Source organism: Paralichthys olivaceus, chromosome 6 (genome assembly GCF_024713975.1).
Source record: "Paralichthys olivaceus isolate ysfri-2021 chromosome 6, ASM2471397v2, whole genome shotgun sequence".
NCBI lineage: Eukaryota > Metazoa > Chordata > Actinopteri > Pleuronectiformes > Paralichthyidae > Paralichthys > Paralichthys olivaceus.
Genome location: NC_091098.1, coordinates 20985832 through 21129169, shown reverse-complemented (window position 1 = coordinate 21129169; position 143338 = coordinate 20985832). Strand labels below are relative to the sequence as shown.

The window sequence follows — 143338 nt, the reverse complement described above, 5'->3', positions numbered from 1 at the left end:
CATTTCTCACCTTCAGTTGACATGGACTGTGTCACATGGACGGACTTTTTATTCTCAGCATCAGAACACGCAGGGACCGTTCACGTGTGACGCGTAGCAACAGTTGAACACGTCTGCGTAGTCGAGCAGAGAACTAGGTTAAATAAAACGCCTCATTGGAAACCATCACTTATTCAGGAGCTTTACATTATCATCACATATAGTTTCCATTTCTGTGAGGTAATTAACAATGAGCCGAGAGACGAGGCTGTCACATATGACAGTGAGTGACTGGAGATTTAGTAAACGCTTAAAACATTCCTGACAAAACAGACAGAGTGAATTACCTAGTTACAGGCCTCATGGGGAAGAGGAAGGAAAATCCAGTCAAATTGCAGATAAACAGTTCTCAACTGCTTTTTGTCGCCGGTGAAATGAATCAGAAACAGGGGAAAATAGACAAATCTCTACAGTCATTCAGCACAGGCACAATGAGGCCACAGGCTGTGGATGGGGCTAGTTTTCCAGACTGTTCTTACCTAATTAGTGGAACAGGTCAATCAATAACCCCCCCCTCCCTCCATCTCTAACCACGCCTCTGACCCTCATTCTGTCACCACTGTAACATGCAGGTTTTTTCTCTCTTTTCACAGCAGAAACAACACACACACATATTGTGCACTATGCAACACAGCAGGATGTCGACCGCACCACCAACTTTACCCTCCAATATATTCATCACACAGACAAAATAAAACAGCTTAGTTAGCACTTACTGTGTAATATAGCATGCAAATACAAAATGAGACAAGTTCAGATACCAGCTTTGAAAATGCCTCCAATAGTGACGAAAGTGACAAGTCAGGCAAGTTTATGTATCACTCCGATACCACATGTTTAAAATATATTAGTTTCATCCAGATACAGAAGCAATCTTCTTTTCCTGGAAATCAGCAGTAGCGCTGAACTGCCACATGTACCGTACTATAGTCAGATGATGATAGCAGTCATCCTCCATACTGAGCTAGCCAGGTGGTAATATGAGAGGGAGAGATGGACATAGTTTTAGATAATATTACGCCAAGGCACCATGGGAGAAATTTTCTCATCAGCAGTGGAGCAGGCATTTAAATTTAGAAATTTGCAATACTGCGATATGAAAATACTCCTTTACAAGTACATGGAGGTCAAGTTTCACAATTTGACTGTAATATTACTAAATTATTACTTCTGATAATGTGTAAGCAGAATATTACCTGTTGTTTGAATCAGAGCTAGTTTGAATGAATTTATATGGTGTGTTAACACATTTCAATTGCAAAAGGTATAAAACTTTCTGGATTGGAAACATTCAAATAAATGAAACAAATTTAATTTAATTTATAATCAGATACAGCACTACAAACCAAATGACATTACATGTAGAGAGGGGAGTGATTTAGTCCAAAAAAGTTATAGCATACCCTCCTCCCACTGATCCTGTGTAAATGGAGACGACCAGGAAATACCCCATGACTAAAATACAGAATTGTCGAATGTGTTCCGGTATCAGAAGCAGCTTTTGTGCATGAAAGCTGAGTAATGTTGAGAGGTTAACATAAAGGTCAATAAATTAAACTTGATGCACTTGAAAACAAATTTAAATAAAAGGAGGGGGGGGCATTAGAGTGAAAGAACAGCATGTCAGCGTAAAGGTGTTTTTCTCACAAGATAATTGCGTGCATATAAAACTCAAGCTCTTCACTGCTGCCAGGAGAAAGAGCAATTCTTCTGCTGATGCAACTGTGTGACGATGAGTGAGTGTGTGAGCGAAAGAAGAAAAAAAGCTGAGACTTTCTTTAGTGGGAATGGGACATAATTGGCTCACAATAACCCATCAGTGTGGTCTTAGTGAGAGAACACCATCTTCTCCTCAACCTCTACTTTCCCTCCGCGCCTCCTTCCTTGCACTCTCTCGCTCTCCGCTGTGACAGTGAGGGAGCAGATTCGACACATAAACACCCCCCCATCCCTCTTTCCCTCCCTCCTCCTCCCTCTGTTTATTTACTCAGTCCAAAAACTGCACAGCACAGGGGAAAAAAATGATGGGGGGTGGGACATGTGGAGGAAGAGGAGAGAAGGAGAGGAGGGAGGTAGATAGATGCACAAACACACACACACTGCAGATTCAGCTGCGCACACACACACACAGACACACACACACACACACACACACACACACACACACACACACACACACACTCCTGGTGGAGCATCTAAATCACATTAGCTGCCTGCCTGACATCCATCACTCCCACAGACAAAAGCACATGCCGGAGAGGCAGGGAAACTGCATGGCAACATGCATAACCACCCACAAACAAACACACACTCAGTCACAGAGCAGCCAACACACCTTGAAAACATACAACAGGCAAAAAGCAATCCCTCCTCTCTCACAATATTCCCCAATCAGAAATCAACCGGCATTCACTAGCACACACATCACTGTCAGGACGCATCAACTGTACGTTCAGGGATACACTCAGTCACCTCCATGCTGCTGCTGCATGTATGTGTGTGTGTGTGTGTGTGTGTGTGTCCTCAGCAAAGTTGCATTAGCATCAGTCAAAATCAACAATTCTATGATAATGCAATGGAAAAAAAAACATGGTTGCTTTAAATATTTAGAGCGGAAGCAGGGGCAGAGCGATATCTTGAGAAATCGTTTTTTTTCTGTCGGTATCAATCTTCTTTCCCATTAGAGGGGGATGGGGCCCCTTATCTAACAGTGTGTATTTGTGTGTGTGTGTGTAGACATAAGTGTTTGTTGGGGGTGCCTCTTATCTTGAAGATGGTACGGGTGCATGTCAGTGGGGTGCTCCTTACCTAATGGGATGCATGTGGAGTGTGTGTGTGTTTTTTGTTTGTGTGTGTGTGTGTGTTTTTTATCCAATGTGCTGTCTCTTGGGAAAAGTAATTGGCTGGTGGAAGAAGGAGGGCAGAGGACAGAGGACGAGAGAGGAGGAGAGAGAAGAAGAGGAGTTTTCGAGAGACCAAACTTGATGTATACTCTGTACATCAGAGGACCATATGGTGCCCACTGTGCGGCAGAGGCAGGCAGGGCACCACAGCGCAGCCCTCATCCACTCGTTTATCAAGCCAGTCTCAGCTCCCACAGATTCTCCCTCCCTCCCTCTCTCCGCCTCTGTCTGGTTAACTCAATAACATCCACATCCTCCTCTCTTAACTCACTGCAAAAAAAAATAAAAAAATCCCATCCAGCCTCCTTTCTCCTCCTGCTTTCTCTCATCCCAGACAACCCGTTCTGGCTTGCGTCTCCTCCACACCTAGATGCTGCAGCAACCCCTCGACTCAATGTAGAGCTCTTAATCCGAACCAAAAAGGATTATTTCCATCGCATTAAAATCTGACAACTGACAGTGCCCGGTATGTGACATCTTTGATGATGACGACGACGAGCACTCGAGAGCATGTTTACACGAGCAAGTGTGCAGCACAAGAGGGAGCAAGGGGGGGAAGAAGACGGCAAAATAACTCAACAATTACAGTAGACACATCTCTGCCGCCGTGCTGTGTAGTTAAGTCACAGCTAATGACCGAATGCAGCTGCAAGCCGGTGTGTCTACGTGCATGCATCAAGCTGCGAGTGAGAGGGCTGCTCTTTTAAATGGCTCATGAAATCATTTAATATCGGCCTGCTATATACACACACACACACACAACACACACAACACACACCCCTCCATCCCAGGCGTTTGATGTGTAATGAGAGAAACCATTAGCAGTAAAAATGGGCTCTCCCCGCCCTGTCGCTCAGCAGATTTTAGTCAGAGCCACAGTTACATGTCTATTTATACATTCACTCCCCTTTACATTGTCTTATTCTCAAACAGGGAGCAGTTTGTGCAGCACACCGTCGACCGGGCTGCGTTTCCTCCTGCCCTGCTCTCCCCATGTCCTCTTCTTGTTCTTCATCTACTGCTTCTCTCCCTCTGTCTCTACTCCCATCCCCCCTCTCTCTAGCTGTCTCCTTCCTCTCTATACCCTTCCCCCAGCTCTTTCCTGCTCTGTGCCTCCCTCCCTCCCTGCCTGCCTGCCTCCCTCCCTCTCATCAGGCTATATGCAGCAAGGCACAAATTCATCAGGGGAAAGAGAGAGAGAAAGAGAAAGAGAGAGGGAGACAGTAAAGCAGAGCTGGAGATAGAGGAGGGGGTTTTGAAACGGAGCCTGGTTCGGACTGAAAAGAGAGCAAAACAAGAGCGAATGACAGACTAACAGGGAATGAAAGGATGCACGGCAGAGAGAAAAAAGGCAGAGGAGAAAGTGAGAGGCATCGGGAAAAAAAAAAGAGGAGAATAGGGGGGTAGGAGGGAAAAGCTCACTCTCGCTACAGCGATGGGCGTTCCTCTCCCTGGTTCCTGCGGGGTCAAAAGTTTACCGTGGTTTTAATTTCACCTTTCCGCAGCCAATCAGAACGCTTCTCCGGCTGCTGGGGGAACTTTGACCTAGTCTGAGAATTTGACTGTAAAGATCTGAAACTCGCCTCTGATTCTCTCACTTTTTTCCATTCTGTACAGTTTTTTTATGTTTTATTCCTCTGCATGGTACGCTTCATGTTTATGTGAACATCCTTGATGACAGAGGACAGAAAAAAAATGAAACCCAGTTGTTGTCGAAAGGGACTGTGAGCAGGGGCAGGAAAATGAGCCTTCATTGTTTTTCGGCATTTCTGTACTTTTCCTATGCTTGACGAACCAGATGCCACCTAGACAGCGTGTGGGTCGAAAACCACAAGATCAACAGCCTCTGCTGGAGGATGAACACTGACACTAGAGTCCACAGTCCACACAGCACTTGATCCAAACAACATGCACATAAACACTCACAGACCAAGTGCAGAGACACACCCCGCACTCTGCCAGTGTGCAGAATGCTGGGAGTATAAGCACTTGTTTGAGTGTGTGTGAGTGTGTGCAGGCATGTGAGAGTGGAGAGAGTGTAAGTGTGTATCTATGAAAGGGGAGGAGGCTGCAGTTAGATCATAGCATCAGAGAGGGGAGGGGTGGCTCTGCAAATAGAGTGAGCAGAGAGGCGGCATGGCTGGCGACAGCAGAATGGCTTCAAGCCTCTTGTAAGGAGACGAGACCGTGTGTGTCGAGTGTGTGTGTGTTTTTCTGTGGCCGCTTCATCACTGTCTGAGTTTGTATGTGCGTGTTTGATTAATTAACAGCCACAGTCACTGAAGAAGCTCCCTGTTGTTCTATTCTCCACACATCAACTGCACAATTGCTCCCACCCTCCTCCTCCTTCATCCACCTGACTGCGATAATAAGGCACATGCAGGCACATGCAGGCGCGCACACAAACACACACACACACACACACACACACACACACACACACACACACACACACACACACACACACACACACACACACACACACAAGCGCACATCCTCATGAGAGAGCACCAGGCTTTCACGGGTGTGAGCAGATGAAGTGTAGACAGAGCAGACTCTGAGACCTGACGAGATATACAGCCGCCCTCCACCTGTAGCTGACTTTCTCTCCCCATTTAGCACTAAAAAATGTCATCGGCTTCACTCCAAGAATAATTCTGGTGATATTTTATATTTTTGTTATTGTCCTCAACAATGGCCCCACTTATTCCTGTTTAGGTAACATATAAAATTGAATTTCCAGCTATTTTTGGGAAATATATAGCCTTTTTAAAAACACACAGACATATATATAAGATGGGCTTTGGTATTTTCATGGCATTTTATGGACAATGACTCAAATACAGCCTTTCACCAGCCCTATTCTGATTATTTTTGTTTATTACATGTATCCATGAGGAAAGTTTTTTTAAGACTAAATACTAATATTCATTAGTGTCTAATACTAATATTTCATACAATTAGTTCCAACTGTAATGTGTTAAAAATCAGGTCAATGACAAGGTCTTTCTTTATCAAGGAAATGTCGACTACTGATTCCAGCTTCTCAAATGTGACAATTCCCTGTTGGTAGTAATAGGTGACGTCTTTAAAAGGTCCCATTTGTAGAAATGAGATTTCCATGTCTTATTCCATTATAAAGTAGCCTAGCTTCAGCTGCTAAATGAATACTGTGACAGTACCAATGTACCCCCGTCCCAAAGAAATACACACAGTGCTTATTCATCTTCTGTAACTTTGTGATGTCACAACATTCAGCCCACACCTGACCCACCTGGACCGACCATTCAACCCTGAAGGATTTGATTTCTTTAAGTACTTACATTTTACGTCCTTTACCGATCGTTAAACTACTCTCATCTTGCTGTTTCAAACTCAATAAGATTGTTGAGTTCCACTTAAACTTAAAACAGTTCCACTATTATAGCTGGACTCCAACTTTTGAAACCAATGATGCAAACTAAACGCCAACAATACACTGATAGAAATACAAGCAGAACACCAGACGTTAAAACACCCTCCCTCTCCTCTCTCGGGGGGGGGGGGGGGGGGATCATTTTTTTATTCAAAGTTTCATCATGTTTTTCCACCCCCCCCCCACTCTTGTCATCTGACAATTTACTAATCAGAGATGACCAGTGGATTATTGTCATAACAGTGTGACATTTTAATGTTGAGTGTGGTTGTGAAGGCGTGAAAGGACAATGAAAGCAACTGGCCTTCCACCAGTTAACTTTTGCTTCAAAGCTGACGGAGTAAAACATTTTAATTTGCTTAAGCTGTTTTGTTTTTATATTTAATATAAAAACATGAACATTTACTTTGTGCAAAAATCTAGGAAATATGGGAGTTTAAAACAAGCACTGTAACCTGACTAAGCTGCTGTCGGTAGATAGCCTGTAACACCTTGCCTGGGGGAGAGAGTAGTGTTACCCCCAGGTTTAAAGTTACACAGTAAATGGACGGTTTGAAAAACACTTGAAATTTAGCAATTTCAACTGCATTGCCGATTCTTCTACTGCCTCAACTCCCCCAACCCTCCCGTGGCAGTAAAACCTTAAACCTTTCGTCTTCTCTCCTCTCCGCCTTCGGACTTTATTTCGTGCAGAAGAAGTAAAGTGAAGCTCTGAAGCAGCTGAGGAGCTTGGAGCTTGTCCCTAACCCTTATCCAGGGCCTCGGTTTGTTTTGTTGGTAAATGAAAACTCTGAAAGTGCTTACAGAAACAAACACACTAACTACACAGTGTTTGCCATAGAATGGTAGTCACACAGCAACAAGTGGCCCAACCCCCTTAACCCTGCTTAACTCCTCCGGCTATATTTCTGTTCTTTTGTGCAGCTGAAGCGTGTCAGGACAAAGGTTAAATGCAGAGCAGTCACAAATTAGTCCTAACTACACAGAGTTGAATCTATGTGTGAGTAATGTGGTGTCAAAAGGACAGAAAAAGCTAACGAAGATATACAGCAGACGTGAGGACAAACAGGGGCTTGTCAGCTTGTAAGTGTTGTAATCAGCCTCCTGGATCACCGATTAAATCTCCTGCAGACGTTAAATTTACCTTGAACAAAGCCAAACTGCTTTGAGGAACCATAAAAAAAAAAAATAATGCCGTCGTTTCTGGACGCAGCAAATCATCTTAAATTAAAACTTCAGTCCAGTGATTTAGATTCTGCAAACAATCTTCACAGTTCACACCCCTTTCGCTGTGTTTCATCAAGCCCCATAGTTCAACTTTGCTGTCTTTTAAAATGCTGAAGTGCCAAAAACTTTTATCAACTTTGACCAAGCAATGGAATAGGGGTTCGATACGCTTAACAAATAATTAGTACAGAGTTTGAACCAACCACCATCAGGCAAGAAAACTGTTTACAGTGTCATATTCCATCTCCACATTCCCACGGTCATAAGACCAAACCTGCAGTCATAGGGTAAGTCAGGATGAATTGTGCAAATAGGAATGATGCCACAGTGTAAGGAATTAGTTGTGCTGAGAATGAAAATTGCTGGCTGCAGCCCTGAGCAATTCCGAAGACGGACATTTGTGTGCGGAGAGATGTGAGATGATCCTACAAGCACGTTGTTTGAAGCCTACTCAATAACACAACACGTCCTGTAGCTGGTTCAAGTTTGAATATCCAAAACGAAAATGAACCGTTACTATGAAATGAACAATGAGGAACCAGAACAAAATATGGGGTTAAGTAAGTAAATAACTGTAGTTATTTACTTAGGAGAGATGATTAAAACTTCTGAATTAGTGTAAGCAGCTCTAGCAAAGGGGTTAAGACAGATCGGCTCAATTTTAAAGTAAATAATCTTTGATATTTGACTTTTAGTATCTTCTGTATTCAGTTTGACTAATTTGGAGAAGTTCATACGTGCTCTGAAGATATATCCTTTATGCATTTTAAACAGCAGTCTTTCCCAAAAGTTAAACATTCATTTGTAGATGTAATTGCTGCACTTGCTCTATTTATCCATAATTGCCTGGACATCAAATTACGGCAAACCAAAAAGCTTTAATTGCAGGAAATGGAAAGCAAGTGCTATCCCCAGACAGCAGATTTCTAGAGCTTAACCCTTAAGAGCGGAGCTTGGGAAACAAAAATGTAAAATGCAGATTGAGGGTAATTTACTTCGCAAAGTGAACAGGGTAACCATTAAGTATACCTCAAGTTCATCATGAGGGAGGATAACATTATTTTAGCTGTGATAACTTCCCACAGTTCTAAAATCCTCACAGCATACCCTTGTCCATTTTGGCAGCTTCAAACTCATTAATCTTTTACTTAAACTGTCCTTCCTGGATCATATTTCATCTCCTCGCAGGAGCCTTTTTTCGTAGCTATTTTGGGTCTAAACGTCCACTACCTGAGTACACCTGGCCAGTGGCTGTGGGCATGTGGTACATAGCAGTCAGATCATGTGAAAGAGTTTCCCAAAACTATACAACGTTCTACAGAACACTTTGTTCTTTGCTGAACATCCCTGACCGGAACTAAAGGTCGAACTAGAACTGTCCTCCAGTAAATTATTAATAACATGTTTTCCTTTCCTCCCAACACCTCTGCTCTCCATCCGTCCATCTTCTCTCCCCCTTTCTCTTGCTTGGATTGTTGCTTTCTCACTCTGCTCCCTCTCATCCAGTCATCCCCACATTCTCCTTTCCACTCCCCTCCACCCGCTCCGTATTCTCCCTCCCTCCTTCTCACTGTCCAAGTGTAGTGTGGAGATGGTGTTATTTTTAGCCCTGATGAGATGGGGAGAGAGATCGTGCTGGGCTACCACGTACTCACCACAAGGCCTTTACTGGAGACCTGTCACCAACATGTGCGAGAAATGGATTTCAGTTAACACATTCAGAGAGCATGCGTTTCCACCGTGTTTACTGTCGTATCACATGAGGCTGCTTTCCCCTCTTGTAGAATGCAAAGCAACCTTAAGATTAAGAACTTGATTAAGAACTTGTAGTGACGACCAAATCGAATGACAGTTTAGATACTACTAATAATGTAATGCTATAAAAATGACTATTACATGTTTTCCTGGTGATTTCAAACCTTTGTTTTCATCAGTGAAGTCCATAACAACAGGCCAATGTTACAAATGCACTTGTTTGGAGCTTGAAGTGGGATGTTTGGCTTTAGGTGGGTATAGGTTGAGATTCTGCAAGAAAAAATAAGGCTATCCAGTGTGATTAGAGTTTTCGAATCCGAGGATGTTTGGTATGAAGGTAAGTTATTATTACTACCATTATTATATTTATACTACAGTAATTTATCTGACTTTTAGATTTTATTGAGGAAGACACTTAATCCATATCCACTTAAAGGGGCTGTGGTTTTGGAGCTGAGCATGACCTCAGACCTAAGAGTGGTTTCATTCTGAGAGGAGTTTGCATGCTCTCCCCATGTCTGCTGTTTTTTTCCTAAGTATTCTGGCCTTCTCCCACAGTCCAGAGACATACAGATTGGGGTTAGATTAATTGGAGACTCTAAATATGAATGTGATGTGCAGTAGTAGGTTGTCCCTGCGATACGCTGGAAACCTGTTCAGGGTGTAGCCCCCTCTAGCCCAATGTCCACTGGTACTGGCTTCAGCTTCCCCACAACTCTCAAAGGATAAATATAACAGATAATGGGTGGACTTGACGTGAGCTTTACTTAAATATATAGCAGAGCTCACATTACAAGTCTGTGCTCCTGGTTCCAGTTTTTTCCAAGGAGATGCTCTTGAGATGTTTACAAAGTAAAAACCACTACAGACACAGGGGACAGGGAAGACGTTGACTTGCTCAAGGACCCTTTGGATGATTTGATTTGGCTCTGTAACCCATTCAAGCCACAAAGACTCAACCCTGTGTCCATTAAGAAGGGAGTTTGATGGAAAAAGCATTTAAGTAATCATTCAAAGAAATCTGTCCACTTCTCCACAGATGCGTCCTAAGTGAATAAATATTATTGACTTGAAAAGAACATTTTTCTATATATGCTACTGGCATGGCTCTAGAGATGAAAATGTCGATCTCTGGATCATTCCAAATACCTGGAGAGGGAAAGGTACCATTTCCCTACGCACACATGTCAACAGTCTGTCAGTCAGTCCTCCATTAGTCGGGCATGATCAGCTCAATAAACAACACCTACAGCCCTCTCGATCTGCAGGAAAGCTGAGGCAGCTCACCTGATGATTACCTGAGTGGGCAGCTGAGTCCAGCAGGAGATGATATTTCATCCTGGGCATCAAATCTAACCAAACGATGCCAAACTCAGCTACAGGAGCTTGCTCACAAACACAGCAAGCTTTAATGCAAGCAAAGCCGCCTTTTTTGTGATTTGCTTGAAAACTGCTAAAAATACAAAAACAACAGCTATAAAAAGCCCCGAAAAGAGGAACAACAAGAAGAACCAGAATCTTTGTCTCACATTGCATCAAATCAATATTTAAATTCTGTCCCCTTTTTCCTCCAACAAGAGCATGAGGATGTCACTGCCTGTTTACTACGACTCAGATCTCACAGGACTAACAGATTCATTGTGAGGGAGGGAGGCAGTATAAGAAAATGAGAGGGGTGGGGCGTTAGACAAGAAAAGCTGATTCAACCAACGTCTCTCCCCTCTGCCTGAGCCGAGGCCGATGCACGGAGGGTTTCTTTCACTTCCCAGTTTGGCAGAAACAGATGGGTAAAGGTAGTAACTCTGCTAAGTCCACAGCAGAGTGTGAAATTCAGCACTTTGACTAAAGCATGAGCGTGCGTCTTGCTTGTATGTCTTTGGCCCGCTTTCGAAATCCCCATAGTCATACACGCACTGAGAACCTTATGAGGAACACCATACAAATACTGGGTAGAGCCTCCTGCTTCTCTCAGAACAACCTTAATGCTTCATAGCATGGATATTAGAAGATGTTAGAAATGTTTGGTCCATATTGACATGATTGTAACATCACTGCTGCAGATTTAGCATCTGCAAATTCATGTTGTGAATCTCAGTTCTGGTGACTGGAGAGGCCACTGAAGTAAACTAAACTTAATCTATATATTCTACACTCTTACGTTCATGTTCGACAAACCATGCTGAGGCCATAAAGGGTTGCACAGGGTCACCAATGGTACTCAGTAAGACCACGCATTCAAACGATGATTGATTGCTATTGAGTGGCCCAAAGTTTGCCATAAAAACACTCTCGTCACCATTAAACTACCACCAGCATCATGGACTGTTGACTCAAGGCAGGTTGGGTCCATGGGTTTCATGCTGTTGACGCCAAATTCTGATCTCACCATCTGCGTGCCAGTCAAAACAAGATTCATCAGACCAGGTTAGGATTTTCCAGTCTGTGTCCACCTGTGTCCCCTGCAAACTCAGATTTGTGTTCTTGCCTGACAGGAGGGGAACCTGACTTGTCTTCTGCTGTTGTGGTCCATCCATGACAAAATTCAATTTTGAAATGCTCTTCTACTCATAAATGTTATAAAGAGGGGTTAACCGAGTTGCCGAAGCCTTTCTGAAAGTTCCAACCAGTCTTTCCATTCTCTGGCCCATAAACACCTGGTATCAACATGTCTTTTTTGTGATCCGATCACAAGTGGACAGCTCCAAGTACAGGTGTGAAGGCCACACGTGTCCACACTCTTTTAGCAGTGGGCCACATACGAAGGACCTCCTACTCAACTGACGTCTTCTGACCTGCCACAGATTAACTATGAATCAAGATTTTTTTCTCTTCTCATTTATTTGCTTGTGACCAACACCACAATATCAACAATGATCATCACATAATGATCAGTGCTTTCCTTAAATTTGTAAAATCTTTATTCACAACACAGCTGCACGAAATTATTTCAGACTTGTGTACTCAGAGTGGGTAAAAACAACATAACTTGGTCTTCATGAACAGAAATGACGTACGTGTTTGTTTGTATATGGTGGGGAGGTGAGATGCGATCTGGGATTCGATCCAGAGACGACTGTGGGACCACATTTTAATACCAGGCATGTACAGGGCCTTTCTCATCATTCAGGCATTAGCAGTGAGGACGTTTTTTGATTAATTTTAAAAGTGCTCTAGAGACCGCTGTGCAGGAAAAATCCCATGAGAGTAAGAGTTTCAGAAATTATTTAACCGGCCAGAAGAACGAGAGGATTTTGTTGCTGAACCACGTCACAGCTCCGACCAAGTGTAATAATATCATTTATAGGAAGGAATTAATAGAAAATGTTGGAAAAAGGGGCAAATGAAGCTAATTTTCAACTATTTCCATTTGTTTTTCTGCAAATGTTCTCATCTTTACGTTGGTCTTGTTTCCTTTTTCCAATTGTTGTGTTTGTTTTTGTCAATTTTGCTTGTTGTTGGGTTTTGTTCCGACTTGAGAAAGTATTGCGACCACACAGTGGAAGTTGAATGTAATCCTCACAAAAAATAAAGAATCAAGCCATCACCGACGCTTGTGCAAGGTGCTGTTGTGTACAGTATGTCGCAACTTAGCTTGACAGGTGGTACAAATAAACAAGCCTGTGACATCACAGCACCGACAGTGTGGCCTCAGAGGGGAGGGTGGAGGGGCAGCCAATCAGGCGAGCCCCGCTCGGCCAGCCCGCTTCCATACACCAAGGTGACGAGGTGGGGGTAGCAGACCTTGAAGTGCTCGCCCGCTATCCTGAGATGAGTGATGCTGCTGCTGATGACACCGGAGAGAGGAACTGGTGGATGAAGATGGCTGCGTGTGTGTGTGTGTGTGTAAGGGGTGGGTTGGGGTAGAGTTATATAGGAGGTGTGGCGACTGAGGGGAAGGCAGGACAGGAGTGAATTAAGTTGAGGAGGTGGTCACGTAACAGTCAGGTTCAGGCAGAGTTGAAACCACTTGCTCGCTGTGCTGCAGCTGGTAACATTTACCTCAGCTCCTACCCCATAAACGTGTGTGTGCATTTGTGCGCGCGCGTGTGTGTGTGTGTATATGCAAGGGCATGTTAAGGAGCTTTAAAACACATAAACTCGGCCTGGAATTTTACAATGGAAAATAAGTAAAAAAACAGAAGTCCCCTTCTTACACACACACTTTCTCTTTAACAAGCATCTATCACCTTACAGCAGAAGAAACAGGATCTACTCTACTTGGGGCTCACATAAAAACTGACAAATTGTGTTTTTCTAACTCTCTTTTAAACAATGATACACACACGGCTGCCCTGCGCCCTCACGTCACTGACCACAAAAAGTGACACGACTCCTCAACGTTCTCCCAGAAAATAGTGACTCTTTGTCGGTTTTTGAAAATCCTGCTGAACTCCTGGTGCACTCTGTGGAGAGCGAGAGGAGAAAACCAGAAGGAGAACACAACCTGCCTCCATATTAGGCCCCAGCACAACTTGTCTTCACGCTATTTCGAGGCAGATTGAGGAACATTTTCAGCAGCGAAGCTCAGATCTGTAACACATGCCGACAATGTTATTCTGTTATCTGCCCTTTATGTGTGTGCGGAGCCACAACATGTGAGCCAGGTTTCTTAAGGACCCTACAGTGTTTGAGTTTTGGCGCCCACAGATAAAAGTTGACGATCACGATGGAAGTTGGGTCAAGCCTCTCGTCATCGAAATAGTGGTGCTATGATGTCATGTTTCAGTAACCCAAGGCGGCCTGCGTCAAAGAGTCATAGTATCTGAAATTTAGGATTAAATTCTCAGGTTAAACTGCAACATTGCAACCACTATATTAATGCTGCATAAATAAATGGTCTATGGTATTTCACACAACACTGGGTGTTTCCAGGACCATATTGTGTCACGATGGTGTCAGGTGCATTATTTATCATATGTTGAGTGTGAATTAGCAGATCATGCAAACACATCACCAAAAGAGCAGAGCTGTTAATATGGCTGATCCTACTGGATATCAAGCACATTTCAAGTCACCAGTTATTCATCAAACAACCTGACAGACCTCAAACTAGATTTCATCATCTGACACAGACTGTCACCAAGATTTCATTAGACTTCATCTACTGCAACGTGCAATGAACCTTCAAGATGTTTGATCCTACGCTGAGGAGGAGACGAGACGAGACAAGACGAGACAAGGAGGACAGGAGAGGAGAGGAGAGGAGAGGAGATGAGGAGAACAGTAGAGGAGAGGAGAGAAGAGGAGCCAGGTAGCTTCACCATTAGAGAAAGGAAAACACAAAGCAAAGCTCTGCTGCTCAATTCCTCTCCAGCCACTGTATTCCTCTCTCTCCCACTGACCAGCTAAATATTTTATCAGCTGGCAAAAGAACCTACAAGCCCCAAGGCCAGAGGCTCTTTTTTGTTTGTTTCTTTATTGAAGAAAGTAACTCTGTGCATGTGTGTGTGCGTGTGCGCGCGTGCGTGTGTGTGTGTCTGAGGGGGGTGGAGGGCTGAGTATGCTCACTGACCACAACGTCACCAGAGTGCATTTGATTGGTCACTTTGAAGTAGTTCTTCTTTTTCCCTCTCCCTCTCTATCTCCCCCTCACCCTCTCTCTCTTCCCGTGCATCCTACGTGCAGCACGTTGCCTCAGAACTGGATGAACGACCTTGAGCAGGCGCGAAGGGCTGTGTTGCCATGGCAACGAAGCCTCGCGCAACCAGTAACAGCTGGATGCAACAGCACTCCCTGAATTTTAGCGGGAGTCGCCACGTTAATAAAACGACTCTCCACTCCTCCTCCTCCTCCTTCTTCTTCCTCCTCACCCTCACTCTATGCCCCCACCCTCTTCATCTTTCTCCACTCAGACACATGGGGCTGTACCACAACACAAAAGAAAGCCATGGCCGCACGGGTACAGTATGTTTTAATGAATTAACTTATTTAGCTTCCTGGCCACCAGGTAATTTGCCGATAGTGAAACACAACAGAGAAGACAACAAAGACTGCAGAGGAGAGAAAGACGGAAATCAGGAGAGGAGTGTAAGTAACAAAACTAAACGCAGAACAGCAAGAAACGCACCGAGATGGGCACTTGACATTCCTCTCACAGAAGAAATAGCTCTCAGAAAAGGACACAAGCTGCACTGAGGCATTGTGGGGAAAGAAAGGAAACAGAAAGCAAGGATAGAGAGTCGACTGTTGTTCTGACGGCTCATCAGCTCATCCCTCGCTCTCTCTACTCCTCTGCTTCTCATCAGTTCATCCTGAGAACTGATATTCAGTTATTTCATTATCACAGACAAATGTAAGAAGTATTCAGCCACTTAACTTCACCAAAAATCTTTTATGAACCTCCCTCAAGCCATTTTTCATCAGAAGTAAAGATTGACAGAAATTCCAAACAGGTCAAATAGTAGAAGTGACTGGCACAGCTCATAGATCAATTTCAGGCCAATGCGCGGCCCTGACCCATGTTAGTCTGATCCAGTCAACACGTATTAAGTGACCTGGTTTCAATCGCTCCAGGAGCCTGATGAAAGTTAACATGAATCATCAGGTTTTCCCCATTAACAATATAAGTACAGCAATTTATGCATCTTACAAATCAACTTTATCAACAATTATTCAGTTTACAATGTGATAGAAAAGCGTCATGAAACAAGGGGTTTGTCAGTTTACCTGTTTTTTATTCATTTAGAAAAAAACATCCAACATGTATGAAAACATAAGAAATCATATCAGCACCTGAACCACAATCCAACTGAGCAGGAAAATAACAAATATAGATGACATAATGTTTTAGTTTAGCACTTCATGGTGATGACGCTCAAACCCAGCATCATTAGAGTAATACAGTAAATCACTGACCTAGAATCAACGCAATTAATGAGAACAGGCTTGTGGTATAATTCAAGTGATGTATTAGGGCAAGCATCTTATCAAACTCATAATAATGGTTTTGTAACCTCACTAGAACGACCAAACAGGTTGCTTTAATAATTTTAGGGTTCCCAAAAGATGGTAAATAAAGATGGACAACACTCAGACAGAAAGCCACGATATGCCGGACATGAACACTGCCTTTTTGTGCATTTGGAGCCAAAGTCCACACAGTAGGGGGGGGAGCCGTGGAACACGCACTTGACCAGTCGTCAGTCTCTGCTGTCAGTTATGATGTTTCACTCTGTTTTATAGCAACAAATAACAAATCTTACTGGAGAAAAGAATCAGAGCAATACAAACATAAATGTATTAGACTCATACTTTGACTTTTTAGTTTGCCCCATTCCCCATCCGCTAATACGGGAGAGAGACGGAGACTAATGACCTATACTCCAGTCGGCCACCAGGTGGCAATCGAGACAATTTGGCTTCACTTTTGGGAAGAAATCAGGTCGTCCATTCTAATATACAGTTCGAGCGGTCCCCAGGGAATCGCTAAAGAATTAGTGTAACTATATTGTGAATAGTGGGGGGCTCTGGAGGCCGACAGGGTTTTAAGTGACCATGGGTCAAATAATCCCTGGTTTCAGTAAACCACTTGTTGTATGGCATTTCACAACTCAACCCCCCCACCCACTGCAAACGCTCTGCTGTTGACTAACTGATAAATGCACATGTGAAAATAAAGATAAAAACGTTTTTTTAAGTAGAAATAAAAAAGATTTCGCCAGAAAATTCCTATCTTTTCTAAATAAATTCCACTTTTTTATCTTACACATGTCACAGATGGTGAGAGTTTTCAATTGTTTTATTGTAAATAAATTCAATAACACACACACACACCTGCACAACAGTGTGGATACCCGACCCAAGCACATTAGAACCAAATGGGTTAGGACGTGTTCACACAGAAAATTGCCAGGCACACACAGGCCGTAACCACTTTTATACATTTTCTATAAATATTATATAAGCGCTGGTAGAAATCTACAGGGTCGCAGGAGCAGTGATATTTTTCTTGAATAAACAACGTTCACAGCCGACAGTCTGGTGTGGTCAAAGGCTGTTTTGATGCATCACAACACAAATGTTTGTGTTACTCGCAAATCCCACATTCACACTTTCTAGGAACTACAATGTCAGACTGTCCTCAACATAAACTGTAATTATAAAATATCAGACTTTTCCTTTAAAGTCTGTTTTGTCACAATGACAGTGAAATGTTATACATATTGTTTTTATAAATTATGGTGATTCACTGGACTTTAGTGTCCTCAAAACTTTTTTAAAGGAGGTTGTGGTGTTGAACACTGTCGACACTTTCTCCTGTATTATGTCGACTCTTGAAAGCAGCTTCCGGCACAACCACGAGAGCAATAGCTCCAAATACACACACACACACACACACACACACACACACACACACACACACACACACACACACACACACACACACACACACACACACACACACACACACACACACACACACACACACACACACACACACACACACACACACACACACACACTAAGATCCACAGCACAGAAGAAGTAAAAGGAAGTTACAGTTGTATTTTTATATGAGTGTGAAATACTTATGAGTGTATTCATGGGAAGGACAGTGAGAGTTAGAGAAACAAGAGTCAACAAGTAATTAAAATAATCGTAACCTCACAGCATAAACTTAATAAATAAAATGTCTAATGCTCATTAAATAGAACTTAAAGCTTTTACAGTCACACTATTTAATTGATTGTAAAATAAGTCAAATGGCCTTACGAGCCTCTAAAAGCAGCCAATGTGTTTTTTAACTGGATGTGGATAGCAGCTCTGGTTTCAAACTGTTCGCCGTACGATAAAATAAAACTCATTTGGGTGTCAAAGCCAAAGCCAGCTCATAAATCCTCTGTCTATCTCCAATTCATTATCAGAAGAGCAGCAGCAAAGTGTGACTCCTGATGACGCTGCAGGTGGGAATGCTGACTCTGTGGCTCCTGGCTCAGGAGGAGAGAGACACATTACATCGCCATGTGAAACATAGAGGAAGAACACATCAGAATTCTGTCTTTGTGTTAATTGTTTGAATGATCCGAATGCTGCTCATACTTAATTTATCCTTTGCCTGCAGTACTGAAACAAAAATCTGGTGCCCCAAGTTGGCATCAAATGTCAGGTCAATATTTACTAGTATTTACCTCTCCCCTGAGGAGCCAGTCATAACATTGAAACCGTAACCTTTCCATAACCACACACATAAAGTGTAAGAAGTTAATTAAAACACAAGAATGTCTCTCAGTAGAGTCCAGGCCTCCTGTAAGGCTGAGCTACATGATTGTCTAGTTCTAGTTGCTTACACTTATAAAACAATCAAAAATATATTAAAATCTACACCTGAATCGACAACACCTCAGTTACACACTAGTGATAGTTGCAGGTTTATCTAGATCTATGTTCTTTTATTCCCTAAAATATTACAAAAACGTTGAAAATATCCTTATGTAGCAAAGTAAAGAAAAAGATTCCTGCTGGGTTCTCCACCAAGTATCATGGAAACCACTTAAGTATGTTTTGTGTAATCCTGCTGACAAATGAACCAACAAACAAAAATGTATCTGCTCTAACACAAGCTGCAATCAGATTATTCACCATCCTACATTTTCTTTCTGAACATTGAATAGAAGAAAATACTGCAGGTGATATATTTTGTGACACAGTTGTTAGTGCTCATGACAGAACCGGATAGTTTCATGCAGATTAAGGTCATAGAAGAGCTCTCACATTGAGTCACTTAACATCGTCTGTGGTCAAATGAATCAGACTTTTATTACCAGAACCATGGGGGGGCTGAAATAGCCCCTCCCATTTAACTAACTCATAAGAAGTCGTGCTTACTTTTTATTTAATAAGACAAGTCCTAATTTTTTTTTTCATCTTAAATGTTCAGCATCTTTAAATGTCTTGTTCTGTCCGTCAAATATCCAAAGATATTCAGCATTAAATGAGAGAGAGCCAGAGAAGTTTGGTATTCTTTCTTCAAAAAACACTCACACAGTGATTATTAGCACATTAGTGATCAATCATATTGTCAGTCGTGACAAAAGATAGCCAGCCTGATCATTTGGGACACACTGAGTCAGGGGGGTGTCCACCGCTGGACTCGAGATGCCTGAGTCCATGAGAGGAGGACACAAATAAGTGAGATAAAAAAAAAAGAAAAAGACCCCTCCTCCACAAAGCAAAATCAATGAGAGCTGGTGAAGATTAATTCCTGTTTAACACATCCTGACACATGGGAGAGGGGCCCCAATGACAACAGGACAACAGTTCAGCTCACTACACTGCTGCTGGGGGAGGCAGGGGACAGCGAGAGACAAACCACAGAGAGAGAGAGCAGCAGAGAATGTGGACGGTTTGAGTCAGACAACTTCCTGATTCCACTAAAGAGGTGAAACCGCACAGAGCAAAGGAGGACAGACAAGATAAACAGAAGACCAGGAAGGACACAGAGAGAAAAAAATGCCAGGTAGAATTCCAACCTGAGCCCCTCCCCTTTTACACACACAGGGGCTGGTGTGTGAGGTCCTGTCTCCCCCCCCCCCACTTGGCCTGGTGAGCCCAGCCCCCAGCGTCTGACCCAGTCACCAGCATCCCCTGCTAACCTCTGTCCCCCTTTTCCCAATTCAGCAAACATCATGCATCAATGTCACCCGCCTCCTGCTCCTCATCCTCGCATTCATCCCGCAGTCCGCTCACCGAGAACCTCTCATGGGTGCCTATGGGGTCCGAGCAGCTTGCCCACGCCCCCCTCCTCCTTGACCACGAATCGTTGTGTGCAGGCCGAAGGCGCGTGTGTGTCGGCACGTGTGCAAAAGACTCGGGCCACAGAGTCGACTGTAAATCTGTCAGGAGAGAGGTGCTGTGAAAGGAGTCGTGGGCTACTTGCTGCCACACCCCTTCACTTGGGCAACAGACGGTTCAGCTGAGATGAGTCAATTAAACAGTTGATCGACACAAATTAATCACCAATTATTTTGATAATGGATTCATCATTTAAAACCCTTTAATACGCTGTAAATTAAGTGTGAGTCTACATCAGAAAGAGCAGTGACACCTCTCTGCTCTCAAATCATTTCAGAGCCTCATAAACAAAACCATTTGTAACAAGGACATGGACTGATTGGTTGATTAATCGATAAGTTGATCAACTCAATCAAGAAAAATAATTTGCAATTATATTAAAGTTGACCCAAATGCTTTGAAGATTCAAACAATGATATTTAATCTTTGTGGTAGTTTTGTGCCTCAAATCTCTTATTACCAACCAACACTGACACAGTGTCACCTGACCATAAAACAACGATAACCACGACAACGTTACCAACATGTCAACAAGGTCAAGTGTCTGGAGAACTTCTAAATTCAAATTTCAACTAGAATGGCACTTTAGAGCTCATGTCTCTGCTAAGGCACAAAAGCCCTTACATTAAATCAAGCTGCACCAAATTTCACACACTCAGACGTCAGGTCCCTTAAGGTGCCTTTTTTTTATTTCCATCAAGATCCATGAATTATTCTCTGGGAAAAAGGTGAAAATGTTGAAAAACGCACTCCTTAAAGAAAGTGAAAAAAATTAATAATGTTAAGTGTTCTGCCCCTGACTCGTATTTCATCCTTCCACAAAGTTTCATGTAAATCCGCTCTGTTGTTTGTATGGAATCTTGCTCACGCTTACATTTATGACATTTTGAGCATTAAACCTTTCAGATCAAAATAGTTTCAGGCCAATTAAAATGGGATAAAGAACAATTGCACTTTTATTTTGGGTAATTCATTGTCAGGCTTATACAAGAAGAAGAAGGAGGTGTTATTTATCAATAAAAAAAAAGCCATTACCGCTCTCTCTTTTGTAACAGCTTCTCAAATATGAAGGTTTGCTGCTTATCGTCAGAAGACGTCAATTTGAATTTATGGAAACGACATTAATGAAAATAATTATTAAGAAACAATGCTGCAGATTAAAAAAGGTCGATTTAAACACTGACCACAATGTAATTAATTCACAGCCCTCACATGTCTGACACACACACACACAGCATCACCTCCATTCACCTTATGTTTACACACACTGAAGAGGAGGCCGCTATTATTCAGTGTGAGCAGGTACTGTAATAGGGCTCTGGTGACATGCTCAAGGACACGGTGCTTCTCCACACACACACACACATATACACACAATTACACACACACACACACACACACACGCAGGGATCAACCTGGGGACGTGCAGGGATACAGGGCAGTGTATGGTGTGTGTATTACGCACAGGGCCACGTTGCTGCCCCCTGCAGACATACAGTGAAATACATTACTGAGGAAGAAGCAGATGACAGGAGGAGGTGATGAAGGAGACCTAACGTGAAAAACACAAACACAGCGACCACTCACTCTTTCACCACACGCATGTTTAGCCAATGCGTGATCCAGTCAGTGCACCACCCCGCACACTGGAGACATGCAGGGGAGTCGGTGCACTTTTTTTTTTAATGGGCTCAGCACACGGGACCCGGGTAGGCTGACCGACATACAGTCAGTCCTGTCACTAACATGCACACTCAGTCTCTAGCAGACATGATGCATGTGATACACGGTGTGATTGTGCGTGCACGCAGCTGTTCCAACAAACATTTCCGTCCAGATTCCCTCATGCTGCGACCGCGTCAGCTCGTGCACAGTTTCCCCACCGACAGCCCTCTGCAGCTCGGACGAACCCTTCAACTGTCACCGCTGTCCGTCTCATGCAAAGTGTGTGTGCAAGTGTAAACTGTGTGTGCATGTGTGCAAAAATAAACCAAACTTCCCGCGGTACTGTCTCAATTGGAAACACTTCTACGACCCAGCCAGCCTGTGCGTAAACTACCCCAAGCCCCCGGCACCGTCTCCAAGTTATCACCCGGGCTGAACCGCTCTCTACGACGCAGCCCGGGCTGTCACACGAGCAGCAGCCCCGGTGCACACTTCACTCCCCCGGCATGGAGAGGTTGGCGAAGCCCCGCTGTCACGCTCCGGATGACCATGCACTGTGCCCTCCGCACCGATGCCAATATTGTGTGTTGCACCGCCGCTGGGAAACCACACTCGCTGCGTTTCCGTCCTCACCTCGAAACGCAAACCGAATGAAAAGTGGCGTAAAATCCACCGAGTGACACCAAAAAACGCGCGGCGCGGTCTTACCTTGACGCCGCTGTCTCTCCGCCGGGCTCGGTAATTTCTTCTTTACACCATTAACTCTCCGCCATCTTCGGCACTGTTTGTTTAAATGGGAAACACTCCCGGAGCCCAAGAAGCCAGTTCTGTAAGTTGAGGCGTCGCGGGGGGTTCTGGGTAAAGGAGTTCCTGCGAGGGGAGCGCGTCGCCTCCGCGCCGCCGCCTACCACCCGGAAGCGGACTACAAGGCGGACTCCACCGCCGCCACAGGAGGGAGGAGACGGGGGTGGCGCTGGGGGAGCAGCCGCTGTCTGTGTCGCTGCTCACAGACGGATGTCAGCGACGGAGGAGAGACACACGCGGCGGTTTGTATTCTCTGTTTCACGACAGCAGTGACACGAAAAACTGACTCCGACCTATTTGCTCCAAGGTGCGTGAAGTAAAAGCAGAATATCCGGAGTTTGCGCGTAAAGACGCGTCTGAGCTCACAGGGAAGTAGCCACACTGAAGTTCAGAGCAAATTAGGTCGCGGGCGCCTTATCCTCCACTGATGAGGACGAGTTGGTCCATTTGGAAAAGTAAAAGTCGTCCATGTGCCAGTGTCATCCTCCTTAATGAAAGCTGGGATTAGTTAACACTTTGCAGGACGGCCCCGTTTGTAAAACTCAATTCACTTCCCTGCTGTTCTCTGTCTTCAAACTTGTGAGGTCTCCGATGTAATTACTTTTTACGCACGTTGCTGCAGAACCAGCCTGATGGTTCACGAACCTCGTTTGCGCACTTTGCATGTGTAGAATTAAATCAAACATCCACCAGGGGGCAAATCAGGAAGAGGAAGTGTGGCGACACTTGGAGATTAAAACGTTGTAATGTAATCGCTATAAATACTTATTAATAATCTACGTGTGAAGATGTAGAATATGTAGGTGAGCGTCGAGGTGTTGGAGCTGGAAGGTTACTGGTTTCCGTTTCCAATCTGACCAATCACATTTGAGCTTTGGTTGCCCCCGCAGGTGCAAAGTCCACGTGGAGAGCAAAGGAACACAGTGACCCAAATGCATCAGCTATTAAATTAATCTGCATTCATAAGCAGATAGCAGTTGATCAGCCAAAATGTTGTCTGGAGCAATGTTCAACTTGTGTGTTAAAAGAAACTCGTCAGACAGTAAAGAGTGTACAGCCAAAGAAAGCAGGAATTTTTGTTTACACCGGAAAGACCTAAATATTGGCCAGTGACATCAGAAACGGTTTGTTAGGAGGACGAGTTTTAAGAGTTTCCTTTCTGTGTTGAGCCTAAAACCGCTGCCGACCTTACTTTCTTTACTATCGCCCCCCACTGGTCACTGCTGAATTGCATGTTGCAGCCACGTAGCTTTAGTCTCTGAGGATGTGCACAAACAATGCTCCAAAGAGACGCAGCCATGATATATGTGCAAACGTTTACTTAAAAGCAAGTATATCCGAGTTTATGAGTTGCTGCTGCATCCGGGATATTGTATCTTTACATTTATTGTCTGATTTCTGTGTCAGAACAAACTAGGAACACCATTTTTTCTGAGTTTAATAACCTGATAAAAACCTTTTATCCAAACTAACTATGAATTCTAATATTATCTAATTCCAGCCTTTGACATGTGAGAATTTCTGGCTGCAAATATTTTTGGGTGTTTTGACTTTTGCTTTAATCAAACAAGACATTTAAAAGCGTCACATTCGGCTCTGCAAAGTTGTAACGTGGTGTGCACTCCTTGGTAATTTTTCCGTGTTTGACAGATTAATTGCTAATGGAAATAATTGTTATTTGCAGCGCTATTCTCTTTCAGGTAACGTGTAAAGAAAAAGCCTTGTTCTACCATCAAATCTCGGTGGTTCCTCCTCATGAAACAAAATGTCACTTCACTTCCCTGCAGCTCTTTTGGCAGGAGCCAGCCTTCTGTGAACTGGGTTTGTTCCACTGGAGGGTCTGTGGCTCCTTCAGGCCACGTATGTCTTATAGATGAGGCACATATGTGGGCTCCATATGCGAGCTGGCAGGGTCAGCGTGGAGCAGTGACGTCGGGAGCTGGGTGGCCTATGAACTGGGACACGTCGACACGGTGCCCGACTCTGCTGCCAAGATATACAAGGCAGGGAAAGACAGCACCAAAGTCTGTCACCATGGTTATACCAGGCAGACAGGAGCACACATCGATGGGTAGATACACACAGGAAAACACACACACACACACACACACGCCATGAGTCAGGATCCTATTGTGTCAGTGACAGTGGGAATGAAAGAAGATGAGAAGAGGAAGGTGAGAGAGAAGTGAGACAAGATGATGAGATAGTGGAGTTTAGTTTAAGGCAGATTAAGAGGACGCAGAGACAAGATCACAGATAATGATAAATGGTGCCCATTGCCTGAAGAGAAGGGGAGCTGGGAAAACCTAGAGGTGTTAAAGACAACAAAGTAGAGAACGGGGAGAGAAGAAGAGACTGCAGAGTTGTCAGTTTGATAGAGGACGATGGGAAGTGTAGCTCAAAAAAAAAAAAAAAAAAAAGGACCTAGAGGGAGGGGAAATAAGAAAGACCTGCTCCAATTTTACAGGAAAAATGAGGGAGGGAGTGCAAACGAGAAGAGAGAGAGAGAAAACTGTAGAGGACTAAGGATGGAGTGTAAGAAAATGTTGAAATATGGTTGTGGAAAGGGTTTAAAGCAATTAGCCTCGTGGGTCAGGCATAATTCATCAGGCGAAAGCAACAGAACGGCTAAGGAGGAGAAAATGTGATTTGAATATCACTCGGTGAGAGATGCAAAAATGTGAACGCTCCTCTGAAGCAGAAATTACACTTAAAAGATTCTTAAGAATTGAATTCTTAGTTTATCACTTTTGTGCACATCAGACTCAAAATGACCAAGCAAACAAGCGTGACTGGTTTATTTTACTCTGTAAACCCAGAAACCCAGACACATTCACTCAGACACACAGGGATGAGTGAAAGCCAAAGGATTTAGAGACATTTTAAGCCTCCTTCAAAAAGAGAAATTAGACTTGGAACACACTTGAGGTCTGCTGGCCGACACAACTGAATCAACAAAATGCAAGTGGAAATGCTTAATGCAAGTAAAAGGTTGTGAATAGATGATGAATTGTTTTTATACCATTGAGTATCAGAGAGTCATTGTCAGTTTATAGAAAACTTAATTGGAGGTGAGGTTGCACTTCCACAATATTTAAAGCAACATTATTATGGTTCTTATTGTCTGTCATTTGGAAAATTCTGTTGCGCTGCCTGAGGCTGAAAGAAAATGGAAATGGCAGGAAGTCAAATGTAAGGAAACACGCACGCAGCAGGATCACTTGTACAGTACCTCAGCATCAAACTGCGTCTCCGAAAGGATGCAATAAAGAACACTTACGGCCTAATGTCAGTTCATTAGATGTGTAGAGAGTGGACAGAGGACGGCCATGTTTTATTTACCAGCGTACAGTTTAATGTCGAGACGGTTCCTCTGTGAGAATTTAGGGGACGGAACTGAGAGAGAGAGGGTTGTGGTAAGGTGAGAGGAACAGGGAAGCTGTTTAAAATTCTAAACAGGTAGGAACAAGGCTTCAGGAGGGTTGTGGAACTGCTAGCAGCTCACACACACACACACACAGGATGACATGGTCAGAGGAAAGAGGCAACCTGTAGAAAATGCAGAATATCCTGTTACATTTCTACGTCGATGTGAAATTATAAGAGAAAATGAAGCGATAGCTCCCTGGTGGAATAGATCGATCACTCACTCATTCCTTAATTATACATTAATGTGTTAGCAGATGTTAATTGTTGAATATAACTATCAGTTTTTGTCCCGCTCATCAGACATAATGAGGTTTTTCTTCAAGACTTTAGAGGATTGTAACTGGAATCTTCAGCTGTTTTCTGACAGTTGATTGACTGATAGTGAGTCAGTCACTCCCTTATTTGTATATGCTGTAGTGAATATACATTATAAACCGGTTTGAATTCAGAAACTTGAAACTTAAGTTGGAGACGTGACTAAACGACTCCAGCATCACCAGGTGACTGAGTGGAGGAATCGTCTTTATTTCGCCTTCATCAGGAAAATTGCAGCTTGAAAAGATATTTGAGCACAGGACTGAGTTTGAAGTGGGCTTATTAGCACTCAAATAAATGTACAGTAAACAAACTAAAGGGAGGGAAATTACACTGAGGTCACTAATGAGAAAAAGAAACAGAGATCTACACAACGACATGTAAAAACACAAAGATACACAGGAAGATAAAGATGGAGTGTTGGGGCTACAGCGATTTTAAGGATGAAGAATAAACTTGTAAAATTTACATGAATAAATTCATAATATTAACATTATTGTAATGATTTTATAGTTTGTCAAGAAACCGTGAGATTGTTCATCAAGATCTTGCACAGGTCTGGTGAGCCTGGGTTCTCCTTGCTGCTTATTTCCTAAAACTGTTTTTGTTTAATTATATAATAACTAAGTCTCATTAAACTACGATTTAATTCTTGTAATGTTTTTTGGTTAAATTGCTACTTTATTCTTGCAATATGACTTTTCTTTTTAAATTACAACTTTATTAAATTATTCTCATATTACAACTATATTCTCTTAAATTGATGACTTTCTAAATGTAATTCTAGATCTCAGATATTTTTTTCCATTGAAGTGACCCCAATATTCCATCGTAAACATATAGGTGGAGCCGTGGAAAACGATTAGCTTGTTGTACATTTATGAATCCACCTAAGACCAGTCCCATGTAGCCATTAGCCCCCTGCCTCCATTTGTGTTTGTGAAACCTACCTCAGCATCATCAAATGCAAAATCAATACAACATGATTGAACAGATAAATTGAGAACGGGGGCAGCTGTTGAATCTCTGGCTCGAAACCCTCGGGGGACGATAAAGTTGCTGTTTGGAAAAACAAAAACCCACAGAGGCGGAGGAATAAGTGAGAAAGGAAGATGGAGCCTGGGACGGTGTGTGTGTACTGTCACAGTGGAGCGGTGCACAGAACGAGTGTGACCGAGAGAGAGAGAGTGCAGGCTGTGAAGAACAGATGAGACTGTACAAACACACGTGACCTTGCTAGTGCTGTCAGCTGTCCCACTTGCCGGCTGGACCGTGTGTGTTTGCATGCACATGCGTATATAGGTGTGTAAAAATTCATGTTCCAGATTCACAGCATGCTGCACACATACACACAGAAAACATTCCACATAGTCTAGAGGACATGCATAAATCATATTCATATTCCCTCCACATTTTTGTTGACTTCTGTGTTGCGCAATGTGAACGCTTGAGGCAAAAAGGACCCGTGCTGCTGACTCCACGACCGAGGTCTCCACCAACTCTACAAGCTCACGGTGCTACACGCCACATAATATCCTGCACACGCCCTCAGGCCGCCAGGAGTAACCACAAGAGCACAACAGCTTTTAAAAGTGTCCATATGTAGGGAAGTTAATTAATAGCCAAACTACTAAGAGAGCACAGAACAAATTCAAGCTGCAATCAATCTCAATTTGAAAGCACACAGGGACAGATTTAGAGTCCTAAGCACAAAATCCTGATTTTGCGCATACTCAGCTCAACATGTGCCCTCATAATTTCCCCCCGGCCGTCTTGGTAGTCTGAGCTTTTGAGAACTTGAGGAGAGGCTTTAAAACAGTTTTTTTTAATGAGGACAAGCCTCTTTGTCAGCTCACATCTATTCCATAGTTCTGCCTCGAGGTAAATGACAAAAACCAGACCAAGTCGAGAGATGACCTGACGTTACTGACACACAAGAGAAAGTGTGTCTGCATTTATTCATGCAAAAATGTATCTACACGTCTTCCTCAAATGTTTCTGGTGTGGAGACTCCTGGCAAGGAGGAGTTCACACTGTAGCGGTCCGGGAACATGCGAACTGTAGTTAATCATAGATTTTTCTAAATCACATGCAGACAGTGGAGGTCACCGTGAACAAGAGTGAGGTGAAATATCTTTGTCACATTTTCAGGAATGAAGCCAAAAATCCCAGATGAGGTCCAACCGATACATGCTCTCGACCAATCAGGCTCAGCTGTCGATCGTGGCTTTTCACCTTGTTTTTATAGCATCAAACAAACATTTCAACAAACATCAGCGTGACGTTAAAACCTAAAAATGACAGAAACCGTCCACTGAATTCATTTGAAGTATTCTTCAGCCGGCCACCAGGGGATGATTGAGATTGTTTGGCTTCACTTTTAGGGTACAGTCATGTCGTCCATCTTTATAAACAGTCTCACACCATTTATTCAAAATGTATATTTCTATTATTTATCTGCAAACATTTGCTCATTAAATAAAATAAAAGTGGACAGTGTGCAGCACAGTTAATAAGCTTTGATAGCTTCATCAGTTTTTGAATTTTTTGTTTTGCTCCCATGAGATTCAGCACTGTCGAGACTGCTCGGTCAACAGAGCATATTTGTGTTCAACAAATTTCAATTTAGTGTGAAAGTTATGCACAAATTACCCTGACCCCAGTGAGGGAATTGAACTGAAATGAAATTAACTAATTTCTCTGCAAATGTTTCCTGCTTTTAATTGTGACAGGGCCTCGACTCTTCGTGTCCAAGCTCACATCTCTCTCTTCTTTACTCTGCTCACAGTCTAATCTAACTTCATGTGTCCCTGTGCTTACTCAAGTCTTAAGACTCAGAGAATCATTTCCATTTAAATGTTTTGCCATTTTAATTGTTTTTGCCGCAATGAACTCTTTTTTTTTTACTCTTTCTGGATTTCTCTATTTTTTTCAGTATTGTGCTTTTTATCAAGCAATGCCTGAATAAGACTTTTTTCTAAAATGTACTGGCCTCGATTCAACAGTCACACGAAAACATGCGCACGCTAAAAGCCATTTAATGAGGGACGACACTGGAATGATATAAACCAACTAAGATCTCTTTTCCTTCCTTTTCTTCCATCCAGTCATTTAGTCTCTCATTTATCTCAATCTTCTCTATGGTCTCTCTATTTCACCTTTCCTCTTTTTATCGGTACCATTTCAGAGTCTGCTCTAATTTGCATTTGCTGGCTCTGATGGACACTGATAGGGCACAACTCGTCTCCTTACAACACAGACACACACACACACACGTCTGTCTTTGTATAGCTGTGACGACATTGACAGGATCCATTCCCTAACCTCTCATCCTAATGCAAAACCAAAACTCCTAAATTAAACCTAATTCTGACCCTAAAACCAAGTTTTAACCCCCAAAGGCATTTAACATTGTGAAAAATGAAATTTAGGATTGATTTAAGATTCTTTTGATAACACAGTTTGGCTCCTAGTTATATTACAGAGCTGTGAACTCCCTATACTTCAAGACATTAACTAAGATCTGCTTGCTAGTAGCTCCTGAGTCAAGTCTGGGCCCTGAGGCTCTGGACTTCCTTCCCTGAGATGAGACTTGTTAGCACTTTACCTGTTTTTAAATCATTGCTTAACAAATAATTCAATAGGAAAACCTTTAATGCCTGATTTTTCAATGCCTTTAATGGTTGATGGTCTGTATTTATATAGCATCTTTCTCATCTTGATGTTTTTATAGTAAATGTTGAAATGCTCTGTCACACATCACTCACACACGACCGTCCAGGGATATTTTGGGTTCAGTATTTTGCCCAAGCACACTTCGGCAAAATCAATGGGAGAGACTGGGGTCTAATCTCCGACCCTCTGGTTAGTAGACGACCCACAGCAATGTATTCTTTTTTTCTTTCATGTAATAGTTTTTATTATTAATTTCTGTGTTGTTTCATGCATTCTGTAGAGCACTTAGTAACATTGTTTGGATCAGTGCAACAGAAATTGTATTATTATTATTTTATTGCCCGTACTATGAACAAAACTGTGTCCTCAGAGCAGAAGAAAGACACACACACACACACACACACACACACACACACACACACACACACACACACTTCCCCCTCCATTATTCTCTGTAGCTCTACTGTAAATCATAGCACTCTACTTGACATTACTCTCTGTCGGTCTGTTTCTCTTCCTCTCACTTCAACATTTTGTCTTCTGTCCTGTCTCAGACCTTTTATCCCTCCAGATGTTTCCACACTCCTTCATCCTCCACCAGGCCTACACCTGCTCCGTCGCTCACCTCACACTCTACCCTCTTTTGCTCACAAATAGCCGTGAGGGCATGAACGCCTCAGATCTCCATTGAGCTTCATGGATCGCTGCAAGTAAACCTGGCAGAGAGAGCAGCTGCTGCCCAATTTGCTCATTTGGGACAATCAATGGAAATAACATTGACGGACGACAATACTTCCAAGAGATTACACTGACACACACACACACACACGCTCCAGTCCTGCTAATTGTTGGCTATTAGTCTGAAAGTCTGGGATTACATGTCTTATTAAATACAGAATTTCAAATGAGCTTCGTTAAATAAGAAAGTACTCCCCTTTTAATGAAGCTAATTTATATGGAAATTACACATAATACTGACGATTCACTGGGAGATTTATCCTCATTGGATGAAGGGGAGGAGCAGTATCCTCATTCCCAGCCCCCCTCGCCTCAGCTGGCCCCTTGCTTTTCTTAGCCTCTTTCTGCAGGTTTGCTTTTGAAGCACGGTTCAGGTCATGTATGTCTGGGTTGGGTGGGGTGGCTGGGGGTACAGCCATCAATGCGCATTTGTGTGTGTGATGGAGAGAGGTGTGTGTGAACCCCCTGTCCTTGTGCTGACCCTGCAGAGCTCCGGCCTGCCTCTCTGGTTCCCACTGATCCATCATGCTGTCCGATTGCCCAGAGAAAAGCCATTAGTCTGAAACAACACAACACATTAGCAGTGAGCTGCAGGTGTCTCTCGTCTGCACCGTGCTCGTTCCTCACATCCATGGACGCAGATGTCATGTTTACAGTGTAGTCAAAACTGCACACGTCTCTAATGTAAGATTCTCTATTTAATGTATATGAAGACATATTATTACCGGGCAGTTGGTTTTGTTTGCACGGTGAGGACAGTTTTCAGAATGCCGAGCTGCATGCTGTGCAATAAGACAACGTTTCCGTCTTTCTCAGTCTGACTGGTGATTTATTAATGCAGGTCTGCATGCTGCTATGCCCCTGCAGACTGCCTCTGTCCCTCAGGCAAAAAAAGCTCAGTGTTGCCCCCTGGTGGTAATTAGCCACGGAGTACAGTTTGGCCAATATTTCATCATGTCTCCTGACACCATTCCCGGTGGGAAGTATAAATGAAAAAATTTCTAAAATTGAGGTCTCGGAATATATCCTCAAGTGAAATCCAGAGGAAATTTGTAATGAGCAGGAGGTGAGAAGGGAGGAATCCTCAAGACGTATCCTTGCTTTATGAATGACTACAGCTCTGATGATTTACTACACACTTCGAAAATGCAATCTTTTTTGCAATGTGACAGATCTAATACTTGTGGGCAGTAAAAAAAGTAAAAAAAAACAACAAAAAAAACACGTTCAACAAGTTTGTGTAATGATCAAAAGCTTTATTCAAACATGAAATAAAAAAATAGTGACAGAAAATGATCAGAGCTCACAAGAATTTGCATAAATATAATACCATCAGAGCAGTTCAGAGACAACAGATTCGAAAAAGGAAATATATCGCAACATCTACAGACAAGCAGCAGAATGAAAACAAAACAAGGACAATGCAGAATGAATGAATCCAATACAATAAACGTGTCTCTGTCTTTTGTTTAAGTGATCATGCATTCGAGTGCATTCATGATTGTTGCCACCCAGAGGTTGCTCGTGAAGTTAATTCATTGCAGTGTGTCTTTTTAATATAAGTTTCCCAACAATTGCATTATTCAGAGTTTTAATTGAGCAACTTTCAATTTCCAAATCGCTGAGAATCGATGCAGAAACAGCCCAAAGTGAGCAGTGTTATGGTGCTCTGACAAAATGCATATAATGCACAAAAAAAAGTGCATTCCAGTGGGATTATACAGGCTTACTGTGTCTTGAAGCGAGGAGGGTGTGAGCTGCAGCATGGCTCATGTTTCAGAGCGCGAACATCTGCTGATTGTTGTACATCTGATGAGCGAGAGAAGCCTGCAGACGGTTTCACTCTGTTGTTTGTTAACCATGTCTACTGTGAACTGACCAACTCGCCTCTGATCGCGTTTTTAAACCAACGTGTGGAGTGTCATTATGAGGGTGCGTCTCACTATGAGGAAACATGGAGTGGTGACGGCTGCAGCGTACACCTGCAACACTGTGTTAACTGAGCACTGTTATACAACCAAGTTCACTTCGCTCTAATAAGGCCATGAGTCAAATGATTTTTACACTCATACCACAATGTATACCCACATAAACAGTTCAGCAAGCTTCATCCTTATATATAAAAAAAAAACTATTCATATCAATATGGATGCAAAACAAATATATTCAGACGTGTGTACTGAACAACAGTGATTTTCAACTGTTCCCCCTCTATAAAAATAGCTTAAAAATCTGACACATATTTTAGTACAGTGTTGGGTTAAGTCATTTTTTTTCTCTTTTACATCTGAGACAGTTTATTAACAGGCTGGTACATAAGTCCTCTGCTCCCCCTTTCCTCCTATGACACTGCCGCACACAGACACAGGGCTTTAAAAGACCCGAGTCCCACTGAGGAGCACTAAAGGGAGCAAATATGAACGGCGTATGCATCTCCTCCCTGCTCTAGACTCAAACTCCAGCTGACTGCAGACAGGCAGTACAATCGTCTCCATACAGAGCTTCACATGCACAGTGGTTTGTTAGTGGTGCAGGACTTGGTCAATGACAGGAAAGAGTGTGGCCGACAGTACAATGAGTGTGCTCCGTCATAGCAAATGTCAGGATCATTGAAAAGGCGAAGCAGGAGGGACAAAACATGCCTCATTTGGCAGAAACAGAAATCACTAAATCTCTCTCACACAGGAAAGGGCATCTGAGGGGCAGAGACAGAACACAGAAGCATTTAGTAACTGATATTCTATAGAACATACATCTATCCACAACTCAGTGTTTTACATATAGAAGCTTGTCGGGACGGGGCCCAACGAAAGTGAACTAAAGGACAGGATGTGACTGTGAAATACAACCAACAAGGCAGGAGTCAATGAAAAGATTGTCACATTTCATGCTCTGCACACAGGCAATAATTTAGCTTTTTTACGAGACAAGCAATAAACATCGTTGTCATCATCATTCAGGCCCAGTTAATTCACCAACACACACACACACCACACACACAGTGGGCAAAACAATACTGTACACAGTACACAGTACACACACACACACACACACACATATTCAAGCACAGTCCCTCACAAACACACCTCCCATTGCAATATGGGATGTAACTTATAGTTTAAGTGGTGGTTAGCTTGTCCCCTGATACCCAAGAATAAAAAACAGAAGGCAAACAGAATGCAACACAAGCAGAACGAGTGATACAAACCACCGACGTTATAAGGACACTTGAAGAAAGATTGTATTGTTTGGATTAACTGAACGCAGTTGCTATGTACCGCTGTGTTTGCTGGTTATAGCTTCTCAAAGCATAGAAAATAATAACTATCTTTTGTATATGACAAAAATAAATAACTCAAACCTCTTGCAGCAGTTGTAAAAAGGCCACTGAATGCTTGTGTGTTTATATATATATATAGATATATATGTGTGTCTGAATGTGAGTGTGGGAGAGAGATGCAAACACAACAGCACAGGTAGGAACTAGCCATAACATCTTTTAGCCTTAAAACCATCATGCATGAACATTACCATATAAAAGACTGAAGTGCAGCCTCAATACAGCTTCTTGCTCAAGTTTCCAGTCATGCTGATATGAAGGTTTGAGTAGACAGTACAGCGTCACAGGTTACAGTACAGCTTCCTCTCAGTGAGTCCCCTGACCTGGATGAACCCCTGGAAGAGGCTGGTTACTAGGCCAGAGATAAAAAAGCAATGAAAACACCAAAGTGCCTCAATCCGGTAGCATGTCGGATTTCAAAGGCAGATGCTGTCAAATAATGGCAGTAAATGATCAAGGAGTTAAGTACAAGCTTCACTTTTCTGGCTGCAGCTATATCAAATACCTAAATAGCACAAATCTTCCTCTGGAGCGACTGATTTAGGATCATTTCCTGAAAGCAGCAGAATATCTCGGTGCCGTCCTGCAGAGCGAGAAAAAGCTTTATTTTGGGGACATGAACCAGTGGCCTGTTTTGTGAGTTGAGCTGAATAAAGTCCAAACTGAAAATGACACCTCGACCTGTACATCAACACTTTGCTGAGTTGCCCTGAAGTCAAAAATTATCTTCTTAAGGTACCGTGATATTAACTGATGCAATGTCAAATTACCGAAGAGCAACTCCGTTTTGAAATACCCGATGAGTGATCGTAGTTTTACACAAAGGACACTTTGAAGAGCTAAATCTTTCCTGTTAAAGCATCAAAACCAACTCTGCCGCACCACCGTTCCATCTGCAGAGACCCCAAATGAATCAGAAACGTTTCTAGCAGACACAGTAACACTGAACTTTTTTTTTCCAAAAGGGGGAGTTTCAACCCCAAAGGGACAGGTAAGGTTTCTTAGTGCGCTGAAACATTTGTTTTGGAGAGCAGTAGACAAAATTTGAAGTTGTGTAAAGACATAATAATGTCACACTGTCAGAACTCCCTCACTCAGTTTTAGCTTGAATTCCTCCTCTTTCTCTATGAAGCTTTGGCTTTTCTTGCCCGTGGTGATGTTTTATCCTCGGACTTCACAACCCCATTAGCTGCGCCTCCTGCCAAGACAAGTGAATAGAAACACCCCCGATTAAGGGAATATACGGCACAGCAAACAAATCAATATGTGTTCAATATACAAACTGAAATGTAGAATCACATTGTGTCTGTTTGCGTGACAGAGATAGTGCGTTCTCACCCCTTGTTGGTTCCCTTTTGTGAGGCTTGCTCTTCGGGCTGACCGTCTTCTTCTTCGACGCCTGGTTCTGGCTGTGCTCCCTCCACTTTTTCAACTGGAAGTTAATGAATTTCCACATCATCCAGGCCTGTGTCAGGCAGATAGCTGCCAGACAAGTCATCCTGAGGGGGTGAGGGGGTGAGGAGGACACATGTTCGCGTACCACTTATCAACATATTGTATATACAAGTATTGCATCAGATACATATACCATGTGCGCAGAGTTTTCTGTTTACATTAAACACAGGCAAAATACTCATTCTCTGATTTAGTTAAAAGGAATATTTGTTACTGTACAGTACCTGGATAAAGATCACCCACCCCAGTAATACTTCTGATTCACAAAGTCGTTCATACACATTAGCCCTACAGAGGATTTTGTTTCATGAAGCTCTGTGTTATTTCTTGAGAAATTTACAAAAAAAATTTAAACCACCATCTCATTATGTTAAAGATTGTGAAAATTCCTGGATCTGCACCAAACATCTGATGGGTTGTTCCATGAACCAGACTGCATCCTTCCACCAAGTTTTGTGGTAATCTGTCTGGTAGTTTTTGTGAAATGCTGCTAACTACCAGACAGATGCAAATTAAAACATATCCTCCTTGGCGGAGGTTATTATTAGTTTGGAGGGGGATCACTGCCTCTTCGGTCAGTTGCCACCTGGACTTACCTTATAGTGAGCACGTTGAAATTTCCTTCTGCTAGAGAAAAGCCCTGGTTTTCTGTACGGGGCAGCCCGAAGCCAAACGTCAGGACTGAGAGTGTGAGGGTGAGGAGGCGGGCGATGACAAACAGGAGTGCCCACAGGGTAAAACTGTGAAGGGAGGGGGAGAAATAAAGGTTTCATCAGGTTGTTCAGATCAGAACTGTGTTTCTACCCAGTAAATACTGAATGAAATACCCTTTCTGCTTGTTCTCATCACTGAAGTAGAAGAGGCGTGAAGCGTGGAACAGGAGCTCCACCAGGTAGTGAGGGACCAGCAGCACCAGGCCCAGTCGGTGGAGGCTGAAGAGACAGCACACAAACAGGGAGATGAGAATCGCTATGAATAAAAAAAAAAGCCCTGTGGACCAAAGTATACATCAATTTCATCTCAGTAAAACAACTGAGAGGAGGGGACGTCTAAAGGGAAGAGACCGTTATAAAAAGAAGAAGAGGAAGGCCTCACAGGTCAATACACTAAATGATCCATTTATTTCAGCATCAGTTCCCTGTGATGGGGGAAATTATGTGGAATTGAAAGCTTTAAAGAGTTTTAAATGATCTTCAGGACCATAAGAGAAAGTCAAATAAGATTGTAATTGAGCCACTTCTCAGTCCATCACAGTAGGAAAAAGAAATCAGTGATTCCATTAACTCTAAGTAAGATGTAGTAGTAGGAGGATTATTTTTTCTACCATCATTCGACAGAGACAGTGAAGGAGAGACAGGAACCAGGGGTGAGTAGTAAAAGTAAATGATACAACTGGGGGAGAGTTCAACCAGGGACCTGCTGCTCAGAACATGAGCGCCTTTGTGATAACACCTTAACCATCGGGTCATCCCAAAAAGGAGGTTTCAAATCAGAGAAGGGTGAACTGAATCTGCTTTCATACATTTCACTGAAACATAAACTAGAAATACCCCGCTGCAGAGATCTGCACGTCTCTGTGAGCCAGGCCTTTTCAGGAAATACATCCACAATCTCCCCCTCTGTTCTTGAGTGAAGCATCTGCATCATGATGCCACTGTGACGTTGACCTTTCAGATCAAAATATCACTGCTTCATTGTTTTCTGTTAGACTTTGTGTGGGGGTGTGTCTTAATTCTTTGGATCGAGTGAAAAATGTTTTGTGAGGTCACGGTGACCTTGACTGTCGACCACCAAGTTTTAAACCAGGTCCTCCTGGAGTCTCTCTGGATATTTGTGAAAGACGTCAGTAAATCGCCTCCAAATATTCTTGATACATCAAATTCAAACGAATGGGACTGATGTGAGGTCACAGTGACCTTGACCTTTGACCTCCAAAGTCTTATCAGTTCATCACAGTGAACATTTGTGCCAAATTTACAGAAATCCCCTCGAGGCGTAGGAGAAATCGTGTTGATGCGAATGGGCGGATGTATAAACGTACTTATAAACAACCTGTAAACATAACGCCTCCAGCCAAAGGTGTCAGCTGGTGCGGAGGCATACAAACAAACACTGCTTTAGACAGAATTATTTTCTCCAACGCTGGTTTGAAACATTATTTTACTCACTTTAAGACATAGGCACCAGTGATGTGGACAACATAAAGGCAAATGTAATAGAGCTGGCGGGGAATGTCTTCCTATGGAAAGGACAAGGAAAAGAGTGTGTGTTAGTAACATGAGACGCTGCTTAATGGCAACAACAGTTTGGATGAACAACGTATTTTTATGTTGGTTTACTGCATTAAACCTTTTTGACATGATGTATAAAAAGTAAAGGTTTCATTAATTCTTCGTCATATAAAGTGAAACATGCTTTAAGAGCAGTAAACTTTTTCTTTTTATAAGAGTCAATATTATTTCACACACAAATACAAATACATACGTATTTAACACACTTGACTACATTTTAACTTCATGTGTGAAGACTGAAAAGAAGTCGAGTGAAGCCAAATCTTATCTCCGCACTTCTACATTAAGACACAAGAACTTTACTATATTCTCCACTTTATATTCAAAGAAAATAAATACAAGGTCATCCCAATTAATAACTAATAAACAGACATCAATCAAACAGGACATGTCCAATCAAGACAAAATACCACGACTTTTTCTTTCACTAGAGCTGTTGTTCCATCTCATATCTGCAATACCATTCATTTGCATGAAGAAGTTGCTGCTCTGCAAACCAATGGCACCAATGATGAGTGACTCTGAAACTTATTATTTATGGTACAATATTTTAAATGGATTCTCACCTTTCTGACTTTTTGAAAGTACAGCTCAGGAAGTGCATGGAGCCAATAGGCAATTTGGCAAATGTAGAAGAACTTGACCTGAAAACTGGACGGATGACAGGTGGCACAGAGAGAAGAGCCGGGTGTTAATTCAACATGGACACAAGTTATATTAATATACAATAGAGCATCATGTGCACTGTTCTGCATCAATATAGTCTACATGCACAACAAATCAACCATGAATTCTGATAAGATCAAAAAAATTGGGGTTGAGACTGAAAATTAGAAGAAAGGAGAAAAAGAAAATTTAATTTAAACTTCAATTTCTAATAATTGAATTAAGCACTTTATTTTAAGTTAAACATATTTCAAAGAAAAACTTTCTGTTATGTATTTTATTTTTTATTTGACATCAGAATAGCTTTTTTTAAAATTAGTGTACTTATTTAAAATTCGCTTCTATTCAACATGACAACTGATAATAAATATTAATATATTATTACATTATACTTTCTTTGACAGTTAGCTGTTTACTACATACACTCATTGATAAATCTAATAATTCAAAAATATTGCACTGAATTAAAACGCTTGTTAGACAAGAGAAATTCTTCTTTATCTGGAGATCCATTAATTTAAATGGAACACCAGTGATCTGTGAAGCTTGACAATATTACTCATCACTAACATTAAACTTTGATAGAAGAGAATAATATAATAATATTAAATAAACAAAACAACACATTTTGAAAAATCCGGCATGAATCACAGTTATAAAATATGATGTTTTAATGAGTATATATTCATTTACTTACACCATGTGGGTGTGTGGGTAATCCTCCCATAAGAAAGTAGGATTCGTTGCAAAGTCCTCCTGTCAGAGAAGAAGCGAGAGTGTGAGATAAAGCCTAACGGAGGCCGAGACACTGTGTTTGTGTGACTGCCGACCCTCGTACCGCCGTCAGGATGCTGCAGCCCCAGATGAAGGAGAACAGGTAGAACGCTGCGAGCTGTCCGGACTCATTGAACTTGCTGTGCTTGGTCTTTGACAGGTGCAACCTTCTGTTCATTTTCTGAAATTAAACAAAACCAATACGCATAAACAGATAAATGTCACACGGAGGGGGGCATCAAGTTCCTGTGCCAGGTGTCACATTTATTAGTTACTCATTTCAAAACAGATATTTTTAGATTCATTTTCACTTGATTTCTGAGAAAAATGAGGTCAAGTATAAAAAAGAACTGCCACTGCTTTGAACTTGAATTCTGCAAAAAGTGGGTGACTTTTTATTTGAATAAACCCTTTAACATAAAGAAATAAAATATTTATATTTAGTGTTACTGAGCTTGGGTACTCACGTCGAGAATATACTCCTGTATCAAGGCATGAAGGATGACCGCAATGAGCAGATAGAAGAACACGGTGGCCACATCTTTAGGACCGTACTGGTAGAAGTTCACTGGCTCACTCTTCTCATCTGCAAAAAATTTAAAAGATCGAAGAGGCAGAACAAAGCAATCCCCACAGGGCTTTTATTTTGAAATCTAAATACTGAAACCTATTAACTCTGACTCACCGAGAACTTGTGTTACGTTATACTGGACTGTGATGAACATGATGGCAAACTTTGCTGTGACCTGGAAGACAAAAGAAGAAACAAGACACGTTTAGAAGAAGCAGCAGGAACAAATAATGACATCTTCAGTTTCTTGCTCTGGCCTCTATTCACTGGCTTCCTGTCAAATTCAAGATTTGACTCCTTCTTTTAAGATCTGAAATGGGCTGACACCATTTTATTTAGGTGAACCAACCTGAGGCTGCTGGACGTCCCGGCTCAAACATAGAGTTCACCAGTGGCTGCTCAGAGTCTCTGAAAGAACCTATTATCATATCAAAACCATTCAGACTCTTGAAATGTTTAAAACACTTATTCTCACTTGCTTTCAAATCCAGTTGAGTTTGAGACCTTGACTTCATCTGCTATTGTGCAATATTTCAATCTCAGAAGTTTATGTTTTATAGATTTTTGTATTTTCTATTTGTTCCCTGCTTTGTAAAAATATTTTGATTTCATACTGTTTAGTGCTTCAACCATATAAATGACGTGCTTGAGTTTTTTTACTGCGAGTAATGTGACTATTAAAGGTAAAAGACGTACACGAGGAACATCTGTGTGCTCGACTGCATCCACACTTTACATAGTATTTTGTTTTTTGCTGTTTTAATGTGTTTATACTTCAAGTTTTTTTAATCGTGTAGAACTTTGTAACTTAATATTGAGACGTACCAAATAAATAAACTTCGACTTGACTTGCTATAAAGACGTGATTGTTTAAAGTGAAGCCTGTGCACTTTACATAATGACTGTGTCCATATTTAACCTTTTAGCATCAAAACTCTCTTTTGCTTGTGAAATAATCTGTGGTCGTTTTATAAACATGTGATGAGTGAGCACTGCTGTGACTGGGGGGGGCGGGGGTCTATAACCGGGGTCCCATTTCAGAAAGGTGCCTGATGGAGCTCCCAGGGGCCTGAGGTAAATCTTTAAGTTCACTACCTCTGCCACAATGACTGCCATTGTTTCAGGGGGAGAGTGGATCATCTGCATCCTGAGCACAGACACTGGTTTTTCTGTTGGAAGCTCAAACCCTCTCTCCATCCTCAGAGATGAAGCCTGGTGGAGATTTTCTCATCTCAGGCTGGAGGATGGTTTGGGTGGGGACAGGTGAGTAGATGCACGATCTTTAAACGTGGCTTAGTCACTACAGACAGCTGCAGACAGACAGAGCCGGGTCATGTTGTTATTACAGCTAACGTAATGGTTCATCTATGGAGGCAGTGGATCAGCCGCAGGTTGGTGAATTGACCTGTTAGCGGTGCCACTGGGCCTCCTCACCACCTTCTCTGCCGATCACTGAGACACATGAGAAGGGGAGAGACATGCTAGCGCCCTGCCCCTGGAGCGCTAGCTGCCGTTAGCTCATCTGACAGCGGCAGCTAGCTAGCATCGGCGGGCTAACTCCACAGTACCTCGAACATCAGGCCGAGGAGGATGATCATGGCCAGGCACGAAACCATGTCGGCGTGGTTCTGGATCACAAACTCGTGGCTCAGCACCGGCGGGCTCTTGTTCTTCTTGCGGAAACCCATGGCTCACCGACGCGGCTCTACCTTCAGGGTCCTGGGGAGGTGGATAGGGGGGCTGCCCGCGCGTCTGCCCGTCACTGAGTGTGCCTCCGCCGGGGCTGGAGCTAGCTCACCCCCGCCGCACGTCTCAACCGCTGGATGTCCGCTCTGCTCCGGTCGCTCCGCTGCACTGAACCGCTGCTCATGGGCTTAAAACCAGGCATGAAGAGGCACTGACCGCGCACCGCCGCGCTACACCCGCTCCTCCCGTCGCTGCTGCCCCGGTGGTGAAGTCAGATGACGGGGTCCTCCCACTCCAGACCCCCGATTCATGAACCGCCCAGAACCGCTGACGTAGCAGGAGAACCCGGCACCGTGGTGCCTTCACGTGCTGCACGGAAGAACCCCGAGTTCAGGCTCATCGTGCCCACAGAGGAGGAACCACACACTGGATGATGTTCTCCAAACTCTCCTCTGACATGTGCCTGAGTTATGAACCATTGTTCTGGGATGTTTACTATTTGAGCAAAGCATCCCTTCAAATCATAGGTGCTTCAGTTTCTGTCCCACGTTCACTGGTTTTATTTGTTTTTAGGTTTTTATGTTGTATATTTTGATTTGTCTGTACTTGTGTTTTTTTATTCACTTAATAAAGGAATCATAATATAATTTACAAACAGTTATTAGGATCAAACAGTTATTAGGATCAAACAGTTATTAGGATCAAACAGTTATTTAGATCAAACAGTTATTGACATCAAACAGTTGTTAACTGGGTATTCAGAAACCAACTAGTGCTCTAATGGAATAACCTTGTGCATTATTTGCATTGATGTTGACAAAGTAGACATTTGACACATGTCAGATAAAAACTATATCTGCACATATTTTCACATCAGAGCTGTTGATGTCCATCACAAGTCTTTGGTGGCTTTACGTTTCATTGGTTGCATCAACATTTAAGCCTAATTTTGGATTGCACCCACATTTACTGGCCTGTGCCAAAGACATGACAAAGTAATACAAAAAAATACAGCAATAACAACTGTTATTTTTAAAGATGCAGAATATAAAATGTCACCAAACACCTAACAGCGTCTCTGGCTTTTTTTACTAAATAACTTTTATACATGTAACTTTTGATATTCCATCTGATCATTTTATACAAATAAAATATACAGTGATAACAAATAACACAGTTCAACTGAAGTATTTGCTATTATACGTTGTTGGCGCTAGGGGGCAGTATGAGACAGATGGGCATTAAGAACTTAACCTCACATCCTGTTCACACATTGTCTATAAACTACCGTGACATTGACGTTGTCATCGCCCGGCTAGCTCAGTCGGTAGAGCATGAGACTCTTAATCTCAGGGTCGTGGGTTCGAGCCCCACGTTGGGCGGCACACGTTTTTGCTCCGTAAAGCTCTGACACTTCTGCAGTTGTCCCATTGAAGATACATTTATATAGAGATAGATTGATATACTGTGATATTAATACTCTATTGTTCCCCAGAGAAATGTGAGCAGATAAAACAGTCAAACACGTCAGAAAAATAAAAAGGTCAAACTGAGTCAGTGAGATGAAAGTCAAGCCACCACAACTACTACACAGCCGTCACTGTATAACGATGAGACAAATATTTTAAATATAAAGTGATTGAAAGACACAAATAACCGAGGCAGAGTGTCGAAGCCAAATATAGATACAGATTTAAAGCTATACAAAGTTGGGCGTTGGCCTGTTAAAAATGATGGTAGTGTATTTAAAAAATGTGAAAACAGTGCTGGAGTAAACCTTAAAATTATTAATTATAAACACATATAAACTCAGATGAAGATAAACATAGGTAGTAACAGGCCCGAATCTAGACTGCTCAATGTGCTGCTGGAAGTTGAACACACGAGAAAGAAAAATGCACTTAATCCAGCTGTGTTTAATAATTGATGCACTGGCACTGTTACAGCACTGGCGTCAAAGAGGAAACCCAACACACACACACACTTCCAACAAACCATGCTTTGGTATTTTATTTTTATTTTATCTATCTCTATCACTGTGTTATTATATATGAAGGACATTACAGTAACAACACTGTGTATGACATAAAAGGAAAGGTTCCCTCAAAACTATCTTCCTTTCCTTTACTATAGAATAGAATTAGATTTTTGATTTGATTTGATTCATTTGGATTTTGACTTATTACACACATCCAGCCCAAATGGGAACCATTGAGAAAACAAAAGCAGGAAACATAAAAACTGATGCCTGTAAAACAACATTGTGAAGATATTAAAAAGGAAGAACAAAATCCAAAATGGTGACATATATAACAGATAATACAAAACAAAATTGAAACCAATTTCAAGGGCCAGAGGAACGACTCATGTTCTTAACTAAAGACCTTCATAAATTTGCCATAACAAATAGAACAGAACAGAAAAGCTATATATTGTCTTTGTTTGTGAAAGCAGTCTATGAGAAGTGTGCAGTATATGGATAGATGGATGAATGGATAGATAGATGAATGAATGGATAGATAGATAGATGAATGAATGGATAGATAGATAGATTTATTGAAAGCACACAAAACAGTCAAACATAAGAATAATAAAAGGTCAGGCCACCAGAACTACTACAAATGTGTCACTGTAAAGAAGTATGTGCTAATGGAGATATTGACAATACAATTATTTGAAGTATAAGGTGATTGAAAGAGAGCTGAAGCCAAATATGTGTGTGCCTGATGTATAATTTCTTTTGCAGGGTGATTTACACATAATGGTAGAGAGCTGAGTTTTTTCTCTCTCCTCTGGAAACAGCCAGGAGGGAGGGAGGAGTTTAAACAAAGGCCTCGTCCGCATGAGAAAAAAACATGGAGGCTTGTGCAGAGCAGCCCTGGAGTCCTGCTCCTCTGCCTCCACACGCTCACACCTCTGCTGTGCACGCCATCAAATAAGAAAACCACCGACTGACTCTTCGCTGGGAGGCTTTCAAGGCGATGCGGTGCAGAGGGACTCGTGTGAACCACGTTTATTCTGCGGCTCATTTTTCGCTTCCCCTCTTGTCTCTGCCCCTGCCTGCACCGAACAAAGATAATCACTCAAGGAAACACTTCGGCCAATCAGGCGCGGCCTTGCATCCCGCCTGCGAGGACGGCGACCAGTCAGAGGGCGGCTTTCATCGCCGGGGCCTGGATCGCCTCTTGCCTGCAGAGCGGAGCCTTCCCCTCGGCTGAGAGGGCTGAGAGTGTCCTCCATGTTTTATAAGTGTTGACATAACAGTGTGTCAGGCAGCCATGCATCCACAGAGGTAAGCTCTGTCTCCTTTTTTATATATACATACATATATATCTCAGCTCTGTGATAACAAACATGGCTTCCTTCTCGTTGTTGTGGTAACTGTTGGGTTTCTCATGATGAGTGTTCACACCTTGAAATCAGTTTAGAGGAGGAAGAGGAGGAGGAGGAGGAGCTGGAGGCCTCACACCAGGCCTCTGTGCTCCACGGCTGCAGGAGAGGAGAGGAGGGTGAGGGGGGGTGGGGGGGAGTGTTGGGTAACGACTCTCACCCTTGCTCTCTCTCTCTGTCTCAGGGTCACATGGGTGCCCCCACCCCCCCACCCCAAACCCAGACTGCCATGCTGCCACACAGGAGGCAGAGTGGACCATAGCAAATCCCTTTCACCCCATTTTTTTATTTTATTTCTTAGGATTCAGAGAGTTACACTTAAAAAATGGCACCCACACCTCCTTTTTTACTGTTGCAGCCTGGCAGAGGGAGAATGGGGGATGGGCAGTAGAGGAAGAGGAGAGAGAGAGAAAGAGGGTGGGGGGGGATATGTCCTTTGTAAATGCATTGGCTCTGTGCTGTGTTCCTCTGCCAGACCAGGAAATAGACGCAGGGGTCAACAACTTGTCAGAGGACGCATGACTGAAAACTGGATTCTGTCTAATGTTTGATTTCACATACATGTAACACGAACAGCTTCCTCCTGAAACTGAAGAGAACTCACTCACTCCATTCTGGTCGGAGGATGACCCACTTGAAACAAGCCCTTTTGTCCACAGGCCTCGGGCCCAGGATTTTACAGCGCAGGGTTTCATCAGCTCCAGGGCCGTGTTGTGAAACTGCCTTCTCCACTCCCTGATCCTCACACAGTGGCCATTTTGTGGTTAGAGAGGTCTTCTCGGGAGAGAGGCTTCTGTTACGGAACAGAGGCAGAACTGAGCGACAACCTCTCGCCCTGTTAGCCTCGTTTGCTATTTTTTACATGACATTTTTCAGGATTTAACCTTTCACAGAAATGTCATATTCATACGGAGAGATACGAAACTGATTGTTTATAGCAAAACACACAAAAGTAAGGGAAGTTTATTAAAAGCACATTTCAAAGAAGCAGTTTGATCATTGTTATATATAAAAAAAGCATTTGAAGATAAAAAAAAGAATTGAAAATGGTGGATAAAACCATTGTGTGAAAAGTAGTATTTGTTTTATAAAAGAATTGATGTGTTATATAAAATCTAACCATGTGGAAGGGCTGAACATTGTTTCACATCATTAATCATCACTATAATAGTGTTGTCTGCACAGAGAAGACAAAGGTTTTTCTTTTTTCTTGTGGCTTGTAGACTTTATCTACATGACAGCCAGAAAATGGTCACGTTACAATCAGCGTTTCATCTCAGCCAGTTCACTCCCTCTGTGAAAACCAAAAGTGATCTACTAAAGAGGCATGACTCAACAGTGCCTAAATGAGTGTGCTGTATAAATGTTAAATTGAAATTTAGAGATCTCGGTGCGTAACGTGGGGTTGAGTACAAATCCACTGGGCCTATTTCTGAGCCCAGTGTACGCAGCCTGTAAACAGGATGGCAGCATTCGAACAGCACGGCCATTGAGTTATGCATCACAACCACAAATATAATCTCCATGAAGGCCATTTTCAAATCCCCTTGGCTTTTACTGTCAAAACCCAAGAAGGGCCCACTAAACCTGAGAAAAATAAACCGTCTTATGCAGTGAGAAATGTCTGCATTGCAGCAAAAAAAAAAAATCATTTTAAAAGGACGAGGGGAGCCTGCACACTGTGATCAGTGTGGCATAGCACAGCCGACCAATAATGTTCCACCCTGTTGGCCCTGCAGCCAATTGCAGCTGCAGTTGAGGTTGACAATCAGAGGGAGAGCAGCAGGGAGAGCAAGGGCCTTCTGGAAAATTCCACAGCCATCTTTGATTCACCCTTTTACAGCCTTATATAAAATCCAGGTCAAATCTATCTTTCATACAGGATATTCAGTGCGTACTGGCTCTATACTGTATCTGCTGATTTAACTGTTGGGGGTAAAATGATTATCTTAAGTGTAGTTAAATTTTCTTTAAAAGAAAATCATCTTCATTTTGATTATTTTGTAAAAGACAATAATTTGTATTTCTTCATTCGTCTGCATGTTGTTTTTGGTATTTTTGAATGTATCTAACCATTTTACTAAACCTAATACTCTTTCAGAGGTTCTCTTTCGCAGGAGTCATATCATTTTCATGTTGTCAAAGCCGGTTCTAGTGTTAATGCTTACATCAAATGATATTTGTCTGTTTGATGTGTAAAACCTGTTTTGTTCTTTTAGGTATGAGGGAGTAGCTTTGCTGGGATCTGCGTGTGGCTCCACAATGTTGGTGTCTCTCGCCTCAAAATGAAATGTAATTATTCTATGACAGCTGTATTCACTGAGAAGGAGGGAAGCCAAGATCGAAGACATTAAAAAAAAAAAGAGAGAGAGTGAGAGATGAGTGCCTCTCTCACTTTGCTGTTTTTTCTCCTGTCATCCACCATGAGGGTTTTTTTTTTTGTCTTGAGATGATCTTGTATATGTATTTTTTGAATGTGGTACTGTAATCTCCACACATCTATCCCTGGTCCTCCTGCATGGATGTGCCAGTGCCTGAGTCTGAGCCTTGGAGTGGGGGATGGGGGCGAGGGGGGGAGGGGAGCAAGCCGTGGCCTCCATTTTCTGTGACGAGAGAACCCTGCTCGTGTCTCTCTCACAGGAGTGGAATCCAAAGGCACTGACTCAGTGTTGTTTCCTTCTTGTCCATCAGGTACCACTTGCAGCAGAGGGGGGAAATGGCTGTCATGTGTTTTCTTGAACCCGGGTCTCTCTGTGGAATATATCCCAGAACCTGCTGAGGATTTATTTGCCTAAACTGTGATGGATCATAGCTCCTGATCTGAGAATGCCCTTTGGATCAGCATACTTCTTTGACTCCTGCTCTTCCTGTCTTCCTGATAGCTGCAGCTGCAGTGTCTTGTCATTGGCATTGAGTGTGTGCACATTATAAGCTGGTGCTGGTACTTCGTTCAGCAGCTCTGGTGCTGCCTGATGATGGCGAATCGTCCTTTTTTTCTCTCCCTCTCTCAGGGCTGTGCTACACGTAGCAGAACGACTTGGCTTAATGTTTTCTTATTTTCATGTGGGCCTCGTTTGTTCACTCAGTCCGGAACAGGAAGGCCCCGGAGGGGTTGTGTGCGTGCGTGTGTGAGACGGTTGGCAGGCTGAAACAAGATACCCATGTGCCATATTGTGAAAGAATCTCTGCTCAAGCCATGTCAGATAACACAAGTTATGATGCACATTCCTCTTAGGTTTAGTTTGAGGCACTGTTTGTGATTTCTAGTTTTGAAGTCTGAAAGAACGGGGGATTTAATTAGAAAAGCCTTGATGGTTGTGAGTTACAGTGTTGGCTGGTACTGTATTATTTTTGTTGGGCTGAAATAAGATCTTTAACCACTGTTAAATCCTAAGAGTGGAAATGAGTATAGACTTCTGCGCTCATAGGTTAGCATTTGGTTTGTTGTATCTGCACCACTAAAGCCTGTAGGATATGTATGCTAACTATCGTGTCCCTGTCAGTGAACTGACATTTGATCGACTGTGAGTGGACTGCCCGTATAAGGGTGGAGGAGGGGACACGAAGAACATTCTTTTACTTTCAGAAGACGAGAGGAAAAGAAAAAAAAAAAAGCTTAACCGTTCAAATGGGGTTGACCTTTGTGTCACAGCCTGTAAACCCCTCATCCTAGCTGGAACCCAGAGCTGCAGCCAAAGCTATGAACTGGTCAAGTGTGTGACCTGTCAGGGGTCCTCGGGAGGGGTGTTTTCTGCTCGGGGTTTGTGAATAAAAGCTACAATCTTTGGAACAAGGCCCTCTGTTGCTCGAACAAAGGAGGAGCCAAATGCTCAAAGCCCTTCATTTATGGCTGGACCCTTCTTTATTCTCTTGCTCCCCCCCCCACAGAGGAAATGAGATGATCGCTGGACCTGGGAAATCAGGCTTTTAAAATGCTACGTGTGTGTGTGATGCAGAGAGCTGAGTTCCTAGCATTTGGAATTTTTTACAATCTGTGGATTTATTAACATCTGATGTCAATGTCAGGTTGTAAACACATCAGTAAACAAGGCCCATGTGTGAGCTGTAATTTAAGGAATGCCAAAGTCTATAACTGTTCTATTTTGATATATTCTAAATATAAAATGTGGTTCATGTGTTTTTGATAGATGATAGTGACATGAACATAACTTAAATCAGCACTGCTTCTGAAATATGCTCGTGATTAAGATTTAGGCCTAACAACTGGAGACATTAGTTTGGAAGCTTATTAGATGAATCTGTTGTTATATGTCTCCCAAGAATTGGACCAAATCCTCGGGGTGTGCAGCCTTGTAGCTACTGAAGGGACCTGAGAGGTGGCAGAGACATATTCCCTGCGGCTTTCTCGTTAGCACAGATCACATATCAGGGAACTAGTCGGATTGAAAGTCTTTCAGCTGCGATGTCTCCAGACGCACGGAGATGCAGGGCAATGTTGGCTAAATGGCCCCATGTGTTGTTGTGAATATCAACTTGTGCTTAGCAGAGAGCAGCGTTGCCATGGTGATTGTTACCTTCCTCTCTCTTGCAACATAAAGAACATATTCAGACTCGCTTGTCACTGAGAGTATGGAGGGGATGTGAACTTGGTGTCAGAGATGTGCTGAAATCCAGTGGAAAAAACGATAATGATGGAAACCTGCAGGGTCCCTGTTGACAGCGCCACTGGGACCCTGGTGCTTGAGGTGGCGCTCTGCTTGTATGCTGTTGCGCTGTTGTTGTGGTTTCTGGTTTCTGAACAGCCTTTCTGACTTTGTGTTTCGCCTCTCTTTGTGTTTCTGTGCTCTGCAGTCTGGCTGAGGAGGAGATAAAGACGGAGTCGGATGTGGTAGAGGGGATGGATGCATCTCTGCGATCCAAAGGTAAGACTCAGAGGCCGAGCAGCTCGCGTTAAGGGCCGAGGCGTCTGAGGTGACTTAGTGTCATGTAGAGGTTATTCAGGACAGTGTGATGCATTTTGTTGCTCTCTCAGGACTTCAAACATAATTCATTATACCTGGCTGCCTGTTTGTGTATCAACACAGGGTCTAGTCAGTTTAGAGGAATCCCTCTGGCTAGTCCTTTTCATCGAGCGCTAATGTAATTGTTTAATTTCATAATAACATCTTAAATAATTGCTCTGTAATTGCTGTTCAGATCAGTGTGATTGCTGTCAAAATAAAATACTCACAGCTCAACACATTTTTATCATTGTTATTATTTAATTGATCAGCTGAAAACTAAATTGCCTCAAATTGCACTTCCTCCCTTGATTTTTCATCAAGCTCCTTGTGCATTGAATGACATTATTGTTTCTGATATTTTATTGTCGTCTTTTTGATGTATTTTAGGAAAAGCTAAATTACTGTCCTAGCCCTCGTGACTTTTATGTATCTTATAACTTGTCGGACAAGTGTGCGTTGAGCCATGAAGGCCTGTTGTGTCATGACCCGATTGTCTCTCCAGTCCCTGATCCACCAGGGTCAGCAGAACGGCCGGTGGTGCCACAGAAGAGAAAGGTGTCGAGTCCCACTCACTCCTCCAATGGACACTCTCCCTCAGACACCTCCCCCAGCCCTGTCAAGAAAAAGAAGAAGCCTGGGGCCATCAGCAGTAACAAAGACCAGGTAAGTGTCTTCAGTTTACTCATTTTCGAAATCTGGTGTGTTCTCATAGGCAGAGTAGCAACGTTAAGATAGAGGCCAAAACAAAAACTAGAATGGCACTCAGTAGAAAGCAAAGCCCAACAGTTCCCTTAAATTCAATCAAGCTGCGCTAAAATTGTTCATTAGCTGCTTTCAGACATGTGTTGAACTCTGGAGATCCTCTAGAGCAAATGTCCAAATAAGAGTCTCAGGAAACAAACGGACAGGAGTGAAACAATACCCTCCTTGGTGCAGGTAACAATACAAGCTTGGATTACTACGGCAACTCATCACGTTCAAACCCTTCCTCCCTGGCCAATCAGGGCGTGACAGTGGCGTAAAAGTCAGATTGATTTTGGGTAGTTGTAGAAATTGTTAAACATCAACTACATTTTCCGAAAGTATTGGGGAAAGGCATTTTTTTTAAGCTATTTGACTGTCGGATGAGCACCGTTGAGAGAGATCACTGTTCTCTTCTCTGAAAAAACAAGACAGAGACATTTTAACAAACTGCACACATGGTAGCAGTGAACAAACAGAGTGTCTTATTACCTGTGAGAACACGTCAGTTTTGATTATGACTATAGATTACAGCTGAAAATGTCCATGTATATATATTCTATGAGAGGGGGTTTGTCTTGTATAGGTTGTGTAGGCTGTGTCAGGCTTTTTATACATTTTAGATGACTTATGTTCAGTTATTGTTCTTTGGAATTTGATGCAGATGATTTTATTATGTGTGTGCCAGATTAATGTGGTGCTGAGTGATTCCCTTGTGTCCTTTAGCCCCATGTTGACCTCGCATGATGTTAAAAACTAATTCTAAAAGTGACAGCTACATTTTACCACCACTACTACAGATAGATTAACAGTTAACCAGTTTTGATTTATCCAATAATGTGGCATGAATAACTAGTTAACACATCATGTAAAATGTTTACTCTAAAAGATGAGCTACATTTGCATAGTAAAACCTGTTGTGTCAGTTTTGATTGACTCACAGTTGAAACTAGACTGTTCACAACAAAGCTGACACACCCCTGGGAAGTATCACTACAATGTTATCTTTTGTCATCCTGCAATAATAATTAGATTATTTTTTGTTCAAATGTGCTGTATTTTGATTTAACCGTGTCTATAATTTACACTTAAATGAAAATATGGGTCAAGAAAAGTCAGTTTACCTGTGACACTGCAACACGTGTGCACACCCAGGCTTAATGTAGAAGCAACATTAGAAAATATTCTGTGAACACTGCAGCCTGTGTTGACTTTGTTTTCCAGATGTCGTTAACGTGAAATTGTCAAACCTTTCTAATTGGTTTCATTCTTCTTAAGCTTAAAAACAAATTCAATTGTGTTGAATGTACAGTTTTCGTCATAAATTAACATTTCAGTGATATTGATGAGGGGTGTCACAGCTTTGTGTGCTGTGTTTTATAAAAAAAGTCCTGTGTTGGGTGAATTACTTATATTGTCCTCTATGCTGCTTACCCTGCTTACCCCAACCTACTGTTGCCTTGTTTCTGTTGCACTGCACCTTTTTGTGTTCCTGCGTGTTTTTTTGAAACCTGCCCCCCTGTTTCTCTTGCCTGCATTTCAGTCAGAGCTAAGACATGGTCCCTTTTACTATATGAAGCAGCCAGCACTCACCACAGACCCTGTTGATGTTGTACCGCAGGACGGGAGGAATGACTTCTACTGCTGGCTGTGCCACCGCGAGGGCCAGGTGCTCTGCTGTGAGCTCTGCCCCAGGGTGTACCACGCCAAGTGCCTCAAACTACCAGCTGAGCCCGAGGGCGACTGGTTCTGTCCAGAGTGTGAGGTATCTTGCAGAAGACACATGTATGTGTGTGGGTGTACGCAAGTGATTGTCGGACTCAGGTCACAATCTCGCTTGCTTGGTTAACAAAAGGGGTGTCGGGTTGTGAGTCATGCAGCTGCTTCAGCGAGAGATAATGTGAGGTTTATCAAAAAAACCTCTCTTGGTTCCTCTGAGACACGTGGTCTGACACCCCTGCAAGTATAACCAATAGCTCACACTGTGACATGTGAGAAGATTAGATGTTTTATTTGCTTCTTTACTTTTTTTAAATGGCACAATTTTGACCGATCTAACATCGGTGCATGCTAAAACAAAAGACAGCAGATGATGTAAACGTTTCAAAAACCAAGCTGTAAAGTTGTGTTGATTTCTGTGTTCAGTCCATTTGCTTGATGTTTCATTACTTTCTTTGTATGTTAAACAATGTCACTAATAATTTTTATGCTGTTGCAGAAAATAACAGTTGCTGAATGCATTGAAACCCAGAGCAAGGCAATGACGATGCTGACATTAGACCAACTGTCCTACTTACTCAAATTTGCACTCCAAAAGATTAAACAGCCAGGGGTAAGTGTGTTAAGATCTCTTCCATTTTTATGCATGTGTTTATTCATCTTTCAGGATATGAGAAATTCAAATCATTGCTAAAGCTTGTTTCATTAATTAGTTTTTTTTAATTTGTGTGAGCAGACTGAGCCTTTTCAGAAGCCTGTGTCTCTGGAACAACACCCAGATTACGCTGAGTACATCTTCCACCCCATGGACCTGTGTACCTTAGAGAAGGTGACATTGTTTATTTAATTTGCTTTACACAAAAATGATGAAAACAGACTGCCCGAAGAAAAATACAAAAATATCTTTCATTTAAATTCCTTGTGTTTAATTTTATCTCTTTTATTTTTCCACAGAATATAAAAAAGAAAATGTTCGGCTGCACTGAAGCCTTTCTTGCTGATATGAAATGGATCTTGCACAACTGCATCATTTACAATGGAGGTAGGCAACTTCGGCACATATCAACAACATATCAACATCTTAAAAAAGAAAACATCTAATCTGCTTGCGACTTTATTCCAGGTAATCATAAACTCACAGCAACTGCAAAAGTCATCGTCAAGATTTGTGAACATGAGGTAAAGAAGCATTTCTGACTCAGTGATGGCAAAGTTTCCTATGTTTCCTCTCATTAAGAAATCAAACACATTGTTGTCTTTCCATTTGTATCTTAGATGAATGAGATAGAGGTGTGTCCAGAGTGTTACCTGTCTTCATGCCAAAAAAGGGAAAACTGGTTTTGTGAGCCATGTGTAGGTTTTTTTATATGATCTTAAATACTATATTTTAACACGTTGGGATTGTATGTTTGAAACGCATATTCATTCATTTGTCCCCAATAGAGTCAACCCCACCCCCTGGTCTGGGCCAAGCTAAAGGGGTTTCCTTTCTGGCCAGCAAAAGCACTTCGAGAAAAGGATGGACAGGTAGACGCACGGTTCTTTGGTCAACATGACAGGTGAGATTTCCTTTTGAGCACAGCAGAAGAAATGACCCTGTCGTCCAAACGAAAGTGAGCCAAGATTCGTCCCCAGGAGTTCTAATGGGCTCAATGTTTTATTGTGGTGTCATGCAGGGCATGGGTCCCCATCAACAACTGCTACCTCATGTCCAAAGAGATCCCCTTCTCTGTGAAAAAGACGAAAAGCATTTTCAACAGTGCCATGCAGGAGATGGAGGTCTATGTGGAAAACATTCGCAAGAAATTCGGGGTCTTCAACTATGCACCCTTTCGCACTCCCTTCACACCCAACAACCAGCTACAGATGCTGTTGGACCCCTCCAACCCCAGCGCTGGGACAGTGAAGACCGAGAAACCGGATAAACTTCGTTTTACCTTTGATACAACCGCATCTCCCAAGATGGTCCTCAGCAAGAGTTCCACACCCAGTGGGATGAGTCGGAGGGTCTCCATGACAGACATGCCTCGGTCCCCCATGAGCACCAACTCGTCCGTTCACACAGGGTCTGATGGGGAGCAGGACATGGAGAAGGCCAGCAGGAATCCTGCTTTCCACTACAGCACTGGAGAGGAATCAATGGACTGTTCAGGTAAATAAAGGGTAGATATAGGAAATAATAGCAATACATCAAATGGGATTGTTGACAGAGCCTGTTTAAGTTGATTGTATAACTGCCCAGCCATAGACATACTTATGGTTCACAGTATATAGATAAAATTAGAGACTTGCTGATAAACATAGCTGAGCTTTTAGTGCTCAAAAATGCATCTTTCTCTCTGGAGCTGGTAGAAACCAAAGTGGTGCTAAAACAGTGAATATTGGATTTACATTTTAAACATATCCATAATGACGACTCCACATGAATGAGAGTGTTGTTCGGCAACATCTGGATGTGTAAATAGCTTCTGTTTACAAGTTCATCATATCACTAAGTCACGATAGGTCCAGCCTGTATTCTTTTCTGCCATTCTCCAAAATCGGTCATTGTAGGGTGGAGGTCTACATCACCATAACTGTGTAGCTTTTAGTAGAAAGATGCATCACCTAAATCAAAAGTTTTTTTGTGTGTGTCATTACAGCATCTCCGGTCTCAGGAAAGATGGGTCCTACAGGCAGTGTAACAGGCAGCCCCAAACCCTTTAACCCTGGACTGGTGCCCAAACAGGAGAGGACCACAGGCACAGGCGGCATCCTAAATCTCAACCTGGGTCAGTACCAACATTGATGGTGTTATCATCATCATGATGAGAGAATTTTCTCTGAAGCTGAACATTGACTGTAATTTTCAGATCGAGTAAAGGCTGAGATGGATCTGAAGGAGTTGAGTGAAACCGTTCAGCAGCAGCAACAAAATCAGCAACAAGGATCGTCTGCCGCCCTCCCGACCCCAAAGAGACACATCAGGAGCCTGGACAAGACTATTGAAAGCTGCAAGGCCCAGCTCGGTACATAAACACTCAACCTGTGCTGTTTGTTGTACTGCTCAGCTTCCTCCAGACCCATATTTGCAAACCTCCCCCCGCAAAGCTCCGCAAGAGACCCGACCCATTACCCACTATTATCGCCAAGAGTCAAATCCGGACCAGACCTGTTACCTTTTGACATGTGACCCGACGCATCACCTGTGATTGTGACTGTGGCCTCCTTGTCCTCTTGTTGTGGTGGTTGAGTTGTGTTCTTGGAAAAGTACCTGAACTGTCAGCGATAACATGCCGAGCTTGTGGCCATCACAAGCTAAAATGTTGTGATAACGTTTTCAGGCAGCAAAGCCAATGATAACAATCTTTGCAGGTTACCTGTCGCTGGGTCCTGTATTACGTTGGACCTGGTGCTGGGTACAAGACCCAGTGTAGGACAAACTGTTATTGTGGCATTAACTGCCAAAACATCTAACAGTAATGTCGAGAATATTTCATTTTGCAAGAAGAATTTAGATTTTAAACTTTATGTTTGGCTGTTACTAAAGATATTTAAGTCTTTATTCTACAATATCTGTCTCTTTTTAAAATGACATACTGAAGAATGTGTTTCTCCATCCAGGGATCGATGAGATTTCTGAAGATGTGTATAAAGGTGTGGATCACAGTGACTCTGAAGACTCTGACAAATCGGACTCAAGTGACAGCGAGTATCTCAGCGACGAGGAACACAAGCCAAAGAGCTCTGCCCAGGACGACAAGGACAAAGCAGAGAAAAAGAGGCCTAAGGCGAGCATGGACAGAGAGAATAAGGAGGGAGGAATGGGGACAGGGGATAAAGCCACCCTTGAACCCCTGCTCAAAGAGAAACAGGGTACCAATGGCCCTGATGGGGACCTCCAGGACAAGCCTAGAACGCCCCAGTCTCAGCCCCTCGCTGACAAGCCCAAACCTCCAGAGGAGGGCAAAGCAGATGCTGCTCCATCAGTGACGGAACAAGATTCTGATTCTGAAAGAGAGCTGGTGATTGACCTGGGTGATGAACATGGAGGTCGGGACTCAAAGAGGGCGAGAAGAGAGCCAGGAGCTTCTGCTGCAAAGACTCTCAAAGAGTCCAGTGCTGCCAAGTTGGAAGGTGAGACCACACAGGTCCATCAGCACTTCACAGAAATCCTCTCCAGAACATTTTTTATGAAAAACCATTATTCATTCTTAACAAAGTACAAGTCAGAAATGAAAGCAAAAGCTTGGAGAGACAACGAGATCTGAGAGCTTTTTGTGATAAGGGCCAAGGTTGATGTGCTGTAATCAAAAACATGTGATTTCCGCAGTGGGATTTAATCTCCTGCCTCCTGCCTCCTCCCCAGATGAGACCCCTCACCTGAACACTCCAGAGATTTTCCTGTTGGTGTGAAAGTGTATGACCTAGAAAATCTCCTACTTAGTTAACAACGGAGAAAGTCTAGACCCAGTTGACGTTCATGTCTGAAAACAACTCTATAGTATTAATAACTATTCCCTAATCCTAATCTTCATCAATAGGGAACATTTGGTCAAATATTTACAGACAAAAAATATGGTGTTCTTTCAATGCATTTTCCAAAGCACAATACTCTCAAATTACTTCCTTCAATTTGTTTTTGTTAATCCTAAATAATAATAAAGAAAATTTATATCTGGGTCTTTGTGCACAAATTGAATCCAGCAAACTCAAGTATTTATTCATTCAGCCCTCTTGTGTTGAAAGTGCCTTAATTAGAAATCCAGAGTGTCTCCCTCTTTAAAGAACAATATATTTATATTTTTTCTGTCCAGGTAAACTGCCTTCATCTGCTACAGCAGCAGCACCATCACGGGACGCTGCCTCCAGCCTGAAAGATGCCTTGCAACCTTCCATCACGGCTGCCCTCAACCTCGTCTCCACTGCAGCATCTGGTCAGTCCAGTTCCACCACAAGTACCAGTGGACCAACCAGTGTTGCCTCTCCTGCCTCCACATCGGTCTCTGCAGCATCCCCAGTACCTGCAGCATTAAAGAAACAGCGCCCCCTACTGCCCAAAGAGACAGCTCAGGCCGTGCAACGGGCAGTAGTTTGGAATCCCACCAAGTTTCCGACATCCTCTCAGAAGTTGCAAATGGAGAAAGTGCAGAAGCAGCAGCAGCAAGGAGAGCCGTCAGCAGTGCAAACACAGGCCCAGACGCCAGGTCAAACACGTAGCCCACAGCAGCTGCAGTCTCAACCGCAGAACTCCTCTTCCAGCACCCGCTATCAGACCAGACAAGCAGCCAAAGGTACATACACATTACTCTCATCAATCTGAGCAGTCATCTTAATATAATGGGATAAATGTGTATTAAAAGATGCATAATTTCCCATTTTTTTCACTTTTATCTCCTCAAGTGCAACACAAAGACCCGCTTCAGAATACATCCTCATCCACAGCTGCACAGGTCACCTCCTCTAGCTCCTCTTCCTTCATGTCAGGAGACGTACAGATCCCCACAGTCTCTGCTGATGTGGCTGCAGATATAGCCAAGTACACGAACAAGGTAAACTAAGAGTTCTCACCCCAGTGATTCAAAGGACTCACAGTAATGTATCTTACAGGCTGTTGTAGGCAGTATAATCTCTTTAAGTCTCATGTCATTGGCAACTAATAAATAGAAAAGAATCTCAGAAAAATGTGCTATGTCTCCAAAACTGGACTAATATGATTTTTTGGGGCAAATCTTTGCAGATTATGGACACAATAAAAGGGACAATGACTGAAATCTACAGCGACCTTTCCAAAAACACATCAGGAAACACAATTGCAGAGGTAAATACTGGCACACACTGGGATTAATGTGCTATAATAATAAGATTATTAGGGATAATAATCTTTGTGTATTTTTGTCTCAGATACGACGGTTAAGAATAGAGATTGAAAAACTCCAGTGGTTGCATCAACAAGAGTTGTCAGAGATGAAGCACAATCTAGGTACGTTTTCTGCTACCATCCTGTGTCAGCGTTAACATCCCACTAAACCAGTCTGTACCTGAACATCATGTCATTACAGTTGGGTTTTGTTCTTTGTTTTTTTTAACATGTTATGAACGTAGAACTGACAATGGCGGAGATGAGGCAGAGTCTGGAGCAGGAAAGAGAACGTTTGGTGGCTGAGGTGAAGAAGCAGATGGAGGTGGAAAAGCAGCAGGCGGTGGACGAGACCAAAAAGAAACAGTGGTGCGCCAACTGCAGGAAGGAGGCCATCTTCTACTGCTGCTGGAACACCAGCTATTGTGATTACCCCTGTCAGCAAGCCCACTGGCCTGAGCACATGAAGTCCTGCACGCAGTCCGGTAATACAGACACGCTCAGTATGTACCAGTATTGCATATATCAAGTACACTGACACAAACCTGCAACTTAAATTCAAGATTCAAGATTGTTTTATTTGTCACATACACAATCATACACAGTACAATGCGTAGTGAAATTGTTTTTGTTCCTGCTACCAGAATAGTAATACATTTAAATATGAAGAAAATAAAGACTAAAACTTAAAAAAACAACTTAAAACTAAAAAGAATTTAGATTGGTTGTAGGACAATGAGAGGCAATAAGAGCTACAGGGTTAAGCTGCTTTCAGACATGCACTGAACTGCGGATATTCTGCAGAAGTTATCGGGAGGGTCTGTATGTGAGAACACAAATGTATAAATAAAAGATTTCAGCAGCAGAATTAATACGTCAGGTCGTGCCTCCTCCATGTTCTACCCAGACATCACCCCTCAGCTGAACGTTAACGTCCAGTAGAGTCCAAGCTTTTATTTCCTTTTACAGTTAAAATGATATGTAGTGTGACTTGGCAATAATGGGATAAGAGGCCGATTCTGCAGTGACACAAGCACCTATGTTTGGTCCGTGTTCTCATTTTCTGTTTTGCTTTTCCTTCCAGCCACAGCTTCGCAACAGGAGTCGGAGGCAGAGCCCAACTCGGAACCTTCCATCAAATCTTCAGGTCACTCTCCCGCCACACAGACCCTGCCCCCAGGAGCAGGATCCATATCAGACAAAAGCAACTCTCCCTCATTCATGGACAAGAGTAAGGACAGTGCTGCCGTTACTGTTACCTAACTGCGACGCTACAGAGACTCTGGGAGATTTTTCGAGGCCACTGAAGGGCTCGTGGCATCAAAAACATTTGCCGTAAAACTTGGTGCTTGAAGCCCTGTGTCTTTGTGACAAAAGAAACTCTTAATTTTTTCATTCCCACACGTACATCTGCTTGGCCGATACTTTTGGTTTGTCAATCAGTCGCAGTTCCCGCAAATCTGTCTCCATGTGAAAGTAGACTGTCTGGAGAAATAAAATGTGAGTCTCTCTGTTTTCATACTGTCGTCTGTTCCCACTTTGTTCCCAGTCTTATTGTATCTCCCCACCGATTATTTGCTACACTATCATGTTCAATGCTGCTTTTGTGTTGATTTACTCTCCATATTCTAAGATACAAACAATTCAAAAGAGCCAATCAACACTTGATGCTCATTTATAACGGTGCTGTTTTTTTGAGTAGCGCAACTTTCATCTTGACTGTTTTTAAAATTGTTGTCTTCACGACATTTTTTGGCTCATACCAGTTTTGTATTGTTGCTCCACATTGTAAAGGCCTCCATGAAAAAATATCTGTGATTTATAAAAAAACCCCCTAAAAAATGTAAACTGTACAAAGTTTTGTAAGAAGATAACTGAACAATATTTATAGTGTTATATGTTTTTATAGTATGTTAAATGAAATCACATTTCTATGTGTCTAAAAAAAGAAGTTATTTGAAAATGAAATACTTCATATGAATGTCAGCACTGAGCAAAGTCTCTGTTTAACCGGTTCTCCAAAGCTGATGTAAATCCTGGTCAGACTGTGTCTAAGAACTGGGTAGGTATGAGTAGAAATTGCATTTTCGGCTGGTTATTATTTCCTGTGAGCATGTTTGTTTTGAGCTTGTGTCTCGTTCTTGTTTACATATTGTAAATACAATATATGGACTTGTGAAGCAGAAATAAAAATGCTCTGATCAGTCTGGTGTTTATCGATTATTGATGCGTCAAAGTTAATTACTTAATAAAATTCACATAAAACCACTGATCAACTTAAGATGTGGATCAATAAACAGAAAACATATTAATAATTATTATATGTATACATATGTAGAATGACCCAATTATATTCAAATAATAATAATTATTAATTATTATTATTACTATTATCAATAATTTACATGTGGATGTTTTATATAAAATCTATATTTTATTATTATGATTTAAAACAGGGGTAAACAAGAAGTCCGATATAAACTTTGTACAAGCCAAGAGATATGTTTAAAGGATTTAAAAAATTCATGAAATAAAATAAAAGATTAAATAAATGATCGACGGACGCTGTGACCTCGGGGCTTCTCCCCGTCGTGACCTCTCGCGAGATTACGTGGCGTCACGGCAGAGAAAATGGAAGGCTGCGATAGCTAACTAGCTAGCTGAGATAATCTCTCCGCAACTGGGAAACAGTTGTTTTTACATCGAAGGTATGTTCCTGCTCTGACCTCGGTGTCCGTGTACACACGAGCAACATTGAATTCACCTTTAAAGAGCATTATTCTGTCGGCGTGCTGCCCGTGTTACCAGGCACAGCAGCAGCTAGCTGTTAGCTCAACTAGCCGCAGAGAACAATGTCGCTCGCCCTCCGACACAAGCCTCCTCTTGTCCCTCCGCAGAAACACTCGGGCTTGTTAACGGTGTGTGAGAGGACGCGTGGTCTCTGAGCTCTTAACGCTTGACTGTGTTCTGATAGTGAAGTGCACCAGGTCTGTGTTGTAGTTTCTGTTTCGAGTGTCGCTAACATGGAGGTGAGAGCCCCGACTTCCCATTACTGCTGATCAGTGTCTGCAGGATTAATCCGACCACACCAGATCGATTTCTCTGGACATCTAACATAGCAACTGCAGAACTGCACTTACTAGTTGATTGATGAACTCTTCAGCTTATCATAATCACCATAATACATGGTTTTATGACCCTAATGTGTGAATGTAAACATACAAAGTAAAATGTAGTGTAAGATTATAAAGCAGCCAGAATAAATATAGTTATTTCCTATTGTACTTAAATGCTTAACTTCAGTAAATGTATCTTGTCCATTTTTAAAGGCAAACATACAAAATGAATGCACTGAATCTATTCCTCAACATTAAAAGTAAACATGTCGTTTTAGTTTGGTATTTTATTAACTTCTGTTCTGTTTGATGTTTAAAGGGCTGTTGTATTAGAGTGCAATGATTGTTGGGTGGTGTTGATGATAAAATAACACATTGATCGCATTTGTACTTAAATCAGAGTTTTAATAACATTTTCCAATGTCCCACGAAAAATTAATAACAGAGAGTCACCAGCCACAATAGCCAATATTTAGAAATTTAAGTTATGTGTTCATGAGTTAATAAAGATTCATTATATAATGTTTCCTCTCCATCTAGTCCTCATCTAGCATACAACACGTAGCATTCCTGGTTTAGTAATGAACTATTTCCTCTGTGTTTTGACAGTCTTGGACATCAGCATGGACTCGTTGGAAAATAACTGCATCACAGATGATAGTAATGCAGGTAAATTATATTCATGATCAGGACAGACTACATTAAAGGTCTGGGCGTCTTTTACCATGTCAGAGTCTTCTGTCTGAGTGTCCTCCCTCCACTCTCCCGCTGACCTGTGCTCACTTTACACTTTAACAATAAACACCAACACTAATCAGAAGTTATTAGGACCTGAACATTATTGATGTTTATGAGGTACATATTTAAACACGTGGGCTCCGTAGCTACACACAACATGAGACGCGCACAGGACATCAGAGCTAAAGTGAACGGAATGATCCGGATTCATGATCCGACACCATCGCTTAATAACTAAATACGTGTGGTTATCAATTTTTGTGAGCAGCAGAGACGGGCAAACAAACACACACTCACAAGCTGCAGGCAGGAGAGAGGTACTTCTCGCAGATTTTGCACCTCGATATTTCCATGTGGGGGCCAGGCGTGGCCACCCTGACAAGATGAAATCCTTATTTTGTAAATTACATCACACTTGTAATAACAGTAACAGTCTAAAATACCTTTTTAAAGCACAAATCTGAGGCTAGCAAAGATGCCCACCTCTAGTTCTCACACAGTGATAAAAAGAATAAATCATGTATCGAAATAAAATTCTTTGATACATCGATAATTGTTTTGTCATTGAATAGTAGCCCTCTGAATAGGAACCGTGTTGTTAGGTGCTTAGAGATTCCCACCCCTAGTCACTATGTTCATGCTGTGTGTTCCTCCTTTTCTATAGAGGAACAGCTGAGCCAAACAGAAGACGCAGAATCGAGTGTTCGGCCAACCCTGTTGCAGGTCACAAAGTCCTGGGGCTTCAGGCGGACAACCATTGCCAGAAGAGAGTTCATGGAAGAAGTTGGAGACCTCACACACAGCCCTCCACCTGTACGCAGGGGCAGAGCTCGTCGAACCAATCAGACACCCCAGGCTGCTGCAGAGGCCTGCACCCCTCGGAAAGCTGCATCTACATCTAGGAGTGTTATTGATGACCTTGAATGGTCTTCTCCTTCCTCACCTGCTTCAGAAGAGAGCAAGCCTGCCTCAGAAGCTTCTGCAGGAGGGAGTCTGGACCCCAGCTCATGGCAGGATTTTGGGTCTGCTTTCCACACTGCTTTCTCACTGCTAGGCGGAAATGACGGCTTGTCAATGGACATGTCAGATGCACTTGCAGCCCCTGACATTTTGGAAGCTACTGATGCCAATAAAGCTCTTTCTCCACAGGGTATAGAAACTGAAGTGCCTGATAATATGGAATCGGCTGATGAAATGGACATTTCGCAGCCGGTTGCTTCCGACTGTGTGGCAGGAGGAATAAATGATGTGGTTTTGATCTCTAGTCAAGAGGACAGTGATGACATGACTCTGATACAGATTAAGGAGATGCTGGCATCTAAAGGTAGTCAGGGAGAAACAAGAGGTAGAGGGGGGAGAGGTGGAAGAGGAAAGGCCAGAGGAAGGGGTAGAGGCAGAGGAAGAGGTAGGGGAAAAGGGAGAGGAAGAGGCAGAGGGAGGGGCAGGGCAGTAGAGCTTCCCTCAATCGTTGCAGATGATGTGGACAACGACGAAGATGTGATGTTTGTAAGTGCAGCTGAGCTGCAGCAGCAGTTGCAAGAGGAGGAACACGATCCACACGTCCCTACTGAAATAGAGATATCACCTGCTCACTCCGGTTTGACTCTGAGTCCTGCGCAACGATCAAACTCAGACTGCATAATCATAGACACTGACTTAGACCAGGTTACTGATGTCACTCCTGGCCAGTATGACGATGTACCGGAGGAGGAGGGGAAAGATGATACAAATGTAGCAGGGTATTCAAGCATATCGGACAGTGAGGGTTATGACTCCAATGCTCTGTACTGCATCTGCCGACAAAAACACAACAAAAGGTACATGCTCGTTTTTAGTAACAAGATCTGTTAGGCGGCGCTGCACTTTCAGAGGTTTGCATACCTGAACCATCTGTTAGTTTCACTTCCTCATCACTTCTATTTGTTCATTGGCTCCTCTAGGTTCATGATCTGCTGTGACATTTGCCAGGAATGGTTCCATGGTGACTGCGTTGGTGTCAGTGAGACACAAGGTAGTAAGATGGAGAGGAAAGGGCAAGAGTATATCTGCCCCCCCTGCACAACCAAAAGGCAACTTCAGTCTGAGCCTTACCCTCAGCCAGAGCCTGAGCTTAGCTTTCCTGAGTGTTTGACACTGAGTCCTTCTGGCGTAGAAGGGGATGAGCAGCAAGTCCTCAAGGTAAATTTTTTATTTTAATTGACTTTGATCTACAAGTTGTTCATTGCTCTTAAAAAATTAAGTGGTTAGCAGTAGTTAATTTAGTAGTATAGTTGTGCTGTCAAAAGGCTGAGTTCCATGAAGGAAGTATGGTCTCTTGGTTTAAAATGAGAATCTGTTTTCAGGAGGCTGTGATGTTTGAAGAGGAGCAGGTGGAGCAGGAGGCACCTATGATCAGGCTAGAGCCTGAACCTGAGCCTGAACCTGAAGCTGAGGTGAAGACAGAGAGCTCTTATCCCCTGTGCATAGGACCCGGGTGCTTTAAACAAGCCCTACCGGACTCTGTTTACTGTAGCACTGACTGCATCCTTCAGCACGCTGCCTTCACTATGAAGACACTCTCTGGCCCTAAGGTGCCCAAGTCCAGAGGTCGGCCACAGAGAAAGGTTGCCCCTGCCAGACCAGCTGCAAAGGTAAGGAATTTAATCATGGAGACAGATGTTTGTGTGTATAGGTAACATATTTTCTTGTTGGGTCTTTTCCATATTCTGTGTTTGATTTAATTCAAACTACAGTGTAACACTAACCTTTAGTTATCTTTATTCTTGACCTCCATATATATTTTTTTCACAGGGTCAGAGGTCTGTTAGGACGTCTAAGAGGTTAGCAGTAAAAGCCGAGGAAAAAGTTGAAGAGGAGGAGATGGAGGAGGAGGAGGATGGAGGAAATGGGGAGGCTGCATCTCCCTTATCCTGTGACCCCATTCTCACAGAAGTTCAGGCCACTTCAATACCATCACCTAAGTTGTACACAGCGTGTATGTACCACTCACTACTCGTACACATTCAAATCATACAGCAGTTCAAACACTGTGCACAAATCGTCTCTTTTGGCATCATAGATTTTCCTCCCTCTTTGAATTATTGCAGTATGTTACACAATCATACATAAGCACGCTCACACATACACATCTCTCTCTGGGATGGCTGATATGTAGCAGGGGTCAGCAGTGGGTAAGTATGTTCACTTTTGTAGTTCCTTTGTTGAATCGAAATGTCCAAAATGCTTTGCTGAAACGGTCTTCAGTCAGGATTCAACAAAACCCACCCGTTTAAACACGTCTCATAACTGGAAAGTGCTAAATGAGCAACATACCAAATACACGTGTGTAGGGTAGTGCTGAGTAGGCAGGATGTTTTACCACATTTAGTATCTATGTATTCAAACACAATTGCCATGATCGGTTTGTCCGAGGTCTTATGCAAACTCACTGACAACACATGACAACCACTCTCAGAAGGATGATGAGGAACACTTAACACAATGGGCCTTTTGGTAAGAGTCTCTTTTTCTGGAAACATGATTCCTTATATCAACTTCGCTGCCCTGAAGAGTTTGAGTTGTACTTCAGAGCGAGCTGAGAATCAAGATTGAGGTTCCGCTTTTCACCATAACCTGCAGTGCACATGGTCATTTCAGAGTCGACTGGAAGATGATCACACAATATTTTACATAATTTCAACAATGGAAACACATCTTGATTTTTTTCATTTTTGTCTTCAAGAAGCTCAACATCACAACAACTTTAAAATCCGATTCTCCAAAAAGTTTGAACTCATCAACTTCCTTTGCATCACACTGTGGAAAGACGATTATAAAAAGAGAAGCTTTGCAGACTTGGCTTCGCTCAATTCATACGCTAATCATTGAATATGCTAATGATAGAAACCTCTCATCGTACAGCGGAAAATAGAATCAACTTTTCTCAAGTGATGACGTGATGTGGAAAAGCAGGTTTCTTTTGTCAGTCAATATTTTTAAAATTGTTCAGATCTAAGTCAAAAGTAGAAAAAAAATGATAACCACAGTTTTCAGGATGTCTTGCTCTGAGGCATCAAGCGAAGACTCCCACACATCAAACCCTTCACAACTCTTAAGTACCAGTGAAAACACTGGTTTGACATTGTTATACCACAACCTTATGGTCTTTTGAGGCCTTCCGTATCTTGTAGTTTTGATGGCAGTTGCATAAAATATGGCATGAATTAATTTTTTAATTGCACCCCTTCATTCCCTACACATACACATTTTACAACTTTGCTTGTCCCTGTGTCACGTTCAGACAACTTACCAGGTCTGAGATACCTGCTAAACATGGTTTTACATCAAGTCTCTTGATGTTGCAACAGTGTCGTAACCATCTACACTCAACACACAGACACACACTTTTGGACTAGTCGTTACAGACACACAAATACCAGATTGGTTAGGATCTCGAAGGACTAGGGGCTGGGCATCTGGTATCTAGAAGGAGGTGGAGGAGTTGACTTCTTGCTGGTACAAAGAGGACTTGAGGATTCACCAGTGCAGATGCTAGAAAGACGTTCCACCCTGACTCCACCCAACAGCGAAAAGGAGAATTGTCGTTTCGTTTCCACGAAGATGTGATTGGAAGTGTCAGCGGGCCTCCGTCAGTGAAATCCTCCATTCCTCTGAGCCTCTGGGAAATAGGAAGAAACTACTTGCTGCTCACCATACATACACAAAGTCGACGATGAAGGAATTGTGAGACTTTTGTGGTGTATAGGTATCTTTTTAGTAACACAGGGTTTAGTGTTCGGTTTGATCTGCCTTTTTATGGATCAAACAGTATGAAAACACCCACGCTCCTGACACCTCTAAGCCCTATCCCCTTCACTCTGCTTACACACGTGCCTCCACATATATTCATACGAACACAACCAGAAGCAAACATACTATTTTAAATAAGAATATCTAGAATAATTTAAAATAGCAGAATGTTTGTGGTTTCAGATTTTAACAACAGAACAACTCCACCTGACTGTCACTAATACACTTCATGAAAAAGTTCATAAAGCATAAAGGTAAATACAACAGACAATAGATTCGTGTTTTGTTATATGCAGAATACAATTATATTTGTGCAGGGAACCAAATGGTTCAGACGTCTGGATTACTAAAAGGTCTAAAAAAACCCGAAATGGGCAACTAGAATGGCACTCAGTAAAGCACATAACTCTTCCTAGGCCAAACAATCTTACAAACAAATGTACAGTTCTTGCAGTAGAAATATAAAATTAAAAAGACTGTGGTCTGATCATCTTAATGATTTATTTGTCCTAAAACAGTTAAAAAAATTGAAAGAAATCTGCCCCTCAATCCATACCAGTCTAAAATATTATAGGTTCCTCCCAGGCCCCATCCCTCCACCAAGTTTTTGACCTAGCAGCATTCCAGAAACAGTTTTTGAGGGGTTTCCAGTTTAGTTTGAAACTGCAATGATGAGACAAAGCACAGTCCTCCCAATGGTTTCACACTGTTCCTCTGACTAATAGGTCAAGATATGCTGCAATACACAAGCATCGACACAAGAATAGTATCACAAGCTTGGTTATAAACTTTACTGCATTTATTAAACATTTCTATGGATGTTTAATAAGGAAGGAAATGCATTGCACGCGTTTGACCTCGAAGGATAAACAGGCTGCGTTTTGGTGAATAACACTGAATTTACTCCACAGGGCCCCTTTAATTCAGTATGTGAAGTGATAGCTGCAAAATCTCGACTTTTCTCTACACATTTATACAAACACTGATATTTTTCTTAGAGCAGTAAATCATGATCCGCTTCTTCTTTCCTGTACAACTGGTCAACTACAGTGGCATTTGAAGCATCCTATGAAATTTAAATTTGAGTGATAACTTTTGTCAAGCAAACCAGCATCATTATCAAACTCCGGCATCACTCATAGGTTTAGATTGACATAATGCAAAAGACTTAATCACTTGTCACAAAAATCTCTGTTGGCATATCTGAAGACAATTTTGACAAAAGGCCCTTTACACAGCAGTACGTTTTACATGTCATAGCAGAAAAATGGTAATTCATTTCATCATTTACACTTTTGTTTTTCCTACTGTAACATGTCAAAGTATCTGCTGTAAAATAGGCCTGTGATGTCAACACATTGTATTTTCATTCTGCCTTGTGTCAGAGCTCAAGCTTTTATCTTGGTGCACATCCACTCAGAACTCGGACATTACACAGACTGTATTCTGTAGCTGACAGGAGAAAATCAGTTTATTATCTAGTTCAACTGGCTCACACTCCTGTGTTGACACTTACAGCTCCTCCGGGGGTTTTGTTTTGTCTCAGTGTGAACAGTCGTCCTTCCAAACTACTTCTATGGAAAGTAGCTAAAGTTTGTTCAAGAACCAATATTTCCAGTGGCCCACAGTTACTTGTGCTGATTCACACTGAACCTGAACCTTTAGAAGAAACTCCTGAAACACTAGCGCTAGCATATCTCTGTTGACATTGTCCACATTCAAAAAAGAACCACATTTCATCAGTAGTTATCCAGCAGTCCACCAGAACCCTGGGTGATCCCGTGTTGCAGCCGCCTCTGCTCGACACCTCGAGGAGCCAATGAGCCTCTGAACGTGCAGCTGTGAGCTGCTGACACTTTTCGGGAGAAACCTCTGACTAAGCTTCTGGCTCTTGGCAAGCAGAGGTCACGTCTCCAGCTGTGTGTTACAGCCCGCCTCACTGGTTCTCAGTGGGGTTGAGGTCAGAAGATGTTGCAGGCTGAGACAGCATCTGCTAACTAGCAGTCCACAGGGCAGAGGGGACCTGGTGAACAGAGTTTTTCTCCTGATGAGTGGTGGCGTCGCTGCACAATTTCATCAACACATGGAACTCAGGAAGCAAAGTGCCGTGGCATTTGTTTCCTGGTGATATTAACTTAAAATTAGGACCTTTTTAAGATGACATGAATGATTCTGATGCTGTACCTCAGAGTACTCCCAGTGATGTCAAAATGGTGCCTTACTATTGCTGGTGATAAAGCAGAAGACATTTTACATTTCTCTCAAACACACAATATATCGCTATATTTTCCATCAGTATACTATGACTACTTCCACATCACCTTCGGAAACTAATTTTGAACATTTTACATGTTCAAACTGACTTATGCCTTGACGAAGCAAACTTTGATACACATACAAGTATTTCGAGTTTTGTTAGCGCTCTTGATTGGCAGTCATGGGAATGAGTTTTCTTCATCATATATTAGAAAAATGCCTGATGTGTTTTCCTACAATTTATGATTTTGCATTTTATTGCAGTTTTTATTTTTCCATACATTAGTAAAAGTTTTGCCTTCAGTCATGGTCACACTTTTTTTTTGACTTTCACTCTTAGTGGGAGGAAATGCATCAGAAAATATCTTCACTATCAAACACATTTTTGCTTCATCAGTACATTGGTCAATACATAAAGACATTTTTTTTATTTTGTTTTTTATTTTCTATTAAACAAGTGCATATTATATATCCGACCTTTTGGCTATTTTCTGACATTTAAACATTTTACCCATAATGACACTTAAAAATAGAAAAGTATATTTAATCTGCTTTTAAATGTATGTGATACTAAAGTTGTTCATACCTGGAATTAACAGACACCTTGGATGATCCATTCACAACAGCACAGCTCAAAATACAGTACATCGGTACCAATCACCAGTCGTTAGCGCATATTAGCGACCACCAGCAGACATTTCTTCAGTCTTGTACCTTAGCTTCAACCGGAGTTTCGGTCTTTTAATCAAAACACATCCTCTTCTAAGGCAAACCCACAACAGGTTGATCAGACCTGGGTGCATATAATCACTCATTTCCATATAATTTAGATTTAGAGATGGAGCAAATGTAGTTAGGGCCCTCAGTGGGAGTTTTTCCACTGAACAATATCTTTTTGTCTTCTCTGTCATCTGTCTTCGTTCCTTGCATTTGGGTGAAATCTTGCCACACTTGACTCCTGGTGCATCATGTGCTGCGTCACACAACACAAGCACACAATGGTGCCCAATGTGTCTGTAAAAGCCTTTCTGGGCTGTGACTGGTCTGAAGTCACTGGAAGGGAAAGTCCACTGTCTTGATAAAGTCTCCCCTTGGTGGAATAATTACCTGATTGAAGAAGCCCCCAAAGAGCAGTTGTGGCTTTTCAAATAAACAGAATTGCGTTGCAATGTGCACATCATGTAACAGCCTGTTCCTTGAGTCTACTAATGGTGTATTCTACACGGTCTGAGTCAAACTCTCACTGAGAGCTGTTTCCTTTCTTACTTTGACATTTGAAACAAACAGGTGTCTGAAAGTTTCACCCCGCTGCACTGATGACATGTTACAGGACTGGTATGCTCGCCTTTTATTATTCATACTTTTTGCGAATGCCTAATCCACTCATACATGAAGCTGTAATGGTTTGGCACTGTCATCATGTCAGGCATTACTTCTCATACACAAACCTCTGTTATTATTACACGACATGGCATGTCAGTATTAAGGAGATCTTAAAGATTTATTTTTTAGATAGTAGTTGGTCATTAAAACAAATTGGATTTATTCTTGATGAACTTATTTCTGTTAGAGGAAATTGTATTTCTTATCAGAGTGTACAGTGGGGCCCTTGTGGTGACTTGAGTGCTGTGTGATCACGTGATTTAGTGTAACTGGCATGAGAGACATGTGATTTCTGTGATATGGTTTCCAATGTTCTCGGTGGAAAAATGTTGAGGTCTGGGATTATAATTTATTATTTGCACTTTGGTTCAATTCAAACTGTTCATTTTTAGCTTTGAGAAGTTTGAGTGAGAAGAAAATTTCTTACATTTATTTATATGAGGTGATGCCAATAATGTTTTTATTTTAGCTTGTACATCAATTGCAGCTCTCTGTTGCATCTTAAAATTTAATTTCTAGTACTTCACTATCTCAGGTTGTCAGATCTTTGGTTTCCTGAACGTGTCTTTTTCAAAGCTTTAATTTCAGTACCTCATTGTCTCGGCTTTGAATTGTAAAACACGAGCACCCTCTACTGGCTAAACAGAAAACATGCAGCCACAGAGAAAACGTAGCTGACGTCCCCAGTGTTTCAGTTTGTGAGAGATTATGCAGTTTTTTAAAATTTATTTTAAACTAAATTTATTTTTATTTCTCATCAGCAACACTGCAGTGTATAATTTTTTGTTATATTTATATTATATCAGTTTCCCATTTCTTGTACATAGCCTTTATACATATTATGTAATAAGCAAAGGAAAAAACCGTCAGGATAAGACAAAATAAACAAAAAGACAAAGGTGGTATAAAAACATAAAAACTAAACAAAAGTCCACTCTGCTGTGTAACAGCTTTGACCCAAGTATAGATGTAGTGTTTGCTCCTGGGAAGAGACGACATGTGACGTAATCTAGATAAGGACAGCCCAACATAATATAGTGAGCCTTATTGTATTGATAGTGTCCTGACCGGTCTACATTTTTTAATAAAAATGTATTTTTGAAGCCTCAGTGAATAAGTTGGCTCCATCTGGTAGAGGTAACAATTTGGATCCATGTGTTGCATGTGGGAGGATCCGGTTTCAAACGTGTGTTGGTTATGCATTTCAGTGCTGCCATGAGCAGCATATTCAAAAGGTATTTCTTTGTTTAGACCCACAGGTATTTCTCCCAATAGTGCCACTGTGTCAGAGTGTGATTGTCATTGTGTGATCCACAGTTCTTCCAGCATGAACGGGGTGTGTTGTGACCATCTTGGCTGTTTGTGGTGGTCTGAAAAATCTGCTGATTTTCCATTTGAATTCCCTCCATGTTTTTGAGTTTGTAACCGGATTTTGCAGGTTTTAGGGCCTAATGCAACAGTGACATGACATATTTCCTTACGTACATAATTTCCTCCGTATAAGGAAGCAACTGAGCAACACAAAGATGGGTTGAGGGAAATTGCCAATATGTGGACCATGATGCCATCTGTTGAATTCAAAGCAAAACACCCCAACTGCCCATGTATTTATGTCGATGTAATCTGGTCATGTTTGATGATATTTGAATTTCCCTATTTGGGAATGAGAGTAGACATACATGATCAAAATGTCAGCAAGTCAAACTTAAACTGGAGGCAAATTTCAACAATGTGGAAAAGTTATAACCTTGTAACAATACACAGTAAATAAGGCACGATGCTACTTCCGTATTGATTAATGCTTTTAGAAAGTCAGCCAGTATCATCATATTTTTCTATTCTTTTGTGTCTGGTGCCTTCATATATCATATATCATTAAGTGATGTGCTCATACTGTCACTCCAGTAGTTTTTTTCACTTGATCCTTGCTACAACATTTCTCAGACTGTGGGACGTCGTTCAGACCTGGTATTAACAGCTGATGTGATCCAATCACAAGTGGACAGCTCTATGTACATGTGAACACACCCAAGATGCAGTAAGGACGCATGTGGCCACATTCTTTTAGCAGTGTGAATTTAAATATGTCCTGGGCCACATTGAAGGAGCTCCTACACAACTGCCATCCTCCTGCTACAGTTTCACAACTAAGACATTTTATACTTCTCAGTGCATACACTGATTAAGTTGTGGCCACTTCCACAATATGAACATAGCCACTCCATACTCATCTTCTATTTTTGTTTTCAACTGTGTAAAATCTTTTTTAATTGTAAAGGTGCATTGATTCGCTTGCCCACTCTTGGCTTTGCTCTGTCCCTCGTTCTCTCCTTTTCAGACCAAAACACACAAATACATCTATATTGTCGGACTGGCAGAAAACAACTTCATTTTCGTCTTCTTATGCAGAAATTATGTTTATGTTAATTTGCATATAGAGCGAGGAAGTGAGATCCGATGACGAGGTCACATGAGACACTTTCAGGAGGCCTCTTGATGCAAGATGCAAAGTAAATAGTTAGTTGACAGTTGAAGGAGCTGTGAGAACATAATTGATATGTATAACCTGACAATCATGATGGTGTTCCATGATGGTTGGTACAGTGATTAATGCTGAGGCCAGGTATTGATCCATGGCTGCAACGACTTTGAAGTTTGATTCAGAGGAATTAACTAAAATGTTAAGTTTGTAAAGAAAATAGTTTATTTTACAGCGCAGAGAAACCTACATTGTTTGTTAGTGCAGACTTGACTGAACAGTCATTTCCTTTCTCTGAACAAATCATGCATCAAGTCATGAGCAGTGTTTCATGGGTCTGAAACCAGGTTAAGTAAATACAGTCAAGGATGTTCCTATTAGTAAATTTCACAAAACAAGGTGTAGTTGTGAGATGTCACCCGGGTATTTAGCATCAGAGTAGAGGACTGCACAGCTGTAATATAAAAGCTTCAAAGTCACAGTGGTGAAATTCAGTGAGTTACATTGTGTTTTATTGAGTAAATTCGAGAAAAGAAGAAAAGCCTGAGGATTTATGGAGCATCTCGGCCCATGAGATTGCTCCTTAAGTGAACAGCTGCTCAGAGAAGAGATGAGGACTTTTATGGCGCTGAAGAGTTTATCGTGCAGAGGATAAAATGGCTGCCTCGAGCAGCAACGGGGTGAAAGTTATATGAAAAACAGAAGAGAACAGTGCTACAATAAAAATGAAATCGTACAGATTTGATGTTTGTGGTTGATCCTGATCTTATTTCACATCCAAAGCACGTTAGAGCGATGCTATTTATGCTCTAAACTCGGTCTCACCAGAAATGTAATTGGAAATGTATTACAGTAGTTATTAAAAGAGAAAGGTCCATGGTAAGATAAGAGAAAGGACAGGATGCCCCTGAAGTTGGTGCCAGTAAAGTTGGCTGTTTGTGGTTGATGGAAACTTTCAGTTGAATCTTCTTGGAACATTCTGGAGGTAACGGTGGTTAAGAGTGATCATTGACCGGTTGACTTTGATCATTTATGAAATCAGGAATAACAAACGAATGTAGAGATGGAAACCGCATGAACTACCCAAAATGAATATAAGTGGTTGTATGTATATGTACTGTAGTTTCATAGGCATAGAATGTGTTTTCCAAACAATTTAAAGTGACGGGTCTAAATGAGAGCATCTTGCTTTGAAACCACATCTACACACTGACAATGCACTTGTTTCCTCCTCACTTTGACACACACACACACACACACACACACACACACAGGCATACTGAAGTACAAGTAAAGGTCCCTGATTCTTTTCCTAATGTATGTAGAAAGTGACTCACTTGAATATTTGTTCTTTCCTTCATTAATAAGTCTGCCTAAAGCGGCAAAGGATATTTCTTCACATGACTCACTATCCCTAAATCATTTACTTATTTCCTTTAATGCATTGCTGTTTTTAATGTTTTCTATTTTTTTAAGTATGTGTCCCTATTTATGTTTTCTTCCTTTGACATTGCCCCAGCCCGTTTGCCTGTCAGGAAATCTAGGACGTTCATGTGAATCTAGTCAAGCATCTACACAAAAACTTGGTGTGAGTTCTCACTCCAGAAGGCTCAACTTTAAATTTACCCCTCATCACACGCATATGTACAGCAAGTCACAGCCCTTTGGATCAGTGGTTGGCTAAAGGTCGCAGCTGCAGGATCTCCCTATATTTGTGTATGGTTTTCTCATTGTTGCTTTGTTGTTGCCCAGACGTGCGACTGAGCCACTGGCGTCAGGACTGGAGTTGGTCTCCAGGTGCTGCACTGTGGCTGCACACTTTGAGTAAATAGTTCAGAGGGATTAAATGCAGAGCATGAATTTCCTCACAGGACATAATCAAACATAGCTTGCACCATTATGTCAGTTCCTGTGCGGTATGTAGACATAAAGTGAGCCCACATTATGTTCATCTCCAACATGGAGGCTTTTTCTAAAGCAACTTTTACTACCTGTCAGTCACTGACCAATGACCATAAACCCTCTGACACCTGGACATGTGATGAAAATCCATACCACTCAACTGCTGATGATTGGTTATGATGCATGTGATTAATTAATGAAACAATAATGGCCGGTTATTCTGGCTTTGTTGGAGAAACTCAATGCGACACACTGGGTGAAATTGTGCAGCTGTTGCTGTTCTTTAAAATGACAGCTTCTGCAGACAGGTTCTGATATTTAAACAGATAATCAACAGTGTCTGCATTTATCATATCGAATCCATCAATCAAAGATTGAAGATAATTAGATCAAAAACCATCTGGAGTCAATGAGACAAGATTAGAGCTGGTTAAAGGTTAGAGCTATACTGATTTACACACCAAACAAGTGTTTACATATTGATCAGTCCAGTGTTTATACATGGAGAAGTGGGTACCTGACTAAGATGCATCAAAGGAACTATCTAGAACAATTTAGCGACGAAGCCCAGAGTGACAACTAAAAGCTTAAAGGAATCGTTTGAACTTTTTTCATGAGTCAACCATATGGAAATCATTGTGCATGGAGTAAGGTATCGACAACAGGACACCATGGAGGAAGCTGCAGTTCTCTCCAAAGAGTTCACACAGTTTTTCTTGTCACTGTAAAGTTATATAGAAATTTTCGATTAACCATCCATCCATCGTCTGTACGGCTTATCCTCTGTGGGTAACGGTACTGGAGCCTATCCCAACTGACATTGTGCAAGAGGCGATGTACACCCTGAACAGGTCACTAGAATATCACAGAGCTGACATAAAGACACTCACTGGCAGTGAGACTGACAGATCAGATTTTTTTTGTTTTGTATCTATGATCCTCCACATACATTAAAAACTATGTGTCTGTGTGGATACATTTCCTTTCAGTGGTAAATGTAAAGTGCATTCACAGGACTTTGATCATCACAACTTATACATATTGTAGCTGCTTCAGCAAACACTGAACACCCACACTCATATCCTCCAACACATAACAAATACTGAGAATACTGAGAAAGTGAATGCTGTTAGAACCTAAACCAATAAAGCTTAACAATTTTTTGTGAAGGTCCCATGAGGTCAGCTGTGGAGGTGTTGCTTTCTGACCTCATTCCATATGGGGCAGCGATATTATGCCAGCCCGTTAGCTACTCACAGAATGATGAAGAAACAAGTGCAGACTCTTTGTCAGAGCTGGCAAATCTATGACCCTCTACTTTCAGTTTTTTTTAAGATTAATTAATTGATAAATCATCCACAATAAATTATGTCCTTTGTGATACACATGTTCAATGAAGCCAATTTAATGATTAGTTATTTTAATAACAGTGGTGTGAAAATGCTTCAGAGGTTTTGACAGTAACTTCCTGAGATGATGATGATAATGAAATTAAGATTGCAGACTTAAACTACCACCTAAGTGTAGTTGAACTTTTGTGTGAATCACCTTTACATGATCCAACAAGTTGGAGCAAAGTCCTTGAAGGAGTCATATAAATCCGGTCATGAACATTCCAGTAGTAAATAAAAGACTCAGGAACAAAAGATAAGCATATATTAATTAATAAGGTTGTGTTGTAATGTGTTACATTATGTATACAGCACTAATCTGTACATATTCCCAGTTGTATAAATCAGAAAAAAACATGAAAATTGGCAAGAAGAAGGTGTGCAGGAGAAGTTTTAACAGAATTAAATGTAAATGCCAACTAGTTCATTGTGCCTATTTTACCATGAAATCATTTCGCAGTCAAAAATCAAAATGCCTTAGATCCTATGTATCATTATTTTATTTATCAGCCACACAACAACTGCAACCGGAAATTCTTCACATAGGGGCTGCTAAGTGCCAGTCTGACTTAGTCTTATGACTTATGAATCAAGGCTCCAACTTTCAACAACCATGCCAGCAGAGATCCAAGGTCTATTTTTTTAAATTGTGGAGGGTGTGATATAAGCTTTGTGGCTCCTATGTATCTTTATATTCCTGATTATATCAATGACAGATTTATTCAAATGCATTTACTTCGATTGGATACCTGGATTTTATTTATTTCTCAATATATGCCCATTTTACTCATGTTTTGAAGCATTTCTGTTTTAAACATCATCAAAACTCATGAATAACTTATATTTAGTCGTCATCTAGTGTTGGTCCTGCTTTTAACTCTTTTTATTTACATATTCTTTATGTCACAGATCACATATTTCTTCATATTCACAAAATATCCTACTGTTCCTCTTTCTAACAGCTGATAAGGACAGTGAACAAGTAGAAGCTGACAGTGAGGCTGCAACTCCCTCAACACAATCTCCAAAGGACCCCTCTACAGATACGATTCCCTCTTCCCATCATGTCACTGAGCCAGGCCCACCAAACAGAGACTCTCAAGCAGAAGCAAAAGAGCCAGAGGACAGTGGTGTGTTGAAGCCACAACCAGTTGAATCCGATACCTCAATACCATCCACCACAGCAAAGCCTAGTCCCTCTCCTGCAGCACAATCCCCTACCACCTCACTGCCCAGACATCATAATACAGGTGCCCTTATGGTCACTAAGACCTCATACGTCATACCAAAAAAGCAGTCTGGACCTCAGCCTCCGTCAGTATCAGCCTCAGCATCTTGCCAGAAGTCATCTTCAGCCCTGCTGAATGAAACCCGAAACCTGCTGGTGCCTCCTGCGCCCAGCGCTCCCTCCTCCAGACCCTCTCAGCCCAACACCCAGGTCAGACAGAGCATCCAGCGCTCCCTCACGAGCATCCTGTTCAAAAGGTGAGAACTGTTTTACAAGTGTGTGACTCAGTCTTTGATTCTCTGAAAATGCACTGTACAAATACTGTACTCTTGATTACATTGAAAATTAGCTCTTTAAAACACAGTGGTGGTTCTAGGAGCCAAACCTACAACCAGCAGCAACTGAAGGGGAATATACATTATGAAGTTAATCACGGTTCAGTTCAGAACCACATTTTTAATGTTTAATTGTATATTTACTGACCAGGTGACTTGTAGCATTTTCCTCAACTATACATATTTTGGAAATAATATGACTCACTCATCATGAATATCTGTGTAACAATTTGTTGACTTACTGTTTTTGTTTGTTAAGGGTGTGTGACTGTGAGGATTTGGAGATGTCTGAGAGTGACGCTGCAAAGCTTGTCGCAAACATTGAGATGGAGATGTTCGACATATTTCGCAACACAGACAGCAAATACATGAACAAGTACAGAACTATAATGTTCAACCTAAAAGACCCAAGAAACAAGGTTTGTTCAAAGCTGATAAAACCGGTCAATGTTTTTTGATTTACATTACATTGGAATATTACTCTGAAAGTGCCCATAATTTTGCCATTCACACGTTTGTGATTTCAATATTGGGGTCTACCTGAATACGTTTATTTGTTGCCTCCTAAAAAGCCCATTCTGCTCTAATTGGTCAACTAGCCTACTCTTATGTGGTTGGTCAGCAACATGTTGATATGTTTCTAGTTAATGGTCTAATTATGTGTTTCTCTCTAGGGCTTGTTGTATCGGGTTGTACAAGGAGAAATCGGTCCGTTCAGACTGGCAAGGATGAGCCAGAAGGATATGCAGGCCACCAAGGCACCTGAACAAAGTGCAAAAGAAACAGCAGAGGTAAAGTGGTATAGGTGTTACACCAATATCACACTTTTTATCATGCATCGAAAAGGTTATACTATGTTTCTGTCAGAAATAACCATATTCTTCTTTGTGTATGTAGATTAGGGATGCTCCTGCTAAAGCAACAAGTTTACTGCAGAAGCCTGAAGCAGTGAAGGTTGATCTGCCCAGTTTGAATCCTATTAGACCTGATAGAAGATCCAGCAAAAGACCAGAGAGCATGGTGTGACCAATTTATTTTCATTAAATTGATGGAATTTCACCTTTTTATACGATCAATACACTGTCCCTCCGGTCCCATGTAAATATTTCACATGAAAGGCCAATAATGTCTTTTTGGGTCTCATTGTTTTTGTGTCTCTGTCTGTACAGGTTGCTTCCCAGGAACAGAAGAGAAGTCTTCCTGCTCCTGCTCTCAAAACCAGAACAAACCAGCCAATCCAGAGCAGCGCTACGTCAGATATTCTCACCTGTATGCTTAAAGACACAACATCAGAGCACAAAGCACACCTCTTTGACCTGAAATGCAAGATATGTACAGGTGAATTAAAATATATTTGGACAATACTAAACAGAAATGATCTTATATTGTTATTTTAGTGATTATAATAAGGATTGAATTTCTTCCCCCAGGCCAGATACTACCTGGGGAAGAGGATGAACCCACGAAGAAAAAACCCAAGATCTCTGAAACAAAAGATAAGCATGAACCCTCTTGGAGAAGGTATGCAGGAGACGACTCCCCTCTGCGGGCGCCACCTGACTCACCTGACATGGACTCGCCAACTTCCCTTATTATTGACTCTCCAGCACTCACCATTGTAGAATCCCCTGCTTCCCCCATGAGGGATTCTCCAGCCTCGCCTACTTTAGAGTCTCCTGCTTCCCCTGTCTCAGAGTCCCCTGCATCCCCAACTGCAGACATTCCTAAAGCTACTACAACAAAGAAAGCATACACACCAGTTGTGATTCCAGCTGTCTCTACTGTAACCATCTCAAGACGTGATCCCCGCACTGCAGCCAGCAGGTTCTCTGCTTCATCTAGTAGCTCCTCTGGTCCCAGCAACACAACCCTTAACCAATCATCCCCTTATGCGTCTATTAAAGAGAATAGCTCTGACTCTGCATCAGCATCCTCACTACCACCAACAAAACCTTTACCTAAATCTATCTTAATGAAGCCGTTGTCGGATCCTCGACTCTATGGCACATTATCAAGGTATATACAACTCTTGAAGTTTAAATTTAAATATATTCTGTTTTAAATAATTTTCATTGGATTAAAAGCAGTATGATTTGTGGATGTGATAGTTATTGTGTTGCTGTGGCTTGTGTTTCAGGACTGTCATATCTGAATCACCTGGTGATGGTGAGACTGCTCAGTTCCTTTCTAAGCAAGAGATACTGTGGAAAGGCTTCCTAAACATGCTCAATGTAGCCAAGTTTGTTACGAAGGGATATCTGGTTTCAGGATCTGCTGAAAACCTTAAAGCGGTAAAGTACTGCACTTCACACATATTCTGTTATTCACACAGCAGTATTAATCAAATCTGTCTCTGTCACTGGAACTTACTGTTTGTTGTTTTGTGTAGGATCTACCTGATACCATACAAATTGGGGGACGAATCATGCCTCAAACAGTTTGGGACTATGTTGCAAAGCTAAAGACCTCTGTTACAAAGGCAAGCAGTATACATTATATATTACCTCTTTCTGCCGCCTATATAATAATGTTCAAGTTTTTCAGTGTCATAAATCTTATTTTGTTTGTTTTTTCCGTTTTAGGAGTTATGTGTGATCCGGTTTCAACCCGCAACAGAGGAGGAGGAGGTTGCCTATGTCTCCCTGTTTTCATATTTCAGCAGCAGAGGTCGTTTTGGGGTTGTTGCCAATAGCAGCCGCTCTCTCAAGGATGTATACCTTGTCCCGCTCAGTGCAAAAGAATCAATCCCATCGATTCTACAACCTCTTGAAGGGCCAGGTGAGATGATACCTCAACTACGGCTGTAGTCTTGCATAATAAACATTTAAATTATTTGGCATATACAAGCAACAATATTAATAGTATTAACAGTAATATCTTATACTCAGGCCACAATAACTCAGTTTCTCCTGCTGTTGGTTTTCAATTTTATTAACTTAAAGGTGTCAGACTGAGGGAGAATGGCCGGTCCTGCTCTTCCATCTACTTAAAAAATTACAAATGTTATCCACCAGTAAATCACCTCTTGTACATCTCTTATGATTAAATAACCAACTCCCTTCTATAAAATGTAAAAAAAAACTGGCCGATTTGGCCTCTTAATAAAAGACAATAAAAAGTTATTTAATTCAAAGAAAACCTGAATATCTGTTGAGATTAAATCTGAATATTAAATATGCGCTTAATGCTTTAAATCAATTTAATTTGTTAAATTTCAGATTATCGGTTTACATTTTTTATTTAAAAATGGTATTATTTAATCATCATAAAAAAAATGTATATGCAGTTTCTACACTCTCATCAGTTCAGACTGTCAGTTCTGTCAGAGTTCAAAACAATATAATGTTGTTGTTTGGTTTTGAATGACCAATGCCAATACTTGTCTGTGAATTAGAATATTTATTTGGCCTTTCTGACCAAGATCTGTTTATGTATTTATTTTTCTTGCCTTTCTTTATTTCTTAGGGCTTGAAAAAAGCCGACCCAATCTTCTTCTGGGTCTTGCAATCATCCAGAAAGCAAAACGTCCAGGAAACTTGCCTCAGGAAATTGAAGAGAAGAGACCCAAAGTTCATATGTCCAAAGACCCAATGTGGATCCCAAAACCACCAGTCCTCTATGGTTCTGACAAATTGGAGATATTCCAACCCTATGATCCAGAGACTCCTGCTAGTACTTTCCCTCCTGGTTCACCATCTTGCCCTGGCTCACCATCAGATTCCTCGTCTTCTGGATCAGTTACTGTACCATCTCTTTTGACTTCTATGAAAGTGACTCGTCCTGTTTCTTCCCCTTTTGGTGTTTCTGGATCTACCTCCAACAGCATCTCAGACAAGAGTCCCAAAACAGAATCTACTGAAAAGACACCACTACAGACTATCTTGAAATCTATTGTTCGCAACAAGCAAACTGACTCTACATGCCCTGCTGAAGGAAGTTTTGCAACAACAACAGTAAGTGTTAAAAACATCCCAGTGTTTTCTCATGTGTCTGAATCAATGATGGATCCAATCGTCCAACAATATGGGCAGAAATCCAAAGTGAAAAAGTTAGAAGAAGAGGAAAATTACTATGACCGACCATACGACCCGGAGGAGGAGTACGATCCAGCCATGGGATATGGAGTGGCTGCTCCACGGAACATAGAGAAGATTAAGAAAGGTGACCCTGCAGTATCAGGCTTTGTGGAGGACGATATAGCCTATGATCCAGAGGATGAGACTATCTTCGAAGATATTCAAAGTGATGCTCATGTTAAAAAGGCCCCTGGTATAACATCAGATTCTACATCATGCCCAGGACCACCTTCTACCCAGGTTGTAACACCATCTGCAACTACCACTCCCATGCAAACTTCTACCCCAGCTGCAGTAATGCCACCTCTTCCTACAGGCATTGTAGTTGTCTCAGCTGCAACACTGACTGAACAGCAGCGCATGCTCGAGGAGCTTAATAAGCAGATTGAAGAGCAGAAACGACAGTTGAAGGAGCAGGAAGAGGCACTACGTCAACAGAGAGAGGCTGTGGGTATGTTCATGGCTAAATTTTCTGTTTCTGACTCCCTGATGTCTCCTCCACAAAAATATTTGCCCCTTAGTCAACTGTCATCACTGCAGAGTGGCATAATGCAAACAGAATCTTCGGAATCAACAGACAAGACCAGCAACCAATCAAATGTGGATTCACAATCTGTTAAGTTAGAAGCAGCCACTGCCCTCCCTGCTTCTACAAATGACACAGATAACATTGTAGAACAAGATGAAACGCAAAACAATGTTGAGGATAGTGACAAGTATTCTTCTGCTGGAGAGATTGAAGATTCTGATGTAGCCTATGACCCTGAGGACGAATCACTCTTTAATTTAATTCAAGAGGATGTATTTCAAGGAAGCAGTATGAATACACATGATTCACAAGGGCATAGTTCTAGCCGCAAGGGTGCTCTGCCGAATTCATACAACAGCAGAAAGCGTAGGTCGTCACCAAAGAGGCGGAGTCATCGTGAAAGGGACTCCCAAAGAAGTCCTTCAAGAAGGTCACAGCGACATTCTCCTTCACATTCCCATAGACGTAGAGAAAAGGATAGACACAAAAGAACTGAAAGGGACAGGTCAAGGCATAGAGCTAGAAGCCAGTCAGAACGTCAGGGTCGCCATCGTAAAGAGCATAGTACACGCCGACATTCTCATGGTCGTAAAAGATCTCCATCGTCTCCTATAAAAACAGATTATGCGTCCCTTTCACCAAAACAGCACAGAGGACCTTCCCCTCAAGTCCTTGAGAAATCAAAACCTGCAAATGTCCCATGTGATATGCCGGAATCTATTGATGGAGAATCTGTCGAGAGTAACACGTCATCATCTGCCCCTGTTACCATTAAAAATGAACATGATGGACATCAGTTACAATGCAATGTTTCTGAGTGCCCAGATAAAGGCACTTTGCCTCATTCAAATGAACTTGACAAGCTTGAGATATCAGAACCACCAAAATCCCATGACCTTCACAATAATTCACTCAGTGGTTCCTCTACCCAGGTGGAAAAACCCTCTCAACAGGAAATTATGCTTCAAAGTAAAATTGAAAGTACAGTTCCTTTAAGAGAAATTGACCCACCCATTCGAGATTCTCCTCAAAGCCCTGATCCAGAACCACAATTCTTGAAACATAGCAGCATAGAAAAGAGTGATTTTGAAATCAGAGATCCTGAGACACATATCAACGTCTCAATGCCATTTGTTCAAGTTGAAAATATTTGTCTGCCTATTGGTGGTCAAGCAACAGTGCCCAATATACAGGGGAGTCCAAAATCAAATATCAGAAATTTGGATTTTAAAACTCTACATCTACATGACTCAAATGTTAGAGATCAATGTATGATAAAGGTAGACAAACAGTTAGAAGCGGAAAGTCCAGGTTTAAACCATCAACAAATGTTGGGTCAAGGGGGATCAGATTTAAAGCTAGCCAGAGAGTCAGATATGCAGGGCCCTGGAATAGACCCACTGTCAAAACATATAAGGAATCCAGGACTAGATATGAAACAACATATAGAGCCAAGAGACACAGGTATTCGATTTCTAAGCTCTGATAACAAAGGTGCAGGTATGCAAGGCATTAGTCCCCATGTTTGGGGCCCTGCGCCACACATTAGAGACTCAGGGGTGAGTCAAATGCAATCATCAGACAGATATGGGCATTACACAAGTGGTTCAGAGTCAAGAGACCCTTTAATTCCTATCTACCATCCAAGGGGTCAAGATATAGGAAGAGATAGAGACCAAAAACAAAGAGGTGAGAGTCCACATACTAAGAGTGTGAGATCTGCTATGATGGGTGGAGATTTCAGAGATCAGAGTCCAGATATAAGCGGTGCAGGCCCATCTCTCAGGGGCGAAAAAGGTGTTCGAAGGCAATCAAGACATGATGACAGTTCAGTTCATGGGCATGCAGAACATATGCAGATGAATATAAGAGAATCAGACACTATGCATGAACCTAAAAGGCACAATGTGACAGGAGGGTCTGGTCAAGATATTGATAGTAAGGTTGGCCCATATACAAGAGGTGATAAAAGTGAGTCAAGTGCAAAGAGTTCCAGCAGAGACATTGGAGAAATATGTTCAAATAGGAGGGACGCAGACATGCAAGGAAGAAATATACAAGGTCAGGGGCTAGAGAGGATACCTTATCAATTAGGCCAAGGAGACAGAGGTCCCGTGCCACAAATTACAAATCCAGACTGGAGAGGATCAGCACCAGGTGGTGTTGGTCTTGCTGTGATTGGTCATAGAAGTCAAAATAAAAGCCTGCCTCCAACAGATTCGACTGGCCTAGAATCAGACAGAAATGATTGGAGAGGGCCAGATAGGACAGAATTATGTTCAGTCACAGGAAGGCCATTTATGCAAAATGAATGGATGGATTACCGCCCTGATAGAAGAGGAGCAAACCAGGAGACACAGGGGCCTGATGCAGGACAAAAGGGTTCTGCTTTCATGGCACCTGGACCTAATGTGAATGCTCATATGCCCGACAGGAGAGGGCCAGGTGGTCTAGACTTCAGAAACCAAGAGTATGAAAGGAGAGTTTCAACTATGGACAATCTAGGACCTGGCATGAGAGGGCCAGTGGTTGACAGGAGGAGTCTGGCTTTGGAGCATCTTGAAAATGACATGAAGGAACCTGGTGGCCTACATTTCAGAGGGCCTGAGAGGAGAGGCACAGCTATAGAAGATCAAGGACTTGACATGAGTGTGCCAGCAGATGCAGATTTCAGTGGACCATGGCCCAAAAGGAAAGGTCCTGATATTGTTGGTCCAGGGCCTGACAGAAGAGGACCAGGATGTCTGGATTTCAGAGGTATATCTATGGAGGGTCCTGGAACTCACAGAAGAGGACCTCAAGGTAGAGGTCTTGCTATGGAGGGTCCTGTGACTGACGGGAGAGGGCTTGAAGGTCCAGATTTCAGAGGACCAAGACCTGAAAGGAGAGGTCCTGCTATAGAAGGTCCTGGGACTGATAGGAGAGGACCTGAAGGTCCAGATTTTAGAGGACCACGACCTGAAAGGGGAGGTCCTGGTATGGAAGGTCCTGGGACTGACAGGAGAGGTCTTGAAGGTCCAGATTTTAGAGGTCCAAGACCTGAAAGGAGAGGTCCTGCTATGGAAGGTCCTGGGACTGATGGGAGACGACCCGAAGGTCCAGGTTTCAGACGACCAGGACCTGAAAGAAGAGGTCCTGCCATGGACGGTCCTGGGACTGATAGAAGAGGGCCCATAGGTCCAGATTTCAGACGACCAGGACCTGAAAGGAGAGGTCCTGCTATGGACGGTCCTGGGACTGACAGGAGAGGACCTGAAGGTCCAGATTTCAGAGGACCAGGACCTGAAAGGAGAGGTCCTGCTATGGACGGTCCTGGAGCTGACAGGAGGGGACCTGAAGGTCCAGATTTCAGAGGACCAGGACCTGAAAGGAGAGGTCCTGCTATGGAAGGTCTTGGGGCTGATAGGAGAGATTTTAGAGGACCAGGACATGACAGGAGAGGTCCTGCTATGGAGGGACCTGGGATTGACAGGAGACGACCCGAAGGTCCAGATTTTAGAGGAACAGGACATGAAAGAAGAGGTCCTGTTATGGATGGTCCTGGACCTGGCAGAGGAGGACCTGGAGGTCCAGATTTCAGAGGGCCAGGACCTGAAAGGAAAGGTACTCCTTTGGAGGATCCTGGGATTGATTGGAGAGGACCTACAGGTCCAGATGTCAGAGGCCCAGGGCCTGAAATGAGAGATTCTGCTATGGGGGGTATTGGAATTAACAGGAGAGGACCTACAGGACCAGACTTCAGAGGACCAGGGCCTGATAGGAGAGGTCCTTCTATGGCCGGTCAGGGGCCTGACATGAGAGGATTTGAAAGTCCACATTTAAGAGGACTAGGACCTGAAAGGAGCAGTTCTACTATCGAAGACCCTGGGACTGACAGGAGAGGACCCGAAGGTCCAGATTTCAGAGCACCGGGACATGAAAGGAGACGTCCTCCTATAGAGGGTCCTGACAAAAGAGGACCAGGACATACAGATTTCCAGGGACAAGAGCCTGAAAGGAGATTACCAGGAGGTCCAGAAAGAGGGCCTGGCTGTGAAGGGAGAGGAGGACCAGGAGATCAAAATGCTGGTGGACTTGGCCCTGACAATCCAGGCCCATATATGGGGGTTTTGGGGCCTGACTTCATAGGAATGGGACCTGAAAGACCTGGTAGTCGCAGTCAGGGAATGGGAGGACCACACTTCAGGGGTCCAGGGTCTAACAGGGGGTATCCAAACATGGAGGACCCAGGGCTTGATAGGAGAAGGGCTGGTGGTCCAAACATGATGGGGCCAGGACCACAACATTCAGGTTCAAATAAACAGGATCCAGGGCCTGACAGAGGACATTTCATGGGACCTGGGCCAGAGAGAAGGCCTCCAGATATGAAGGAAACAGAAAACAGTATGAACTTTCCAGGAGCCCCACAGTTCAGGGATCCTGATTTTGAAAGATACCCTCCAGATATGGCGGGCCCAGAGTTTGGTAGGAGAGGTCCACACTTCAGAAGTGTGGGGCCTGAAAGAGCTAATATGGAGGGACATGATACTGATCCAAGAGGTCCAGATTTTAGAGCACCAGGTTATGAAATCAGAGGTCCAGACACTGAGAGCCCAGGGCCTGGCAGAAGAGAATCAGGAGGCACAGGCTTCAGGGAACCTGGACCTGAAAGGAGACGATCAGTTGGTCCAGACATAGGAGGCCAAGGCATAAAACAAAGAGGTCCTAGTACAGAAGGTCTAAGGCATGATAGAAGAAATGACTGGGGAAGGGGTTATTTTGAGGACTCAGATGCCAAACGAGAAAGCCCAGGTATAGAGGGCCCAGGATCTGATAGAACATTGAGGGGTCCAAGGCCTATGAGGAGAAATGTTAGAAGACCAGGGCCAGATTCAAGCCTAATTCGGGGAGAGAGATGGAGGGGCACAAACATACAAGAACAATGGTCAGATATGAGAGGGCCAGATATGGAGGCTGTTGACAATGAGCAAGAATATTCCAGAGATAATTTGTCAAGACATGGCCACAGGGGTCCAAGACCTATGCAGGAAGGGCCAGATGAGCAGGGCCAAGAAATTAGGCATGGTCTTCAAAGTGAATGGAGAGGTGCTGGAGAGAGGGGGCAAACACCAGTACAGGAAATACCACATTTAGATTTTCCAGGGCCTGTTAGAGGTCCACAAGAGGATTGGAATGCTCCTGGTTACAGGGGCTCAGGGCCTTTCCAAGATAATCCAGACATAATGTACCAAGGGCCAAGGGGAGAACCTGGAAATGAAAAGCGAGAGCCTGATAGACGAGGTGCTGGGTCAAACAGAGGGGGACATGGGGCATTTTTCAGAGGGGAAAGAGATCCAGATAATAGAACAAAAGGTCTTGATAGAAGAGGTTCAGGCTTTTTGGGACCAGGGACAGATATGAAAGGGGGTCCAGATATGGCAAATGACTGGAGGCAGCCAGACTTCAGCGGGGATATGAGAGGGCCAAACATGGAAGGACCTGGTGCACATAGGAGAGGTTCAGGAGGATTAGAAGGCTTCAATAGAATAGACTCAGGAGGTTCAAATTTAAGACGACCAGAACCTGTAAACAGAAGTTCGGACATTGAGGGTCCAGGGACTGATGGAATGTTTTCAGATTATGGGGGGCTAGGATCTGATAGGCGAGAGGCAGACATAGAAAGCCATGGTCCAGGGAGACGAAGATTTGAGCATGAGTTTAGAAGGGAGAAGAGAGGTCCACACATGGGACGGCTAAGGCCTGATGAAAGTTCAGATGTAAGACATGGGCCAGGTAGGTGGGATCCAAACTCTGAGGTTTCTGGGTCTGATAGAAGAGGTCCAGACATGATGGGCTCAGGTTTAGACTCTAGGGGATCTGAGGCAGCCATGAAGAATGACATGCAACGTATAAGACATTCAGATGAATCTGCATCACGTCATTTCAATAGTCCACATCAGATCAGCAGATTCCAAGGTCCTAGTCATCCACGCTCTGCAGTGTTCAGTGGGCCCTCAGGTTTTCCTTCAAACAGTGGAAAACCACAGAGACCTAGAGCTGCCTTACTTCCCACTCCAACAGAGGGTCTTATGCGCTTACCAAATGTGATCAACCATTCTGATGTCTTCAGCCCAAAACAAAAACAAATGCATTTCTCTGCAGACAGGGAGTGGAGTAAAGATAGAGCAGTGGGTCAAAAAAGACAGTTCAGCCAAGGGCAAAGAGAGGAGCAGGAGAAAAGTCCTGCCGGTAAAATGAGCACATCAGCAGGTGCAAACACAGGACTGGAAAAAGAAAAAAAGGAGGAGAGCAGTGAAATTGCTAAACAGGGGATTACAGGTGCATCCAACGAAACTAAAATCAATCTAAGTATGAATAGTGAAGGAAATAAAACAAATGTCAAGCCAAGTTAGAGATGGGCATGAAACTTGGGCCTCCTCAGGACAGTGGGGTGGGCAGAGATACTACAACATAACCACACTGAATGTATCAATGGTCAAAGCCATGCAAGATCACACGTTGTTGCTTGATATGGAAGTTCATCATGTTTTATTTTTGTGTTAAATGAATCATTTATTTTTGTTATTTTGATTAGGACGAAATGCCTCTGAAACCTAATCAGCTGTGAATTTCCTTTTGAAAATGTTTTGTACAGAAAATGTACAGTTTTAGTTTTTTTTTTTAACATAGCCATAGTGTTGGTACAGTAACCTGAATCTGGCTTTTATGTTCCTCTGCTGCAACGTAGCTTGTCAATAAAGTTACATATACCTTTTTAAATTGTATTAAGTCTGATTTTGTCATTGATATGTGTTTTGCCTTTTGTGGGAAGAAATCAAACCCTGAATTTTTACACATTTTATTAGTTGTCTGGTGTCTCTTTAGAAGCAATATTCATAAATTGCTTAACAGGACAGCATCAGTGTTTGCCACAATGAAGGCAAGAAACGCCACTTGGAAATAAATGTACACATGAAAGCAGTTTTTAAATGTTTCTTTTAGATTATAGGTTATTTTATGTGATTTTCTTATCATAAATGAATAAAGAGGAAGTAGGTTAGAAAAATAAGGAAAATACATGAATACTCAACTACAAGAGCCTCAAATTCATTCTTAAATATAGTATTTCAAATCACGCATTCATTTACACTTGTGTATCATGTAGATTTGGGTAGTTTTCCCGTTATATGTACCAGCTTTTAATTGATTATGATTTTCTTGGGCTCTTGCTGTCACAACAAGATGGAGAAGGACAGTAATTAAGCAAAGGAAGTCCTCGGGAATGAAAACATCTATGCTGATGGAGGACTGGCTCTACCTGAAGTTATATTGTCCACAACCCTCTCATGAAGAGCTCATGTCTCACCAATAGGGGGCGACAGCATTCAGTTAAATCATTTGTCTGCTATTGATAGATACTGATAAAGCTTTGGTAACTTGTGGTAGAGTGTAACTGAGTAACTAGATTTATTCAAGTACTCTATTTAAGTACAGATTTGAGCTACCTGTACTTTAAGGCATTTCTAGTTATGTTTACATTACTCTAATTTCAGAACAAGATATTGTACTTTAGCCTACATTAGAAACACTAACCCCACAAATTAAATACAAAGTTAAAGTAACCTATTTCTAAAAAAACACAAAATTGTTGTTGTGGATTCTATGATTTAACGTGAGTTTTTACTTTCTCTGAAGAGACATTTTCTCTCGACATACACACAATAAAGAGTATTTTACAGATCTAAGGTAGATGAATTATGTGTTATATAAAGCTTCCTCACACCAGGGAAATGGACATATTGTTTGTAGAGAAATATTCTTGAGTAAAGTACAGTGGCAGAGGATGATTACAGGAGGATATTTGTGCATTGATATAATGAGATGCTAAAGTAGAAGTATCCAGATACATAATTATATATATATATATATATATGTATATGGTGACAACCTGGAGTTGTCCTGCTGTGGTGTTGTGCTTGTGTATGTGATTCAGGTTCCTGTAGGTGGAGTCAGACCATAGTAATCAGCAGGGATGTGGCACACCTGCTCTGACCAGTATTTCAGAGGGCTGCAGACCGGGATCCCTCTGCTGAGGTTGTGTGATAACTTTAGGGTGTGAACGAAATACTTAACATCTGTGGTACTAATGAATTATCAGGCGCTAATTAGAAGAAAGTATCAGGTGTTAAAACACTACAGTGGTTTTTTAGTGAGTCCTCAGCCAAGGAAGTTCAGACACAGCAGAGGCTGGTTTATTTAAAGTTTGTTCCTGGTGTGACACATAAAGAGATTTACCTTTTGAGTTACCTGTCCTGGTAGGAATAAGCAACAGGGTCTCTATATCTGTTATTTTTGTGCATAAACATGATTTGACTTCATGTCTTGGGTACACGTCCATGTCCGTCTGGTGAGTAACAGCATGGCTGTGGCTTTACCTGGTCATTGGTTCTGTGTTTAAAACACCCATCATGAAATGCAAGAAGACCAGTGTCCAGAGAAGGTAGTTCTCTACATGATACACAAGTGTAAAATTAAATACTATATATTTGTAGGTGAGTATTAAAATATTTCACTTTACATTTATATATATATATATATATACATATAATATAGTCTATAAAACACTTTGAGCTGTATTTCCTGTATGAAAGATGCTACAACAACAAACAACTTTTATTAATATTATTAATAATCTCTGAATTGTACTTGAGTGGTACTGCACTATATTAAAAGATACACAAACTATATTACCATTACTCGTGCTTCTGTCATGTACTTGAGTACATGTACTTCGTGGTAGTAGTATTTATAACGCGTCGGATATTGTAACTCTTTTCTCTCCACGTGATCTAACGGGCAACATTTAAATAACTCGACACTGTGACACTTCAGGTCTGTCGACGTCCAGGAGTTAGTCGGCACCGGGTGTTAGCAGCGCGGCTACAGACCAGGGATCAGTGAAGTAAGTGGGAAAACTACGGAAATGAACAAGTTGAAAACAGAACAACTGCATCTTTGTTTGAGTTGATTCAAACCGAACAACTTAGTGACCCTCTGATCACAATGCTAATGCTTCTATGAGTATGTTACGTTTCTGAGGTTGTTAGCAAACTAATACACTCTACTCAAATGTATTAGCTTAATGCTCTTTGCTCGTTAGCATAATTATATAATTTGTTATCCTAGATTTTTGAATATTATATATTATAATATATTAACACAACATCATTAGTGTTTGTTTAAGCTCAAGTTTAAGCTATGTTCATAAATATAATTCTAATAACTATGACTAGCTCAAAACTAGCTACAATTTAATGTTGGAAATGGAGAAATAGACACCATAGTTGTCTTATATGTAAAAAAAAAAGAAAAGAAATGCCAACCTTTTGCTAAGCAAGTAAAATCCTTCATGTTTCACCTCCATCCAGAGAACTCAGGGTCTGGGACATATAGAGAAAAGCTGTTTGACACAGATCAGATGTTGGAAGCTGAGCTCGATCTGATGGAGATCACCGAGGGTGAGCACTCACACCTCCAGCGCCTCATCCAGACCAACATGGAGGCACAGACTGGGCCTGATGCTGGCCTGATGAACAGATGTTGGCCTGATGTGAGGGATCATCCAGCTGCAGTGATCTCTACAGATGTCACTGGACCCACAGGGACCTCTCCCTTCACGACCACCCAAGCTATTGACCTGTCAGTTGCCACTGAAGATCACTGTCTGGTGATGTCAGGAGAGAAGACCCCCACCTCTAATGTGGAGGTCCCGGGGTTTGTGTTGGCCAGACTCAGAGGTGTCAAGAGTCCGACTAAAGTGCCCGTCAACAGCCGCGTGTCCTCGCAGGTCAAAGGTCACAGATCCTCTGCAAGAGTTTGCTTGGAGAAGAGGTTCACCACAATGTCTGCTGACTTCCAGAGACAGAGGGACGTTCAGTCAGCAGCTGTCTCCCATAGGTTTCACCAATATACACAAACATATTTCTAGCTTTTATAGTTCCCTGTGTTTATATTGTATTTTTAAACTTATTTATTACCGTTACAAAGAGTGTATTTCACTATTCTGTTTTTGCTGCTGTAATACAGACTTCTTCTTATCATCTTATCTCATCCATCCATCCAACCACATGTTTTTTAATATGCAATACAAGAAGGAAGATGTTTATGTTTGTAAATTAGGTTTATCTTGTAATCCCAACAAGGGATGGGGCAAATGCATCGGGCACAACACAGAGATACATCTTTGTATGTGTTTATAGATATAATACTGATGTATTGACAAAATCTGTTATTGTCTTTCAGTTTTTTAAAAATATTCCAGCAGTCTGGAAATGCTCAAATGACCCTTGTACCATACATGCAGAAGAGGATGAAAACTGATGGAGTGAATCTCCTAGAAGTTTGCATCCCAGCCAACGGGGGTGTATTTAACCCTGTCATGACTATGTGTGGTCAGGTGTGGTGGAAAACAATCACAACTTTAAGTTTCATAATAGCTTTATTGCAGAATATTGAATCATTTGTTTTTTTTAAAAATCTTAGGTGGTTGACCATATTCCTCACATGGTTGAACTGAACAAGCACCAAGGTTTGATCCAGAGTTTTTAATTTTGCCCAGAGATATTATTGACACCAGTAACTATCTATAGAGCACTTTTCAACATGAAGTACAAAGTGCTGCACAACAAGAAAATGAATGGTTAAAGTACAAAGTGCTGCACAACAAGAAAACCAATTGTAGTACTTGTTTTGTTGTTCGCCGTACCATGTATCTAAATGTCTTGTACGCTGTCATATTTTTTTTTTAATAGATGTGACACCTGCTGCCTCCAGGAAGCGTGGTCACGGGAGCAGCACCAGACAAAGAGCCCAATCCAGTACGTCAGTCATGGAGAGCAGGGAGAGACACAACAGTAGCGAGAGGAAACGCAGGTGAGCAGCCATTACTCACAGATGAAAGTGTCTCTGCAACCTCCACAGTTTGTGAAATACTGAAGAAGGAACAGGTGAACAGCACCACCCTGAGGCAGGGATGGAGAATAACCATAAGAGTCAAATACAAATTATAACAGGGTCGTCAACAAACGTTTTGTTAATCTCCAAATAGATTTGCTTCATGAGTCTTAGTGTAGTTTCTTGATTTGTTAGATGAACTAAATGCAATCAGTCTTCTTTATTCCAAAGTAAGAACAAAGTGACAGTTTGTGTATTAAGTCTGAGAATTGTCTGTATGTCGTGTGCCGCTGTGCAGAAAGATGATTCGTTTATACTGTGACGAGCTGAACATGCTGGTGCCATTCTGCCAGTCAGGCACGGATAAAGTCACCACCCTACACTGGACCACCGCCTTCCTTGTGTACATCAACAAGATGTATGGAGACACCTTCAAAAAGGTACAAGTGTGTGGTTTGATCTTGGAGTTAAATAACTGATTGATGAAAATACATTTAAGGCTTCATCCCCCTGCAGCTGAATAATTTGAGACTCAAAGTCAGGGACGGGGAGATGAGATGTTTATTAAATTTCCTCTTGTTGAATTATAGAGCTGCAGTAGACTTTATATTGCTTTTGTTATGTAGAGAGTTCAAATCAAATTCCTCTTAGTTTTTCAGTATAAAATCAAATAAACGTTATTATTCTACTGTGATGCATTATCTAATGTTGCAGTTATTTAGTCTTTGAAAATTGATTCGCTTGATGGAAAAATACATGGCAGCAAATTAATCACTCTACACATTTCCAGAAAGATTTCTGCATTTTATTTCTTGAGAAATTCACGTAAAGTTTTGAAAAACCTTGAGGTTTGAGTTTGTCATAAACTACAATAATCTCATATCTTCCTTGTTTACAGGAGTTTCAGAAATCATTCAACGATGCGAAAGAACTGCATCTGAAATCCAGCTCTTCGTCAGGCTATGACTCTATCCAGCAGGAGATGATTGACAGGGTAGAACAATGACCACCACCCGCTGCACCCCCATCCTCACTCATTTATCTAGTAAGTCAGCCAGATATTTGAGCACATTATCTGAGGGTGTCCAGTGAAGTCCATTCTTTGGTTCTCTTTAAGCCAGCATTTGTTCATGGGGGGGGCTTTTCATAGAGTCACCAATAGGTGGCACTGCTCCCCTTGTAAAATAGTTAGTTCTCTAATGAGCAACATTTATGCTCCTCAACTTATAGATTTAACTAACTTTATTTATATTGGCCTCTTTTTATACCTGATTTAAATTTTGTGTCAATTTAAAATCATTTACTTTGGTTAAACTGTTCAGACAGTGTGTGGTTCACTTTTCCACCTGCATTTAGTCTTCAAGCACTAATTTAAATCTTGCTTATGAATGAAGTTTTACTGCCTGGCGATTAAATGGGGTTAAGTAATGTTCATAGAGTTAATTATTCTGAAGTGAAGACTGGTCATTTGATATGTAGAAAAGAGTAATGTTTTTACTGAAAAGTGGCTTTATTTGTTCTTTCTTACAACATGTCGCTGTAGCATTTTACTGTACATACAACAGTCACCCACAAATAATAAATAGTATTTAAAGTCTTGTATATTTAATAGTTACAGCACCGGTAGTACAAAGTGGATGTGGTGTTTGAAAACATTTGATTCTCAAATCTGGAGAATCAGCTTCACATGTAATTTAGAATAAGAAAAGCTGTAAAAAAAAAAAAAGACTATCAAAACAGTATACATTTTTTTTTTGCATCAATCTACACAATGTCTGGGCACCGGGGTAGTTGTTTCTTTTATTCCTTTTACAGTACATACACAGCTTCTCGCCTCTGGCACCTGTTTCCATATATTACACGTTAAGCTCGTACGTTGAGGTAACACCTGTGATTTTCACTCATGGGCTGTGATACATGCACATTCACTGCAGAGACAGTCACTTGTTGGTTTTAAAAGTAATGGGGGCATTGAAATAACATGTACAAAGTTTTTATACAAAAAAGGACTCTTTCATTTTCATACATTTTGTAAGTCATCAAGTCTGATGTGACAGTATTCGGAGAAATGCAGTTGTTCTCTTGCACTCGTGTCTCGGTCCACTTTATTTCAGGATGTCATCTTGATGTTTTTGTCTCTCGGTTGCTCTGGTCTTAGTGTTACTCCTTGGATGTTCCTCTATTCCTCTTAAAATATCACATCTGTGGACTTTACTCTTCCCATCTTGTAATACATTTGTTTCAATAAAGGAGGAGGACAGTTTTTTTTGTGATCACTCTTCTTTCATTTCTTGCTTTCCCTCACTTTTCACCCTTCCTGCGTGGGGTGGATGGCCACAGGGTGCAGGAAGTCATGTTTAATGGTTTTTGGGGTTGGTGGATTTCCCAGCGGCTGCTGCTCCCTGGCAGGCTGATGTATCACAGATACCAGGAGGTCCCTGGTGCCCAGTCCTACCTACCCTGCCTGACTCTCCAGGCTCGCCTGGATCTCCTACAGATCCATCACGGCCATCTTTGACAATTCCAGGAACTCCAGGAAGACCTATGCAAAAGATTTTAGTTGGTTTTAGTCGCGTGGATCAAACGATTTGGCATAAAATATTTAAACTCTTTAGTGGGACAATCAGAAAATATGTGGTGATGGATAATGAATAACATACTGATAGCTCCCTTCCATATTTACCAATAAACCCTACAAGTGGAAGCAGCTGTCATCAACTCTACTTATCATCATGTCTGTTTGATACTTCCTCCAGGAGTAAGACCTATATGATCAGTATAGTAACCCACAGTCTTGTAGCTCATGTCAGAGCCTCATACCTTGGTATCCTTGGTCTCCAAGTGGCCCATCAATGGTTTTCCCAATGGGTCCCTTGTCTCCTTGTTCACCAACATCACCTGTTGTAAAAAACTGTTTGTCAGCTGTGTTTCCAGTTTATGCAACTTGATACTAGTACTCAACTGTATTTCAAATGCTAAAAAGAACATGTCTTATAACTAAATGTGTTAAAAATTAAATCAGTGGTTCTCAACCTTTTTGGCTTGTGACCCCTCACAAAAATAAAATGTCTAGTTGAGGCCACTTCCATTAAAGTGGCATTTTCCATTAAAACTTAAAAGATGATTTCATGTAAAAGATCAAGTCATGCAGCCCTACCCAGAGATTTATCTCACCACATTACCTGCCTGTATATAACTTATTTTAAACTAAAAACATGCTCCTTATGCATTGCCTTGGAATAATGCACATTAAAAATCTAATGGTTTAATGTATAATATGTCACTTTCTGTGGTATAAGTAGTTCTGATGAGAAGACCATGTCATGATAAAACTGTAAAGACATTGATCAGTGATTTGTTTTGCCCCAGTATTGATTGAAAGTTAATCTTTCCTACCTCTGGGACCAGGGTCTCCCAGTTCTCCTGGCAGACCTCTGTACCCTGGTGGTCCACGAGTGCCTGGATGCCCAATAGATCCAGATACTCCTGGGCTTCCTGGAGACCCTGCAGGGCCCGGGCGGCCGACCATTCCAGGAGCCAGTGGTCTTCGCAGATTAGCTGCCAGCTGTGCTATCTGATCTGTGTGATAGAAAAAAAAACACCAGGGGATGAATATCCAGCTTTTATTCAGTGATGGAATGAATTATGGACAAATGCTAATTAAGATGTCTCACCATCAATCATGGAGCCACACAGCTCTCTGATCTGCTGCTCGCTCGCCAGTTTACCCTGAAGAGACATTTTTCAAACGTGACCCCATTCATGTAGTTTATTATAAGACATTAACATTTAATATGCTTCCATTGGTCAGGAGATTTATACTAAGAAGAGAAAATAAAATACTCACAGGTACACCTGTCTTTCCTGAAATCCCAGGCAGACCCTGTTCTCCCTGGAAGCCCATTACCCCTTGTTTTCCTGGAGGCCCTCTGGCACCGAGCTCTCCCTGCGGACCCGTCACGCCCTTTGGTCCCAGCTCACCACGTTTTCCTGACTGTCATCAATGAGAATTACCCTTTAGATGATTCATGATATTTCACAAAAAAATGAAAAAAATCACTTTCAGACTGGAGCTAACAAAACATCCAGCTTTAATCACTGAACACAAACCAACGAGCAAACTAAACTGGCTCTGTTGAGACAAAGCGGAGGCGGATTCACACGGCGGCTCGTTGCTAGATAATTACTCCAAAGAGAAGCAGCAAACAGTAAATGAGACTGTGAGCGGGAGGCTCATCAGCACAGCAACTCCAGTTACATAAAGTCTGCTGCAGCTTAATGTGCCTCGTCTCGCTCCCTCATGGCGACAGCAGCAAACAGGCCAATAAATCTAAAGCAGCAATACCTATCTCTAATTAATCCTGTTAAAGCTGGAATGTGAGGCTGCATCACATGCAGCGAGTCTGACAAAGTGACAGCTCAGAGCACGGCTCCGTTTTTTAATGTTCAGTGAGGGAGCGGGGGGGGTGGCAAACTGCTGCTAATTACACCCACACACATCTTCATGTGTTTTGTGCTGATAGACACAAATCGACTGCAGCGACTCACAACCAGGGGTCTCCGTTCTGCAGGGGGTGTTTCTGCAGCTGCTCGAGGTGCATGTGGAAGATTGTTGAGCTCAACACATTTGAAAAATTGGAAATTAGGCCTAAAACTTAGAGAGATTTAAAAATGAGAATGATTTAACTGCTGATGTTGAGTCAGTGAGTTATCAAGCACGAAGACAAGTGGAAAGTTTGCTAAAAATGCTGGACCAACTTTTCAAAGGAATCTTTTCTTTGAATAAAAAGAATGGATCATTCGTTAGATTAGATTCAAAAATATTAAACTTATTGTTATATACAAACAGTTGAAATTCTTTGTTTAAAGTAATATGAAAAACATTGATATACGTAAATGTAATGTATAACTGTTTTAAATTGTTATAAGTAATGGATCAAAATTTGAAAGAAGTAGCTTGAAATTCATAATAAATGGTCAAATAGCTTAAAAATAGATTAACTGTTGAAATTGGTAAATTAAATTAATGGATAAATGGTTGAAATGTTTATATTTATTGTTTGGAATAATTTGTTTAAAGTAATATGAAAAGTTTATATATTTAATGTTAAGTGAATAATAAATGGTGAAATAGATAAATGATTGGATTATATATATATATATATATATATATAACTTATATATACAATATAATAATTGTAGTAACACTGTAGCTCACCTCTCCTTTTTGTCCCACTGGTCCAAAGTGACCCTGAAAAAAGATGGAAATTTAGTTGAATATATATAAAAACACAAATAATTCATAATTCAAACGTGATAGTTATGGCTTCAAAGAGCTCTCATATAAACAATAAAACAATTTGAGACTGATGGACACGACAAATAGAATGAAATAATACGACCAATGAAATGGATAAAAGAAATTAAAACAATTTTTAGGACATAAGTACAATTAAATAAATGATCAAATACAATTCAATCAATGGCTGTAAAACATTCTAATCAAAAGATGTGTTAAAAAGCTTTCAGCTCATCCTCAGGCAGATCGGGTCAGTGGCTCGGAGTGTGATCACTAAAGTCTGCACCACCCATAGTTTTCATTCTGCTTTTCAGAATCACTGAATAACTGCAGGACCATGAATTCCAGTGCAGGATCATGAAGTGAAATAACCAGGCAACCAGTGTAAAGGCTTCAAAATAGGTGTTGTCCATCACCTGGTCCTATAGTCAGCAGTCAGGCAGCAGAGCCCTAAATCAGTTCTACATCTTTTTACTGTTGTCAGAGGATGTACAATAAAACATGGAAGACAAAACTTACAGGTTCTCCGTTCTCTCCTGGTAAACCGTCACTTCCTGCCACGCCCTAAAGAGACAACAAAAACACCTGAACCATCTGATTGAAACTCATCCGGCTCCATTTGTATTCTTTATAATAACTAAGAACAGGTCAACACAGTTTCAGCATCAACATCAAACTCTTATGAAACAGCATCTTATATAACAGTTTATATCCTTCTAACAGGTGGGTGAAGACTATTACAAGTCATTCAGGGGAGGTCCGATCTAAGTTGAACTTTGTCTTAAATATTTACCATGTCTCCTTTAGCTCCTGAAGCTCCGACCGGACCCTGCAGGGGTTTGCAGAAGGAGAGAAAAAGAGAGTAAATGAGCGGCATGGAGAAACATTTGTGGAAGGCCGACAGCGGGAGAGGGAAGGGGGGATGGAGGAAAGTGAGGTGGGCTGTTCGAGGGGGAACTGGGATCGGTATAAAGACTGGCTTTGTTCTGTCTTCACGTTCTGAACAGGAGGCCGCTTTGTGTTGACGCTCCGTCCTGGCTGCAGTTTGAGTTTATACCACCGAGCGAGGAGGGACGACCTGGTAATAAACACACAGGACCCTCCTATGGGGACAGATACATGTCTCTGCTGTGTCTGTGCAGAGACATTTCATTTGACCTGTTTCATTGTTGTTATTTTTTCTGCATTCTGGACTTGAGATGCAAGAATTTGTCAATTATTGATTATTGCTTCATCTTCTTGAATCTAAAGGAAAACTGACCCATCTTCTAAAGATTATTTTATTTGTGTTCTATCATAGTAAACTGGAAATATTTGGTTTTTAGACATGTTATAACTTGTGAATGTCCTCTTTTGCCATTTGCTGATGGCACGTATAGACCAGATGATTTATCTAGAGAATGTATTTCATTATTATGAGACAGTTAAATAGCCACAGGCCTGTGTTGTATCTTGGCTCATTGGTGGCATTAAACACTGGCACACGTTTCATATCATCATACACGTCAAACTCACTCTTTCCCCGAACTCTCCACGGATTCCTGTCGGACCTGGGAGACCTGAATCTCCCAAGGCTCCTTTCACCCCCTGCAGCACACGACACACACAGTCAGGTAGGAAACGAAAAATAACATTTAAAAATAGTGATGACGATAAGTTATTTCATGCAACTGACCTGAAAGCCTTTCACTCCCTGAGGCCCAGTGTTGCCCGCTGGTCCAATCCCTCCCTGTTGGAGACAGACACTGTCATGTCATCGCACTTCAAAACACATGACACAGTAAAATCCTGGTTGTTGAAGACGTCCCCATTTGGACAAGATGTTTTTGTCTTTTTTGTAGTTTGAGGTCATATTCATTATGCAGCGCAGTGAGAGTTTGTTCATTGCTGTGATGTTTTATCATTTTTCTTGCTTGTCACAGGATCTGATGTGAAAAACAAAGAGCTCTCTGTTTATGAAAATATGCTCTCATCACTGGACCTGCATTCCCTCAGTGAGACCCTGAATCAGCAGCTACGGTCTTCGTGCCTTTGCAGCAGAATATCATTAAATCCAAAGGGCAGAAGTTTATTATATCTCATATCTATGATATATGTACACGGTTGCTTTATACTAATTCCTTTTCTTTTTCTGTCATGCATCCGATTGTCTGCACTGATTATTAGAACCGTAAACTTAACGTCATACAGACTCAATCTAAATTCTGCAAATTGCTTAAAATCACCGGACCTCCCTCTGTGCAGCAGAGATTCTCATAATTTGGGAACATGGGGCAAACATTATTTTTAAATATCATGTAACGTATGATTGTGAAGCTTTGAAAGTAATAAATACACTGCAGCAATTTGAAAACATACATATCCACACAGTGTAGACATTAACTCACAGCCACGCCTCTGGGTCCTGCCATCCCCCTCTCTCCTGGGACACCGATGTCACCCTGTAAGCAGCAGAGGAAAGATTTTGTCGACACGTCAGAAACATTTAGAGACGAGACACAACCACTGTTAAAAGTTTCATGTGGGTAAAATGTCAGAGAGGCTGTGACCCAGAAGTGTCCCCCCCAAAAAAGCCCATCAGATACATACAGGAATACCTGGCTCTCCAGAGGGCCCCGTCTCCCCAGTCTTCCCCAGATCACCCTGGTGTAAAAAGACAAAAGATCATCACTCATCCAGGTCATCGCTGGATTGAAGGGTAACAGAGTTGGATGTAAATACTTGGAGACTTTTTATGCAAGAAGCTTCCTCAGTTTTATTCTTTCCAGGACTGAGGAAGCTTTTTATTTTTTTTCCCTCCATGGTCATGATTTGAATTCAAGTTTAACGTCTCTTAGTGTCTAAATACTCACAACTTCTCCTTTCGATCCCTTTGAACCAGCCTTTCCTTGTAGACCCTGAAACAGAAAGTATACAACTATGAGCTTCTCATCCGTTGTTTTGTCATGAACATGTTTAGAACTTTCAGTATTTTCACAATTATACTTTTTTCCACAAAGAGAGGAAGTTAGAGTGATTGGAATTAATACTGTAATGGTGTGATGAGTGTGTTCATATTCAGAATAACAAAGAAAGCGAACACCCACGTCGACATCACAATACTTACAGGAAGGCCGTTGGGTCCTTTCTCTCCAACTATTCCGTGGCGTCCTGCATCCCCCTGTCGGCACAAACATCACTGTGAGCTCTGGACTCGCAAGTAAATATCAACCAGGAAGAGAAAAGTGCATCTTACCTTCTCGCCATCTAATCCTGGCGTACCATCTTTGCCGTCTCTGCCAGGAATCCCCTGTAGAAGACATTGACTATGATCCCTGTGGTTCTGAGCACTGCTGTATTTTGAAAAGGTATAATTTGTCAGGTAATGCACTTACAGGCTCCCCTTTGGTTCCTGCTCCCCCTGGTCCTCCTTTGGGACCAATTTTACCCTGTTGGGAGACACATTAAGATGAAATTTACACACCTTTTATGTGCATGTAAAACTATTAGACAGGAATTTACTTTACTTACAATTTCTCCTTTGGGTCCTCTGAATCCCTGTGGTCCCTTTTCTCCAGCATCACCCTGGAGACATCAGATGAAACACACACAGCTATTCATTGATGGGAGCAGCCGTCGGCTCCTGCTGTAAACTACTATCAAACACCGTTTTATTTTACTGCATCATCACTACGAGGAGACACTCACTGTCTTTCCGATGATGCCGGCGATGCCAGGTTTGCCTCTGAACCCAGGCAGGCCCTAGAGACAAACAGAGCATGAGGTCAGAGGAAGCAAACAGGTTTGTGAATATTGAGATTGATATGAAAGGTGGAGAGGACACGTTCTGAAAGCTGCTTACTCTGTCTCCTACAGCTCCCATCGGACCCTGTAAACCTCTCAGACCACGTGGGCCCTGAAACAACATGAGATCATCGTGAGGACGCATCACACACCACACTCGCTCAGAATATTTCACAATTCCTCAAATGTTGTGTGGATGTGGTTGAACCAAGTAAATATCTAAATCTGAAGAGCAAGCAGGAAAAAATTACATCAAGATAAAAATGTTCTTATCATTTGATATCGATAATTATCACGATAAATGTCACATTATTATTTCTTATAAGTTTAAAGACTTGTTTAAGCTCGGTTATTTGCTATATTTACATATATTGGATTTTTTAAATATCGCAATAATTGCTGAAGTTCACGATAGGACAATGAAGTTTCCCTGAATAGTTTTTACGTAACTCACCTGCAGACCCACAGTGCCAGGAATACCTGGTGGACCAGGTGGACCAGCGTCTCCCTGGAGACAGAACAGGACACTTAGTGTTGCATCAAAACTACATATCACAGAAACATGAACAGCCAAATTAGAATAAAACAGTTCATTTCATCCTCATGTGCCCTGATCAGCCACAGTGACAGAGGCCCTGATATTTGTCCCCTGAAAAACTCACCTTCTCTCCATCTTTTCCAGGCTCTCCTTTGATTCCTTTATGTCCCGTGTGACCCTGCGTGAGCAATAATACACAGAGGTTAGTTCAGGCATGAGGAAATGTATTGTGTAAGTGCAGGGTGACATATGTTGTAGATATTTCCAAGGTCATATTGAGCGGTATATGATTAAACACAAATAAAAAATGAAGAACCCTGACAGAAGCTTTATTTATTTACCTTGAATCCCGGCATCCCAGGAGGACCAGAGGGACCAGAGGGGCAGATTGCAGGACACTGCAGATGAAAGAGACAAAACACTGAGGACTTTCTGCAGAGGACGCAGCTTCAGGTCACTGTCATTAACGCTGCTTTGACAGGCTGATGATTTAAATCTTACCAGAAGGTCACCGCTGAGGTCATGAAGAGTACCAGGAAGACCCTGAGAGAGGGAGAGGACGACAAGGAATCAGAGCATTCCCTCCATACAGAGCCTCCACAAGAGATGAACATATTGTACCAGCAGCATTTATCAAGTCTGGAATGATGACTGCACTTACTGGGGGTCCGTCAGAACCAGCAGGTCCAGGAAGTCCTGAAGGACCCTCAGCACCCTGAGAGAGAAGAGAGGAACGATCAGTGGGATCTTCAGCAGCTCAGTCTGAAGTAACTGATTTTAGAGACAATCTCATCATCACTGATGGGAAATGTCATCGATCAGGAGTTTCATTTGTATATTTCAGATAAAAATCTTAGTTAGAGGGATAAAAAAAGTTGACTTGCTGTATTCTTAAATTAGCCCCAACAACAGTCCCAGAACTGACCCAAACAGGAGTTTCCACCAAATTGCAAAAGGTCAGATAACATCAGTTAATATGACAGATTTTTTCATCAAGATCCATGAGTTCAATGAAAATATTGAATAATAAAAAGTAAAAACAATTGCTGGATCTGACCCCTGATCTGTATACACACCAACATTTGATGTGTTCTTTCCTGACCCACATCCTTCCACCAAATTCATAGAAACCTGTCTGCTAGTTTTTGCATAATCTTACTTGCAAACCAACAAACAGAAAAGGTCTGAAAACAACTTCCTTGGTGGAGGAAACTGGAGAATCTGGAAATCTGAGCCTCTGCTGATACAATTCTGATCATTCTCTAAATTCATCATTCTTATAGCACCTTTCAGAACAAAGTTACAAAGTGCTTCACAAGAAAGAGGCTGGGAGAACACATCACCTGCACCAGAGGCTCAATCAGTGCAGGTGAGAGCTGTTAGCTGATTGAACCTCATGCTTAAAAGACAGCCTGAGAGAGCCATGCAGAACTGAGACAGGACAGAGACACAGGAGGGGAGCGTCTGAGCTGAGCAGCCAAGTTAATGTGTGATTAATGTTAGCTCGTGTGTGGTGGATAATAAACATGCTGCAAAGCAACAATATTGTTGCTGTGTAGGGGGGGGGGGGCCCAGTGGCATGGTCATTTGTCACAGTGGTGCCCAACGTGTGGCTCCACGCAGCCAGAGACAGTATTGTTGCTTTACAGCATCTTCACCTGCACTGATTGATCCTCTTGTACAGGTGAAGTGTTCTCCCAGCTAGACACAAAACTGAATCTATGAGAAGAGCATCAGACTGAATCTATTTGAATCTATCTGAATCTAGACAGGAAGTCTATTTGAGGAGATCAGATACTTACGGCTGGACCCTGGGGTCCGACTCCGCCCGGCAGCCCGTTGGTTCCAGGTAGTCCCTGCAAACAGAAGACACTGAGTATATGTGCAATCATCCAAATACATGAGTTCAACTTTCTGCACTCAAGAAGGACATGAAATGTCAGAGTCGTGTACTCACTGCAGCTCCTGGTCTCCCTCTGCCCTACGGAAACACAGGAAGACAAATTAAAGTCACAAACACTGAGGGATGATTTAATTTTCTCACAGCGTCAAGACCTGACACACGATGCGAAACTGCATCAAATCTGCTTTGGAAGTTTGTCGCTGGTTGTTGCTGTGAGGTGAAAATGAACCGTCTCAGTCCATTTAGATCAAAGTGAAGGATGATGTGAGTGATGATGTGTGACGCTGCTTCATCATCTTAATGTCGACACGTCATTTGATTTGAGCAGAACTTGACTCTCTGAAGTTGTTTCGTGTGAAATGCAGATGATGCATGAGCAGTTTGTTTTTCTGATGACTGATACTGCTTGATAGATGGAGTGAGGTGGATCCCGTCATGAAGTCACTGCTCTGTAACCGTGTGATGTGATGTTTCCTGGTATGTGGAGGTACTTACAGGAGGTCCAGCTGGTCCAGCAGGTCCAGAATCACCCTGAGGAGAGAAACATCACAACGTTTCAGACAACGTCAAGCAAAGTGCACAAGAAACACAAGAAATAGAATGTTTGTCCGGGTGTGATTTTTTTGTGTGATTTGATAGTCATTCAAAATATATTAAATTTTCACAAAAAGTAATGACTCTTTTGTTTTTCTTATTGTGCAGAGTAATAAAACCAACTACTAACAGGGTCACCTCTAATAACCTTTTCATGTATGATTTTGTCTGTTCGTGTTGCTATATTTTAAATTATTCTCTATATAATAACTTCAAATTTGTTGAAACCTGTTATTATAATGGAAACTGTAGAAAATACACTCTGTATCATTAACCGGCACTCTTTGCCCTGATTAATGATACAGACCCATTTATAATTAATATTCTATTTCTTTACACAAACCCTTATCTTTAGTAAAATGAAAGAATACTCCTACAAATCATTCTACACATTAATGATCAAATTGTGGTTTCCTCTTCCTCTTCCCTTTCTAACCACCCTGCGATCTCTTCTCCTCCTCCAGCTGTTTGTTTACCGTTCACAGCTGTATTTGTGTTGTCTGAGAGGTGAGAGTCAAAAACAAACAGGCCTGACAGAGACGTTACACTTATTTACCACATTCCCCAGAGCGCAAACGAGACAACAGATCATTACCACACAGAAAACGACCCGTGAAAACAAAAACTAAAAACCCTACATTTTAAAAAGGAATGAAGAGTCCTCTGATAAACTGTAAATCTGGTTTGCTGCTGTAAATCATTCTTTGTATCAAACTCCAGCAGCCAGATTCTGTTTGTCTCACCAGCACCCTGAGCCCCAGTGATCCAGCTACAACACTGGAGTAATCTGAGTAATTAGAGACACTGGTTGATGCAGGCTCCCTCATTAGATTTGCTAATTAGCTGAACTGCCGGCAGCGTTTATCTGTCTTGACAGTGACTTTGCAGCTTTACAGCAGAGGCCCCCCCCTTCTTTTATTCTTTCGTACCTTATATTTATCGTGGGAAATAAACGTCTCCCTGTTTAATTATGAGATATTGCATTAGGGCTGATGTCACACATGCTGTAATTCTACCTTCCACCGTATCTCTCGGAGGATAACACCTGTATCCCTCAGCATTAGGGCAACAGATCTTCGTCATCCTACAGTCGCGACGCAAATTGGTGGGAAACAGGCTGCATTCCGGGCTGGATTAGGGAAGCAGTAGAAATAAATCCGATTCTGATCCCTCATTAAAAATATTCCCACCAAGACGCTGAGCCGGCTTAACAAATCCAGGCTGACAGAGGAAACACGGGCCTGGTCCCTGTTGGATTCTCCTACAGATCTTGCTTCCAATAAGCATGCTCGTGCTTGCATTCGCATTGGTGTGTTTAACCTCCGATGAACAAGGGGCAGTCTGAAGCACACGGGTCACAGAACTAAACTGTGTGCATGTTTAAGTGGGTCCTCAGCATCCCAGAAAGATCACAAGACTTAAGAGACACTTACTGCGTCCCCCGGGGGCCCATCCTTCCCAGCAGGACCGTCAGGACCCGTCAAACCCTGGAAAGAGAGAGAGAACATTATACAGCTACATGGTGATTACCTCTGTGGTCTGCTGCTTTAACACAATCAATTATCAATCATTCCAGCTCCATAGTAGAAACATCACTTGGTTTGGGCAGAGGTGTGTGTGTGTGTGTGTGTGTGTGTGTGTGTGTGTGTGTGTTTATTGTGGACACTTACATCCACTCCTGGAAGTCCTGGCAGGCCTGGTTTTCCCAAAGAGCCCGGTATTCCTGCTTTCCCTTTGGGACCCTACATAAAGACATTCATGAAGTTGTGCACAAGAAATTAATTAATTAATTTATTCAATAAGTTTAAACCTATGAAAGTGTTTAACCAGGAGGTTTTTCCAAACACAGCAAGAGTCTTAAAGACAAACGGTGTCATATGTTTTGCAAATTGAGAGAAATTTGTAATTTTGGAGAGAATAGGGCTATTTTTCTGTTTTTGGCACAAATTAGAGCAGCTGGTCTTTTATTGTCTCTTCTCCTCCTAAATTTACATTTTTTAATTTGGCCTTCATTTGCAGTATAGCTACATGAAAAGACCACTTTCTTTTGCGCTACAGATTAAAGAGATGGACTTTGACAAACGCAGCTTTGTCTCAATTACAAACTGTAAATAAAACTGGCTCGAGTCAGAATACTTACAGCCTTCCCTGGCAGTCCAGCAGGTCCAGGTTTCCCCTGTAAATTATAAAGGACAAATGAGCGTCACAGCTACAGAGAAACACCTGTCGCTCCTCTTCAAAGTTCATTTTGTTGAACGTCTTATATGCAACAGTTTAATGTTGGATCATACAAATGAAGCCTTTTAAATTCCACTGACACACAGATTCAGAGACATCCAGTGTTTGCTCATGTTGCAACGTCATCAGTAACGGGTTTATAACAATGAGTCTCTGGTCTGAATCAGTGAAAAGGATTGAATGTTTACCTTCTGCAGCGACAGAAGAACAAATTGACCTGGTGCTGTCTGGTCCCATGATGAAAGCCTCAGTTTAGTTAGAACTGGGGGGGTAGTGTTGGGTTGGGGGTGGCTGAAGGTGGAGGGAGGAGGTGTGAGGTGAAACTCTAGATGGTCTCACCGGGTTGGGGAATGTATGAATGAGCCCTCTGTGTGCCTGCACTTCACTGGAGTCACAGAAATATCAGCAAACTAAAAAAACCTCAGGAGATTTTGACATGAAACGTTTTTCTTCATGCAGAAGATTCAATTTAAATAATTTGAAGAGTTTTAGTCTTTTTGTTTAGTCTGAAGTTTTCTCCCCATGTTACCAAAGTGTTTCTTGTTAATTTGACTTTCCCAATTATCCAATTTCCTCTTACAACTTCAAAACTTGAGCAAATTAAGTCTTGTTGCGTCATTTTACTCAGATTTCTCCCATAACATCTCATCCTAGTGACTGAAGAGTCTAAGGGCTTCGATTTCGGTAGATTTCTGTTGAATTGTTCACATTCACTGAAGATATAATCATGGAAATCAACACGTACCAAGTTCAATTAGTTAATGAGACCAACTAAAGATGGAGCACAGTCAATCCATAGCATTAAGCTTTTCAGGGCACAGGCCTTTATGAATATAGTGTAATAACCAAAACCTTTCCACTGATATAAGTAAATTTAGTACATACACACCTAAACCCTGCCCACCTGAAGCCGTGCTCATGATTTAATACTTGTAGGTGGAGCTGTGGGAGGAGTCACTGTGATAAAACATCTAGAATCATTTCAGACTCATTTATGCAGAAAGAAAACGCTTTCTACCAAAGGTGCACCTGAATGGGAATTCAAAAATGAAATCTGGATTAGATTTTAAAGTACAACATGTAAACTATCACTGTGGTGTGTGTGTGTGTGTGTGTGTGTGTGTGTGTGTGTGTGTGTGTGTGTGTGTGTGTGTTTGGCACAAGATAAAAAAATGTAATCTCATTTTTTGTACAAAGGAGGAAAATGTTTATCAGTTTATTACTGACTCTAAGAAAATGAGGAAGTGACACGCTCCCCACTCACTGCAGATGGTTGAATATTAAATGTTAAATAGGAAAATGTATTGGGTGTATTAGCTTTAAGTAAGAAACCTGGTCAACTCACATCAGTGCCATCCTTTCCTGCTGGTCCTAAGGGTCCTGGTGGCCCAGGAGATCCTCTGGGGCCCGGCCTCTGTGACACAAAACTCAAATTCAGAATCCAGCATTCCTCCATGTGTTATATGTGACTGTCATGTATCCACACTTCCTTTGATGCAGTCAGCTCAAGAAGAGAAGTACAGATTTGAGATCAACTGGATCAATAAATAATAAGTGTTTGAAAATGTTTGGTGACAAAATAATATAATATAGTAGAAAGTGACCTCAGGACAGTGTTAACAAAATTCTAAACATGTAAATAGACACAAATTATTCAATACAACTACAACACTATGAAAAGTATGGTAAACAAAATACGTGCGTAAAGATGCTTTACATCCAAATTTACGCACAAGCGGAAGGCTGAACCAGATTTCTATAAAAAACACAAATAAACCAGATTCATATCTGCAAAATAAACGTTTTTTCACTCAAGGTTTTCTAAATGAGTTCCTGCGTTTAGTCAGGAAGCCTGACTGAACAGAGGTGGCATTGTGCGCTGTGGCACTGATCTCCAATCCGCGCATTCCACAGGTTCAGGGAAAACATAACCCCGAATTCATCAAGTGGTGCGAAAAGACCAAGCACCTGAAGACAATTAGACTGAAGAAGAAAAACACCTTCCACGTTCACTCAAATCAAGCAAACTATACTAAGATGTTATTTTCCTGCACTAAACCACCCAGAGAACATCCGTGTGACGCGCAGGCAGCTCAGGCCTCAAGCAGCTGCGAGAGAGAGAGAGCGGCTGTCACCATCAGCACCAGGAGACACTTTATCATCAACCGGTGGATCCGCAGGTAACTTCTCACAATAAGTCAGGATTATGAACTTTAGCTGCACACATCACCACAGAGAGCTGCTGCAGGCGATGGATGAAGAGACTGACGCGGCACTTGGTGCCTCTTACCTGGGCTGAGGATGATGTCAAAAGCTGGCACAGTAAGAGCACCCACAGAGCAGAGAACACCGCCATGTCTCCTCCACTCGCCCTCACAAACTTTATGTGGAAAAGGTCAAATCCCCGGTTCCCGGTCCTGTCTCGCTCCCCCCCAGAGTCCGCAACGGAGCCTTTCTTCACCACACGGCGCGCAGCTCCTGAATGGCTTTCTCTTTGGTCCCAGATAAACCCGAGCCTCCAGCCGAAGGGGCTGAACTCAGTCTGGCGCACAGTGCACAGGGGTGAGGGGGGTGAGGAGGAGTGGGACTGGTGAGGGAGGCATGAGGGGAAGAGAGGAACCGTTTGGGACAGAGAAGAAGTGGGCTGAGCTAAAGGTGTTAGAAATATCCAGAGGTTGGTGATCTGACCAACTGAAGCCTTCACATGTTTAATGGAGAACTTTAGATTCTCTTCGGTTCCATCATGAAGTACAATCACAATAAAGAACTCCTTCACCTTTAGTGCTTCACATCTGTTTCATACATTTGGTTTCTTGAAAACAATACCTTTAGTGTCCTGGTGTACAGTCCCAGAATCCTACATTTCCCATAATGCAACTCAGCAGCACATTTCCATTGACATCATTATGTATATACAACACCAGGTGCCACTTTTCTTAAGATGAGTAACACAGGAATGTATAGGCTGTGAAAAAAAACAGGTGGACTTGAACCATTTCAGCTTTAACAATTTTTGCGCAGCGGTGATGAAAAGTACATCTGCATCTCAGGGTTTTCTGCAACGTCTGTTCCCAGACTCGAGCTGCTGCTGATGACCTTCATCACTTTATTGGCAGATTGTTTTCTTGATTGATGGATAAAAACTTTGGCCACTGAGATGTCAAAAAATACTAAAAAGATGTTTCATCCGATAAACAGATCTTTAGATTACCATCACATAAGAGAACTAGAATATGATTCAGTAAAACCTCCAACAGTCTCCTTAAATTCAATCACACAGAAAACGCTCACAGATATCTGTGCCCTAAATGTGCCTGATTTTCTTCCTCATCAAGATCTCTGAGTTATTCCCATGGAAACTGGGTGAAAATTTAAAAAAACATCCCATCTCTCATTGCTAAGGAAATGTAATGAGTTCTCTCTTGGTACATCTTCCCCTCAAGTTAAAAGAAAATCTGTTCAGGAGTTTTTAGCGTAATCCTGTTGAAAAAAACCCCAGATGGGGGTGAAATCATAACTGTCCTTAGTGGAGGTAAAAATGAAGAATAAAGCTCATGCTCTAAAAAGTCAAAGGAATATAAGATTGTTGCTCACTAATCATTTCAACAATACCCCAGACTAAGTATATTATTGATGTGTTATTATTAAATATTTTGACCGGAAGAAATCTAAACAAGAGAAGTAGCACATCAGGTATCAAACTGTGAGGAGGACAAGCATACTCTGGTCTGAACTTTAAATAATCCAACAAACAGTGTTATTTATAATATTCCAAACCTGGGAGGCACGGGTAGATCTATAGACGGAGGCAGCCACAGACGACGCTGTAAAAAACCATCTCAGCCTCCACACTGATCCTGAGCTCTGTACAAGTTGTGTTGCGTCAGTATCTCTAAGTTTAACATGTTTCTTCCTGTGAGTCAGAGCACTTCACCGAGGAGCAGAGTTTCTTACTTTATGCGGCAGAGAAGAAGAATATCAGGATTAGGAGGCGAAGCCGACAGCGTTATCCTGAGAACTGCGATGTAATGATGATAAGACTCAACAGATCAATGTCATAACAAACATCAGAAAATAGTATAACTTTATTCTGCTTTGTCAACAGCCAGGTATTTACTTCAGGAAAAAAAAGCATCATTTATAAAGGAGTCAGTACTTTTGTAAAGTTATTACCATTTCATTATGTAAATATCATAACTTCAACAATTAATATTCAAAATTAAGTGCAAATATAAAAAAGATGCATCAATATAACCAACCCTGGCTCGTAAATATCCACAGTTTCAAATGAACATACAGCCGACTTTAAATTATAGACAAAGCTTTTTTAGTTCTGCCGATAACAAACGTATCGTACAATCAACGTCTTCTCTCATTGTTTTTTGGCAGGTGATCAAAGTCTACTTCCCCAAAACATTCAGTCTTTAATCCATTCGGACAGCGGGTCCAGAAAACAGTCGTTTTTTTAAATCAACAAAAAAAAAACCCTCTTCCAACTATTTCTCAGTGCAAAAAAAACTGTTGAATTGTGAAATTATTTAGGTGTTAGAAAATCTGAAATCATTTCATTGACATACATTAATAGTGCTTTATGTATTCTATAGATATTTCATATCAGTCGCTGACAGTGTCAGCTATTACTACCTTAAAGGAAAAGTCTGGTAATGTTCATATTGTACAGAAATCCCTTGAATAGACCAAAAACAACCACGATCATTCTTATTCTGTTGTCTGAGTGTTGTCCCCATCACATAAATGAAGCACTGGGTGACACTTTCATTACAATAGTTTACTTTAAATCAATGCCAGTATTCTGCTGTACACACACCTTCACTGGAAACATCCCCCAGAAAAAACACTATTTACTCCTGTTTGAGTAACACTAGCAAACATTCTATGTAGCCCTTTAAAAAACTAAACTTACATACTTCATGTCTGACCGGTTTTTAAAGATTCACGTCTTTCTGAGGATCACATGGACTCGGAGCTGGGAACAAAAGTCAGAAAGTATCTGGAGAACAAATTGACTTAAGTATCACTTTTGGTCTTTTCATGGGATTTGCTGAACAAAAAAGAAAGAAAATGATATATATTTATATAATATCACCAGACTTAATCTTTGCTATCTGATGACCATGTAGAAACTGAGTGAAACCCAGTCCCACATTTGGTGAATGAATAAATCCATATACTCCTTCAAAGTGAAAAGAATCAATATCTCACATTAAATACAGTAGAAATAAGGCTCAGAAAGTCTCAGTACTCTGTCCCTTGATCATGTTTCATTTAAAGTCATATCAATCATCCGGTTTAGTCTCGATGTCCCATAGTTCTGTTCTGGGCTCGAGGGGTTTGATGCTGAATCAACGTCCCATTTCTCTACTCATCCTCAGTTTTGCCGGCGCTCGTCAGTGACCCATTTGTTGCTGACACATTTTCCTGCGACATGTCCTCTTCATCGTCTTCGTTTTTATCTGGCACTTCATTAAATTCAGTCCTTGGGATTTTTTCCTCTCTTCCAGAGGAGAGAGTGGGAGAGTGTTTTGAAGTCTTAAGCGGGGTTTGCGCTGCCGGGCTTGTTTGACCAGTGGCTTTATTTGCACCGGTTTTTTCCTCCATTTGCACACAGGCGGGGTCCCCAGCCGAGCCGTTGCTTGGCAGCACCTTGTCATCTTCCCTCTTCTTCTTCAGTGGTTTTTCAGTGTCGATGTCCCCATCTGTCTGCATGCTGTTGTCAGATTCCTGGATGGTATCGTCTGAGTCGTTGGTAAGTTTGTGCTCACTGTCGGCACTGGGCTCACTTGCTGCTGCCATGGTGTCAGGACTGAGCGACTGATCCATTTCCTCCTCCTCTGCAGAGTCATTTCCATTCCCCATTATTTCTTTTGTAAAATCAACCTCCGTGTCTCCATTTGCCACAGTCTCAGGTTCTGGTTCAGCAGACGCCTCTGACAGTTTGTTTTTGTCTTTACTTTCTGTATTATCGCTTCCTTTCTGACTCTTTGTTCCGTTATCCACTCCGTCCTCTTTCTGCTGCACACCTGCTTCGCCATCTTTGCTTTTACTCCGTGAATACGCTTCATCCTTTCCATCTCCATTCCCGATGGCGTCGGCTCTTTTGTCTGCCTTCCTGAATTGTTTCTGAATCTTCCTGGGACACCACACAAACTTATCCTTTGGCTCAAAGTGAAGGTAGGCGAAACGCAAAAGCTCCTGACGTTTCTGCTTGTCCAGCACAGCAAACAGGAAATAGTCAAGTACACTGCGTTTCACACTACTGAGGGTCTTCTTGACTAGAGTCTCTTCCAGAAAGAAGTGAACAAGTGGGGCCTGGTAGCGCTTGAATCCCAGCTCCCCGAGGCTCTTCAGGATGCGAGTGATGCGCAGGTTGTTGTGCATATTCCTGCAAGACATCAGAAAGTTGAGGCTGAATTTAAAAAACGAAAAAATGCATATCTCAAAAGTTGCTAGTGTGAGAAAGTTAAACATTTACCGCTCCAGGTTTGCAAAGCGATCCTTCCAATTTTCAGCACGTTTCACTTCCCCAGTCTCTTTGTTGACTAAACGGATGCCATAAAAGCCCAACATGAGTTCATAGGACTCGACTAGTCTCCTTTTGGCGTCCTCATTCTTCTTAAAGGCCTGAGGAGGCAAAATATCAATTAGAAAAATAAGAAAAATACAATATTATAAGCATAATATAGGTTCGACATAAAGTTAAAAAGATCATTAAAATGCTCTAAATCTTTGACACGTTTCTCAAAGCAGCAGTTGAGCTGTTATGAGTTTCTCCACGTCAGCTGCATCATGTTAAAATGACTATTGTCTATTGAACTGTCTGTGCTATATTAAAAATATATCCATCATAAACCCAAAGCGTAGTAAACACCACAAAGAAATGTTTTGCACTTTATAAATGAAGATTTATGTGCAGCAAATGATCCACAGCAAAGGAAAGTTTGGTTGATTTCGCTGCTGCTCCAGGCGAACATTAAGCCCTTCCAGCGACAGTAAAACTTCAAAATGAAATTGCGGTGGTTCTTTAAGGTTTGATGAATATGCTTTTATTACACATTATAGATGTGGAACCTGATAACTTATCTTCAGCATAATGTCATTTCAGCCACAAGAGAATATATTGAACAACAAGAGGCGGAGGAGGCTTACGATAGGAACTCTCGGGTCTATTTCAGTCTATTTCTGAATTTGTGATTGTGACTGAGTTTAGATTTAAAAAGAATGAAGGGAATGAAACAAAACTTTGGTTTCTTCTTCAGGCTCTGGAGCTTCTAAAAAGATGCTCTTCACCTCCAACAAGTCAGAAAGAGGAGAGAAGCTTCTGTTATAAAGCTTTTTGTAAAAACCTTCTTGAGCTTACGAAGGTCTCTAAGTTATTAAGTTCATTTTCTCGACAGAATTCATCACTCACGCAGTGACTTGATTTTAGAAAAACTATGGCAGCTTCTTGATTTTCTGGTTAATTGAACGTGGCATCTGAGTAGTTTTGTGTTTGTTGTTCATTTTCAGTGTTTCTAATATGACATCTTGAGCTACAGCAGCAGGAACACACTGATGTTTTGACCCTGACGACAGCTCTGTACTTACTAGATAAGATTTTGTAGCATCAGAATAAATAGTCAAATGAAGTTGAGCCAAAAACTTTAAAGTCATTATTAAGAGCCAAATCCTGCACAGTAAAAGCACAGCTGAGCACTTCTCTAATGAATTTTTGTTTCTTAATATAGTCTTACCTCAATTTCCTTCTTGGTGAGTTCTGAAGCCATGTAATTAACCCCAGGTTCTCGCAGTGGAAACAACCTAACAGCAGCAGAGGATTCAAGAGAGAAACAACACAAAACCAATTAACATCTAATGAAACTGCTCTAATTCAATGGAGACGTCAGCTGTTCATAACCCAACATGAAATCCTTTTCATTTGGAGCTTTACTCCAGAAAAAAAATCACTGACTTCACTGATTCTATTTTGCCAAAACTATGGTGACGGGTGAGAAAGCAGCTTATGTCATAATCAACAGTATAATCAAAAATCAAGCACTGTGAATACCAACTGTAGTGAGTATACTACATTTCCAGTGTGAACAAACTGCTTACGTGCACCCTGCTTACATTTGTCTTATTGAGTTTGGCTTCGGGACAGTTTGTGACCTGGCATTTAATAAACTTGTGCACACTCCTTACTCAGACTGCAAGGTCATGTGTCTGCCAATAATAAGATGACATTGACTTTGCTGTGTCAGATTAGACACAGACAAAACATACACCCGAAGAATGAAACGATACATACCACTGAATGTATGAGTGAACTCTCTCCAGTCTTTTGTAGTCGTTTTTCCATTCTTTAAGGAATGACTCTATGTAGATATCTGTACCAAGCCAGAAAAAGAAGGTATTAACTTTAACACACACAACTTTTCCCCAAACACGGGAGTATAAAATATTGGTAAAACATAAAAATGTGTTTACCATCAGGAGCGGAGGGAAAGTTATTCAGATAAAACTGCAAATTGTTCATTTTGTCTTCTGAGCACTCGTCATCTGTGAGATTCTGTAGAAACACAAACATGTGATCACTCTTTGTGACGAGATGTTTTCTGTCGTGCAACAGAAGCTGTTTTCAGACACTGAACAAGTGGGTGCGGACTTTCTCTGGAGCTTTCCTTTAAAAATGAACCACACAGCAGAAGATTCTCTGCTCAAATGTATAACAAACACTGGATAAACAGAAAAACACTTTTTTAAAAATGGGATGTCGATCAATTATATATCTTTACTCCTCAATGTTGCACAAGTATATAACTTTAGATGAACCTTCTACTGTGTTAAATACTGTGATGTTTTCACGTGCAGCCCTGATGCAACATGCAGCTCGTTACTTACCGGATATCCTTTTCTGTAATTCTGCATGTCCTTTGCTGCCCTCATGTTTCTGGGCGTGTGGTGCCACTGCAAGCAAAAGTGAAAGTGAAATAACTGCACCGTGTGTTTCACCCTCGGATCGAATACCAGTGATCCGTATAAACCTCTGAGAGCTGCTGTTTCCTAACGTGAAGCAGCTTCAACAAGTTACCTTCACGACGAGGCCACAAACCTGTGAAGTGTTAACATGACAACACAAACCTGACACAGCCTGAGACAACTTGACATGTATGCAAAGGCCAAGCTAATCACCCCCCCCATCACCACCACCACTACCAGAGACGGACTTAGCAGCTTCACAGTCTAACACTGAAACTATGAATAATGAGATGTGAACAGAAATCAATGCAAACAGCTGGAAATAAAAACTCAAGCGCTGCCAGAGACGCAGAATCCCCGAGGAGTGAGCTAACGACAGCGGCTAGCTAGGCTAGTTAGCAAGCCTGCAGCAGCTGGGCACGGAGCTAACGTTAGCTGTGCAATCATGGTGATGATGTCCGGGTGGAAAAAAGCAGCGACTCGTCGTGTTTAACTGTTTAACATCGTTTATATGAATTCAGGCGGAGGATCAACACGTACTAAAGTCCAGCCGCTTTTGTTTTTGTCCTGACTCGCCCGGCGGGTCTGGCTCTCTGCAGCCGGCTCGTCTCCGTCGCTCTCGGTGTCCCAGGTCGAGTCGTAATCACACACGCAGTCGTCCTCCATCCTTTCCCGAATACAACACACCGTCTTGCGAGCAGCGGAACAAAACAAGCGTCGGAGCCCGGTTAGCGCCGTCTGTGAGCTGACACGGCCGTGGTTACCCTCGCATGTTGCGGTTATAAACGGCCCTGACCACCCGCCTCTCTCCAGGCTTCCATCGTCACTGGCTCCGCTGGCTGCTGCGGGGCTCGCGACGCCTTCACGCACCCCCGCCGTGCGGCGTTCATCTCAGCCTCGGTTCACCGTGACCTCCGATCAGAAACGAAACCGGTGTTAATGAAAAGAAAGATTTCGTGGTTCAAGAGTCACGATGTGACCGAGGAACAGCAGTTTGAATAACACTTCATCACCACCTTCGCCTCAGAACAAACAAACCAGTTCACAATATTTTAGTGTAATTTGGCTCCTGATGGTGCAATATTCATTTCTGTCTGTGCAATTCAATCTGTTTTCACTGTACTTATTCTCACACTGTATATATTCTGTTTGCATTGTATATATGAGTTCTAGTCTATTCATATTTCTTATGTTAGGGTCTTCTTTGCTGCTGTAACATGACACATGTCCCCATTGTGGGACTAATAAAGTACAATCATACCTGATCTTAAATATCTTAAACCATATTCATATTTTATTTTCCATGTCATACTCCTACCTAGTTACATTGCACACTTGTCATCGTTCGTTTGTCTGAGTGAGAATGTGATTTTTCAGACACAGCCTGAAGGCAGCACACTTGCAGTGTTGGTTGAGATATAAAGTCTGAAGCAGCTGGTGTGAGTCAGCCTGTTTCAGACTTTCACTTTCACTCTTATGTAACCTGAAGCAGCAGTCATGCTATGATAGTTATACTGATAACTAATAAAGTAACACATTTTCAACCAATACACATAGAACAAGTAACTATTCCATTAACCCATTTATGTGCAAACACAAAATCTCAAATCTTGAATAAAAAAGAGCATATACAGAATATATATCTATATATATTATAAAATATATAATTTTATGGCCAGAGAGATCATATGGAATCCAGGTCACATGTTCCCCAGCTCATCCGGAGTAATGGGATGCACCTGGGACGTCCCTCAGCTGGTGGGAATAAGCTGAGGCTGGGAGGGTTTATAAGGAGGTTTGGTTTCTGTGTTCAGTTGGTTGTTTGCTGTCGGAGAGTCAACACCTTCAGTTGTCTCTCTGAGTTTGTGTTGTTGGTTTTGTGTTGTTGGTTTTGTGTTTAGCTTATTCTAAGAATTTGTTCCCATTTTGTTGGTTTTGTTGTGGTGTTTAGTTTCCCCAACAGTAGCAGCAAATGGTTTCCAACTGGAACCAGGCAATGTTTGGTATATTTGCTGGAGATTACATCAGCAATTAACTGATGAATGGATTCATTGATTAGTTTTCTGTGGACTGATAATTGACTAATCATTTTGACTCTATCCAAGACTGGTGTACCCAAATTGAGATGGGGCTGAACATGCACAGGGGGCATCACAGGGGTTATCACCACACAGCAAAATGTGCTAAAGTGTAGCTCCTATTTGCAAATGGAAGAATCTCTGTCAGTCTTTATTCCGACAACCACTCACCTGACTGACCTCAAATGTTCTGTGTCGACCACGAACACAGTAAAGTTTGTTTGTAAGAACGTTTCTGTGTTACGTGCTTTAGAAGCACTGCAGCCGTTCACACACAAACTCACATGCTTTTGTTTGCTCTCTCTTACACCCTCCACCCACACAAATGAATGCAAAGTCCAATATGTCCAGAGATCCGGTCTCATTAAACGGTGTCACATTCTCATGTTGTATCTTCGGTGTCTGAGATCGTGAGTTTGATTCAGTTTTCACGCAGTAAGGAGCCGCAGCACGAGGACAGATTCGGAGGTGTGAACACGTAATTGGACCGTGATGTCCGTCTTTTGACAGCAACCAGACAAATACATCGATACATGAGAGTATATTTCAGCATTAGATGATATAAATAGAACCGTGTGTTATCACAGGGGATTCAGTGTTGAATGGCCGCTGGTGTGGATTTCTATTTTTGGTCCTGGTTACTGTGGAAACCAGAGGGATCTGCAGGCATCCAGTGTTTGCTGTTGCTATTTAGTGCCTCTGCCTCATAAAATGGAATCCACGTTGCCTTATTCTCTGCGAAATCAACGTAGATGGAAAGATTTGTCAACATAAACCGAGATGATAATACTTGAAATGAACCAGACTTAACGTGTGGCTATGAAGGAACTGATTCACTCTGAAACAAGCTGCTAATCTACTCCCCATTTCAACTCAGTTTCCTGCTTCTTACACTTTATCCCTGCAGGAAGTGGGAGGGTGGAGTTGAGGGTCGTCTCGGGGAACTGTGTTCACCAGAACTGTTGCACCAGCTATTTGTAGATCCATAGTTGCTTGTATTCAGTCTTTCCAACATTACTAGATGGCTTCAAACTGATTTACTAAACTGGATTGTACCTGAGGAACAACAGCAAAAAATACTGCCTTTAAGTTGGAAAACCGACTGACGAGATAAAGTCACCAAGGCTGCTGTGCTGAATCAAGCCGAGCGTGCATGTCCTCCTCTGTCAGCGTTGACTGCAGTGATTGGGTCACTTCTGTGCGAAGAGCCGGGCTGGTCGGCTCTTTGAGGATGTCTGCAAGTGTGTCCTGACACTAATGTTAATTTATGGTTCTCTGCGTTTCACTTGTCTGTCAAAATCTTATGATTCAAAGTTCATAGCTGACCACGGAACTTAAAAAATGAAAATTCCATCACAACTTTCATTAAATATCATTTTTTTGTGGTATCTCTCAGTCATGTCCATGACTTGTGGAAGCAAAACTACAAAAGTAGTTTGTCCAGTCCTCCCCCACAGCTTAAAATGTCAAAATTGAAAATGTCTTCTTGACATTAGAAAGAGTCTGTTTATTGTAAATGTTCTGGAGCTTTATTCTTTACAATTCTGTCTGCAGAAATATTATTCTTATGTTCTAAGAAGACGGAAGGAATTACATTTCTGCATTACACACTTTGAGAGAGGCTGTGGCACATGTTCTTACTTTTTTTTTTTTATGGCTGGCACATAAAGGCCTTATATTCTATTGTATCATGACACCAAAGCCTCCTCATCCCTGTTATCCTCCCGTTGTATTTTTTTTTTCTTTGCTTCCTCTTTGGTACTGAAGCTCGATTATCCTGCTCCTGTACAACGATCTGCTGAACAGAGTTCAATAGTGAAATGAGTCTGCATTTCAAATTACTGCTACATCCTGTAATTGGTAGAGACTCTTACTGTGGGATCTTTCTAATCGATATTTTTAATAGGAAACACAAAGAAATATGATGAGAACAGCCTTACAGCCTAAACTACAAATTCAAAGTCCGATATATTAAACCACTTCAATCATCAAACCAATGTGTCAAAGGAAGCCAGCAGATCAATACCTGGATTAAAGCCCTTACAGTTGAATTCACATCGTCCGTTTCTTGTTTTCTTATTGTCGTCCTCTTCTCACTGATTTCTTTGACAAATGACAGGTATGCAGACAAATCCTCCCTGTGTATGAAGCTGCTTCTTAATCTTATGTTCCTCCATTGTCCCCGTCTGTAATTTTCTCCTATTGTTGTAAAAGCACAGCTGCTGTTCCCCGCTTAAGAGCCCCTCTATTCTCAAAGTTCATCTTTTACAGTGCAGCTTCATTTCGATTTATATAAACCTTCCTCTCGGATTTTTGCCAGATTTACAGATGGGTTTTATTCAGTAAAGAAATGTGCCTTCAGGCACCAGATCCTCTTTTCTCTGCATGATGCCATGTGCATCTTTAAAATGGTTCCACACCATCTGCATCGTCTCTGCATCACCACGAACACTGATGAGGTCTCTTAAAAGATGTTTTTATAATACTGCACCTTTCGACAATTCTAGGAAAGTTGTTTCCTTACCATCCAGCTGCACAAAACAACAACGATAAAAGTCATAATGATGACAACAATAATAATAACATAACGTTAATAATTATCACTAATCAAACAATACAAACAGCCCTGTGTATGTATCTATATTACTGTCTTTAACAGAGCTTAATATACTAAATCACAAAAGGGTTAAATTGGAAGAGATATTGTGAGTTTTATTGAAGATTACATTTCAATAATAAATTGTATGTATTTTACTATATTGTAAGTTATTATCAGGTATGTGTTAATGAAATGCACCAGAGACTGGAGAACAGAGAGAGCGAAAGTAAATCAATGAGGCGTCTCTTTGAGTTAAAATACTTCTCCTCAAGCCCGAGCCCAATGGGGATTGATGGGCCTGCTCATTTAGTTCCCCGGGCTTTGAAAAGGATGTGAGTACAAGCTGTGTGGATTGATGAGTGGCTATTAGGGCTTCAGGTTCCACTCTTATCAGCTGAGATGTAATTGATTTACGGAGAGCGTGGTTTGAATCACAACAGGAATACGTGTGCTGATTTAGCCACTTAACAGAAAAACAGGGCCAACTGAGAGCAGGTCGCTGTGTTTTGAGAGGACGGAAAATAAAACCGAGTGATGCACCTGTGCTACTGAAACCAAAGACTGTATATAAAGGCTGAAACTCACCGTGACACCAGGAGCATGTTTCTATTCAGACTGTCTCTGATACAACTGTGGGAAATGTCTTTTTCTTTCTTTTTACACGTTTCACCGGTGAAATGAAATCCTGTCTGAATGATACCAGCTCACATTCTGAGAAGAAGTGAAGATTCACTGAACAAGGCCCCCGGATCATTACACTTAACATATTAGCCTCAACCTCACGGAGAGTCTGGTATAAGTAACCATGGCAACCAGCATCACCTACAGTAGGTTTCCAGAAGCCGAGTGTTGTAATGCAGTTGATTTAGCCGCTGTAGAGTTCGGTGAAACGCATCACTGTGCATATCCATGAAGAGCAACACATTTCCAAACAGAGGCATAAAGCTAAGATATTAAATTTCATGAACTGGATAAAATTTAAACTCACACAGCTATATAACACCTATGGTTGCTGTTTTTACACATTTGTATTTTCATGTTAGGTTTGTATATTTGTACAATTTTCCTTAATTTGTTTGTGCAGCTGGATTTTTAAATGTTCACTTGCTTTTTATTGTTTTTGTTAAGATGCATCCATCTTTGTTGTCTGCACTCAGTTGCTGTAGGAAAAAAGGGAAGAGAGGAGAGAGAGCCAGAAACTATATTGTTTAACCGATACAATAATGAATGACGATGATAACAATACACATTAATAATTCAAAAATATACTACTTATTAATGACTAATGACAGCGGTACTGGTTGTTAACAGTAATAATGCTGATAATAAAGATAAAAAAAATATAATTGTCATGGTGGTTTCCTGAATCTTTCACTGTATAATGTTTTCTTACATAAGTAATGTATTGATAACATAACTTACATTTTAGTAAAGTACATTTTGAGCCTGTTCGCAAACAAAACTTAATGAGTTAGTGCAACATGTCGTTCCAGAGTAGATCCACGTCTCCAGCTCGGATGCGCAGCTTCAGGACCAGTTCACATGTTCGGGGTCGAGCCGGGACTTCACTTGTTGTCCACGGGTGACAGAGGACTGGTCGCGGTGCCATGTGCCACACAGGCTCCATACATCACATCACACACATCCTTGTACTGGTGCCTGCTTTGCGCATGCGAGGAGGCCACTTGGTTTAACAGATGACCGCGACCGGAGCCTCCACAGCTCTCAATGCGCACCGCCGAATATGTGCGTTTCTTTTTTTACGAACAAGGTTTCTCAACTTGGTGAGATAAAATTTCCAGGTTTACTTTTCTCCTGCGCAACATTTCTCAACTATACTCCGACCATCCATCGTTTTTAAAGCAACAGGCTGCATCACCGATGAGGAGGAGCAGTGCCACCTGTAACTGTGCCAACCGCCGAGGATGAAGAAGCAAAACGTCCGGACCCTGTCGCTCATCCTCTGCATGTTCTCCTACCTGCTGGTCGGCGCCGCGGTGTTCGACGCGCTGGAGTCCGAGTCGGAGAGCTCCCGCCGGCGAATCCTGGAGCAGAAGCGCAGCGAGATGAAGAAGAAGTACCGCTTCTCCGAGGACGACTACCGCGAAATCGAGCGAGTGGTGCTGCAAGCCGAGCCCCACCGAGCCGGCAGGCAGTGGAAATTCGCTGGCTCTTTTTACTTTGCCATAACAGTCATCACCACCATCGGTAAGTTCATGTAATGCATCCATCTTCTTTTTTTCTCTCTACTGTATTTAAGCATTTTATACAGTCTGCATCATTTAAGGCTTGTTTTAATGTCTCATAAATAAAAGTGTTGCTAATCTCTAATCTCGACACCTCTGCATTAAGGTTATGGACATGCAGCACCAGGCACAGATGCAGGAAAGGTCTTCTGCATGTTCTACGCAGTGCTGGGCATTCCTCTCACTCTGGTCATGTTCCAGAGTCTGGGAGAGAGGATGAACACATTCGTCCGCTACCTCCTCCACAAGACCAAGCAGTGCATAGGCTTCCAACGCACCGAGGTGTCCATGGAGAACATGGTCCTGGTGGGCTTCCTGTCCTGCATCGGAACTCTGTGTGTGGGAGCTGCAGCGTTCTCCCACTTTGAGGGATGGAGCTTCTTCCATGCGTACTACTACTGCTTCATCACGCTCACCACCATTGGCTTCGGGGACTTTGTGGCCCTTCAGAAAAAGGAGGACCTCCAGGAGAAAACACCTTACGTGGCGTTCAGCTTCCTGTACATCCTGGTGGGGCTGACCGTCATCGGGGCCTTCCTCAATCTGGTGGTGCTTCGCTTCCTCACCATGAACACTGAGGATGAGCGGAGAGACGCTCAGGAGAGGGCATCGCTGAAGAGGGACAGAGGCCTTTTGGAGGGGGCCGTGAGCCTCCATGTTGTGGGTGAACAGAGCAGAGGCAGCCACAGGGGGAGGAACAGGAGCAACGCGGTGCACAGCCGCAGCCACAGTACGCTCTTCCTCCCCATGGAGGAAGGAACCAGCCGCACCAACCTCATCGCTTTCCCAGCAGAGGATCAGGAGAGGCGAAGAAGCCCCTGCAGACACAGGCTACATTTTCAGATCAAGGCGGGAAGACTCAGGCCGGAGTCGAGCCTCAGCTCCCTCTGCTCCTGTGTGTGCTACCGCTTAGGGGTCTGCGATAGTCCTCTCATGACCCACAGTGAACACCAGAGCTGCCATATCAATTCTGTTTATTACAACTCAGTGTCCTATAGGATCCAGGGCTGCTCGCCAGGTTCCAGGGACAACACCGGACTCTCCTCCCCAGGAAGCACGCTCTCACCCGGGCACAGCTTCCGGGAGTTCCCTCACTCAAGGAGAAGGTCGGTGTGAAGAGCACCACAGTGAGGGAAAGTGTTTGCACTGAGTGTAAACAGTATTTTGGATGACTCTGTATTTTGTGTGACCTCTTTTGTGCATGTGAGAACACAATGATTATGTCAACTGAATAGATTCTGTTGTGGCTATGTTGAAATTTTAATTTGAAAAGCACATGAGATTACTTTTCTTATACCATGCCATTACTTCTGTTAGTGGTTCTGCTGTTTTCCTTGCATGTTAGCCAAAGTGCAGTGCATGCTAAAAATGAATGTATAGCACACAATGTGGATGCATGAGTGAAGATGTAAAAGTTTGGGCTTTTAATCTACACTTTTAGCAGCAGTATTTTGGACGTAGTGCTCATTCATAGCCGTTCAGTGAAGGTATGTGGTCTCTGCTCCTCTAAAACATTTTCATGCCGCAGCTAAAAAGATGTCATTCTACCTTTTTATTAAAAAGCCTTAAAGAACTTTAAAAAACCACATGAGATGTGGCTTCTTAGCTCAGTGAATTTAATAAGTCCTTTCTTATCATTGGGGAGGGACAGAGCAACTTTTCAGTGCATCGCTCAGCACTATAAAGAGATTACGCTTGTTTCATGACTGATTCAAATTCACTGGATGTAGCACACAACTGATATGTAGCAGGGTTATGAATGAACTTCCCACACTCCCAGAGAAGTTGTCGTTTTCTAGGGAGTTGTTTTTTTCTTTTGTAGATTTGGTTTGTAGTCAGATTCGATGTGAGTCTTATTGTTCTATTAAACCAAAGGAAAGGAGCAGTGAATGTGTGAGTGTATTTATTTCATTAGGAGGTGTAAGAGATCAACTCACATTTGTGTGAGCTTGTTTTGTAGCTTTTGTGACCAATCGTCTTCCTCCGTTCTGTTTCTGAATAAAAAAAATAAAAAGGACTCAACTCTACTTCCTTCCTTTTATTGCAGTACATGTCACACAATAGGAGTTGTGCAGAGGAAACAGGGTGGAAGAATGGCATAAATGATTCCCCTGAATATATATACACAGTGACTAACTGATGACATAATAAACCCAGAAAGCATGGGTTATTTTCAGGTTATTTACAAAAGACAATTGTTTTGATTACAAAACAGGTTGAAAAAGGTTATTTTAATAAATGAAATTCAATTTAAATATTAAGTTGATCATTTATCAAATTTAATCTGATTTCAACCAAAAGTTTGACATATTTTCATCTGCAAGTTATCAAATCAATGAATACTTGGAGAATACCAGTGATTAGATGGAACTAAATACATTTACTCTATTTTTGTTCTTTTACTTTTATTTTATACGTCTTTGTTACTTAAATTCAGAGGCAAATATTCTCCTTTACACTCCACTGAAACCTGTAGTTACTATATAGACTGTACAGATCAAGATTTTACATAAAATCATATGATGACTGAATAAACATGACACACTTTTATAGATCTAATAACTGTAGCAGTGTGTATATGTGTGTCCTGAGCTTTACAAACGTGTTCCAGCTCTCCCAGGTATGATTGTGTGTTTGAGATATGCAGTAAACAATAAAAAGGCCATAAACAACAGAAAGACGAAAAATTCCACTTTTCTCAGGAGCCAATATTCCAATTCATTAAACACCACATCTCAGCATCTGCACAGTTCCTCCTGCTGCCGTCTTTAAAAAGCTGTTCTCTGTCTGGAATGAAGAACAGAAACCATGAAGTCTGTACAGTAAGTGTCCCCCGAGCTTCCATCTCAAGCCATCTGTTGATCTGCTGGAAGAAGCGACTACTTTCCATATAAATGTAAAAGCGATTGGCCGATAGAAGCAGAAACGGTGATTGGTTATGAAATCCCATCTGCTCTGGCTGCTCGGGGGTAAAGAAAGGAACATTAACTCACTTCCTCACACCGTCACATCACATGTAATTGTTATTAACCTTCCTGTGTTGTGCTCAACGAGTCAGATCGTATTCACCACTGTGACCTTAAAAGAAAGTATGATGCAATAACTTTGACGAGGGGGCCCTCTGCAGTGAAGAAGTCTTGGGGATGTTTGAAGACAGTCACACACAGAGCAATGTGAGAGATTTAGCCACTTGATGGCAGCAGATGTCCATGTGGTAGTAGTGAGCTGGCCCCTGATCGACCCTGTGAGCAACCCTTCTAAGTTTGATTCAATTCAGACAGGATGAACAATAATACAACATTTACTGAACTCATAGTGTCGCTGTTACTTTCTGATTTACACAGAAAACTGTTTAGAAAACACATAAATACAAAATCCATAAATTAAGTGTAGAAGTATCTGTGGTAGAAACCTGGATTATAGAAACCCACAGCCGAAAGATAAAAACAACAACATTTAAAATCCTCTATACAGGTTCCATATTGTATAAATAGATAATGTGATATGTTTTAGTACAGATACAAATGGCAGAGATATTTAATGGAAATTCACATATGACCTTTACTTGAAGTTACTGATCAAAGTCTTGATTGTTGCTGTGAACTTGGCTGATGCAACCTCAGGGTCAGGAGTTCATGATCCTTGACCCTGATCTGTGCAACTAACAAACTTCCTGTTTCTTGCAGAAGCAGAAGCAGATGTTTTCCTGTGTCAACCAGACTACAGAGTTCATGCCCTTATTCACTAACAGTCTCTTATGTGTCCTGTTCACCCAACTGTAAAAAAAACCCTTCTTCTTTCCCTTTTCGAGGTTTCACTCTGAGCGTTCATGCTGAGTGTGAAACCCTCTGCAGAGCTCACCATTAAAGACCCAAAGATAACTCCGGTCTGAGAAACTCTTTATTTCACGTCTCGAGATATACTAATATAAATACAGATTGCATAACACAATCCACTTTTGTAAATCAAATGTTTAAACAGCAGAGCGTTTCTAATTCTCTTTTTGTTCAATGACACAGAGTAATGTGATAAATGTACATTTTTATTCCATAAGATTTATAATTTTTCAATTGTTTTTCTGAAATCTGTGCAAATAAATAAATTACAAATCACAAAAGCAACACCACTGTGCATACATGCATTGAAAACAAGCCTCTTTATATAGCAAATAAGAAGTGCCCACAATGTGAATGCCCACAACTCAGAAGCTAATCGCTCCACGTTTGCCAACATTCAACAGCATCAGAGAACAACAGTGTGTTCACGTGACCAGAATGTGATCTGAGACATTGTCTTGTTTATTAATCTCTTTGACAGGATGCACTGAGAAACTGAAATCTCATCTTATTGGTCAGAAACAGAATGTTCACATCCTCTCAAAGGTCGCGTGTCTTTGTTTTAAATGTTCGAGTTCAAGGAAAATACAAATAGAACTCAGATTATTTCTCTCAGTGCGCCTCTGCACTTAAAATATGCATTGAGACTTTTCTCATTGACCAACCTCGTTGCCATAATTTCACTGGACAATCAATAGATGTCAAAACAACATCTGTAGCGATCACTTCTAATGCAAATGATGCTACATCGATTCTACATCGATTGGAAGATGAATTTTCCAGGAACTAGTTATTAAATGAAATGCCTGACTGGTACAAACAACGTAGCTCGCAGCTTTTAATTGCATAGAAGCTACAAAAGTTACAAAATGACTTTGCATGGTGCCTCATGATAAATGGTGGATGGTCACATGCTGGTCTCATTACGACGTCCTTGGATGAGAGGTTTGGGTTAAAAAAGGACGAGTTTCAAAGAACTCTGAGTATAATCACGCTGCTAATTATTTCTTTCTTTTTGTACTTGACTGTGTTATCACTGCAGCATTTTCTATTGAATCCAAATGGTAGAATTCACCTTGGTTGAAGTGGACTGGGAAAAAAAAACCAGGAGAGAAGATCTTTCTTAGTTAATACATCAGTATAACATAAACCCAAGAAAAAATCCCCCTGGCGGCAGAAGAATCCCTTCATCTTGTGTTGCCGTTTTATTATCTGCCCAAACAGTTTTTGGTTTTGTGAGGATTTTTTTTTGTGCCCAAGGACATGGATCAAAGTGAGGTGCTATGTCTCCTGCTCAAATCGTTTTGAAAGACATAATCAAATGGAGACTAATCAAAATGTGCGGTGGTGCTGGTAGTCTGTGGAGAGTTCATTCTAGTCCTCCGTCGCTCGCTGCAACTTCATCGATGAATGTAAACATGTTGTCTGTTGCAGTAACATTATGTTTCCTCATTATTCATCTCGAGTCTCGTGGTGACTTTTTTTTCCTGTAAAAGTGAAATGGATGACGTGGATCCCATGAAGTGGATCTCATAGACTCTTGTCTATTTTCTATTTTAAGTGATTTATGTCACTTTAATTGTCACATGCTCTCTCCAGTCATGATCGTGCTGTTTCCACAGAGGTGCAATACTTTGCGAGAGAGAAAAATGAGCCCACAGTGTGTAAAAATGTAACGGGAAGGAAAAATGACCAGAAGGAGAACAGGAGGTAAAGATTCCTGCTTTGGTCTCTTGAATAGATCTTTGATGCAGCACAGAAATACACTCAGACATGTTTGATTTGAACAAAATATTACTGGCTATGATGACTATTATCTAAAATTGATTGGAACATTTTATAAGACGCCGCACTTTATTCTCTCAAATTCATCAGCAGTGCAAACACACGAGGATGAAGCAGTTACTGATTTTGTTTGCGGACGCTCTCAATGCATCTTCGTTGTCTGCTCTTGTCATCTGGAGCTAAATTCTCCTGGTTATCACTGTTTATTTTCTCTAATGTAACATGTCTGCCAGCAGTAGAATTTATTTTGTCTGCCGGTTTTCTTTTTATTTTCTATTTCATTCATCTGCTTTTTTAAAAATCAATTTATTCTCACTTTTCGAAAAGCTGTGAAGCATTTCACATTAACACAACAGGACCAATATTTCCTCGCAGAAGAACGCAGAGCCTCGGCAGCACGGCGGACTGCTGTCGCCTCGCAGCAAGAGGGTTTCCTGTTCGTCTCTCTGTGTGGACTCTGCATGTATCCCTGTGTTTGTGTTGGTTTTTTCCAAGTACTCCAGGTTCCTCCCACAATATAAAGACATGCAGATCGGGGTTAGGTTAGTTGGAGAGATCGATTGGAAGATGAATCTAAATTGTCCGTGAGTGTGAATGGTTGTTTGTCTCTTCGTTGACCCCGGGACAACACACAGATGGATAGAGGGATGGATGGATGATTGATAGATGGATGGATGCAACATATCATTCACTCGTTTTAGAGCAATAACAAAAGAGGAAGAAACATTTTACTCCTACATTGTCTCTTTTGAGTTCTCATGTATAATTCTTAGACTCTCCAGGTCTGAGGCTCCTCCTCCTCTCCTCACCCTGTAATTCAAGTACGCAGACTTACATGGTGCATTCAGATTATGTGTTGATAAGCGAGGATAAAGATCTCGACGAGGACCTAATACCAATATGAGATTTCCATACGCTAAATCTACCATCGTTCATTTCATCGTAAATGTTGACAGAGCACGATGTGGCACCGCTCAACCAACACAATAATTTAACACTTACTTCAAACTGAGATGTGAGCAAATGAATTGGACACTGTCGCGCACACACACACACACACACACACACTTTGCTGAATTCTCTGCAGGAAAGTCATTAAAGGTTTTAAATGAAGATGAGCTGCCACTGATATGACTGATGTGTGTGTGAAATGGAATTAGGTAGCTGAGGATGACTAGTGGAATCTTTTATAGCGAATAATCATCGCTCATTGTGGCAGCCTAAATTATTATTATTGTCTGTCGACTGCTCGCTGGTTAACAAATTCTCAATTTCTGCTTCCCTTTTAGGTTTAATCAATTTACAGAAAATCTTCTGTATAATCACTGATTCAATACGATATTTTTTTTTCTTTGCTGTCTAACAGTTACCAGATACCACAGTTAGTATACACAGGTAAACTGTATATCTACCATAGTACTACAGTACTTCACAATTTCAGAGAGAAATATTGTACATTATACTCCTCAGCAGTTATATATACAATGAAGTTACTCACTGCTTTTGACACAAGATTATTTAATAGGCTCAGCTCAGTTTATTAGGTACACCCAGCTGAAACTGGTGCAGTCTAATCCTGCTATAAATACATGACAGTTACAAAGTCTTTGCTGAAACACTTTGAAAGGTGTGATGGTAATTTTGGAAGATGTACTGGTGCTGATGAATCTCATTGTGTTTTAGCTGTACCTAATAAAATGGCAAAAATGCATTGGATTATACAAAGAGTAAAAGAGTTATTCATCTTATTATAGTTAAATGACCTCCACCTCAAGCAGCTATAACATTAAAATACTGATTACATCGATATTGCACATGTATAATATATAAATATAAACCTACTAGTAGCCTACTTTTACTTTGATAGTTAATTTAGCTGTTATTAGTACTTGCAGGATTTTTACTTATAGTATTTTAACAGTGCTTTATTATTACCCTCTTACTAATACAAGCTACTGCTTACTAGACACCAGGCGTGTTACATAAAACATTGAGGTTCGGACACTGGGGTTGATTGTTTTTGGAGCAGAATAAAGTAAAAATGAATGATACATTCTTTCACATCGAAGGTTTTTAAAAGGCGCCTCTTTTTCTTTTCCACTATTTCTAAATATAACAAAACAGAAATTGAAATGTACTGTGAGTAAAACAAATCAAATTTCAATTTCTTACATGCTAATAAGATTGAGTTTATTATTGAGTTATTATTATTACTTGCAGAAGAAGACTGATTAGAGTGGTGAGAGGAAACCAAACTGTAAAGTTAGCAGAAGAAAAACCAAAGGAATGAGTGTGAGTGATAATTCACTGTGGATTAAAAACCAACACCTGCTACATTTACATTTAAAGATTTAGATCAAACCAGCTCCGAGTACTTTCAGCTGATAGCAGACTTTTACTTGAGTGGGATTCCAAATGCATCACTTTCATGCAGGGTAATTTCACACAGCTCATTTTTACATGGATGGATCAAGTTGCAGCTTCCACTGTGAATATCTGCTGGTTATCTCATCAACCAGCTCATCCCTGCGGGCCACATATGTAACACCCCCCCCACCACACACACACACACACATCACCAGAACTTCTGACAATCGATCAGAGCTGCTGACGCTCCTCGTCCAGCTCTGTTGGTCTCTGAGCAATTAGCCTGCTGCTTGCATCCCGGCGAGTACACAGCACTATGTGGCTAATCTCGCTCCTTTTTCACTTTCTCTCAGTCCTTTATCGATCCTTTCATCTCCCGTCGGACATGTTTCCTCCCCCCCCTCAGAGTTTGACTGTCCTACACACACAACTGGAGGTGTGACAGGTTTTACAGCTCTTACACTAATACCCTTTATTTGCCCGTAAAAGGCTATTATGGGAAGTCAGTAACAGATGTGTGCGTCTGAGGCTGTCAGAGCTTTGTCTTTGTGCCTGTCTGTAGATACAGTATGTATGCGGTGTGTGCATGTGGTTTTGTGTGTGAGTGTGTGTCACAAAGACGTTTCTTTACAGTGCGGTCGTAAAAAAAATAGACTTATATAACGCCCCAGAGAGAGAGGAGCCATTTCTGTTTCACGGGCAAAGTGGTTTCTGGATTGTACAGATTACAGCCTTTTGTGGGAATACAGTGTTTGTGTGTGTGTGAGTTCCTTTATATACCCTTATGAATCAGTGCAAATTGTATTTATTCACCAGTGGATATTTGCAGAGTGAGCGTGAAAACAGCAGCTCTTGTCTACTGTCATTTTGCAGTTTGCAGCTTCTGTAGTTATAATGGATTATTTCATATCTACAGCCCTTTCTAGAGTTTTTATCCTGCAAAGCGATGGACTAATTATTGGAAACACCAATCTGACAGTCCCCCTTATGAAACCAAATTTAAATTCACTCTGGATTTGCACAGAATTGCACACACATAAATATATTCACAATATCATAGGATAAGAATTGTGTTAGATGTTAAACACTTTAAAGCTCTGGCTTCTCAAATCTTTGTGTTATGAGCTGTTGACAAGACTGACGACTTCTGGGCCCTGATATTTTAAAAGGTTTTTATAGACCATACAATCAATCAGGTGAATAGTCAGCACATTAATCAATGGTAAAAACAATGTTTCAGTTTTAATATTCATCACTGGGCTTCCTCCATTGCTTGACAATGTGCTGTTATTTCGATTTATTTTTTCTTTTCTGGTTACATTATATTTTTATTGATCAAAATGTCTCCGTCAGCAAAAAGGTCTAAAAAAAAAATGCTTAACCATTTCAAAAATGAGTTTAGAAAGTGTAAGTCATCATATTGTATATAGAAAACAAAGTGTGTGTGTGTGTGTGTGTGTGTGTGTGTGTGTGTGTGTGTGTGTGTGTTATGACTCTCCAGAGAGAGATGGATTGAAATCTTTAGCCTTGAGGATAAATGTTTATATTATATAAATATGGCCTCAGCAGGAGTCTTCAGTCACAATATAATGTAATAAAGTGGACAGAGCACAAGAGCGACTGCGTTTAGCTTCAAAACTTTGCACAGAGTAATCAATGCTTCATGTTTTATATTTCTCAAGTCGCAGCCAAAAGACTAATGACACAGTTGCCGTCCAGCAGCAGAGTAAATGTGACTGAGGCTCCCCTGCTGGCTGCCGCACGCAGTGACCTGGGGAGCGGAGGAGCAAAGTCGTGCTGACTCTGTATCTGAACACCAACAAGAGGCCGGGCTGTCACAGTGCCAAGAGCTCGATTTGTTTAGAGACACAATATGGCCGTCTTGGCTGTGTGCTGGAAAAGAGGCCGGGGAGCCAGGACTTGCCGGCCAACTTTCTCTCTCTCTCTGTGAACCACACTCTGCAGGGAGCGTTTGAAGAAGGAAATGTGCTTTTATGGTAGATTCAAAGCCGTGATCAAACATACAGCATTCTCTGAAATAATTCAACATTTTGACACTTTCATTGTCTTCTGCTTGATTTATGGCTCCCGGCCTGATAATGTATTCATGTTATTGTTTTTTTTTTTTACATTTAACTAAAATGTGATTCTCTTCCCACGCTTTGTTTTTTACTCTTTGATGCAAACTCTGTTGATGAGTACGCTTCAGAAGAATAAACCAGGTTGAAGTATTTCTGTTGTGGCAAATAAAAGCCATTATCATGTTTACATAACGACGACATTAATCGCTCTGATAACAGTATTATCTGAAGCTCGATCTGTCACCCTACTCTACCCGGCAACAACAGCAGCAGCTAATAGCGACTGTCAGAGGAAAATAATCTTCACGTTAATGAAGAAGTGACAATTTAGATTTTCCGCATCCTGGGAGGAAAGGAACAGCATGGATGAACTTATGGTTATTTAGTGTTGGTTTAAAAACCCAAACAACTTGTCTTCACTCCCCTCTGTGTCTCAGGCCTGGGGCATAATGACGGATTTCACAGTTTTTAATATTATAATCGTAGGAACGCACTCACGAGATGATTTGACCAGAACGTTAGACCACACACTTGTTGTTTGTTGGGAAACAATTTCACAGAGGCGATTCCAGAGATTTGGGGTCTGACAGAAACTTACATGATCAGTCGTGAGTTTAGTAGAAAAACAAAACTGGAGGATCAATGTCCTCAGCTGGCTGCGCTTGCTTGAGTTCTGTTTTGCAGCGAAAAAACAAAAAAAGAGAAAGTTGAGTTGGTGATGTGTTGTTGTTCTTAGTCGCAGCTGTACAAGTACGCAACATCCGCTTGGTGGAGTTAAAGCTCCGCTCACGGGCGAGTTCTTGTTTGAGCAGTGGATTAATACACATTTGGTACTTATTCGCTTCTTTTTATTGGATGTTGTGATGTTTGTTTTTATCAGCCATTGTGCATAAATAGTGCACATGACATATCCATAGATGTATGAGTTTTAATATCTTATTTCAGGTTGCCTTGTAAGAACTGGCGAGGGACAACAGATGGAAATGAGCCGATACAGCTAATGGTTTGTTGATTATTGATGCTGTTCAAATAAATAATCAAATAAATCAATTATTTACAGCCACAGGTTTAGTTAATGGTTAATGTGCAATTGACTGATAAACAAAATATTCATTGAAATGAGGAACATGTTCATCAGTTTATTTAATACTTCATACAGCAAGACATTCAACTGTCAAGCTTTCCCACCATGCACTGTGGCACATGATGTTCACCATTAATTAACTTAAATCACAAGAAAACCTCAAATCAGTCTGTCACTGTCCTTCTGTAGAATAACGTGCATATTTTTTGCACATTATCACAGAACTGATTTAAGTAACCCTTTAATATTAGGGCTCATTGAGTCAAATTCAACAAATGATTGAACAGATTCATTCATGATGGAAGTGAATCCTTTGTCTCCATTTATATGATAAAGTAGAAAATGGACATTAGACAGATGATATATCATCTTTGTTCAAACCTGATGTACGAGGCAGATTCATATTTCAATATTCTGCTACTTCATCCTCCGCAATGTTTCAGAGGGAAATATTGTGCTTTTTACTCCACTACATTTATCTGACAGCTTTAAATATTTAGATTTTATATAAATAAATTGGCTAAGTTCATAAAGTGGTTCCCAACTTTTTAAATTCTCCACAAAGACACTGTTCCTTCTTGGGGCCACTTCTCACAAGTTGTGTGAGTCCATGAGGAGTTAAGAGTGACTCTCAGATGTTCGACAGTTTCATGCAGGAAATATTTAACCAAAAGCAAAGATTAGAGAAAAAGACAAAAAATTGTGACCCTAGAAGGGGCACATTGCCCTGAGGCTGGAATTCAACTAACGACATAAGAAAGTACTTTTACTTTTGATATTTTTGATGCTATGTTATAAAACTTCAGTATTTTTACTTTTTAAATTTCAAATGAAGAACAGAAGAGAATGTATTTCCCATGAGATAAGGTTAGAGTCAAGTGTCCTACACTACACGGCCTCAGTTAAATACAGATTTTGCTGTAGATTATATCGTATCTTAATCAGATTAAACACAAGGTTTTTCTCTTTAACGCCTTTGGGAGAAAATGGAAAAGAAACAGATTCAGTTAAAGTGTCGACTGGAAAAACATAAAATAAATTACAATGTGTTGCTAAGTAAAAATCTTTGAAAGGCTTTTTTGTTTCGGCCAAATCAAAATGAATTGATGTTAAAATGGACTGCAAGAGATTTGCATGTGTGTTATCTTATCAAATGAAGGAGACATGATTTTGTCATTACAGTCCTTTCTCTCTTGTACTTAGTTGCCACTTCATCAAATTTCATCTGATGAAACCTGAAGCAAGCGCTGTGGTTTTCCACTTGGGAGGCCCACTGTGGAATCTGGGCGATTGGAGGAACAAAGAAAGAAACCCTACGGAAAGTTGAGAAACGAAGAAAAACATGAAAACCAAACGTTGAAGAAAAGTAAACTTTCTCTTGAGCAGGGGTGCGTTCTGCTGGAATAATTGCCGGGGAGAGAGACGTGAAAAGGTGCGCTGGGTGTGACCTAATTAGCTGCAGCAGTGAGACTTCAACCTCTCTCATGCGAATCGCAATGGAAGCGGAGCTGAACTACCTGTGTGAGTCAGCGGAGAAAAACCACGCAGCTCCTCCATTTATTCAGAAGTTTTAAAACACGGCGTTGGTAAAATGCATTCACAGAGATAATAACCACATTATGGATCTCAGTGAGATAAATGATAAGTCGGTGTAATGGGGCACAGCCGATCAATACGATTAGAGGCCGGCTTCATCATTGGTTACACAGACGTCAAAACATGCCCGTTTTCATACAGCTCAATATAATCAGCTTTAATTTATCTGTTTGTACTCTTCTATCTCTCATCTTTAATAGTATCATTAAAATGCCATACTTGTTCTCCTGTTGTCTTGGCACCGAGGTTGGAGCTTTTCCCCTGTAATGGGCTCGCTATTGAACATTCGCTGGTAATTGAACAGTAATGAACTGTTCCGTGACCTGTGGTGTGTGAGTAATTGATTCTGAAAGTGGTGTTTGTGGGCACAGTGTGTTTCTACAGGGCGAGCAGGCACTGTGTCAAAAGGCAGCTGTTGTTGCAGCTCGGCGGCGTGCTGTTGCAGCGCCGGCCCATAGATGGTGATGCTGCACTTCTCCGGTGTTGAGTGAACACAGTGATTTCTCTTGGAGGGTTTGTTGGTGATCAGCGCTCTGAGAATAAAGAGGCAGATGTGGTGAAAAGCTGCAGGTGTCCACCCACGTTTATCATTTTATCTCCAACTTCATAGTCAATCCCTCATCACTGATTTCATACAGTCTCTCTAACTATTCCTTCATGTGTGCAGATTAACGGAGTGTGATTCAGTATCTCTTGAATAACTCTGGTCAGTCGTGGGTTCACTGAAGTTGACCCCAACAGTTTAACAATCACAGCTACAGGCCTGTCAGCTTTCAGCATGTTGAGGTGGTGTGCAGCGGTTGTGAGAGTTTGGAGGGTGGGGCCTTTTCTTTTTTTCTAAAACCAAAAGCAAAAGTGAGAGGGATAAATTAAACAGTGACCTTGTTACAGACTGCAGATCTTAGCGTTCACGGCTAAGTAGCTTATTGAGCAGTTTTCTCTTAACTTTTGCTCATTTTGTTTTCACACATGAACAACGCAGCAGAAAGATTTTTCGCTCGGACGCATTCACAACTACACAGAAATCTCGGAGTGGGACGAAATGTAAGAATTCTGCTGTGGAGAGCACGTGGTTTTGTTCACAGCTCCCGCATCGCATCATCTTTTCAAGCTGTTGTCTTCATCGGCGTCTTCTACATGCATGACATCTCTTTTGTAGTTGTGCGTGTTAGAGACGTCCTCATCACGACCACTCACTAACAGATAAGCTCCTGTGGTCACAGATGGGCTCATTTGGACATTATCCAGAGTTTTTACAAGAAACTCCAGAAAATGTCCGCAGCAGCTGGCTCGGACATTTGCGTTCTCACGTACAGCTTCTCCAGATAAACTATGGAAGAAATCACTGCGCGTCTGAAAACAGTGTTTTTTCTGCAGGTTAAAGGCATGGCAGCAGTTATAGTAACAATTCACTGCATAGGAACCAAAGTGTGTAAATATACACATTCATCGTAAAAATAACAGCTGGTTTACTTATTTATGATTCAGGAAAGTTTACACACAACTAATTTGAGCCGAAGCTGAGTTAACACCTTGGTTATTCCTCAGCCTTTGCGCTCCTATCAGTAAAGAACATTGTTCGACAACATAATCAGTAGAGATCAAATGTTTAATGACTGTGTATTTCTCCAGGTATTTTGTTTTATATTACGCTTTAAAACCATCCAAAGGTTATAACAGTCATAACATTTCAGTCACATCAGCCAGTAAAGATACTGCAGCCTCAATCTTTTAGTATTATACCCATCATGCATATTTAAAGTGGGACAGACTGCACAGATTTTGCCCAATTTCAGCCTCAAACTGGTGACCCCCGACTAATTTTAGAATGAGGCTAAATTTATGTCAGCTTGCTCATCGTTTGACGTGCAGATTAAAATGGGTCACCACTGCTGCTTAATTGTCTGAATGATCAACGATCTGCTTCTTGGATTGATTGGTTGGATTTCTGGCACACGGGGACATTTGGTCAGCTGTCAGTTTAAGCAGGTCCACGGTCCAATTTCCCACATGACTGCAGTCAAAATGTCCATCAGAAACTGTGCTAAACTTTATTTTAAATTATATTACAGGAGCAATTTTTTGCATGTTAACAAAACTGAAAATCCCTCAGGAAAGACGGATTATTATCTGTATCTTCCAGGCCCCACATCTATTTTTTCTTCTGTTTGTAGAATTGCAGGTAATAATATTCCTCCTGCCTCATTCTATTCAACACATGGTTTTCTTGTGTGAATAAACTTGGGTGCATAGAAATACTGCAACTGTCAATGGACAAACTCGAGCAGGGTTTCGATCCTTAAACATCTTTGCTGGTTGAATGATCCATACTGTGAAAATATAAAAGTCAAAGGCTCTGACCAGTCAGAAATTGAGTGTCCAGCCATACATGAGCTGTACTTATTCATGGGCTGCATCCCTCAGAGGTTAGGTTTTACTTGGCCGACACAATGTGCGAAGGCGTAACAATCGTAGGCCACAGACCTCTGAGCTGAAATGAGACAATCTGGTCTACGGATGATTTCCAATTTGTGTCCAGCCTTGTCCTTCCCTTACCATTGCATTGTTAGCTTCTTTGAGCGGCTACACTTACCGCAGCTCAGCCACCCTTAGTTCATCATCTTCTGCAATGAATCCTGGGATAAGTTGGCCCGAGAAGGATCCACTTTAGATCCTTTGTTGCTCAGGAATGGAAGGACACATTTGTTCGGCTGTGTTTGAAGGAGCCTTTAGAATTGTGAGTTTGCACAGCTGACTTCAAACTATATCAAATGCAGAAAAATAAAACTACTGCACATTTCAAATGGCAAAATTTAATAATTGCAAAATGTGCTGAAAGGGGCTTAACAAATGCTCACATCTCTACCTTTGTCCTTTTGACAAATTTCATTCCTGTCTTCCTCCAGTCACTTCTCAGGCTTCGCTTCATGATAATGGCAATAGAGAGGTTTTGCCTTGAATGCAGATGGTGAACAACATGAAAGTTTTGGGACCATCCAGACTCATGGCCGAGTGCTGCTCTTTGTGCAGGCAGGTAAAGTGTTTGGAGAGTGATGTGGGATGAAAACAGGGCAGACATGACAAACACAATAATCTGCTGATGGCTGGATCATTGATTTAACATCTTTTATTATATCAGCTCTTATGGAAACCAAGCAATTTTGTTAGAAAGAGGAAAAAAAAGCCTAATCTCCAGGAGAAGTTGTGCTTTCAGCTGAAAGGTTCCTCTGTGATTCATTCAGCAATTTGTATTGTGGTCAGGTTTGTCAAATGGATTTGATTTTGCTTTGAGAAATGACGGAACGGTTCAACACTCATTCTGAGCTGAGGTTATTGGGAGCGTTGGTTTTTCTTCACGTATTTCGGGAACACAGAGACATATTGTGTTGCATCTGAACCCTGTTTGCATTGATCTGTGATTGCAGTTCAACGTGAGGTCAATGAAAAACATTTGAAAAATAAAAAAGTTAAAATAGCGATTGACTAATTTTAAAAAGCATTTACGCCGTGAAATGAAATAAAGACACAAAATGGTGATGAAGTTCGAGGAGAAGGTTTGTTGTGGTTTGAGTAAAAAGTACAGAATAGCCCACGCTTCGTAATCAACGACTGACGGAGTGGAGCAATTACAGGGGAAAGCTCCATTAAGCCATTTTCATTTGTTGAGATATTTTGGCTCTAATTTGCCTTAATTGTGAAAAATAAAAGCATATGTTTTATTAAAATGAGCCAGCTGCGTGTGGATATACAGACACTCTTTGAATAGCAAGGTGTTAATGGTGGATTGACTTCTTCGTGGCACCAGTAAAAAATACTTTAATCCTTTTAAATGCAACGCTTTGTATTCCATGTACTGTTCACTCACATCCATCACTTTGGGATCAAAAGTTTCAGCAGCAAAATTTAAAAAAGTTAGGGATGTACACAAATAGCAAATAGGAGATATGAGCCGATAATTCAGGACTTTCCATACATGAACATAATGAGGCTAAAAACACAGGGCTGTTTAAGATTCAATATTCGTCCTCATCCTCAAAGTTTCACTAGTTCTGTCAGATGTTTTTCGTACATGCTCTTCCCATCATCAACACTATCTTCAGTGATTAAAGGAAAACATTACCAGTTTTGATTCTGACTTGTATTTTCCCATATTCAAACCTCCCATTAGGCCATTTTCACCATGGTCATTAACATTTAAAAAAAAAAAATACTTGTTTTAATTAAGTACAAATTCTGTTTTTAATTAGGGTTAGAGTTAGGGTAACTTAAATTAGTTTAATTCAAGTTCAAGCTGCAAAGATTTATTCATATTTTGTATTTATAAATTGATACAAATGACAGAAAACCAATGGCATAAAATCATTTATTACAGAAAACTCAGCAGTCGAGATTATTTCAAACAGCCTCTGGTAGCTGCTCTGCCCACCTCTGGAATAAATCTGCATGCAGATAGTTTCGTGACATAAGAGAAAACAGCCTCACCACACACCTCTACCCAGAGAACAAAACCAAAACTATCTGCATGGACAAACAACTCAGAGATTCGGTTGAACTGACCCTTTAACATAAGTTTATTCCACTCTAATTCAGACTTACCAAAATGAAATGCTGCAACAAACCTTGACAATTTGTTTTACTGCAAACCATCATTTTCAACGATGCTCCTCCACCTCCAGTTAGAAATACAAATGCATGTCAGAACGTACTGTACACGGTAATAATGTGACAGGGGTTGGGGGAGATGATTTGACACAAGATTTTGATTTAATTACTTTGTGTGGGAAGTGTCAAGCGATACCTAAATGCTTCTGAAGCAGACGACAGTTCTGGTGAAGGTGTGATGATGAAAGTATAGAAACGCTGACAGTATAACAGAGCGACTTATAGTCCACAGCTGATTACCACGCTCACAGCCCCTCAGGATTTGCCTGATTCACACTCAGCATAAACAGCGTAGCTGAAGGTTTCTATCACACATAACCCCGCTCGGATGATCCCATCAACAGTGACTACAAAGTGCTGTCACATAAAAAAAAAAGTCGGAAAATGGACTTGTAAATGATTCTAGATGAGATAAAAAGTATCTCCAGGCAGCGTTTTTTCACAACTCTCACCTTGGTGTAAAATCATTTGCCTTGAAGTTCAATTATCTGTTGTTGGTCACATCTTTTAGACGGCTCCGAAATAACACATTTTAATAACTGCAGTCACTTGTCATTACAGTTTCATTCAGTGTAATCTGTAAAACACATATTTCATATATCCATTACACAAAATCTGAGTTGTTTGATGCACACAACAACAAACAAACAAAAAAAAGTTGTGTCCATGTCCCACACAGGCAGAGGAGGTTGAATTTATTCAGGCACAAATGCTTTTAGGAAGATCATACTCTGGAATATTTTGCCCACAGCAATGGTGATTAAAGGCACTCTTGAGTCGTGAGAATTACTGCGTACGCCTCTTAGCCTAATGCTCAGCCAAGAAAATGAGATTTTTCTTCCCTATCCCTCTTGATTCATGCACTTAGGTTTGTTTCTCTCTTGCTTTTCTGTAATCTCTTAGGTACTCCCTTGTCAAATTCTCCCCAAATTTATCATCTGTTCTTTTCCTCCTTCACCATTAGGGAGACACACATCAGACTGCACAGACTTTAAACTGCTGCCAGTAGAAGGAGGCGATGGAAGCAGACGGAGGAGGGTGCATTAAAGACTTGAGAAGTGCTCGGGATAAATAATCATATTTCTATGCACCCACGATGCTGGAAAAGCACCATCTGGGACAGGCCATGGATTTGCATTACAATATAAATGGGAAGTTGCTGGAGCTGAAAGGGTGATGTGAAGTCATTCAGCCAGCCCCCTCACTCTCTGACAGGTCGCATCTCCCTCCCCGCACAAGGCAGCAGGCACTCTGTTGGCACAAGACACGTACCTTTGTCGCTCCGCTGCAACCCCCTTCCAACCCCTACCCTTTTTCTTAACACGCAAGCTCGTCTTCTTTCAAATGCCACATCTCCACACACATGGAGCCGTCCGATAGCGTGTGCAGCGGTGGCTTCTCTTTCAGATGTGATCTTCGGTGCACCCTCAGAGCTGTGTTCATACAAGAGCAGGAGCACAGGAGACAGGGAGACGGGCAAAGACGAGGTGATGTGAGAGGTGGCGCTGGTGGCATTTAGCTACACAACAAAACTGCTATAATCTGCTATATAACCTGCCGTACTTTAAATGTGCCCACTCAGCTCCAACACATTATGACCCCGCGAGTAAAAGAACATTCAACCTGCCAATCACCAAAACATGCAAATGCTTTACACAAATTAAATTTTGAAAGCCAAAGGGCACGGGTGATTTATGCTTGTTTTATTGCTGTTTTTGTTTTTATTTTTCAACGCTTTTCACCTTTGAGCCCTCCGTTCATTTCCATTTTAAGAAGTCTGTGCCCGACTGCAGCTCAGGTTTGAGGTTTATGAATGTGACAGTATAAAAACAAAATTTGAATACTTCATGGAGGTTGGCATCGCCTTGCATGACAGAGCAACGCATTGTGCTCAAATGACTAATTCCACCGGAGCCTGACTGAGGACGCACTGAGCTGCTGAAACTGTCTCTAAATGGCATTTTGTGTTTACTTGTGCACCGTAAGAGCCCTAACCAAGTAATTACATTTAAAGGATGAGCTTCTCCATTTTGACACATCACGATTGTTCAGCTTTTCCCATTTTGCTTGTCTGATAAAATGTTCAAGCAACTGGATTTAGACCCTATCTTATAAAACTTTAAATATAATTTTTGACAACGTACAAGACCCTTGTGTTTCTTCTGTTATACGTACATCAATCACAGGCTTCCACAATATTAATATGCACAATAAAACGTCTTGACATGAAAGGAAGAACACATACATATATATATATATATGCATCCTGTACATGCACAATGGTCCAAATCTTGATCTAGCAACTTTGCACTCTGCTCCATATGAATC

At 41.6% G+C, this 143338-nt stretch overlaps 8 protein-coding genes and 1 non-coding gene across 25 annotated transcripts in view; 5 read left to right on the top strand and 4 right to left on the bottom strand.

Moving 5' to 3' along the window:
* LOC109645080 (nuclear receptor coactivator 3-like) overlaps positions 1 to 22642 on the bottom strand; it is a 59988-nt gene extending 37346 nt beyond the window's left edge. For both annotated transcript variants that reach the window (XM_069526018.1, XM_069526019.1), the window contains exon 1: positions 22504 to 22642. The gene's annotated coding sequence lies outside the window, so the exon portion shown is untranslated. The remainder of the gene's footprint in view (positions 1 to 22503) is intronic.
* A 9349-nt stretch (positions 22643 to 31991) lies between these two features.
* LOC109635268 (translocating chain-associated membrane protein 1-like 1) lies at positions 31992 to 41934 on the bottom strand. Its single transcript, XM_069527004.1, has 11 exons — positions 41422 to 41934; positions 39968 to 40028; positions 39750 to 39868; positions 39347 to 39463; positions 39206 to 39264; positions 38409 to 38493; positions 37720 to 37790; positions 36379 to 36483; positions 36148 to 36291; positions 35435 to 35595; positions 31992 to 35294 (listed from the first exon to the last, which is right to left on the bottom strand). Exons 1-11 carry the CDS (start codon positions 41539 to 41541, stop codon positions 35221 to 35223), a joined length of 1116 nt encoding a protein of 371 aa, XP_069383105.1. The 5' UTR covers positions 41542 to 41934; the 3' UTR covers positions 31992 to 35220.
* A 914-nt stretch (positions 41935 to 42848) lies between these two features.
* Positions 42849 to 42921, top strand: trnak-cuu (transfer RNA lysine (anticodon CUU)). Its single transcript has one exon. It is a non-coding gene; the product is annotated as a tRNA-Lys (tRNA).
* A 1434-nt stretch (positions 42922 to 44355) lies between these two features.
* On the top strand, positions 44356 to 60396 carry LOC109635200 (MYND-type zinc finger-containing chromatin reader ZMYND8). Of its 12 annotated transcripts, none has more exons than XM_020096210.2 (21): positions 46686 to 46789; positions 47149 to 47221; positions 49742 to 49812; positions 50396 to 50556; positions 52178 to 52399; positions 52853 to 52966; positions 53090 to 53182; positions 53308 to 53395; positions 53477 to 53532; positions 53629 to 53706; positions 53797 to 53912; positions 54030 to 54505; positions 54996 to 55124; positions 55206 to 55361; positions 55957 to 56469; positions 57150 to 57626; positions 57736 to 57884; positions 58073 to 58153; positions 58237 to 58315; positions 58438 to 58695; positions 59277 to 60396. In XM_020096210.2, the coding sequence occupies exons 3-21, from the start codon at positions 49788 to 49790 to the stop codon at positions 59453 to 59455; spliced, it is 3450 nt and encodes a 1149-aa protein (XP_019951769.2). In that variant the 5' UTR covers positions 46686 to 46789; positions 47149 to 47221; positions 49742 to 49787; the 3' UTR covers positions 59456 to 60396. The 12 variants fall into 12 exon arrangements, with proteins under 12 accessions (XP_019951771.2, XP_019951770.2, XP_019951766.2 ...); XM_069526635.1 differs by having other exon boundaries at positions 46688 to 46789; positions 52256 to 52399; XM_020096212.2 differs by lacking the exons at positions 46686 to 46789; positions 47149 to 47221 and adding an exon at positions 44356 to 44831 and having other exon boundaries at positions 52256 to 52399; positions 58438 to 58677.
* Positions 60397 to 60766: 370 nt separating this feature from the next.
* Positions 60767 to 89172, top strand: LOC109635217 (uncharacterized). Of its 3 annotated transcripts, XM_069526363.1 has the most exons (17): positions 60799 to 60900; positions 61090 to 61221; positions 61918 to 61977; positions 62711 to 63863; positions 63987 to 64224; positions 64389 to 64676; positions 64837 to 65020; positions 77208 to 77730; positions 78068 to 78227; positions 78483 to 78599; positions 78706 to 78828; positions 78978 to 79146; positions 79239 to 79824; positions 79946 to 80099; positions 80198 to 80287; positions 80391 to 80586; positions 81274 to 89172. In XM_069526363.1, exons 3-17 carry the CDS (start codon positions 61932 to 61934, stop codon positions 88803 to 88805), a joined length of 11559 nt encoding a protein of 3852 aa, XP_069382464.1. In that variant the 5' UTR covers positions 60799 to 60900; positions 61090 to 61221; positions 61918 to 61931; the 3' UTR covers positions 88806 to 89172. The 3 variants fall into 3 exon arrangements, with proteins under 3 accessions (XP_019951801.2, XP_069382465.1, XP_069382464.1); XM_020096242.2 differs by lacking the exon at positions 61090 to 61221 and having other exon boundaries at positions 60767 to 60900; XM_069526364.1 differs by lacking the exons at positions 61090 to 61221; positions 61918 to 61977 and having other exon boundaries at positions 60794 to 60900.
* A 1282-nt stretch (positions 89173 to 90454) lies between these two features.
* LOC109635297 (uncharacterized) lies at positions 90455 to 95108 on the top strand. Of its 2 annotated transcripts, XM_020096405.2 has the most exons (8): positions 90455 to 90944; positions 91285 to 91354; positions 91821 to 92349; positions 92695 to 92848; positions 92935 to 92980; positions 93204 to 93324; positions 93644 to 93785; positions 94244 to 95108. In XM_020096405.2, the coding sequence occupies exons 3-8, from the start codon at positions 91871 to 91873 to the stop codon at positions 94349 to 94351; spliced, it is 1050 nt and encodes a 349-aa protein (XP_019951964.2). In that variant the 5' UTR covers positions 90455 to 90944; positions 91285 to 91354; positions 91821 to 91870; the 3' UTR covers positions 94352 to 95108. The 2 variants fall into 2 exon arrangements, with proteins under 2 accessions (XP_019951964.2, XP_019951965.2); XM_020096406.2 differs by lacking the exon at positions 90455 to 90944 and having other exon boundaries at positions 91169 to 91354.
* An 18-nt stretch (positions 95109 to 95126) lies between these two features.
* col9a3 (collagen, type IX, alpha 3) lies at positions 95127 to 110291 on the bottom strand. The gene is made up of 32 exons (XM_020096403.2): positions 109991 to 110291; positions 109046 to 109114; positions 107603 to 107638; positions 107133 to 107204; positions 106896 to 106949; positions 105364 to 105399; positions 104923 to 104946; positions 104768 to 104821; positions 103627 to 103680; positions 103467 to 103508; positions 103307 to 103363; positions 103090 to 103143; positions 102882 to 102935; positions 102486 to 102539; positions 102332 to 102385; positions 102155 to 102208; positions 102019 to 102072; positions 101880 to 101933; positions 101751 to 101804; positions 101497 to 101541; positions 101234 to 101287; positions 101032 to 101085; positions 100320 to 100373; positions 100160 to 100231; positions 99438 to 99473; positions 99164 to 99208; positions 98564 to 98596; positions 97193 to 97339; positions 97020 to 97074; positions 96742 to 96924; positions 96166 to 96243; positions 95127 to 95887 (listed from the first exon to the last, which is right to left on the bottom strand). The coding sequence occupies exons 1-32, from the start codon at positions 110054 to 110056 to the stop codon at positions 95703 to 95705; spliced, it is 2037 nt and encodes a 678-aa protein (XP_019951962.1). The 5' UTR covers positions 110057 to 110291; the 3' UTR covers positions 95127 to 95702.
* Positions 110292 to 111767: 1476 nt separating this feature from the next.
* Positions 111768 to 118103, bottom strand: ogfr (opioid growth factor receptor). Of its 2 annotated transcripts, XM_069526087.1 has the most exons (8): positions 117995 to 118103; positions 117217 to 117588; positions 116599 to 116664; positions 116185 to 116266; positions 116006 to 116084; positions 115452 to 115518; positions 114194 to 114342; positions 111768 to 114103 (listed from the first exon to the last, which is right to left on the bottom strand). In XM_069526087.1, exons 2-8 carry the CDS (start codon positions 117340 to 117342, stop codon positions 113080 to 113082), a joined length of 1593 nt encoding a protein of 530 aa, XP_069382188.1. In that variant the 5' UTR covers positions 117343 to 117588; positions 117995 to 118103; the 3' UTR covers positions 111768 to 113079. The 2 variants fall into 2 exon arrangements, with proteins under 2 accessions (XP_069382188.1, XP_019952021.1); XM_020096462.2 differs by lacking the exon at positions 117995 to 118103 and having other exon boundaries at positions 117217 to 117709.
* Positions 118104 to 123074: 4971 nt separating this feature from the next.
* On the top strand, positions 123075 to 124855 carry kcnk15 (potassium channel, subfamily K, member 15). Its single transcript, XM_020096033.2, has 2 exons — positions 123075 to 123561; positions 123706 to 124855. The coding sequence occupies exons 1-2, from the start codon at positions 123279 to 123281 to the stop codon at positions 124713 to 124715; spliced, it is 1293 nt and encodes a 430-aa protein (XP_019951592.2). The 5' UTR covers positions 123075 to 123278; the 3' UTR covers positions 124716 to 124855.
* Positions 124856 to 143338: the final 18483 nt, after the last annotated feature.

Coding starts and splice junctions, on each gene's coding strand:
- LOC109635268 (XM_069527004.1), bottom strand. CDS start 41,541: ATGGGTTTCCGCAAGAAGAACAAGAGCCCGCCGGTGCTGAGCCACGAG. Junction 39,464..39,749: donor TACAGGAGTATATTCTCGAC/GTGAGTACCCAA, acceptor GTTTAATTTCAG/AAAATGAACAGAAGGTTGCA. Junction 37,791..38,408: donor ACTTTCAAAAAGTCAGAAAG/GTGAGAATCCAT, acceptor TCCTTTCCATAG/GAAGACATTCCCCGCCAGCT.
- LOC109635200 (XM_020096206.2), top strand. Junction 54,506..54,995: donor GGAATCAATGGACTGTTCAG/GTAAATAAAGGG, acceptor GTGTCATTACAG/CATCTCCGGTCTCAGGAAAG. Junction 55,125..55,205: donor CATCCTAAATCTCAACCTGG/GTCAGTACCAAC, acceptor TGTAATTTTCAG/ATCGAGTAAAGGCTGAGATG.
- LOC109635217 (XM_020096242.2), top strand. CDS start 61,932: ATGGACTCGTTGGAAAATAACTGCATCACAGATGATAGTAATGCAG. Junction 78,228..78,482: donor TAAAAGACCCAAGAAACAAG/GTTTGTTCAAAG, acceptor GTTTCTCTCTAG/GGCTTGTTGTATCGGGTTGT. Junction 79,825..79,945: donor CTCTATGGCACATTATCAAG/GTATATACAACT, acceptor CTTGTGTTTCAG/GACTGTCATATCTGAATCAC.
- LOC109635297 (XM_020096405.2), top strand. CDS start 91,871: ATGTTGGAAGCTGAGCTCGATCTGATGGAGATCACCGAGGGTGAGCAC. Junction 92,981..93,203: donor TGAACTGAACAAGCACCAAG/GTTTGATCCAGA, acceptor TTTTTTTAATAG/ATGTGACACCTGCTGCCTCC. Junction 93,325..93,643: donor AGTAGCGAGAGGAAACGCAG/GTGAGCAGCCAT, acceptor GCCGCTGTGCAG/AAAGATGATTCGTTTATACT.
- col9a3 (XM_020096403.2), bottom strand. CDS start 110,056: ATGGCGGTGTTCTCTGCTCTGTGGGTGCTCTTACTGTGCCAGCTTTTG. Junction 109,115..109,990: donor TGACATCATCCTCAGCCCAG/GTAAGAGGCACC, acceptor TTTGTGTCACAG/AGGCCGGGCCCCAGAGGATC. Junction 103,509..103,626: donor CTGGTTCTGACGGACCCCCA/GTAAGTGCAGTC, acceptor TCCCTCTCTCAG/GGTCTTCCTGGTACTCTTCA.
- ogfr (XM_069526087.1), bottom strand. CDS start 117,342: ATGGAGGACGACTGCGTGTGTGATTACGACTCGACCTGGGACACCGAG. Junction 115,519..116,005: donor GTTCACTCATACATTCAGTG/GTATGTATCGTT, acceptor TGCTGCTGTTAG/GTTGTTTCCACTGCGAGAAC. Junction 114,343..115,451: donor TCACCAAGAAGGAAATTGAG/GTAAGACTATAT, acceptor TTGCCTCCTCAG/GCCTTTAAGAAGAATGAGGA.
- kcnk15 (XM_020096033.2), top strand. CDS start 123,279: ATGAAGAAGCAAAACGTCCGGACCCTGTCGCTCATCCTCTGCATGTTC. Junction 123,562..123,705: donor AACAGTCATCACCACCATCG/GTAAGTTCATGT, acceptor CTCTGCATTAAG/GTTATGGACATGCAGCACCA.